This window comes from Eptesicus fuscus, chromosome 13 (genome assembly GCF_027574615.1).
Source record: "Eptesicus fuscus isolate TK198812 chromosome 13, DD_ASM_mEF_20220401, whole genome shotgun sequence".
Lineage (NCBI taxonomy): Eukaryota > Metazoa > Chordata > Mammalia > Chiroptera > Vespertilionidae > Eptesicus > Eptesicus fuscus.
Genome location: NC_072485.1, coordinates 68,956,323 through 69,099,194, shown reverse-complemented (window position 1 = coordinate 69,099,194; position 142,872 = coordinate 68,956,323). Strand labels below are relative to the sequence as shown.

Sequence of the window (142,872 nt, the reverse complement as noted above, 5' to 3'; positions counted from 1 at the left end):
GAGCCCATGACCTCAGAATGGGGCCTGGGAAGGGGTTCCCTGCAGCTGGCCCAGGGGCTGCACCGGAAAAATAAGCCGTGCAGAAAGAAAGAAAAAAAATAAAAAAAACAGTGGAGAAGAAAGAAAAATGTGCTGTTATTTTTAAAAAGCCCGTTTCCTATTGCAGATCTGTATCTGTGCTGGGAAGGCCTGTGTTCCCCCGGTGCAGCCATACTCGTGGTGGCGTCCCTTAGCTAAGGCTCTGTGAGAGGGAGGCCAGGGTGCCCTCAGTCCTTCATCCATTCACCAGGTGGTCAGTCACATGTGCTCAACCTGTGCCAGGCACCGTGCTGGGCTTGGGGAGCAGTGCGGAACCCAGACCTTCCTCACGGAACTCACAGACCGGCGTGGGAGGTGGGCAGTTAACCAGGCAGTTACAGGTGATAGCAGAAGGATGCCAGGGATAGGGCCATGGACTCTTAAGTCAAGGAAGGCTTCCCTGAGGAGGAGGCCTTTCAGCTGAAGGATGAGTAGGATTTGGAAAGCAAAGATGGGACAGGCATTCCAACATGGGGGATGGCTTGTACAAAGGTGTGGCACATAGTAGGGTTTGAAGAGGCTCTCGTCATTCATTTGGCTGGAGAGCGTGTGCAAGGGAGGAAGTGGAGAGAGATGAGGCTGGAAGAGAATAATAGTAATAATGATGATGATGATGATGATGATGATGATGATAATGTGACTAACACACGAATCCTGACCGTTCCTCAGGACCTTTGCATTGGCTATTCCCGCTCCCTAGAACAATCTTACCTGCTATCTCCATGGCAGGCTCCCTCACCTCCATCAGATTTGCTCACATATCACCTTCTCATGGGCACTTTTGTGTTTAAAATTGCAACCCTTGCCCCTTTACCCACTTCCCTGCTTTTCTTCCTTAGTACCTAGCTCATATAACATGCCCTATGTTTTACTTATTTACTTTGTCTTTGGCTCCCTCCCCTAATTATAATGTAAGTTCCTAGAGAGCTGGGATTTTTGTCAGTTTTATTCATTGCTATATGAGCAGTGCATAGCACATAGTAGGACATCATATATGTGTGGAATGAGTCCATTAAGAACTTATTACATGCAAAGTGCTTTTCGTGTATTTTCTCATTTACTCTTCTCAGCAGAGCCCTGATATTGGCACTGTTATTTCCCCATTCTTTAGGGGAAATAGGAAATTGAGGCTCAGGGAGGTGGAATAACTTGCCCAAGGTGTCCCAGTTGGTAAGTGGCAGAGCTGGGATTCGAACCCAAGCTGCCTGGCTCCTGAGCCTCCTGCCTAACCCTGACGCTTTTCCCCAGCCAGGGTGTAAAATGTCGTGACCACTATGCCGAGGAGTTCACATTCTGTCTGTGAGGCTGCAGGTACCACAGAGGGTTTTATGAAGAGAAAGCCCACATGGAGATGAGATCTAAGTCCCAGAAGTCAGCAGCAGCAGCAGCAGCGGCTTGGGTGTGAGGCTGGAGGCAGGGAGGCCGATTAGGAGGCTATTGCAGTCATCAGGGTAGGAGAGAATGAGGAGGAGGTAGAGGGCTTGGTGGTGGCCATTCCAAAAGGGGAGGTTGGGGGCCCTCCACATTGGGCTTCAGGATGCGTGGGTCAGAGCACAGTTCTGGGGGCCACAGATTCCCTAGTGTGCCTAGTTTCTGTTTCTGAGTAGCCAGGGCACCCCCAGATAAGACCTGGCAAAGTGCCTTGGGCTGGCCTCTTGGCAGGGAGTGGGTAAGCGAGAGGGGCCCGGGGGTGAGTGGGTGGGGGCAGCGCTGTGGTCGGGAGAGGGGTGTGGGCCTCAGGTTCAGTCTGTCCAGTCACTTGGCAGCTGGGAGACCTGGGCAAGAGGCTGCCCTGCTTGTGGTTGCCAGTTCCCTCGTCTGGAAAGCAGGGGTGATAATAGTGCTGGTTTCATGGGGACCCCGAGAAAGAGGTCCCAAGTACCAATGTGTGGCATAGGGCCAGCTCTGGGGCTACCTCCTCAGGTGTGAATGCTCCAGGGCATGGAAATTATCTTATACCCCTTGCTTGGGGGGTGGGGGGAGAGAGAGAGAGAGAGAGAGAGAGAGAGAGAGAGATCTTTCTACCCAAAGATGAACAGACCACACCTTCAAACACACCTTCAAACACTTCCACACCCCCCATGGGCTTGTGTTTAAAGCCAAGCATGTCTGTGCCTCAGTTTCCATTTCTGTAAATGGAGAGGAGACACTGTTGTCAGTTTTGCATTACATTCTGTGGGAGAACATTTTTCTTCCGTGTTTGCAGGACCAGAGTTTAAGAGGAACATGTTTTGAGCACAAGGGCACTTGACGACAGCCCTGTGCGCTCGCTTCCATATCCATTTATGGACAAGGAAACTCAGGTTCAGAAAGGTTAAGTGACTAGCTCTACGTCACACAGCCGTAATCTAATCTTTCCAATCACCTCGAGAAACCCACATTTATAAAGGAAGTCTTAGGAGTCGCCTGCTTGTTACATAACAACTCCTAGCTGGTCCCCTGGGTGCTTTAAACACAGGATTTGATTTATAAGCTTTTGCTTTGCATGCTGGTTCCAGGACCCTCTCCCCTGCCTAAGAACTGGCAGGCACGTCTGGACAGACCAAGAGCCTCCGATGCAGTGACACGGGGTGAGGGGGTGGAGGTGGACAGGGCAGAAGGTAGCTGGCCGTCCCACTCCTCAGCATCAGCCTGGGATCTAGGTGGGTGCAGAGGGCTGGGGACCCTGTTTGCAAACGGAGGCACTGGGCCTCTGGGGCCTTCAGTGCCTTCTAGAGCTTTCCCTTCCACCCCTCTCTTCCCCACCCCACCTGATGCGTAAGGGGACCCAGGACTCTCTTCCACCATCACCTCCCAAATGCCCTGTGGTTAGCCCAAGAAGGGCAGGTCAGTTCTCATGACCCCCATTTTACAATTGAGAAGACTGAGGCTCAGAGAGGGGAAGTGACTCACGTAAGGTCCTACAGCTTAGGGAGTGACCAAGTTAAAATTCTACCCCCGAATCTAGCACCCCTTCCTCTGCCATCCAGTCCTCATCCTAAAATCACAACAGAAAGGGGACCTCTGAGAGTGCTTGGCTCAGTCCCATGCGCCACCCTCCGAACGGAGAGGCCGGCTGGCCACTGCTTGAATATCTGCAGTGGCAGGAGTTCACCCCGGGGAACGTATGTGAGGGAACTTAGGGTGGGGAGGGGTGGCTCCTTCTCCCAGGCTCATGTGGGGTTCAGGCAAGAGTGGGACCAGCAGGCAAGAAGATCAACTTGACTTGGGAACTGAGCTGGGCTGGTATGGACGTCACCAAGCAAGTACATATGGAACCGCCTCCACAATGTCAGCTTTCCCAGAGTGGCTTCTTCCCCTATCTCACACTTTCCCCAGGGCAGTGGTCGGCAAACCACGGCTCGCGAGCCACATGCGGCTCTTTGGCCCCTTGAGTGTGGCTCTTCCACAAAATACCATGGCCTGGGTGAGTCTATTGTGAACAAGTGGCGTTAGAAGAAGTTTAAGTTTAAAAAAATTAGGCTCTCAAAAGAAATTTAATCGTTGTGCTGTTGATATTTGGCTCTGTTGACTAATGAGTTTGCCGACCACTGCCCCAGGGAATAGGGCGAGGGCCAGGAAGGGTTCCTGCTGCCCGATGTCCAGGGCATGGAGATGGCTGTCTTGGGAGTCTCTGGCTGGCGGGAGTCTGAGCAGCTTGGGGAGCAGCCCAAGGGACACACGGCCCCAGAAGGGGCAAACCCAACTGGGGTGGACTCCTCATTGTCATGGCCCAAGGTACAGAGAGGGTGGGCTGTGGGTGGGTGGGTGGGGAGGGTGGAGGGTGCATTCTGGGGCTGTGCCAGACCTCACAGCCCAGCCCTTCAAATGCCCTGACCCAAACAGGGTGGCATTTTCCAGGGCGGTTCAAGATTCCTCCTCAGACCAGCTATGTTCCAGAGGAAAAGCCGGGGGGTTGGAGGGGCTGTGGGGAGGGGGGCGGGGAGGAAGTGAAGAGGATCAGAGGTTCAAGGTGTCCCAGGGATAGGGGTGAGAAAGGAGAAGCCTCTTAGCCTGGGGAAGGGGAGGACAGGTTGGTGAAATCTTCAAAGGAAATCAGCAAGTTTAGCAGCCAGGGAAGAATTTACCCCAGAGAGAAAAGGTTGGGTTTTGGGGGGAGGTGAGCAGAAAGGAAGAATCCAGGGCAACGTTCCTGGCTTAGCTACCCCCAGCCTTTTATAAACATCAATAACAGCCAAGCCTGAATGAGGCTTAGAGGTGTCGGTGGGCCCTGCCTGAAGCACTCACATGCTGCTCCGTGACGCTGGTGTTATTAGCCTGGAGAAATGGAGGCCCAGAGACGTGAAGTGACTTACCCAAGGTCACACAGCTATGAAAGGCTGAGGCGGGATTTGAACCCAGTCTGTCTAATTCTGGAGTCTGAGCTCTTCACCACTGCATGGGGCTGCCTCTCTGTTACTGCCGTGGGAAGTGGTGTTAGGAGCCTGAGCTGGGAGGGAGGGTGGACCGGAGGACTTGCAGTTCCAAATGTCAGCTTCGTGAAGCTGGGTCATAGGAGATACAGCCTTGGCCCGCTGTGGCATCAGCCAGTCAACCTCTGTGCTTCTGTGTGCTCACCTGTAAAATGCGGCTGCCTGGCGCAGGTACTGCCCACGCTACAGGGTTGTTGGGACCTTCCGATCCAATTCTGGGTCAGTAGATGGAGCGCCCCCTTGGGCCCTGGAGGTCCAAACATAAACACATGACTTGATGGGCCCTGCACCCAGGTTCCTCTGGGAATCCCAGGTGTAGGGCCCTGCCAGGGCCTCAGAGAGGGTGGTCTGCAGACCCTTGCCCATCTGTGTGAGCTCTGTGTTCCTGCTCTGCAGCAAGATAGGCGTAGACATGGAGAGTAAACATTGAGAAACTCAGATTGCAACTTGACATTGCCGCGTCATGTTTCATTGTAATTTACAAAAGCATCAGTTGGCAACAGATTGGAAAACTTAAAAAGTCACTTTACCACAAATAGTTTGAGCAGCTCTGGCCCAGATCCTAATTGTGATTGAAGGTAGGAAGTGCCCTACTTGCTCAGGGATGTGGTGGGGAGGGGAGCTAGTCCTTCTGCCGCGGGCAGTGGGGGAGGGGGAGCATAGGGTAGGCTTCCGAGAAGTGATGCTGAGCTGGACTGGACCTCGAAGGAGGAATAGAAGTCGGCCAGGTCTAAGAAGAGGGAAGGGCATTTTCGGCACCGGGAACAGTATGTACAAAGGCAGGCAACGCAAGGCACCTGTGGTCCAGGGAATGGCAAGTGACCTGGGGTGTTTGGAGAAGAGGTGGGGGAGACCTCCCTGGAGAGGCAAATTTGGGCCTGATGGGGAAGGCTTTGAATGCCAGGCTGAGGAACTGAGACGGAAAGACTCTCCTGGAGGCAGGGGAAGTGAGCCAAGGTCACAGCTATGCAGGGGTCATGCGGGCGTTTCCCTTTGGTCCTCAGCCTTCAGGAAGGTGCGCCTCATCCTACTGAGGCAGCAGCCCTGCAGATCAGCCTGGCTGCCCTGTGAGCCAGTCCTGGCTGGATCGGCAGGCAGTTTTCGGTGTGCGTGGCAGGCCTTCCCAGGCCGTCCTGGTCAGTGCGTTGGCATCTGGTGTGGCTGGCTGGCCATGGGAGAATCCTCTTGTCTCCATTGCCCTAAGCGATCAGTGCGGTGCGCTAAGTGGGTGTGCCGGCCACCCGCTAGGAGTCCAGAGTCATGCGCAGGAGTAGGAGCAGGAGGAGGGAGGGCTGAGGGTTGAGACTGAGGTTGGGGGTTGGCCAGACACTGGGAGCCTGGTGTGTGACTGTGTGGGGTCCGTTTAGGAGGTGAGCGCGGACGATGGCCTAAAGTTGCTTCCTGTACAAACCCCCTGACAGGCCAGGGCTTTGGCTTGCATTTGTAGCCTGAGGAGTGAACACTAGTTCGAAGCCGTGAGGAATGGCTTTACGACCTAACCTGGGCCAGCTCAAGGGAGCAGACAGTCACTGTTGGGGAGTTGCTGCCGTGGTCCTTGGCTCTGGTGCAACTGCCTGTCCCTAGAGGAGCCGACCTGCCCTGTCCTGGGGCTGCTGGGAACAGACCACGCTGTGCCTGGGCCTGCATGTGGCCACAAGTCCTTGGAGAGTGCCAGCCTGCCTGGGAGGGAGCTGTGGGAAGCGCCTCTCCCGCCAGCCCCACCTACAACCTCCTCCTCGGGGCCCCTGTGGAGGGTGGCTCAGCCGCTCGCTCCCTCCCTGCAGCTCCCTGTCAGCTGGGCCCCACACAGCAGGCCAGGCTGGCTGGCTGCCTTTCAGGGGGGAGTCCAGCTGCCTGGGATCCGTGGGATGGGGCTGGGCAGGCTTGAGGGCCAAGCGTCATGGAGCTGCTTTGGTTTTGATAGTGGCCTTGATTGTTCTTGGAGGCTTGAATGCTTGGACCTCACGGGCTCTCTGCCATGGCTGCTCCCACGCTGGACTCACTGTTTCCATCGTCCCAGGGTCTCCCTGAGGTGGGATAGGGCAGCTCTGGGGCGGCTGAACGCCTCACTGCAGCATCCCAGACCTGGTGCTTCCACTGTGAGTACCAGGTAGCCCTCCTGGCTTCTCAGTGATCTCCCCTCCCCGCCCCCCCCAAGGACCTCCTGAGCCTGTTCTGCATGGCCCAGGCCACCTTACCTCCCAGACCAAACCCTCCAAGGCCACGCCCTTTGCTCTTGGCAGCCTGTCAGCTTCTCTCGGTGACTGAGCTCTGCTCTTCCTCTCTGTGATTCCCCTTGTGGTCTGTCGCCTGTCCCTGCCCCAGTTCCCTGGGCTACCGGTGAGGTGAGGACTCACTGGCCTGGCTCCAAGGGGCCCAATCCCCCAGTTTCAGGTAGAAACCAGACTCCTCCCTGGCACCTGCCCGTGGCTCCCTGCCCTCCTCGAGCATCCTGGCCCTCGGCCCAGGACAGTGGCCAAGAAAGGCTCCACTGCCCTTTCAGACTCTCTCCTGGCTCCTGCGCCCTTCGCTCTGCCTGGAGGATCCCTCTGCCAGCTTCCTTCCCGGTTCCTCCCGGGGGCCAGCGACCGGCTCCATTCTGGCTGAGCCCCGGGCTCCCAGATTCGCAGAAGGTCCTCTGTTTTCAGAGCTCCGTGTTGCCACCTCCTTCTCTCAGTGCTCAGTGCCCATGGCGTAGATGGGGCATTGCATTGTGTGGGAGTCTGAGTGGCTCTCATGGGGGCTTTCTGGATGTATCTCATTTTGTCTACACAGCAGGCTGGAAGGTAGATACTATGAGCCCATTTTGCAGGTGAGGGAGTTGAGGCTTCAGGGGGGTCAGATTTTGTCAAGGTCTTATAGGAAGTCGGGGGCACAGCTGGGACTCAGACTCACCCCTCTTGGCCCTTCTCTCCACCCCATAGCTGTCTTGAAGGTAAGAACTTCATTGAGCTTTGCTTGTTGTCTTAGCAGGGGCCAGTGCCTGACTAGGCCAGGGTTGTGCCCGGGCTGGCTCAGCCCCTTGGGGGTTAGGGCTCAGTAGTTGCCTGGGCTCAGTGGGTGTCACAGTCAGAGGTGATCAGCCCTGTGAGCTTTTCACATCCACGTTCTCCTCCTTACTTCCTAAACTCTCGCCCCCAATGTGGGTTCCTCCCAAGATCCGGCTTCTACTCTGGGAGTCAGGCTGACACAGAGCATGCAGGCCAAGGCTGGGGGCTGCTGGGACAGGGGATGGCCAGGAGTCACGGGGAAGGGGAGAGGGAGAGGCTGGGCAGCAGGAGGCCGACTCTCGGTGGCTGGGCTGTGCACCGCTGACTGAAGCACAGCGAGGGCCCTCAGCTCCCGCCTCTCCCTCCTCCAGGGTCTGAGCCTCTGTGCTCTCTGAAAGCCATTCTGGCTGCGGGGAGGCTGAGGGCCTTGCTCCTGATGAAGCCCTGAGCTTCATAAGGGCCAGCTAACCCACCTCTCCTTGAGCTATTTAAATTCTCTCTAATCCCCCAACCCCAACAAACTTCCAGGGACTAGTAGCTCACTGTTCCCAAGGCAACTCCTTGTGTCTTTTCTATGTTGTTTTACTAAGTTTTAATTATGTAAGGAATACCAGTACATTTTTACTATTAAAAAATCAAATATTATTTAAAAAGCTAAATATTATCTTCCTGATAACACAACATTCTAGCTTCCTCTGCACGGTTCATCATCACAGTTATTACTGTGTTATCTATCCTTCTAGATCTTTCCCTGTGCATTGCCACACTACAGGACTATGTACCATTAGAGTGTGTATGTATCTGTCATGTAGTACCTGTAGTCATTCTGCAAATGGCTTTACTCACCTTTGGATCGAGGAAATCTAGTCATGGTTTCACAAAGTAAGCTGCCATAATTCTCTCTCTCTCTCTCTCTCTCTCTCTCTCTCTCTCTCTCTCTCTCTCCTTTTTACTGATACACAGTGGTTTTGGAGAGGATCATCATTACTTATTTAGCCATTCCCCTACTGCTGGATGTTTAAGATTAAATCTGATTTTATTCTTGTGTGCCTCCCTGGGCGTATCTAGAGTAGCTACTGTTGGGTTGTGGGAGCCTGCTGCGTTTTAAAACAATTCTTGAACACGTCTTAAAGTCTGTCCACTGGGCTTTTGCCTAGAAGCAGTTGTCTCCCTGTGGGTCCTCCACTATTCCTGGTTCACGTCTTCAGAGCTAGAGAGAACGTCTGCGTCCCTGTCCCCACCAGTCCCCAGAGAGCCGGGAACAGGCTGTGGCCCTGCAGCCTTTCTCCCTCTCCCTCGGGTGTTTCTGCCTCTCCTCCAAAGGCTCGTTTGAGTAACCCTGCTCCTGGGCGGCTGTGGTGGTGAGTGGTTTCTGGAGTCGGAATTCCTGGGTTCAAATCCCGGTCTTTCTGGGGATCCTACTTAGCCTCTCTGTGCCTTAGTTTCATCGTCTGTCAACTAGGGATGACAATAGCATCTATGTCATCAATGCTATTGTCTTGAGCTGCTGTGCAGACCAACCAAGTAAGCCAACACGTGTGCCAGGCAAACACCGTGCCAGGCAAATAGTAACATCCAGTGCTGTTATTGTCCTGACTCTCCCGTCTGTACCAGCTCCAGACCCCGCGCTGTGGGCAGAGGGCCTGTGTTCCTGGTGCGCAGCCTGGATGGCTCCAGCCTTTGCCAACGGCTTCATCCCACTGCCCCCTGATTTCCCAGAGGAGGCTGCTGCCTGGGAATGCAGCGGGCATCGGGTTTCTGCCCAGGTTGGCCCTGCAGATTCTGGACCGGGGCCTCCGGGGAGGGAAGGAGGTCAGCCTGACCCTCTGCTTGGCGGTGGTGGCCAGGAGCCTGGTAACGTAACCCCACACCTCGGGCAGATTTACCGGCTCTCAATGGGGCCTGTTGTGGCCGGGGATTTGATCTCCCTTGGCCTGCACGGTGGGCAAGAGAAGAAAGCAGCTTGGGGCCAGCCTCTCCCCTGGGAGTCCTGGTGCCTCTCTGGGCCACACTGGCTGGTCCAGGCATGGGTTTGCCTGGGGCAAATCACTGCATGTGATTGTATATTTCATGCCGGAAGGGATGGCCTTTTTTGCTCTTTTCCTCCTCCCCCTCCGCCTGTTCAGGTTCTAAACCACCTTTATGTCACCATCTAATCAGTTTCTCAAAGCCACCTCTGAAACAGGCAGCCTGGCTGAAGCCATTTCACAGACGTGGAAACTGAGGCTCAGAGAGGTTAAGTGACTTTCCCAAAACCACATAGTTAGCTCCTGATGGACTTAGTAATACACCCAGGCCATCCGGCTCCTCGTTCAGCTCTTTTACACGAGGCCACCCGGCGTGATGGTCTTGGCAGGAGGTGCCCAGCTGGGCAGCCCTGCTTGCCCTCTTGCCCTCCGGGCAGTAGCATGTGTGGTCAGGGAGCGCAGAGAGCTGGGATTATTTCCTGAGAGGCGAGAAGCAGCATGGCTGGCCCGGGGCCCAGCCCTTCCCCGGCATCAGCCACAAACCTCCTCGACAGCCAGAGGTGGCAGGAGACAGAGTGTGGCTGCTTCAGCTGAGGTCATTGCCCCTCAGAGGGAGAGAACTTGCCCTCTGAGCCTGCCCTGTAGTGAGGGCAGGGGCCGCAGCAACTCTGGGGACTCCGATCACTTCTCCCAGAGAGGCAGGAGAGCAGCCACTGTGGGCCCATTTTAAGACTGGAGAAAGCAAGGCTCAGAAAGGCCCACGGGCTGGGCTGGCACAGGGAAACTCCAACCACCTCCTCCTCCTAGACACAGATCCTCACCAATCATACGGCTGGCTCTCACCCAAGACATTGATCTTGCCTAGCTTTGCACTAAGAGCGTGGTCGTTGGTATCAGAGCAATGTGGGCTTGGGTCCTGGCTCAGTAATGACCATTTCTGTATATTGAGCACACACTAGGTGGCAGGTGCTCTTGCAAGACGTGGCCTGTCATATTTCACTTAATCCTCAGAATAACTTCAGGGGGTAGATGCCATTATTATTTCCCATTTGCAGCTGGGGAAAGTGAGGCACAGGGAAGCAACGTGATTTCCCAAGGCCATATCCTGTGAGGGTGAAACTGGGATTTAGATCCTGGCCCTGTGGCTCCACGGCTTGTGCGTGAGCCACCACAATGCGTCTTATGGCTGGGAGGGCCACAAGGGCAAGGGCACACCTGTCTCATTCCTGGCGTGGTGTCTGACAGGGGCAGACGCTCAGTATGCTTTTGTCCAATGGAGGACGGCATGAATGCATGTGAAGCTTTGGACAAGCGACCCAGCCTCTCGGATGGCCGGTTTCCTCACTGCACAGTGAGCACTGAGCCTCCGGCATCGAGGGGAAGGGGTCCCGTGCAGTCATGTTTGAAAGTGCTAAGCTCAGGGCTCTGGCCCTGGCAGCCGTGGCCACTCTGGGGCGATGGTGTCACTGAGCTGCTCTGAACTGTGTCCTGGGAGTGGGTGGTGCTGCTCTGAGCTGTCACACTGGCACTCGGCTGCCTGCCCCGGGGGACAGAGGCAAGTTCTCTCTGCATGGCTGGTTGTGGGATGCCACCTGTGGCTGGTCGTGGGCTTCCCCTGGGCACAGCCAAGGGCCAGAGGGGCTGAGGGTGAGCACCGTGACCACCTTCATGCGGGACCCTTGCGTTCCTGTGGCACACTCCCTGCCTGCTGGGTGGTTCGCACACACGGTTTCTTGTCAGCTGCTGAGCCTGTCTTTCACCCGGGCTCAGGGAGGTGTGCTGACTTGCCCCGGTTCCCACAGGTGCAGAGCAGGGTTTCAGCCAGCCTCACCTACTGCCTTCTGAGGGGCCCTCCCGCTTGCTCTGTATCCCCTGTAGGTTCCCCAAGTGGGAGCAGATGCCTGGGGCAGAACCAGATGGGGGTGCTTTGAGTTCTCCGGTGACACCCCCCGATGTGTAGGGACTCAACTCAAATTTGTAAAAGCTCTGACAGCAGGCTCTCGGCAGTGGGACTCAGGAAATGCAGTTCCCTCCTTAGAGTCCACCACAGCTTTGCTGTGTGCCCTTGAGTAAGTCCCTCCCCCTCTCTGGGCCCTGTAAAGTGAGACCATGGGCTTCACGGGTACCTGCTTTTCTAACCCTCCTTTAAGGGACATGATTTGGGCCTCAGAGCCAATATCCCCCTTTTAAAGAGACTGGGATGTTGCCAATTGAGACAACTGGGCTCGGCGTTCACGAGATCCGGGTTTGAATCCAGACTCTGCCACTTACCTTTGGTTACCTACTTTCCTCACCTGTGAAACAGGGGAGGCGAAACCTTCGCCGGAGGCTGAGGTGCAGAGGAAATGCCTGTATGTCTCCCAGCAACCTGCTGACACTCAGCAGGGCCTGAGTGGCATGCATGGGTCTGTTGAGCGTGGAGGCGGGGGTCAGAGAAAGCTCCGGAAGCCTTGCCAACAGCCCTGGAGGCTGAGTCCAGAAATAGAAGACCCCAGAGACAGAGGCTCCTGATGGCCAGGCTGGGAGGCCACACTGAGCTGGCAGTGCGAGCCGCCCCTCCCTCCCGGGCCGTTGGCTGCATAAATTACTCGGCAGCCTTTAGGCTAATTTTACCTTTTTGGTTTTCATGAATCATTTCCCATCTGGGGGCGTGTGAGAGAAATGGAAACAGCTCTGTCAGCTGGATGCCCAGGCTCCAGCCGCAGAGAAACACCCATGGTGAGCCCCGCTTGTGTGCTCTGAGAGGCAAGGGTAGGACACCCAGGGCCCCGGAAAGGGCCCCCGAGGGCCAGCTCCTTCCAGCTGGGTCCCTGGGCCTTGGGGTTTTCAGGATTTGGGGTGAATTAGCCACAGCAGGTCCTGGGGCTGGAACTTGGCGAAATCTAAAGGAATTTGGAATCAAACGATTCTGGAGCTGGAACTTGGCGAAATCTAAAGGAATTTGGAATCAAATGGCTTTACCATGATGATCGTTAGGGTCTGTCTGACCCGAGTGGTGGAGAGGTTTAGCAGAGGGACCCCTGAGGCCTACAGGGTGATTCTTTGTGGCGCAGCTCCAGGAGGTTGCATGAATGCTGAATTTGCACGGTCACCGGAGCAGGCAGGTCCTCACAGAAAAATCAAAGCAAACGACCTCATCATACAGGTGGGTAAACTGAGGCTCCGAGAAGGAAACAATTGACTGAAGGTCAGTAAGTCAGCGGAAGAGGTGGGGCTGATCCTTCTTTGCTGATTGTTTACCACTTTGATCACAACAACCCTATTTGACTGTTACCCCTGTTTTATGGAGGGGTCCCTGACGGCACAGAAGGTGAAATAGCTTCCCCAGTTGACACAGTAGGAACGGTGGAGCCCCCATTCTCACCCAAGTACTCTCGCTCCAGATCCCACGTCCCACTGCGGCACGAAGCTGCTCTGCTTGTCCCCCGCCCCCTCGCCCTGCCATGCCCCCAGAGTGGGTTTCCAGGTCGCTGTGAAGTGGCCCTGGAAGCTTCCAGCTCACACCCTCTCATTTTCTCCCATTCGCCATGTAAATCAGCCCCCCGGTTCTGTGGGTTCTGCATCTGCAGACTCAACCCCACTGGGAATTGAAAATATTCGAAAAAGATGTTATGTTGTTGCTGACATGTACTATGCAGGTGGGCCTTCTGGGGTTGCAGGTACAGGCTTTTTACTTGTCATTATGCCCCCAAACAATACAGTATAATGACTGTTCACATAGCATTAACATTGTATTAGGTATTGCATATACCTAGAGATGATTTAAAGTAGAAGGAGGATGTGCGTATGTGAGATGCAAGTACTATGCCATTTTGTATTAGAGACGTGAGTGTTTGAGGGTTTTAGTGTCCTTGGGGGTCCTGGGACTTTCCTGGAGCTAATTCCCCACGGTTCTGAGGGACAACTGCATGCATTTATCGAGCCCCTGCTGGGTGCCAGGAACCGTCTGGGCACTGGAGACCAGAGTGGGCAGAGGCTGGGAGGCCAGCGAGGCCCTAACCCAGCACCCCCATTTCGCCAGCAGCTGGGCTCTCAGAGGGAACAGTGTCCACATAGCATTGTGGTCTCTGCTACGCAGGCTGCAAACTCAGATGCCCAGCCCAGGCAGAGAACGGACCTGAGTGACACAGGCTGGCTGGAGATCTGGTGATTAAATGCCCCTATCAGGGCCACCACACCCCACCCCGCTCCAGAAAACTGTTGGACTGTCTGCCTGGTGTTCCTAGTGCTTCTGATTTTCCAGAGAAGCTGAACTTTCATGGGTTTAAACTCAATCTTCAGTTTGTTCAAAGTTGGCAACTGAAATAAAAATAAAACTTGGGGGGAAAAACAGCTGCCCGTTTGTAACCTGTGGGTCCTTTCTTCTGCCGCCTCCTGCAGCCCTGTGTCTGGTAGGAGCAGGTTCTCGTTCTCTTCTCCCTCAGTGGCCACCTCTCCCAGGAAGTCTTTTCACTCCCTGCCTGGAAGGACCCTACCCCACTCCCCAGCTGTAGCTGTCACCATCCCCTGTGAAGTAGAAGAAGGGGCATGGGCTTTAACTTAGACTCCAGACGCCTGCTGTGCAGCTTTGTTCAAGCCCCTTAACCTCTCTGAGCCTCCATTTTCTATCTGAAAAACAAGTCAAGTCAAGCTGTACTCACTCGGTTGTTGAAAGAACCAAATACAATCAGACAGAAACTCAAGCCAAGCAGGATTAGGCAAAAGTGGAATGATGGGCTCAGGGAAGTGAGAAGTCCAGGAGCATCTGCAGCTTCAGGCACAGCTGGATCCAGGGGCTCACACAGTGTCACCAGGACATGGTCTGTCCATCTTGCTCTGCATGCTTCTGTACTGGCTCCTCCTTGGGCAGGCTGTCCGACATGGTGGCACAGTGACTGGCTGCCAGCCGATGCACACTTACAGTCTACTCTTTCATCAGCCCCTCTTTCAGTGGATTCCTCCAGCCCCCAACTGCAGCTCATGATTGGCTGGGCCCTATCCCCTTCCCTGCATCTTTCACTATGACCTGCAACTAGGAGTGCTGATCGCTTGGCCCTTGGTCACGTTCCCATCCTGGCGTGGAGTGTTTGGAGAAGGACAACCAGGGAGGTGGGTGCCAGAAGAGGGAGTGGATACCAGCAGGAAAAGCTACAGACATTCTACCCAGGCTGCAAGCCTCATGAGGGCAGGGACCTCGTTCCCTCGGGGTTCCCAGCACCTAGGACCGTGCCTGGCACTCTCCAGCATGCAAACACATCAGGAGTGAATGAATGGGTGTCCTCTGCCATGTATGTGGAACGCCCTGCACAGAGCCCAGTATCAGCCTCCTTCCTGGAGGACCAAGGTGAAGGTCTGTCCTGGCCAAGTTCACCTCCCGGGTGGAGCGTCTTGGGTCCACGGTGCCTCCTCAGTGTTGAGCTGTCAGCGTGGCCGGAGAAGCCCCAGAACAGCTGTTGGTTGGGGCAAGCGTGGCTGACAGTAATGATAATTAGTGATCGCACCACCTTGCACTCACAGGTGAATTCTCAGAAATCATCTCCCTCTTTGTTTACTTCTTTATTGCCTGTGTCTAGATAATTTATGTTTACTGCTCTTATGAGACTGAGCTGCAGGCAGAGCTTCGATTTCATCAAATGTAAAAAGAGGGTATAATCCACGCTGCAGAGTTGTGGAGAGGATTAAGTGAGATAATAAGAAAGTGGGATGTCTGGCACAAGGCCCAGCACAAAGTAGGTGCTCAAGAAAGGCCAGGTTCCCTTTGGATCCCTTCAATCAAGGTCTTAGTCTGAGCCACACGTACGAGCCTTTCCATGAGTATGTGGGAAGGTCATTCTTAATAAATGGCCACTAATGGCACACACACAGACACACAGACACATACCTACACACACATACACACACACACACACACACACACACACACACATAGAGAGTCAGGAAAGAACCCCAATCCCATGACATAGGTGCTAAAAGTGGCCATGACTGCATGGGTCAGTAAGTCAGTTTATCCCAGCACAGCGAACAGCGGGGTCATCAGCCTGGTAGCACCGGTTATCCCACCATGGGTGACATGATGGACTCAGACGTGACTGTGCAGACAGTGGGCGACACTGCATCATAACTTAGGGCAAAGGTCTTGGCATCTTTTGTAGCAAGCGGTAAACAAGCCAGTTCCCCTTCTCTGGGGAGTGAGCCGTCACACGGTATTCACGCTGTGGTCGCCTTGACCTTCTTGATTGCCTATGTGACTAGCTACCGAAATGGCTCTGGGTCACAGGATGGTGAGGCCTTACAATTTGACATACTCAGAAGGGATGCTCAGAACCCAGGGCAGACCACCTCACCCATCACACACACATGCACACACATGGGCACATGTCTTGTCCAAAGATGCAACGTGGCCTGGCTGCCCAATAGAGGTCCTCATGCATGCTTGGTGGTCATATACACTGAGTGGCCAGGTTATTATGATCTCTGAACGCATAATAATCTGGCCACTCAGTGTATTTGTATCTCAAATGGGTACCAAAAGTATTCTAGACTTTTGCTGGAGATCAACCACCTATTTGCCCTGAGCTTTCTATCAGCCAGTGCAAAGGGGAAAACTGATCAGGTGCACGATTTATAGTATCTTCGATATCAAATAAATGAGGAACTCAAGAGAAGTACACTGAGTGGCCAGATTATTATGTGTTCAGAGATCATCATAATCTGGCCACTCAGTGTATACTGTGGCTTTGAGCATCTTGCAGTTTGAGCATCTTCTCAAACTCTACTGTGCACCCAAGTCTCCTGGGCATCTCCTTTTCTGGGGAGCAGCCAGAGTGAGCAGCGACAGGGAGGCCAGCGAAGTCCCACCCCAGCACCCTCATCTCACCAGCAGCTGGGTTCTCAGAGGACAGAGTCTGGGACAGGTTCCCTCTGTGGAGGCCTGGGGTGAAATCCCAGACTCTGCATTTCCAACAAGCCCCACGTGATGCCAACACTGCTGGTCTGTGGACCACACCGTGAGAAGCAAGGGCTTAGGTGACTTCTGAGACGCTGGGCAAGGCGGGGCCGATAAACAGCTGTGAGAATGGCAGGGGCAGGATGGAGGAGGAGACTGGGGAAGCAAAGGCTGATGCTGGGCTGCAGCCTGGGGCCTCTTTCCTTGCGGCTGAAACACCACGTGGTGTTTCACCCGGGTCTTACTCGCTGAGGAGAGGCTCCAGCTCAGCGGGTCAGGAGGCGTGTAGGTGGGAGACTGCACAGATGTACAGAGGACTGCGTGGGGCGCTGCCCAGCACTGGCTGGGTGGTGGCGGGTTCCTGCCTGCCTCCCACTGCCTTCCTCTGAGAGGTCTTAGCAAGTCACTTTCCCTCTGGGCCTCAGTGTCCTCATCTAGAAAGGAGGGGCTTGGGACAGGAGGTCTGGGACCTTCCATACAGCTCCAGCCTGCAGGAGGCAGGAGGATGTGAGAGCACACTGTACCCAGCCCTGTCCCTCAAGAGCCATGGGCGCCGCTTGGGGACAGATGGCTTTAACTCTCCACCTGCCGCATTAGCATCTTGGGGGTGAGTTGCTGAGGAAACAGAGGCTGTGCCAGGTCTCCTGGCGTCAGTGCAGGGCGGCCTCTGCTATCCTGAAGTGAATCTCCGTATCCAGGCCTCTTTCACTTATGACCTTCCCACCCTCCCTCTTTGTCACCCTGAGCCCCTGGTATCCTCGGCCCAGAGGCTCTGTGATGCTTGCAGCCTGACCCTGGCCTTCCACAGGCTGCGCCCCCTTCTCCCCGGCCTTATTTGGCTGTGCTTGGAATCCTAGAGCCGTTAGTCGGCCTCAGGGAATTTGTTTGGACTTCAGGGTCCCCTTCCAGAGAGACAGCAGGTGGTTGGGAGGAGCCCCCTCCCCCCAACCCCCTCCTTGGGCAGATGCCTTCTCTTTTCCTGCTCTACTCGCTGGCCTGCTGGGGGGAAGGTGGCCAGGCAGCCTGGCACTTATTTGTAAACTATGAATACTAATCCATATATTTTTACTTTTGATTATGCAAAAAAGGTAGATAGAAGAGTATAACGAACTCCTATGTACCTGTCACGCAGCCTCAATAATGAGTAACTCCTAGGCACCACTAATCCTTTTGTAAAATCAGAAATGCATGCACCTGGTGTAAAATTCAGTGAGAAGTAAGACCCTCTCCCCCTTAGCCCTCAATCCCAGGAGCACTGGCTGTCACAGCCTCCAGCTGTAATGCTCATACATGAGCACATGTAAATGGGTGTCCTTTTAATTTTATTAAAACGGGGCACTTTTATTTTATATAACACACTAGAGGCCTGGTGCATGAAATTTGTGCACGGAGTGGGGGGGGGGGTCCCCCAGACCAGCCTACACTCTCTTCAATCTGGGATCCCTCTCACAATCCGGGACCGCTGGCTCCTAACTGCTCGCCTGCCTGCCTGCCTGATTGCCCCTAACTGCTTCTGCCTACCAGCCTGATTGCCCCTAACCGCTCTCCTGCTGGCCTGATCGACACCTAACTGCTCCCCTGCCAGCCTGATCACCCACAACTGCCCTCCCCTGCTGCAACCCGCCTCCTCTGCCGGGCCCTGCCTCCACTGTGCACGTGTCCATCTTGTGATGGCCATCTTGTGATGATGTTGATGATGTTAGGGTGTGATGACCACCTAGGCTATTATTAGTATAGATTGTGTAGCTTACTTGGTGTCCATCACCTGTCTAAATATATCACAAATGTTAACTCAGTGAAACCGTATCAGACAGGTGCTGTTAATGGCCACAGGCTCCGAGTGGTTAGGGAACGCCCCTGGCATCACACAGCAGGAAGATGCAGTCAGGGTTGAACCGAAGCATCCGGGCACCAGGAACATGCTCTCAGCCACCATTTTCTCTGCCTCTCACATTACACATGCTGTTCTTTCTCTCAATTTTGTTTTCACCTCCAATTACGAAATCCATTCAACAAGTGTGTACGGTTGCTTACTTCCAGCCGGTCACTGTTCCTGCAGCAGAGGATGCAGGAGTGAACAAAGCAGATAGAGGTCTTTGCTTTCCTGGAGCCTACATTCTAGTTGGGGAGACGGACAGCAGATAAATGAGTATATCAGTTGGTTGGCAAGTAGTGCTCTGGAGAAAACCAAGCCAGGAAAGAGGTGGAAAGTGTGGCTAGAGAATGCCAGGCTGAGTAAAGGCCTGAAGGCAGGGAGGGAGCCAGCCCTGTGGCAATTTGGGGGAAGAGCATTCCAGGCAGAGGGAACAGCCAGTGCAAAGTGAAGAGGGGAATGTGCTGTGTTTCGGCTGAGCAGGGTGTCTGTGGTGGGAGTGAGGGGAGCGGTAGGAGATGAGGTCTCAGAGGCGATGGCAGGCTGTGTCCGGCTGGCAGGCCCCTGAGGAGCTTTGCTGTTTGCTGTGTGAGATGGAACGCCGTGGAGGGTTTTGAGCAGGGGGCCGCCTGATCTGACTTCCCCTGTGACAGGTTCACCCTGACTGCGGGGTGCAGAACGGACAGGCGGAGTGGAGTGGAAGCAGGGAGACCAGGGGGAGGGGTGGCTCAAACCAGGGTGGTGTCCCTGGGGGAGGGGGTGGAGTCTATTTCATTGCTTTCTTGTCTGAAACAGCTGCCTGTTGTGTGTGGATAGGCTGTCATGTATTTAACCAGCCTCCAGATGAACACATTGGTTGTTTCCAGGCTCTTGCTATCCAGACATTGCTACAATGAACATCTTACACATGTGTCTCACAGAAATTTCTAGAAGTGAAATTGCAGGGCTGGAGATTATGTGCCTTTTCTAAAGTTTCCCAGTGCTAAATTGCTCCCCATGGAGGTACCAGTTTGCACTTCCCCCAGCAAGGCGAGAGAGAGAGAGAGAGAGAGAGAGAGAGAGAGAGAGAGAGAGAGAGAGAGAGAGAAGAGAAGAGAAGAGAAGAGAAGAGAAGAGAAGAGAAGAGAAGAGGAGGGAGGGGAGGGGAGGGGAGGGGAGGGGAGGGGAGGGGAGGGGAGAGGAGGAGAGGGGAGGGGAGGGGAGGGCGCGAAGGCTATAGCTTCAGGTCAGGTGTTGGCTCAGGGAGGCAGGTGGCGGGGGGAGGGGGGGGTGACATGCTGTGGAACCACCGATTTGCCCCTTTGTAGGCTGATACCATTGCCACAGCCAGAGTTCTGGACCCAGTGGGAGCGGACCTATGAGGATGTGGGGACTGTACCTTGATAGGACAGGGTACCAGTGAGGATGGCTGTGGCTGCGGCTGCGTGATAGAAACCTGTCCTAAAGGGGCTTGAGTAACAAAGAGGTGTAACAGGAAATTCAGAATTAGGGCAGATTCCCAGGCTAGCCTATTCAGCACTTAACCCTGGCAAAGGCCCCGCCTCTGAGATGTTGCCAACACCAGGCACTTCTCTGATACTCTGTCACCAACTGGGTGTCCAACAACTCAATTCAGTTCTAAAACTACCCAGAGTTAGCACAGAGCCCACAGGTTGAGGGCTCAGTCCCCCCTACCCCCTCTCCCCCCTTCAGACTCCTGTCACAGGTCCTGGGATACCCATGCTTACTGACCAAAATAAATCAGGGGTTTCTACAAACCCCTCCTCAAGGCCTGCAATTTGCTGGAACCACTCACAGAACTCAGGAAAGTGCTTTACTTTCAACTACTGGTTTATTACAAAGGACACACCAGAAACAGCCAGATGGAAGACGGGCATAGGGCTACGGAGGGGGCAGACCTCCCTGTCTCTCCCAGTGCGCCCCTCCCCCAGCACCTTGATGCCTTCAACCAGGAAACTCTCTGACTCTTGTTCAAGAATGTTTGAGGCAGCTTACAGAATGAGGGAAAATATTTACAAATCATATAACTGATAAGAGGTTAATATCCAAAATATATAAGGAGCTCATACAACTCAATAGAGAAAAAAAAACCACAGTCTGGTTTAAAAGTGGGCTCAGTGGATAGAGCGTCGGCCTGCGGACTCAAGGGTCCTAGGTTCGATTCCAGTCAAGGGCATGTACCTTGGTTGCGGGTACATCCCCAGCGGGGGTTGTGCAGGAGGCGGCTGATCAATGTTTCTCTCTCATCGATGTTTCTGACTCTCTATCCCTCTCCTTTCCTCCTGTAAAAAATCAATAAAATATATTAAAAAAATAAATAAATAAAAATTTGAATAGACATTTTGCTAAAGAAGACATGCAGATGGCCAACAAGTACATGAAAAGGTGCTCAACATCACTAACCATCAGGGAGATGCAAATCAAAACCACAGTGAGATATCACCTCACACCCGTTAGAATGGCTATTATCAAAAACACAAGAAATTATGTGTTGGTGAAGATTCTGTTTTTTGTGGAGGTTCCTCAAAAAATTAAAAACAGAACTACAATATGATCCAGGATTTTCATTTCTGGGTATTTATCCAAAGAAAATAAAAATGAATTCAAAAAGACATATGCACTCCCATGTGCATTGCGGCATTATTTACAATAGCCAAGACATGGAAACACCCAAACTGTTCATTGATGAATGAGTGGATAAAGAGAATGTGGTTTTGCCCAGCTGGCATGACTCAGTGGTTGAGTGTTGACCTATGAACCAGGAGGTCACTGTTAGATTCCCGGTCAGGGCACATGCCCTGGTTGTGGGCTCAATCCCCAGTGTGGGGTGTGCAGAAGGCAGCCGAACAGTGATTCTCTGTCATCATTGAAATTTTTGTCTTTCTCTCCCTCTCCCTTCCTCTCTGAAATCAATATAAATATATTTTTAAAAAGAACATGTGGTGATATATATTATATACATATAATATCTACACTGAGTGGCCAGATTATTATGATCTCTGAACACATAATAATCTGGCGACTCAGTGTACTTCTCTTGAGTACCTCATTTATTTGGTATCAAAGATACTATAATCGTGCACCTGATCAGTTTTCCCCTTTGCACTGGCTGATAGAAAGCTCAGGGCAAATAGGTGGTTGATCTCCAGTAAAAGTCTAGAATACTTTTGGTGCCCATTTGAGATACAAATACACTGAGTGGCCAGATTATTATGCGTTCAGAGATCATAATAACCTGGCCACTCAGTGTGTGTGTGTGTATATATAGTGTAATATTATAATATTATTCAACCATAAAAAAGAAGGAAATCTTGCCATTTTGAACAACATGGATGGACCTTGAGGGCATTATGCTAAATGAAATAAGTCAAAGAAAGACAAATACCATATGCTCTCACTTATATATGGAATCTAGAAAAACGAAAACAAAACAAACTCATAAATACAGACAATAGATTGTTGGTTGCCAGAGGCTGGGGCTGGGGCAGGGGTTGGTTGTAGGAGGAGTGGGTGGAGAGACAAAAGGTATGAACTTTCAGTTAAAATAAGTATTGTACAGCATGTAACGTCAGAACATGGACACTAGTTAATATGACTGTATTGCATATTTGGAAGTTGCTAAGAGAGTACATCTTAAAAGTTCTCATCACAAGAAAAAAATCCTGTAACTACGTGTGGTGACAGATGTGAATTAGATTTTTGTGGTGATCATTTCACAATATATACAAATATCAAATCATTATGTTGTACACCTGAAACTAATATAATGTTTTTATGTCAATTATAACTCAATTAAACTTTTTTTTGTAGAGCTCAATCTCCAGGCCCCTCCTCTCCTAGGAGGCCAGTGGGCGGGGCTGAAAGTTCTAACTCTAATCACTCAGTCTTTCTGATGACCGGCCGCATCCTGAGGGTACCTAGGGGCCCAACCCTACGTCACCTCGTTAGCATAAACTCAGGTGTGATGGAAAGGGGCTCTTTATTAATAACAAAAGACATCTGTATTACTTAGGAAATTCCAGGGTTTTTAGGAGCTCTGTGCCAGGAACTGGGGACAAAGACCAAACCTATTTCTAATTCTGCCACACCTTCCCGCTCCTCTGATGCCCTAGCTTTGTCCTAAAGGTGTTTCCTGCCAGGGTCCTCTGCAGGACAAGGCTGCCATTCGCAACAATGGCTGTGTGCTTTCTCCTTTGACTCATGAAGTAAAAGTTCTTCCCATCCTGTGATGGGCCTAAGTAGGTCAGGTGTCATGTCAGGAGATGACAAGGTGATTAGTTAAAGGCCAGGTTCATGATCTAATTGGGAAGGGGGATGGTATTACAACAATTGGCTTCCATTAGTTGGAGCCCACCCTGGAGCTGAGAGTGGGCTCAGCTTCTCCTGAATCTCAGTGGGGGGGGAGGTGTGGCACCTGAACGCTGTCCAGGTCTGTTAAGTGGGGAGGGAAGGGCGAAGGGGATCCAGGTGAGCCCCCAGCAGTGTCCTCTGTGAGAAGCAAACGCATGAAAAAGTTGCCACCCTTAACTACCTCCTCGACTCGACTCTCAAACCTTTACATGCTTCTCCCAACCCCCTCTTAATAGAAGTTTTGCCTGTGTTGGAGTCCACCTTTTTTATCTTTAGGTTCTGCAGGAGGGACCAAAACCACCCTGGAGACTATGTTCTATTGTCCTCGGGCAGCTCACTGCTGATGCTCAGAGGGAACTGCTCTGTAGATGAAGGCCTGAAACCCCATCGGCCACCATTCCTCCACGTCCACAATCAGGCCGTGCAGGGCCAGAGGTTCCCCCGTGGGAGTTCTTTGCCCCTAGGGCTCCTGCCCATATATTTTTGTTTTTATTCGCATATAAGTACATATAGAAAAATGCACATAATATGTACTTGGCTTAATATATTTTCACAAACTTAACACACCCAGGGGGGGCAGTGTCAAGATCAATAGAGCATGACCAGCATCCTAGAACCCTCTTTCTGTCCCTCTTAGTTATCCCCAAGGACTACCATGCACACTTCTCCTTCTGACGCCCTAGCTCTGCCTATTTTAAACTTTATATACATTGAATTATGCATTATGTACTCGTTGGGGTCTCATTTCTCTTCTCAGCATTATGACTCAGCCATACTATAGCATATAGTTGGAGTTTGTTCATTCTCATTTCTGCATAGTATTCTCCACCAATCTGTTTTTTTACTTTATCCATTGAGTTTTGAGAGGGGGGGCGGGAAGGAGAGAGAAAGAAACATCAATTTGATGCCTCACTTATTTATGCATTCATTGGTTGATTCTTGTATGTGCCCTGACCGGAGATCGAACCTGCAACCTTGTTGTATCAGGACATCACTCTTAACCAACTGAGCTACTCAGCCAGGGCCATCCACCGACCTATTTTTAAAACATAAAGAAGCTTAATGAATATTGAACAGTTCCCTATTAATTAATATTAGTCAGCAGGACAAGTAAATGTTTGTGCCAAATTTCTTTGCTTTTACTTAGAATGATAGCAACTAACTAGTGTGTTAATCCTAGTTATTGCATAACCTGTGTACTATGTATAAAAACTAGGAAAATGAACGAATTCCTATACAGTGCATGCTGTCTGTTTAGTAGAGAAATCTTTCAAAATGGGAATCATACAGAAAACGAAAAACAGAGATGCTTCATGGTGGAAATATCAGGGACCTTATTGATCAATCGATCAATTGATTGATTGATTGACTCATCAATTGTGCATCTGGTACCACTTACATGTCTGGGTCTCTCCTTCCTCCTAACCAATAAGTTTGATCTCAGTGAGTAACGTTGGAAAAACCTTAGATATCTTTTCTAGCAATTTCTAAACTAAATGAATATAAGGAGTTTCTTTAAAGAATTTTTAAGAACATTCTTTTTCTCACAAGCAAAAAAAACCAGAACTCTCTCTTTAACATCTCTCTCCCGCAACTAACCACTAGTGATCGATACCCCAGAATGCATCCTCCCAGACCTCTGCATGCAAATCCAGATAGCTATACACATACATTTTAAATGATATTATCTGTCCTTTCATAGTTTTCATTTTTTTTAAAAATAGACTTTATTATGTAGAGCAGTTTTAGGTTCACAGCAAAATCAAGAAGATAGTACAGTAAGTTCCCAAATACCCTCTGTCCTCACACAACTCCCCAATTAAGGACATCCCACTCCAGAGTGGTACGTTTTGAACAACTGATGAGCCTATATCGACACATCATAATGGCCCAAGTTCATAGTGTATATTAAGGTTCAGTCTTGGTGTATATTCTATGGGTTTGGGATATGTTTCCACCATTATAGTATCATACAGAGTATTTTCACTGCTCTGAAAATCCTATATTCCTCCTATGCATCCCTTCCAACTAACCCCTAGCAACCACTGATGTTTTCACTATCTCCATGGTTTTACCTTTTCTAGAATGTCATATAGTTGGAATCATACAGTATGTGGCCTTTTTAAATTATCTTCTTTCACTTAATCATAACTTCCATTTTTATTTTACAATATGTTGAGCATGTGTTTCCATGTCAATAAATATTTTTCCAAAGCATTGTGAATTGCTGTCTAGTATTTCATTGTTATGCTATCTGTTAACTTCTCTCCTATTTTCAAGGTTTACATTGTTTTCTGTTTTTTGCTACTAAGAATAGTGTTGGAGAAGACAACCTGGTGGGTAAATCTTTACACATAACATAATTATGTCCTTAGGATGTTCCTAGGCTGGGGATTGCTCCTGATAGGTTTTGCTCATTTGATATATGTTGCCAAATTGCCCTCCAGAAAGCATAGACCAATTTATATTCTAATGAGTAGGGCATGGAGGGTATTTCCCCCCAAAACTCTTGCCAACACTGAATATGTATTTTTAATCTTTGCCAACTTAATAGAAGAAAAGTGATATTTATTTGTTTTAATTTTTACTTGAGTATTAAAGTTTTACAATTTTCCATAAAGCATATTGGCTATTTGTCTCTCTTCTTTTGCAAATTGCTTTTTCATGTTCTTTTCCATTTTTTTCTATTGGGATAAGTATCTTTAAAAACGATACTTAAATACTGCTGTGAAGGCCCTCTTTTAATGTCAAAAATTTTCATCAGTGTGCCCACCTGATGTCTGTTAGACTTTCAAAATCCTATGTAATAAAAGGCTAATATGCAAATAGACCGAACGGTGGAACAGCCGGTCACTTTGACGCACACTGGCCACCAGGGGGCAGACGCTCAGTGCAGGCGCTGCCCCCTGGTGGTCAGTGTGCTCCCACAGGGGGAAGTGCCGCTCAGCCAGAAGCCAGGCTCACGGCTGGTGAGCACAGCGGTGGTGGCGGGAGCCTATCCAGCCTCTGCGGCAGGTGGACCTCCCCCAAGGGGTCCCTGACTGTGAGAGGGCACAGGCCAGGCTGAGGGACCCTCTCCCCCTCCCCCAGTGCACAAATGTCATGCACTGGGCCTCTAGTAATAAATAAAATGAATGATAATAAGAACTTTTATAAGTCTACTAGTACTAGTATATTATCTTAATATATGGCAGGCATTATGCTACATAAAACAGCCCCTATGAGATAGGTTCTTATAACAGTCCCATTGGACAGATGGGGAAACCAAGTAACTGTGCAGGAGTGATTAATTAATTTTCTCAAGGTCACATAGCTTGTGAGTGGCCATCCTGGTGTTGGTTGAGTAACAAAACACATGGTGACCTAGAGCTTCTATGAATTCCATAACACTTTTAAAAAGACATATTTTTATTGATTTCAGAGAGGAAGGGAGAAGGAGAGATAGAAACATCAATGATGAGTGAGAATCATTGATTGGCTGCCTCCTACACGTCCCACACTGGGGATTGAGTCCGAAACCGGGCATGTGCCCTAATCGGGAATCAAACCGTGACCTCCTGGTTCATAGATCGATGCTCAAACACTGAGCCACACAGGCCTGGTTCAATAACCCTTTTTTTTTTTTTAAACAGCTCTTTTAAAAATATATATATATTTTATTGATTTTTTACAGAGAGGAAGAGAGAGGGATAGAGAGTTAGAAACATCGATGAGAGAGAAACATCGATCAGCTGCCTCTTGCACACCCCCTACTGGGGATGTGCCCGCAACCAAGGTACATGCCCTTGACCAGAATCGAATCTGGGACCCTTGAGTCCGCAGGCCGACGCTCTATCCACTGAGCCAAACCGGTTTTGGCCAATAACACTTTTTAATAATTTAATCTTTTGCTCATCACAAAAGTATCTACATATACTTGCAAGTCTATCTTATATATAAGTTCAAGTCATAATTTTTTTCTCTCCACTCAACAACTCCTTGTAACAGTTACATGCTCTCCCCCATTAATCCCATGATTTACTGTTAAGAACCGTGTTGGACCTTATATCTTCCAGGAAGGGGAACTGAGGCTCAGGGCAAGGCAAGACCTAAAGAGTTTATGGAACAGCCAGCACTGACACCTCGGGCTCAGGACACCCAGCCCAGGTCAGTGTGTGACTTGGCCAGGCCCCTAATCTATTCCTTTGTTATCAGAGGGCACAAACAGAGGATGCTGTGGTGGTACCAGAACAGACCTGCCAGATTCTCATGTTGCCAGCCTCCAGGGAAACCAAGTGGGCACAGACTCCCAGTCCTCTGGCCACACTGGCTGCTGGGCATTCCAGGACCCTGGCACGCTGCCAAGGTGAAAACAGAGCTGCAGGCTCCTGAGCCACATTCGGCCCCCTCCTCTTGGTTTGCATCTCATTGCTGGGTTTGCAACATGCCTAATCTCTGCATGTCCAGACTCAGAGGAGCCAGCTGAGAGGGAGCATTGCCAGCAGCTTGGAGTCCTCCATGAGGCCCACCCACCACCACTCCCCCAAGTCCCTCACTGGTCAAGCAGGGTCAGAGCAGCCTGCAGAAATGGTTTCTGGAGCTTCACCTGCTCAGGCCTTACAGCGCCTGCTGAGATAGACTCAGTGAAGGACATAGTCCATATTCTCTCTCTTCATAAAGGGAAATTCATTTGATCCTCCCACATCCCATTTCTCCCCGCCTCTCCGCCCCCCCATCCCTGTGGCCTTCCTTACAGACACAGAAAGGAGTTTTAATGCACATCAGTCATGCGAGTGAGGCTTGATCCTGGTTCTCTAGGCAACTGGACTCCTCTAAGAATGGAGAGAACTTAATTGTTCAGACAGTCAGTAAATGGGTGTCAAATGAGTACTGTGCAACCCATCATGTTTCCCTTTTTGCTTTAGCTGCTAGGAGGCTCAGAGCTGACTGACAAGCTAGGTCACTATCTTAAAACAGATTCTTGGTATAATTGGCATCACTCTTTCTCCAGGAGGCCTCTGGTTATTCAACGGTTGAATATGTGTTTGTGTTTTAAATCATCACAATTCTTTTATGTGATGAAGGTGGGCTGTAAATGAGAAATAAGACATGAAAGGAAGTGGCCTGTAGACCTCTCTACTTTGAGATACAAATGAATGCTTTCCTCAGAAGGGGATGCTTTTCCCGGGACCATGCAAGACTTAGAAAAATGTCTGTGTGCCTTGTTTCTTCTCTCTGTCTTCCTTTCTCTTCCCACCTACTTGTTTCTCTCCACTTTCCTCTTTCCTCCTTCTCCCCCTCCATCTTTTATTCTCTCGCTATCACCTACTTTTCTGTCTTTTCCCTTCCTTCCTTTATAGTCTCTCTTCCCCTCCATCCCTTGTGTCCTCTCTCCTCCTCCTGTCCACGCCCTTGCCTCTGGGCAGCTGGATTGATGTTAACATTCCATACAAACCTAGAGCACTTGGCTCTTTCCAAGGCCTTCCCCTGCCTTTATCTCGTTTATTCCTCGTGGGGATAACCTGGCAATTATGGTCATTTCCTTTATACCAGGAAGACACCAAGGCCTAGAGAGGGTAAGGTATGTGCCCACGGCCACTTTACAACTTTGTTATCAAAATCAGGCTCCAGGCCTCCTGAGTCTCATTCCATCACACTCTCCACGGCACCTCGCTGCCTCTCGATGCCAGCATCACCCACATGGCCTGTCAGAGAAGATTCAAAACATGACCTTGAGAGTGGGTGCTTCCTTCAAGTTTATGCCCTAGCACTTGGCTTGTCTTTGGCTAGTTCTGCCCTGGTGCCAGGCACTTCAGTGGTGGGCAAAGGGTCTGCACTGCACCCTGCCCTTGGGGAGCTTATAATCTCTTATGAGAAACAGATACTAATCAAATAATCAGGCTAATGAAAGACCATTCTAAGTGTGACACTCCATGAGGAAAGGGAGATGAGGCTGGAGAGGGTATTGGGCGGGGAGGGTGCAGTGAGAGCTGAAGGATGGGGTAGGAGTTTCCAGGCGTGAGCAGGTGGAGGACACAGCAAGTTCACAGGCTCCATGGCCGGGTGGAGCATGGCACACAGGTGGGGCTGGTGGAGGGCAGCAGGGCCAAAGCAGGGAAGCCCAATGCAAAGTGGTCCCAAGCATTCTGTTTCTAATATAATGCCAGAGTGTGCAAATGATCGGCTTAAAAAAAAGAGCAAATCCAATCCAGGGGAGAGAATTCAAAGTCCTCCCCCCTCCCCTTTATGATGTCCCTCGTGCCCACCTTCCTGATCAGCTTTCTTCCGTGGAATTGCACAGCTCCTTTCAAACTCACCTCGGTCTAATACGGAAACGTCTGTGACAGAATCTAATACTTGCCACATTTTCCAGATGAAGAAATCAGAGCACAGAGGTTAGATAACCCGCTGTCTTAGCTCAGCTGCCATAACAAAACGCCACAGGCTGGGTGGCTTAAACAAGACATTTAGTTCTCACAGTTCTGCAGGCGGGGAAGTCCAAGAGAAAGGTGCTGACTAATTCGGTGAACTTTCTTTCTCCTGGTTTGCAGATTGTTACCTTTCCACTGTCCTCACCTGCTGGAGAGAGCAAGCTCTGGTGTCTCCTCATTTTATAAGGGCACCAGCCCTATTGGATTAGGGCCCCTCACTTATGATGTAATTGAACCAGAATCCCTTCCAGGCAGACCCTGCCTCTAAATGCAGGCACATTGGCCTTCTGGCATCAACATGTAAATTGGAAGGGGGGACATCCAGTCCATAACACCTGCCCAGGGCACACAGCTAACCAGTGGGATTTGAACACAGGAGGAGCTGCTCTGGAACCCAGGCTTCCAACTACCAGAGCAATGGCTTCCGGTTGCTTGTGTGTGAACGTTGCCATCCAAGAGAGAGCGCTCCTCTGGGCAGGGCGTTCAGTGACCCCTTCCAAATCCACTGGGTCTTGTTCCCGCCTGGTAGCTGGACATGTGGGTTGAGGCCTGAACGCACCCCAGGTGATCCGGGTCATCCCGAGAACGGTATGGCATGGAGGAAAACCTGGCCTGAAACCTCACGCTTGAGTTTGGGGGTTCTGTTTCCAACATAATCCGAGGGGGCCCCAGGCTCCAGTCCAGACGTCACCAGCAGTGGACTGCTTGCCCGTGGGCAAGCCACTTGACACCTTCCCGCCCTAGGCTCCTGCCTCTCATGGGTGGCTGGGGTTCATCCATGGGCAATGAGGTCGGCCTAGCACCAAGCGTGGAGCCGCTGGCGGGAGGCAGGCGAGCTTGCAGACGCCGGCCCCCCACCCTGGGCCGCACAGGTGGGGAAGGGGGCTTGTGTGCGGGGCGCGACCCTCGGGTGGCAGTGGCCGCTGCGGTGGCGCAGGAGGCGGCTCTGCAGTCCGCGTGGGTCCGCGGCGGAGGCCTGGAGGGCGCGCGCATTTCGCAGACCTGCTCCACCACCCGCAGGCCACAGGGCCCAGCCTCCCCCGCGCTATCACCCGCACCAGGCGCCCGCCCGCCGCCCACCCCCCGGCCCGCGTGGGGGCCGAGCCCTCGGGAGGGGCTGGAATTCCTCCCAGCAGCGCCCCCCCCCCCCCCGAACCCGCCCCTCCTGGGCGCTCGCTTCCTCCCGCTCCCCGCGCGCCCCCCTCCCGGCCGCCAGCCAACTGCGTGCCCCCGGGGCCGGCAAGAAGCCACATGCCCCCGCAAGGAATGCCGGGCCTGGCGGGCGGGGGGCGGGCGTTGGGCTGGGCCGGGCCGGGGAGGCAGGGAGCGCCCCACCGGGAAGGTTGGTGAGAGTGAAGGAGCCAGCCCGCGCCCTCCTCGGCCCCCCGCGCCGCCCCTGGGTCCGGTCCGTGCGCGGCCCTGGCGGATCGCGACCCATCACACTTTCCCCGCCGACACGCGGACGGGACGCCCCGCGGGCTCTGGGGCAGCAGCGGGGCAGGTCGGCCCAGCTGGGGCGGCCCCCGCCCCCCTCCGCGCGCCCCCAGCCCTCGCCGGCTCCGAGGAGGGGGCAGGCCGTCCTGTTTCCCCACACCCCTCTCTGCCGCCGCTGGCTTTGGGGCCCCGGTGGGGAGCAGGGGGCTGATTAGCCGAGGAGCAGGGGTGTGGCCAGCGGGGCCCTGAGTAGTGAGTCACACACGGTGCTCGCCCAGTCCCGGGGCCAGCGCGGTCCCAGCCCGAGCTGCGCGCTGCGCTGACCCGAAGAGTCACCCTGGCTTGGCATGAGGATCCTGGGGTGCTGAGGGAGGGGCTGAAGCCCGGCGCGGCGCTGTGGTGGAAGAGGGCGGTAAGCAGCAACTGGGGAGACTCCCCTAGAGATAGCAGGGTGGAGCTTGGAGTCAGGGCCAGCCCACATGGGGACCCCCACGCCCCACCTGTACCTGCTCAGAGCTGGCGAAGCGGGCCTGGCTGCATTCCCTGCCAGCCCCAGGACTAGGGGCTTGTCTGGAGGCACTGAGGGCCCATTTCATCAGCCTGCTCCCCTTGGTCCCCGCTGGACTTGATTTGATCCCTCCTCAGCTCCCCACTGCAGAGTTTTGTACAGAGGCTCCTGCGGGTTCCTCATACCCTTTTCCCTTTGATTTTGGGGTCCAGGCTGTGCTATCCAGCCCTGTTTCCTGGCCTGAGCTGCCCCTGGCCCCTGACCCCATGGGGCTGGTGGCTCCAGTCGTCCCCAGGACCAGCCCGGGATAGAAATGGCATTTCCTCTTGGCCAGGCTACAGCTGTTTTTGTTGTCTGTGTTCTCAAGAGCTTCCTCTGGGGATGGCAGGGAGGGTAACCAGATTCCACGGGACCCCCGATTGCCCTCTCCACCACTCACCCCTCTTCCCCTGTCTCTTTGATCCTTTTCCTGTGCTGGTCCCGCCTTCCCATCCCCAGAACAGAATGACTGAGAACATGAAGGAGTGTTTGGCGCAAACCAAGGCAGCTGTGGGGGACATGGTGACCGTGGTGAAAACAGAAGTCTGCTCACCTCTCCGTGACCAGGAGTATGGCCAGCCCTGGTGAGGCCCCTGTGTGGGGACAGGAGAGGGAGAAGGGGGGGGATCACTGGCTGGGTGGATCGGGTTGGTGGGAGACCCTACGGAGAGTTGCCATTCCCTGCCCACGTTCCTTATGCTGCTCCGCGCAGCTCTTGGGACCAGAGGTGAGCACGGGCTTTCGAGAAAACCAAGCAGCGGCCAGGAAGGCCTGGGCCCAGGTCTCAGGCACCTCCCTCTCCACCTTTGTACTGACCCCTGCACAGGCAGGCTGACTGGGGCTCCTCCTCCTCCTGCCCAGTACCTGTGGCCTCCTGACCAGGTCCTCGGCTTCTCTAGCCGCCACCCTCTCCCTCTCCGATGGCTTCTTTGCTCTCTTTCACGGCCCCTGTCCTGGACAGTTCTAGGAGACCAGACCCCTCGGCCATGGAAGTGGAGCCCAAGAGACTGAAGGGGAAGCGTGACCTCATCATGCCCAAAAGTTTCCAGCAAGTGGACTTCTGGTGTAAGTGGAGCTTGGGGCTATTTCCTGGGCTACTCCTCCCTTCACCCCTAACCCCTGACCCCATCTCGCTTAGGGAATTTGCAGGGCTAATACTAATGATAGGCGCCAGACACAGATTCACGCCTCAGTTAATTGCCCCATTAGCCATTGAGATGGTTGTCATTGGTCCCATTTTCCAGGTCAGGAGACTGAGGCGTTTTCCAGGTCCCACAGCCCACAGATGCACAGTTGCATTCAAACCCAGAGCTATCTGATTCCAGAGCATGCTCTTTCTTCCAGTTTTTCAAACTTGAAACAAAGGCAGTTACTGGCTTCCTTGTTGGCAGGCATGTCCTTGAGCCCCCAGGGAAGATACTGGGTTATTGCTACTGAGGACTCAGGGATCCCGTAGCTGGCTGGGGTGGAGCCAGGGCTGGGCTCGGTAGTGCCAGGCAGTGCTTTCCATTGCCCTTGCTGGTCTCAGGGTGGGCTTCCCATCAGCCCTTCAGCCTCCTCCATGGGGGTCCTACCTCCCCCAACAACCGAATTCCTCCTCTTTCTCTCCCTCCAGTCTGCGAGTCCTGTCAGGAGTACTTTGTGGATGAATGCCCGAAACATGGTCCCCCTGTGTTTGTGTCCGACACGCCGGTGCCTGTGGGCCTCCCAGACCGGGCCGCCCTCACCATCCCCCAGGGCATGGAGGTGGTCAAGGACGCCAATGGGGAGAATGACGTGCGATGCATAAATGAGGTTATCCCCAAAGGCCACATCTTCGGCCCTTATGAGGGACAGATCTCCACCCAAGACAAATCAGCTGGCTTCTTCTCTTGGCTGGTGAGTGTCCCCTGGGCAGTGCCATGTGAGAGGGTGCCAAGGAACATGAAAGGGAACCAGCAGGGGGAGCCATCTGCTGGCCCGGCCTGGCTCAAGAGCTTTTTGCCATCATTCCCGGAGTGGTGGGTGATGAATCTTGCTTGTCCCCGCGTGCTAGCTAAGTGGCTGCAACCCTTGGTGGCTGAGGCCCATGCCGAGGAGCTCATCTGGCGGTAGTCGGCAGAATCCGTGGTGGAGCGATTTCCCTGTGAATCCTCCTTGTGGGTGTCTGGTGGGCCATTCGGTGGCATTTACGAAAGGTTTGTGCACGCCCTCCTCTGGAGCTGGGGACTTGGAGCTGGGGACTGTGGGGATGCAAAGCATGGCATTCAGCTAAAAAAGCAGTAATGTCAGGTGCTGGGCTGGTTGCTGGAGGTAAAGCCTTCAATAAGACAGACAAGGTCCCTGCCTCCAGGGAGTAGGGGGAGCAGGCATTGAACAAGTACTTGCATATGCGATCGTTGCTACTGAAGGGGGCAGCGGGAGGCGGCAGTGTTCACAGTGTTCGGGGATTTGGGCCCTGGAGCCCAAGTTCAATATGTCACCCAGCTTTGCTATTTACTATCTACTCGACTTTGGACGAGTCATTTAACCTCTTTGTGCCTGTTCTGTAACAGGATAATCGTAGTTGATGGTGAAGATTAAATGAGTCAAAACTGTAAAGTTCTTAGAGTTATGCTTGCCCTTAGTAAGTACTCAGAGAATATCAGCTATTATTATTATTGTTCGCCTACACGAGGGGTTTGGGCAAGACTTTCTTTAGCCTGAGATTGGAAGAGTGAATAGCAGTAATAGAAGGGGATGGAAAAATGCTCCCTGGAGACAGAACAGCTGAGAGAGTAATTCCATGAAGTCCTGTGCGGCAATAGCAATGAGCCTGGGAGGCAGCATGGCAAGGAAAGGGAGCCCAGGCCAGAGTAGCTCAGTGTGTAGAGTATGATGGGCCTATGCACTGGAGGGTCACAGGTTTAATTCCCGGTCAAGGACACATACCTTGGTTGCAGGTCCAGTCCCCACCCCCAGGCCTGTCGGGTATGTGTGGTATGGGAGGCAACCAGTTGATGTGTTTCTCTCACAGCGATGTGTCTCTCTCTCTCCCCCTTCCACTCTCATTAAAAATCAATGAAAAAATATCTTTACTTAATGGTAAGATATGTACACATATAATACCTCAATAAAAAATATTAAAAAAAAAAAAATATCCTTACTCCTTGGGTGAGGATTAAAAAATAAATAAGAAAGAGAGGGAGGCAGGGGCCAGATCCTGCTGCATCTCATAAGCCAGGGCCGGTGCATCGTCCCTCCTGTGGGCCAGGGGAAGCCATTGAAGCATTTCAAGCAGAGGCGTGACTCCAAGAATTGGGATTCTAAGTGGGAAGCTGGGATGGGGGTAAGGAAAGATGGTGGTTTAAATGCAGGTGCTAGAGGTGGGCATATTTGAGAGAGATTTAGGAGGGAGAATCTCCAAGATTTAGTGATAGATGGGATGTGGAGGTGAGGAAGAAGGGTTTTCAAAGATATAAAGAGGAAGAATTATCCAAGACAACTCTCAGGAGTCAAGCTTGAACAGAGATGGGGGATGTGGGACAGTAGAGAAAGGCAGGCTAGGGGGTAGAAAGATCATTCATTATGCATTTAAATAAACACTTGTTGATGATCTCCTTTGTGCCAGGTGATGGGCTGGCCCTGGGGTACAAATGGTGGGCCAGATCAGACATCGGTCCTGCCCTGTTTACTGTAGCGAAGAGGGAATGGGCAAAAGAATAAGATAAATAAATAGAAAATTAGGGCTCTGGAAGGTAATGGAGAGAGTGGCTAAGAGAAAAGTGAACAACCAAGAAAATGCATGTGGCCAGAGGTCAGGGAAGGCTTCCTACTAGTTGAACTGGGATGGAAGGAAGAGAATACGCACCAGGTGAAGATGGATGAGGGGCATCCAGAAACAGCATATGCAAAGCCCTGAGGCAAGAGAGCACAACATTTTTGAGCAACAGGAAGAAGGCCAGTGTGCCTGGCGTGCAGCCAACACAGGGGCCTGGAGGAGGTGATGAAGACTTGGCCATTGTAGAGCCCAGTGGTCCAAATTGGGACTTTTGTTCTTTAGTTTAAAGAACTTTGGCCACAGCATGGAGAACTGATGGGGATGGTGAGGGCATTGGTCAAGAATGGATGCCCACACCCTGTTTAGAGTGCCGTGGTTATTCTCAAAGTCGACAATATCAGGGGCTTGGGCTCGGGTGGGAGCAGAAACATGGAGACACGTGAAGTGGTTTGTGAACTGCTTTAAAGATGAAAGAGATTTGACTTGTAAATAAACTATTTGCCCTAAGTAAGGAAGAGGGAAGCGTCTAGAACAACCCCTGCAGTGTCCTCTCCCAACAAGTCAGGGATGGTGCCTTTCTCTGAGTAATGGGAATTGCCAGAGGGGGACTGGGATGAGGGAAAGATCTTGGTTTTGGACTTGTTGAGTTGGTGGGAATTGCCAGAGGGGGACTGGGATGAGGGAAAGATCTTGGTTTTGGACTTGTTGAGTTGGAGTGACATCAAGGTATCCTAGTGACGATGTCACATAGGCATTTTGATATGGGGGTTTAGCGCTTGGAAAGGAGGTATAGAAGTGTCACTTCTGAAGTCACCTGGGCAGAAATGGTCAGAGAGGTCAGGGTGTGGAGGGCACCTCCAGGGAAAACAGGCTGAATGAGAGATGGAGAGGGCTTATGACTTAGCTTTGAGGAATGTCAACAGTTAGTGATTCAGAAGGGTTGCTTGATGCTGGAAGGGAGACAGAGAAAGAGCAGCCTGCGGGTAGGAGCCCAGAAGGGCTAATAATGTCAATTTCTTCTGAGAAGCCAAGCAAGCGAAGGACTTAATAGTGTCCATTGGATTTCGTGTCAGGGAAGTCATTGGTGACTTTAGCAAGAGCTGTTATTATAATAGTCCTCAATCTGGAGTAATTTGCTCTGCTCTCCCCCACCCATGGGACATTTGGCAAAGTCTGGAGGCATTTTTGGCCATTACAATTCAGGATGGGGATATACCATGGGCATCTAGAAGGTAGAGGCCAGGATGTTGCTCAGTGTTTCATAGTGCATAGGCTTGCCTCCTGCAACAAAAAATGATCTGGCCTCCAATGCCAATAGTACTGCACAGGAGAACCCCTGCAGAAGAGTGATGAGATGGAAACCTTATTAGAATGGAGGTGAGCAGTAGAGTCACTTCTCAGACGATTGATCCTATATAATAAAGAGGTAATATGCAAATTGACCATTACTCCAACACACAAGATGGCCGCCCCCATGTGGACACAAGATGGCTGGCAGGGGAGGGCAGTTAGGGGTGACTGGGCCAGCAGGGGAGGGCAGTTAGGGGCAATCAGGCTGGCAGGCGAGGGCAGTTAGGGGTGACCAGGCTGGCAAGGGAGGGAAGTTAGGGGCGACCAGGCCAGCAGGGGAGGGCAGTTAGGGGCAATCGGCAGGGGAGCAGTTAGGCATTGATCAGGCTGGCAAGGGGAGTGGTTAGGGGGTGATCAGGCTGGCAGGTAGAAGTGGTAAGGGGCAATCAGGCAGGAAGGCAGGCGAGCGGTTGGGAGCCACCAGTCCTGGATTGTGAGAGGGATGTCTGACTGCCCGTTTAGGCCTTTTGGGATCGGGCCTAAACGGGCAGTCGGACATCCCTTTAGGGGTCCCAGATTGGAGAGGGTACAGTCTGGGCTGAGGGACACCCCTCCCCTCCAGCCCCCCGTGCACGAATTTCATTCACCAGGCCTCTAGTTGAGAGATAAGAAGCAAGGAGAGAGACAGGACATAGGCAAGGTGATGGCTGGAGGGAGACATGGGGTCGAAGGTGTTTGTCAATGACAGACTTGAACATTCTTAAGGAACCCAGTGAAGGAGTCTTAGAGTAGAGATAAGGCATGATGGATAAGCTTTTATATTGCCTGAGAATGTTCAGATGGAGACACTGGATATGGGAAGGAGGTGGGTCAGCATTTTTTTTTTTTTTCTGTCATGGGAGGAATACCCTAGAGGTTTGGAGCAGATGGAGGGAGATAAGGATAGTTGGCCAAATAATACCCCTCCAAGGATGCCCATGTCCTGATCCCCAGAACCTGTGACTGTGTTATCTTACGTAGCAGAAAGGACTTTGCAGATGTGATTATATTAAGGATCTTGAGATGGAGAAATGGTCTTGGATTACCCGGTGGCCTAATGTAATGACATGCATGTTTATAAGGGGAGGCAGGAGAGTCAGGGTCAGAGACCAAAGATGGGAAGATGCTCTCCTGCTGACCTTGGAGATACTGGAAGGAGCCGGGGGGCAGGCAGCCTGTAGAAGCCAGGAAGGTCAAGGAAACACATTCTTTCTTGGAGCTTCCAGAAAGCACGCATTCCTGCTCATATCTTGATTTTGGGACTTAGGATCTCCAGAACTGAGAGATAAGGAATGTGTGTTGTTTTAAGCCACCGTGTTTGTGGAGGTTTGTCACAGCAGCGATAGGAAACTAAGCCAGTGGGCTTACGTGTTTTGGGGCCATCAGCGAAGACGTGCGGAGAGGTAGAGAGTGGTGGTCTGACACTGAGGAGAATGGAGAAGGCGAATTCAGGCTGGGAGGTGCCCAGCAGGTGCCCAGGTGGAGCTGCCCAGAGGCTCACTGGTGTGTGTGGGCCTGCAGCCCAGCGGATATAGGGGAAACTAAGCAAATAAATGTTTGCATTTATGCAACTGGAGCCCTAGGACAGGGTGGCCGTGGGGTCAGTGCTGTGGAGGGTGAGAAGCTTGAGGCCTGAGAGCACACGTGGCTCAGGCAGCACACAGGTCCCGGTGTCCTAGGCAGGGGCCGTTTCCCAGCAAAAGCCACATTGCTATGGACTGAGAGGTGAATGAGTGGGGGGTGAGTTGAGGGGCCCAGCGAGGATGGTTGGCTTATTTTATAAGTCTGGCTGCTCACTGAGCAATTATTATGTGCCAAGTGCATACTACATTCCTCCTCACAACAGTCCCACAGTGGGAGGTTGCTGCCCTCTTGTTCAGATGAGGGCACCCAGGACCAAAGAGGTCAAGTGGCCCCAACTCTCATAGCTGGTACATGGGAGACTTGGGCTCCTTCAAAGATAGCCCCTGTCCATGACGCCAAGGGGCCTTAAGGAATTCCTTCAGGGAAAGACATGTCAGGAGGTGGATCAGCGAGTGTGGTTATGTGTCCAACCTCACAGACACAGAGCCACTGCCAAGCACTGGGCCCTGAGTGGGGAGCTCTGGGGCTACCAGAAATGCATGCGGTTTGCTCCATGTTCTTCCAGAACCTGTGGTCCACCTATGGCCGAGATGGATGAGGAAGGGGGCAGCTTATTCCCAATCAAGTAATATGCAGGCGGAGTGTTGCTGGTGATTGTAGTGCTATAGGGCAGGGAGGGGGGATTGGTTTTGGCAGGGCAGACTGGAGATGGGTCTTGAAGGATGGGTAGAAGTTCAACAGAGGAGGCTGTGGGCTTCCTGCAGGGAAATCTTGGGGGAGAAAATCTAGGGCCATGCCCCGGGAAGGGTTGCTAGGATCCCCTTCTTCCCCGCCACAGTCAGAGTCTGCACCTGGGGACAGCGCAGCCAGGCAAGCTGGGGTCTGTAAAGCAGGCAGCTTCCCAGGTATACAGCCAGGCATGGGTCTGGGGTCTGGAGGAAAGGGAGACTAGGAAGCTCTGGGGTTGCAGCCTGGTCATAGACCGGCTCCACTGGTCAGGGGTGGGCATGGCCCATGGTGCCAGGGTGGGGCCAGAGGCCAGCAGGCTGAACCCCTGCAGGTTCCTTTCTAGGACCGTGAGCTATAGCATGTGGATGGAAGAGGGGAGGGAGTGGCTGGAGGTCGCACGTGAAGGCTTTGACCTTCGCGATCCAGAGAAGAGGCCTCAAAGGCCCAGAGAGAACAAATATGCAAAATGGCTCAAGAAAGCAGGGCCCGTGTGTGAGTGAGTGTGTGTGTGTGTGTGTGTGTGTGTGTGTATGTGTGTGTGTGTATATGTGTGTGTGTGTGTGTGTGTGTGTGTCTCAAATGGGTTGGATCAGGATCTGGAAGCCCCACATTCTAAATAAACTGCATTCATTTATCAAATACTGTTCCAAAGCCATACTTGATGTCCTTTCCTGACCTTCTGCTGCCTTCAAAAACTCTGGCCCCCATCCAACACCACATATTTCCTCCCACAACTCCTCAGCGTGTACACTGTACTCCAGTAGAAATGGTGGCACTAATGGTAGCATAGCAATTAATGTTTATTGAGCACTTATCCCGTGTCTGGGTCTGCTCGGCACCTTATATAGCAAGATCCCATTCGATCCTAGTGATGCCTCTGTGAAGTAGATATTATTCTACCCATTATACAGTTGAGAAAACTGAGGCCTAGTGAGGGTGAGTCATTCTTCACAAAGCTAAACAGTCACTGAATTGGGAGAATGTGACTCCAGAACCCACTCTCTCATTCCGCCTCCTGTTCCTCTTCATTTCCCTTCCTCACCTCACCTTTCCCTACCTCCTGGCCTTGGTTGACTGTTCTGTTCATCTTTCCCGTGCCCTCTCCGTCTCCCCTCAGCCAGTGGGAATGCCGGTCCTAGTGCGTGCGGTGTGGTGTAGAGACGTGGCCTGGATTTAGATGGACCGAATGGCCAGTTCCACTTTGCACCTCTCTTTCATGGCCTGGCCTCCTTGGAAGGAGCTTTGTCCTCCCTTCAGGCTGTTTAGAAAAGAAAGGCCCCTCGTTTTGCTTTCTCAGCTCAGTGGGAATTATAAACTGCATCAATCATTGCCAGGTCTCCAGGCTGTCCTCAGACACAGCAGGCCGCAGCCGATGCTCAGGCACGAGGTGCTTGAGGAGGGCCATGCAACCATGTGGTCCGGTGAAGGGGCAGAAGAAAGAGGAGGCCCGCACAGGGTTTCTATTTCAGTTTTTGACTTGAACCCAGTCTTGTTCCAGAAGGGATGTAGGGCAGCCTAGCAGGATACATAAAATATAACATGATAGCATATTAAAACTGGGGGAGAGATTAAGGAAGAAAAACAAGGGTGGAGGCCCTAATTGGAGCCAGGAAGGAGGCCAATAATGTGTACCGTAATGACCTGTACATGCGCTTTTAGTATGTGGGGTCCACATCTGGCCGCCCCCGGGAAGGGCCAGCCTGGGCAGCTGCCAGCGTGTTCTGTCCCTCACGTGAGAAGTCCCAGGGAGCTCCTGAGCAGGTCAGCCCTTCTGGGTACTGACACCGGACACGAGACTTCCCGGAGGTCCTCATGAGGAGGAGACTGGGTGGCGGGCTTGCTCACCTGCTGTCAGTCGGCCTCTCTGCCCGCCAGACTCCTACTGTCCTGGGGGGACGCAGACGTGAAATGGTGTTGCAGTGTTTTCCATTCCAGCTTCTATCGAAAGTGGGGATTTGTTTTAAAACTTGAAATTGGATGTGCGAAGGTTCACGGCAGGGCCTCTGCAAACCTCTAAGTAACGGGGATCGATGAAAGTGTAGGCAGACATTTATGATGCCGTGAGATATCCGTGCCAACGGGCAGTTTTTACCAAGTGCGGGGGAGCCCAGAAAAGGGGGGAATAATGGGCTTGTCTGGGAAGAAAAGAAGGGACAAATGAGGCAGTTGGGGCATGTCTGGGTGCACCGGCGTGAACAAGTGCTTTTCATGCTTGTTGGTTAATGGCTGTGAACTCTTTATTGTGAAAATCGCCAACCCTGTAGGAGAGTTATGGTATAATGGATACCCACACACCCTGTGAGCGCGACACTTGGGAAGAGTTTAGGCCACTTGTTTGCAGAATGTGCCACAGTTTTGATGGTTTCCTCGTGATCCATTCAGATTATAGTGTTTCGGTACAGACATTGTGTCTTTCTCATCATGGACGGCAGCAGGCATAGGTGTCAGTTTGTTTGTCTTTTACCAGATGGTTTCACCAACGATTAATGATTCTTGCTTGTATCAATTATTATTCATAGTTTAAAATGATGTTTAACTATTCCTCCTACATTTATTACTTGACATTCTTTTTTTTTTTAAAAAAGTTTTTTTTAAAAAAATGCTCAGCTTGGCCAGTGTGGCTCAGTTGGTTTGGAGCGTCGTCCTGTACCCTGAAAGGTTGAGTGTTTGATTCCTGGTCAAGGCACATGCCTAGGTTGTAGGTTTGATCCACTGTTCGGCCCCGTATGGGAGAGAGGTAACCAATTGACGTTTCTCTCTCATGTTGATGTTTCTTTCTCTCCCTCCCCTCTCTCTAAAAATCAGTGATTAAAAATTTTTTAAGTTCTCAAATTCACCCCATCCCATCCCCCATTTACAGTTTATCTTTAGTGTCAGTATGGACTCATGAATTCTTCTTTTCTTCCATGTGTTCTAGTCTGTTACTGTCATTGTTTTTTTATGTTTAAATTGCTCTAGAACTGACCAGTGTGCGCTTGTTCCCACTGGCTTCTCCTTATTATTTGAGCACTCCCTTACTTTCTGATGCAAAAAGGTGTTCCAGCCATCTCTCTTAGGAGCTCTAATTCATGTTAGTGGGTAATGGTGTTCAGAAACCAGGATCTCCAAGTGATAGGTGTGCACATTGTTATTGGGGTTTTCTTGCCTCTAGGCCTGACCAAGATTTTGAGGGATGAGTTGAAATGAGTGGCCTACGGAGTCAGGAATTGAGGGGACATGAATCACAAGCTGTGGGCACAGCATGTACAAAGGCCCAAGGGCACAGGTATAATGTTGAGGCTGGGTATAGTAACAGGGAATAGCAGAAGTAGAGTGTGCTTAGAAGGAAACATGAAAGAAGATGCTAGAAAAAAATCACCTTTCTCCTGTTCTAAGATGTTATTATGGACCTTAAGGTACTCTTGATTCAATATCAGCTCTTTCCAGGAGTAAAAATATGTACCTGGATCCTAAGATTCCTCTTAACACCAGAAATATTTTATAAATGCTGGTAGTTTGGTTTTGGGATCATAAATAAAACCAAAGATTCCCCCAAAAATATAAAATGCTATTGAACCTGTCTGTGATTCTCAAAGTCTTGCTATTGGAACCAAAGTAGACCATGAAAAACTATGCTGAACGGCCCAATATTTCCCTGTGAACCAGTTCCACACTTGACCTTCTTCATTCCTTGTCTCCTGAGCACCTCTACAGCAGTAGAGGATACATAAAATATAACATGGTAGCATATTAAATATAAAAATATAACATGATAGCTGTCCCTCACTTGTGTTGTGCTCAGGTGACTTTTAATGTTCATGGGGTCCCAACATTATATTAATTGTATTCTAATGTTACTTAAAAAGGTGTACACCTAAAGCTAGATAGAAATAAAACATCGTATAGCTTTTAAACAACTATAAAACCACGACAGATTTGCAAACATTAAATGAACAAGAACTACACAAACCAACAGACTTCAAATGAAGAAAGTCAGCTTACCGTGTTGGATGATGTTTTCTGGGGACTAGGTTGGCCACGGTAGTGACGACAGAGACAGATTCTTCAGCCTTTGGCATCCTATGCGCCTGTGGGTATCTTTATTTTCTTTGTCTCTTTGAAACCCTGGGAAATCGTCCATTAGCGCAATTGCCATGGTGTTTCTTGGGGTTTTTTTTGCCCAAATGCATCATGTACATATTAAGTTTGCATCGGTTCTTTCTTCACAGGCTAATCAGTAATAACTGGTGTTGTACAGTCAGCTGCTACTGTGTAACAAGCCACCTCCCAATTCCGTGGCCTAGAACAGGGGTCAGCCAGCTTTTTGTGTAAAAGGCCGGATAGTCACTGTTTTAGGCTTTGTGGACCATGCAGTGTATTGTCACAACTACGCAACTCTGCCATGGTGGTGTGAGAGCAGCCACAGGTGGGGCAGGTTCTAGTGGCACTTTATTGACGGGTACTGAAATTGGAATTCCAAGGAATCTTCACACGATGAAATCGTCCTCTTTCGATTTATTTTTAACCATTTGGAAATGTACAAACTATTCTTAGCCGGTGGGCTGTACAAAAGCAGGTGGCGGGCTGGATTTAGCCTGCTGACCCCAGTGTAGAACAACAGTCATTATTCTTGCCCATGTCTGTGCCGCCGACTGGCTGGGTGGACTTAGCTGGGTGTGGCTGGGCGGCTCTGCCTCCAGCTTCAGTCCAGGGAGTGTGGCTCCTCCTGGTGGAGCTAGGTGTGCTCCACGTGTGCTTGTTCTGGGCTCAGACCGGAGGGGCAGGGCCTCCCTGGGAAAACGCTTCTGGCAAAGGCAGAGGCCCTGGAGGGCAAGGCCATCCTCACAAGCACATTTCAAGCCTTTGCTTGCATCATGTGTGTTAACATCCCATTGGCCAAACAAATAATCTGGCTGAATCCAAGGTCAAGGAGCAAACTACTGCAGAGTCATCCATCCGGCCAAGGGGCCAAGGGCGATAGGGAGGGGCCAGAACTGGGGCCAAGCATTCCGTCTACCACAAGTGCCAACTCGGTCACAGCACAATGCTTTTGTGTGGATGGAAGTCTCGTGGTTAGTTCCTCATGTTGATATTTTTAAATGAAAACATCGAATGAAAAATTTTTAGAACTTTCAGACTATATCCAAAGACCCTAGGTTGAGAAACGCTAATTTCTAGTAAACTTCCTAGCTTTAATCATAGGGAATTTGGGGTTTTCTCATGTTTGAAAGTTCCTCCAGTAGAGGTCTTGCCTGATCTACACCCCTCGAGCCTATTTCAGTACCCCTAAACCTCCGGGGGGGGGGGGGGGGGTCCTCAGCAAGTGCTAGGTCGGGTTGTTGCGTGATGATAACACAATAGCAACAACAATAGCTGCCATTTATTGGGCACTAAAAGATTTGTGTGTCTTAACTCTACATCCTCACAAGCATACTATGAGTTAGGTACTGTTATGTCCCTGGTACAGATTGGGAAACTGAGGCTGAAAGAGCCAGGTGACTTGTCCAGGGCTACCCAGCTAATCGTGGGGCCAGGACTTCAAACCAAAGCTCAAGCTCCTAATCTCCAGCCCCAGATTTGAATATTCAACGAACTTGGTCCCCCCACTCATCTGGGAACCTCCTGTTTCTCTAGAGAATACTTTTCAGGCCGAAGATAAAAGATTGTTTCTTTTTTTTTTAAATCTGATTGCTGCTGATGAATATGTGGCAGATTTTATTTTTTTAGCAACTTTATCAAGATATAAGTCACATATCATACAATTCACCTATTTAAAGTGTGTAATTCAGTGGTCTTTAATATATTTAGATATATGCAACCATCACCTTGAGAAGAAATGCTGTCTTTTAGCTGTCACCCCATCTCTTCTCCCCCCTCCCTCCCAGCCCTAGGCAACCACTAATGTACTTTCTATCTCTATAGATTTCTTTGTGCTGTACATTTCATATGAATGAGATCATACAGTATATAGTCTTTTGTGACTGCCTTCTGTCACTTAGCTTAATGTTTTCAAGGTTGTAACATGTATCACTTTTTATGGCCGAATAATATTCCATCGCATGGTTACCACATTTTGTTTATCTATTCATCAGTTGATGGGCAGTTGGGTTGTTTTCACTTTTTAGCTATAATGAATGATGCTGCTATAAACACTTGTGTACAGGTTTCTTTGTGGGCATTTTTAAAAATTTCTCTTGGGTATATACCAAGGAGTGGAATTGCTGGGATTAACTCTGTACTTAATCATTTGAGGAACTGCCATACTGTTTTCCAGAGAAGCTGGACCATTTTACATTCCCACCAATAATATATGAGGGCTCTGATTTCTCCACATCCTTGCGGACATTTGTGGTTATTTGACTTTTTAATTGTAGCCCTCCTCGTCTGTCCATGGACAGCAGGCTAGGGACCCAGACCTGAATCATCTCAGAGGCTTCCCTACAGCTTAAGTGTTCCTGTTTCTGGGTGTAGCAGATGCCAGAGCTCAAGTTCAGATTCAGGCCAGCCTCTTTGTCTCTCTGCTGCTCTGTTTGCTGGGCTGGGAAGTAGCTGGAGAACAGAAGTGATGCTGTCTGCCTCCTGGGGTTCTGGGAGGAGCATCTGAGATGTGAGGTACGAAAGCACTTTGTCAACCATGAATGGCTTCACAAATCATTTTTCGTGAGCGCTCTGCTCTAAGACGAGGTGTAGGGCTGAAAATCAAAATGTTTTATGGATTTGATGGATTCCTGGAAAGTTGCAAGCAAATCAGGTTTTTGAAAATCCAATCTCCGCAGCATTCGGTTATGTCATCATTTAGGAGAGGCCAACAGTGAATCCTCGATTGCGGCAGACATTCTGTGGCAAAGCAGAATATTCCTCCCTATTAAATGCATGTTCACATAGCAAATCTGCTCAAACCAGAGGAAGAGATGGGAGTTCATAGAGGATTCCAGGACATTTCTGGTTGATTCTGACAAGGTCATTCGGGGGAGCTTGTGGGTAGCATCCCTCACTCCGCAGAGTGCTTAAGAGCATGGGCTATACTGGCAGAGACCTGAGTTTGAACTCCAGTTTCCCCATGCATTTCCTTTGTGGTGTCAGGCAAGTTACCTAGCAACCCTGAACCTCAGTTTCCTAATCTATAAAATGGGCATGATAATAGTAGCTACTTTATAGAGTTGTGAGACTTCATGAGACAGAGTATTTGGCACCATGAAATTGCTCTATGAATGGCAGCTGTTGATGTTTTATTATTGATGCCTTTATTAATGATACCATGGTCAGGATGAACATCATGGTCCACATGGACCATGCTTGACCCAGGGGGCTGAAACTCGTGCTTTCATATTATTTCCTGAGGATCTGTCCACACGCAATCTTAGTGCTAGACAGACTTTTAGAGATCGTTTAGGACAGATTTGCACTCAGTGGAGAAATCTTTCCTTCAGCCTCAGACAGAGGGTCATCCAGCTGCTACTTAAATTCCCCTCGTAACAAGGAGCTCACCACCTCACAACATCAGCATCTTCTAAGTGCATGCTGGTCCTGGTCCTGCCTCCCCAGTGTGGCGGTCCTTCCTACATTGATGATGGCTCTGCTTTCTCTGGCCTCTTCTTCTCTAGGCTAAGGGATCCCATTACCATGCTGATCATCCTTCTCTGATCAGGTCCAGGTTGTGAAAGTCCTTCTCGCATCTCAGTTCTCAAAGCATGGGCTGGTCTCAGAATTACCAGGCTCAGAGGGTCCAAGGAGTTGAACTCTAAGGATAATAAAAGGGAGGACTCTGGGAAACCAGGCTTCTGGGGGCTTGGTCCCAAGCATCTGTCCCTGGGTGGCCAAGAGCATCTCAATCCAGGACTGGAGGACCATATCCCGATCTCTACTTAGGGTAGCCTGGGCTCATCCCTGACAAATGACATGGTCTACATGCCCTGTGTGATCCTGCCAGTTGCTGCTCCCTTTGCCTAGAACACCCTGGCTCTCCTCTTCTTCAAGATCTCAGCTTAGCCCTAGCTAGTTTGGCTCAGTGGATAGAGTGTTGGCCTGTGGACTGAAGGGTCCCAGGTCCGATTCCAGTCACAGGCACATGCCCGGGTTTCAGGCTCAGTCCCCAGTAGGGGGTGTGCAGGAGACAGCCAATCAATGATTGTCTCTCATCATTGATGTTTCTATCTCTCTCTCCCTGTCCCTTCCTCTCTGAAATCAATAAAAATATATTAAAAAATATTTTAGGGGAAAAAAAAAGGACCTCAGCTTAGATTCCACATACCCAAGAAGGTCCTCAACTGACTCCCAGGTACAGGGCTGTAGCTTAGAGTTCCAATATTCCACAGAATTCCCCACCACAGTACTGGCCAGGTGATAGCACAGTGAGTTTTGTGAAAGCAAAGACCTTCTCTGCCTGGATCACCATTTCATCCTAAGAGCCTGTGGCTGCTTCCTCAGTGATATTTGTTGAATGAATGAATGCTGAATTTGAGAAAAATCCTGCTTGGTGGGAAAGATAAGCCAAGAAACATCCCTCAGTTAATCTCCGGATCTGAACCCAGCAACAGAGGTCGTAGGCAGCGCCCAGGTCCCACACAACTCCCACCCAGGCCTCTCTGCCAGTTGACGCTGCAAAAAAGGCTGATTACAACATCCCAATATTGAGCTACAGACATCCCATCGCTCAGAATTAATCATAACTGACATTTGTTCTCTTCGCTAATAATCACAATCTTGATCACAGTGCTAATAGTAATCATTTGTTGAGTGCCTTCTACATCAGCCCTTACAGCAGTGCTGTGAGGTTGGTTTTTACTCCATTTTATAGATGGGGAAACTGAGGCATGGCCAGTGAAGTCAGCTGCCCGAGGCCGCTCACCTGTAAGTGGGGAGGCTGAGGTTCTAGCCAGTTCCTCTGGCTCCATGGCTTGTATCACCCACTAGGTATTCCTGCTCTTGGCTTCCAGGTCTACAGATGCTTCTCATTTGCCCCAGGAGAGAGAGGAGTAATCGGAAAATGTTGATGTAGGGTGATTAGGATTAGGATAAAGATGGGATTCTATGAGCTTCTAGGAGAGGGTTCCTTGAAGACTGGGGCATTGTCTGGAGAGACTGCTGGGGAGGGGAAATGAACGGATTGTTTTCTCTTGTTGTCTGAGAGTTTTAAACCACAAGGTAGTATCCTATATAATAAAAGGTTAATATGCAAATTGACCCGAATGGAGGAATGACCGGTCACTATGATGTGCACTGACCACCAGGGGCAGATGCTCAATGCAGGAGCTGCCCCCTGGTGGACAGTGCACTCCCACAGGGGGAGCTCCACTCAGCCACAAGCCTCTCCCACCTCCTGGCAGTGCTAAGGATGTCTGACTGCGGCTTAGATGGGGAACGGGTCTAAGCCGGCAGGTGGACATCCCCCGAGGGGTCCTGGAATGCGAGAGGGTGCAGGTTGGGCTGAGGGACCCTCCAAGTGCAGGAATTTTCATGCACCAGGCCTCTAGTCCTATATAATAAAAGCCTAATATGCTAAGTGTCAGGTTGACCGGTCGGCTGTTCAACCAATCAAAGTGTAATATGCTAATGATATGCTAAGGCTGCTCAACCACTCGCTATGACATGCACTGACCACCAGGAGGTAGACAGTTGGCTGGTCGACCAGTCACTAGGACATTCACTGACCACCAGGGGGCAGACGCTCCAACTGGTAGGTTAGCTTGCTGCTGGGGTCCAGCTGATCAGGACTGAGTGAGATGGACCGGACATGCCCTGGAGCTCTCTCATCATCCCTCCCCAGCTGGCCAACCTCCCACATCTCTCCCTGGCCCCGATCGTGCATCAGTGGGATCCCTCAGCCTGGCCTGTGCCCTCTCGCAATCTGGGACCCCTTGGGGGATGTCGGAGAGCCAGTTTCGGCCCGATCCCACAGGCCAGGCCGAGGGATCCCTCTGGTGCATGAATTCATTCACCGGGCCTCTAGTAGTCTCATAAATAGACAAAGCAAAAGCCTCATGGCCCTTACCTCGTTCCTTCACTCCAGAGGTAGAGTTGAGAGTTTGAAATTTATCTCCCAGCCTTTCTGTGCACATATCAACAGAGGCATAATGTGGTGCTAATAAATGCTTAACAACCTGCTGGCGAGGTGGTGGTGGGATTATATGTCCCGATTTCCTGGGTTTACATAAATGCTCCTACCATAGCTGATGCCATTTCAAGCTGCCAAGATAAAGGCACTGCAGGAGTAGGAGGAAGAGAAATACAATGGCAACTATTAATAGTATTTCTGTTGTACAGGTACAGTAGGTGCCAATACCTTCAAGAACATAGATCATAGTAAGCTGTAGGAAAATTATTAGGGAAGTGCTAAGCTTTGAGAGTTTATTACCTTTTAAAAAATATGACTTACTGAATTGTAAGTTTAGATAATTTAATTTTTAACAATGGCTGGGTTTAACGACTGGTTCGTGAAACTCTGGAATATTTTGCAGTTGTCTCTCATAGGCAGTACAAGCCAGCGCCAGCTCAACACTCATTTCCTTTTTACTAAAATAGTAACATTCTTCAAATTTTTTTCTTTAACTTGATTTTATTTAAAAGACTCTTTACCCAGTAATTCATTCACTAACCAATATTCTACCATGTGCCATGTGCCCTCATGAACGCAGTCACCGTGTGCTTTGCCTTCATTAGCTTATGGTCTAGTGAGGGAGACAGTCTGTTACCAAACGGATAAGTAGATAAACACCATCAATAGCAAAAATGCACCTTGTAAGTAGGTCTCTAACAAGATGTAACAGGACGATGTCATAGTTAAAACGCTGACTCCGTAAGTGTGTGGAGGTCAGGATGTGGCAGGGGGGAAACAAACCCCTTTCGGTTCAGGCCAGAAGGAGTTTCTAAATGACAGGAACCCAAAGGATGAGAAGGGACCAGCCATGCAAAGTTTAGTGGGAAAAGGGGGCAGAGGATATGTTCCCTTGGAGCCATTTTTGTGAACTGTACAGACACACAGAGCAGTTCTGTCCATTGCTCTTAGAACAATCCTTGTAGAGTGAAAATGGGGAGGCTCCCTACCAGCTTCAGGGTGGAGGTTACCCTTGGGGAGAGGGAGAGAAGGAGAATGAGTTAGAGGCAGTGATGGTCTTCCACTACATCTTGGTATTTTCTTAAAGCGAGAGGAGGGAGAGGTCTGGGACAAATTTGGGTGGTGGTAATTTTCCTTGGCTCTAGCTGGTGGGTACCAGGCTATCAGCTGCATTATTCTTTATAATTTCTGGATGCTTGAAATATTTCCTGATTATTGTTGTTTTAAGAATGGGGAGAAAGAGGTTGTAGGCAGCAGACCCAACCAGTGTAAAGGTTCGCTCTCAGATCATCGTGGCTGCAGAAAAGTGAAGGGAGAAGAGGCTCGAGAGAAGCTGAGGAGGTAGCCAGGGACCAGGTCAACTGGGTCTTGAAGGCTGCGACCCTAAGTCCGAGTTTTATTGTAAGTGCAGTGGATGCCACATTGAGCTGGAGAGAGAGAGAGACATGTCTGATTTATATCAATAAATGATTCCTCTGGCTGCTTTGAGGAGAATTGGTGGAGTTAAAAATGGCATCAAGGGAAGTTACTTAGGATCTCTTGCAGTTGTCTGGATAAGAGCTAGTGATGGCTTAGACCAGGGGGAAGCAGGAAGCTATGGAGAGGAACATTTTTGAAACCTGATTTGAAGGACTTGCTGAGGGATTAGATATTAGGGATGGGGGAGCAGGATTGAGAGAGTGAGGGATGAAGGGCAATTTTCTTTAAAAACACACACACACACAATTTTATTAAGTTACTAGAGGCCGTGTGCACGGATTTGTGCACCAGTGGGGTCTCTCAGCCTGGCCTGTGCCCTCTTGCAATCCGGGACCCCTCGGGGGATGTTGAACTGCCAGTTTCTGCCCAATCCCCATAGGCCAGGTTGAGGGACCCCATCGGTGCACGAATCCATGCACTGGGCCTCTAGTATGCATATAAGATCTTTCATTAATTTCTTCCCACCTTTCCCCTCCCCCCTTCCCTCTGAGATTCATCAGTCTGTTCCATGTTTCCAAGCCTGTGCATTGAGCATCTGTCCCCTGGTGGTCAGTGTGCGTCATAGATACTGGTCGAACGGTCACTTAGGCTTTTATATATATGGATTCTAGACCTCGTGAGGTGGCTTTGCTCTACTGAGTCCTCAGAGAACCAAGCTTGATCTAGCTCATCACTCTCTCTATGCTTGGATTATCCTCACAGTTCAAGTTGGTATAGAGCTCCAGCTATCACATCTGCATTCTAGGCAGCAGGATGGTAGAAGGGCATGTATCAGTTGTCTTTTGAAGAAGTTTTCAGGAAGCTGACACATGACACTTTCACTTACATTCTATTGGCCAGACCTTAGCTAGAGGAGAAGCCAAAAAATGTATTCTGTTATTACAGGTAGCCAGGTGCCCAGCTGTAATTCTGGGATTTTGTTACAATAGGGATAACAGATAATGAGGGATAATCAGCAGTCACAGGCTTAGGTTCCCTCAAAGAAATAAAGGAAGGAGAACATCCATTAAAGAGATCAAGACAGTGGGTTTTTGTTTGTTCATTTGAAAACCTTTGCTCTTAGGAAGACATCTGTAAGAGAATGAATAAACAAGACACAGACTAGATAAAAATATTTGTAAATCATATCCTATCTAATAAAGAGGGAATATGCTAATTGACCTGACGCCATCACAAAGATGGTGGTGCCCACAGCCAATAAGGAGGGAATATGCTAATTGACTGTCCTGCCCTCAAAAATGGCGGCACCCACAGCCACAAGATGGCAGTGTCCAGTCCCCTCAGCCCCGCTGGGGCTTGCTGTGCCTGCCTCCGGAGTCCCCCAGTCCCTTCAGCCTCCCAGCTGCCCAGGGCCAGCCCGAGGCACAGGCAAGCTACAGATGGCAACTGCCCAGCCACCCAGGGCCACCCGAGTCTCAGGTAACCAGGGCCGGCTGAGGCTTATGCTGCCGGCAGTGGCAGCAGCAGAGGTGTGATGAGGGCATTGCCTATCCCTGATCGCCGGGTCACCTCCCGCACCTCCCGCCCCCGAGGGCTCCCAGACTGTGAGAGGGGGCAGGCCAGGCTGAGGGATCCCCGCTCCAGTGCATGAATTTTCATGCACTGGGCCTCTAGTATCTGATAAATGACTTGATTCCAAAATATGTATTTTAGAAAGAGAGAGGAAGAGAGAGAAGAGAGAGAGAGAGACATCAATTTGTTGTTCTACTTGTTTATATATTTATTGTTTGATTCTTGTATATGCCCGGACTAGGGATCAAACCCACAACCTTGGTGTATCGGGATGATACTCTAACCAACTGAGCTACCCATCCAGGGCCCAAAATATATTTTTTAAAACTCTCAAAACTCAACAATAAGAAAAAAACTCCACAATTTAAAAAATGGGAAAAAGATTTGAACAGACACTTCTCCAAAAAAGATATGCAGCTGACAAATATGAGATTACAGAGGGCATAAGGAAACTGTTGGGGGTGATAGATATGTGTTTTTTTTTATTGTGATAATAGATGCATACATTTGTGAGAACTTATCAAATGGTACATCATATGTCAATTATACTTCAGTAAAGCTGTTAGAATAGGAAAAAGAAGGAATATGACATGAGACAAAAAGGCAGAGTAAGAAAAGATGGATGTGAAATAAAAACAATTAAAAATTCTGACACTGAAAAGTATTCATTGCATTGAAAGTACTCATGATAAGGGAAGGAAAGAAAGGAAGGAACTCTATGGATGGACAACCTCTGGACTGGGTGCAGTGAAAGAGAAAATTAGTGAATTGGGAGAGAGGTTGAGAAATTTTCCCAAAGCACTGTCCAGAAAGGGAAAGATATGAATGGGTAGTTAAAAGACATGGAGAATAGATTGAACTACTCCAAAATATGTTCAATAGAAGTTATTCAATAGGAGACTAGAGAAAGTGATTGAGAAACTATACTCAAAAGCAAAACAGCTGAGAATTTTTTCAGAATTAAAAAAGAGATATAAGTCCTCATCAAATAATGTGCTTGCTCATCAAGTAATGCATACATTTTAAAAAAGTGAATCGCCACTTCAGTACCACATGGTGGAAGTACAGAAAATCAAGAATTAAGGAGAAAGTCTTAGAATTTACCATAGACAGGTAATCCTCAAAAGATCCTCAGACCAAGAGTGGGCTGCTGGAGAGCCCACGGCAGCCTCCTTGACCATCTTCAGAAGCGCTGAAAAAAGAATAAAACTTCATCCGCTTAAAATTGCCTACCCAGCTGAACTCAGGCTCAGGAATGATGATGAAAGAATGACAGTTTTACAGAAGGTAAAGGGGCCCAGCCCAAACCCTGAGGCTCTTGAACGTTCAGAGATTTGGGAGAGGAGGAGCCCTCTCAAACCACGTATGTCTAGTCCTCCAGGGAAAGCCTCTGTCTCCCACAGAAAGGAGAGAGAGAGAGAGAGAGAGAGAGACAGAGAGAGAGAGAGAGAGCGAGCGCTGGATTTTACTGCTGCTGGCCAGGCCTGGGTTTCAGCCCTGCAGCAGTGGGGGCCTTGTAGCGGGAGGGCAAAAGGAAGTTTCTGGATGGTAGCAGATGGAGCCAGGCCCTGGGCCCTGGTCTGGGGAGGAGCCCCCTGTAGAATGAGCCTCCTTCTCTGTCTTCCAGATTGTGGACAAGAACAACCGCTACAAGTCCATAGACGGATCAGACGAGACTAAAGCCAACTGGATGAGGTGAGTCCTGCTCTCTGCTGACTTCCCGGGAGACTTGCCTGGACTCTGGAAAGAGACAAGAAAGATGCTGGGCCTGTGGGATTTCCAGTGGTGGGGGCCCCCAAAGGCCCCGGGACTGCTGTTTGCAGGGTTTGAGATGTGTCTAGCTCTAGATGACCCTCTAGCTCCCCCAGTTTTCTTCCGTCAGGGGGCTCTGGAGGAGGCCTGTGGCCAGACGGTCGGGTACAGGGACCCCTAAAGATGGCACACTTTTCAGTGTGTCTGGAGTACCCAGGCCCCTGGCTCCTGGCAGCATTCCCCCCACCCAGGACTGTGCCACCTCACCCAGGGCAGCCACAGCAGTTGTTTCAATGGCTCCATGGAGAAGGAGGCTTCCGGCACAGTTTTGGATGGTGCTTGCAGCCCAGGCATGAGTACTTCCAAGAGTGGTTTTACTGTGGTCCGGTGTTTGGGACAGAAGTTTGCGCTAGAAGGATCCTTTATGGCCAGCCAAGGAGAGCAGGCGACTGGCCAGGGTCGCCCAGAGGCGGCTGAGCTGAGCGGGAACTCGGAAGGCTCCCCTTTTGGTTCTGTGCTGCTGGTCTGTGCCGTGGCCCGGGGCCCCACCCGAGGGGTCTGTGGATGGGTGTGGGAGGTCTGACTTGTCTTGTTGCCCTTTTGGTGGCCTCTCTCAGGCCTTGGGAGTGGTGATGGGGGTTTGGATCTGGGTTGGGAGAGAAGGGAGGCCTCGGGTGGTTGGACCCAGGCCACAGCCACACCATGGATCGGGCCCTCTGCGGGTGTCTGTGCAGTTCTGTAACTCGTGGAGACTGGGGGCTGAGAGGTTGTGCTTGGAGGAAGGGCAGTTAGGGACTTCCTAAGAGGAAGTTTGCTGTATTCAAACAATGAGACTTTCCAAGCAAATGAGGAGTCATTGGTTTGAGGTGGGGAGGGTGTGACATTGTCTCCGGTCCCCTTCTCTGTGGCTTCGCTGCGCCCCTGTGCTCCCACCTGAGCCTCGGCCACGCCCTGAAAGTGGCTCCAGGAAGGCAACCCACGCTCCTGACTTCCTTCTCCCCAATCACTGGGTGCAGGTCAGCTCAGCACATGCAACTTACCACCCGCTCCTGAGCGCCTACAGGGAGCCAGAGCCTGTACCGGGCGCCCTGCCCTCCCAGGACACACCTTCCACCACGCAAACTGCTTTTTCTGAAACAGCGATTGAGTGGAGGCACGGACCATGTGCTGCGGGGCCCGGATGAAAGAGGAGGGGCCTTTGAACGGAGCCTTCGAAGGGGCCAGGCTCTCGTTTGAAGGCACTGTGAGCAAAGGCACAGCCGTGGGGACCACACGTCCCGGTGGGCCACCAGATGGCTGCGTGGCGCAGGCCCCTGGCCTGTGCTCCTGTCCCTATTGCTGTAGGGGCTGTCGGCGAGCGAAGGAGAGTGTGTCTGAGACAGTCTGGTTCAGGCCTTTCACTTCAGAAACTTTGTCGGGTGGAGCTGATTCTGTCCCACTTCCCCACCCATCTTGGATCTTGCAGTTGGGGAACCAGGCTTTACCACAGTTCCAAAGCAGGGGTTCATCATCTGAGCTAAGTGAATGACCACCGGGCCCCCCAGAGAGTCTGACTTACTTGGGCCGGGATTGAGCCCAGGGCACTGGTGTTTTTTAAAGCTCTCCATAGCGATTCTGATGCGCCACTAGAGTTGAGACCCACAGCTCTATACCAGTCTTCAGGCTTCCTGGGTAAACTGAGGCCCAGAGCAAGGCAAGGTCATGTGGTCAGTGGCAGAACAAGGTCACGGGGTCAGTGGGTGACCCTGGACTTGTGGGCTAGTGTTCTTCCTGCTTGTGCACAGCAGTATGGCTTCCCGAGCCCTGTGGGCAGCCTCTGCCACCACGACCTTGCGGTGTGGGATCTGTCCTGTTTCTGCTCCAGGCCTCATTCTGACCCAGGATACACCAGGGTAGTCACATCTGTGGGGTCCTCATCGCGTTGAAGGCTCCAGGAGTCGGTGGGGCTCCATGTGTGGTTCGTTGCCATGGAGATGCCCCTCTGGTGGTAGTTGGAGGAGGAAGCCAGTTCATCCTGGGAGCTTCCTTCCCCCTTAGCGTGCAGCTGCCATCTGTGCAGCTTTCCCATTTGCAGACACCGTCACGTGCACTGGCCCTGCCTCGGGTCTTCTGAGGATCTAACGGAGTTTCTTCAAATAAGCAGTGGGCCGGGAAGAGAATGGGCGCCCGCAGAGTAAGCTCAGACTCTAAGGCAGCACTACGCTGGCTGCTCTACAGTCATGAAATCGGTGGGCCACCCCAGGGGCTGTTTGGCCCCTGGGGGTACTGGCAGTGCCTTCAGGCATGTTTGGCTGTCACAACTCTAGGGTGGATACTGCTAGTTCTCTTGGGCAGAAGCCAAGGATACTGATTAACCTCCTATACTGCCCAGGGCACCCCTCCCCCATGAACAAAGACATTTTCAGCCCCAAATGCCAACAGCGTTGAGACTGAAACCCCCTGCATGCAATCCTTCTGGCAGCCCTGGGAGGTGGCACTAGAAGCACCACCCTTGTTTTACAGAAACATTGTGCAGAGGAGACTGGGCCTCTAGCCCCAGGTCTGTCCAAGGGCAAGGCCCGGCCTCAAGGGTCTTTGTGCTCCTGGCCTCTCGCTGAAGCTTCGGCAGCAGTCAGAGAAGTGAATCAGGTCCCAGGTCTCCCTCCTCACCCTGAGTTCTTGTGTTGGATGGACCTTTTGGCACTAGTTAAAGGGTAGACAGAACCACACTGTGGAGACTGGGTTCAAAGCCAGAGCAGGTGCCAGGCCAGAAGGGGGAAGGGCGACGCTGTCCCCTTGCCCAGGGCCCCGGGCTGCTCTATGCAGATGGAGGCTAAGGTCACTCCTGGTCTCCATCGAAATGGAACTCGCCGTCCAGGGGGTGCTCATGGGCTCCTCACATCCTACCCATGAGCTGCCAGAAAGCCGCAGGCGCCTACATCCAGAAGGAGCAGCTGCCAGCCAGCGCTCCCGTGGGAGGGGCGTCGGGACCTGGTGGGGACTTGGGTGCAGGGGACGGAGAAGAGAGCCATGGGACAGAATAAGCTCTCTGTGACCGTACCCTCATTCTGAGCGTCACCAGCAAGGCCACACACCATGGAAGGCCACTGTGATTAGTTTCCCTGTTTAATTATTCTTCCTCCAAGCCATGTATAGAAGCAGTGGCCTAATCCTAACCCCAGTAGGCCCCAATAGGCATCCTTTATTCCTGTTCAGGGCTTTAAAGCTCTTTTACACCCCAGTGCCTTTGCCCGCTTGGAAGAATCCCCTAGGTTGGTGCGGTTGTTATTCCCTTCCCGATAGGGAGAGGGGCCTGGGAGAGGCTGAGGGACTGCTCTGGCCGGCACAGCTGAGAGGTAAGGCCCGGAACCAGAGGTGGGCTCAGCCCAGTGCTCCCACCTGCGTGCGCCGTGTGGCTTCCCTCCTTCCGAGGAGTAGTGCCAGGACCTCTCGGTAGGAGGAGGGTGTAGTGGTGGTGAGCTGGAGAGGGCGCCCAGGTGCCTCCCGGCTCCCCAGCTGGGGGCCGGCATTAGGAAGGAGGAGGACCACCCACGTTGACAGTCATTTACCCAATTGTGCTTTGTGGGATATTGCACCCAAGGAATGTGGCACCCCTGGCCGATCGTAAGCGGAAGCCCAAGTTCTCCAAGGAGGAGCTGGACATTCTGGTCACCGAGGTGACCCACCATGAAGCCGTTCTCTTTGGGAGGGAGACCATGCGGCTCTCCCATGCCGACAGGGACAAGATTTGGGAAGGCATAGCTCGGAAAATCACCTCCGTGAGCCAGGTCCCCCGCTCCGTCAAGGACATTAAGCACAGATGGGATGACATGAAACGGAGGACCAAGGACAAGCTGGCCTTCATGCAGCAGTCCCTGTCAGGCCCCGGGGCCGGGGGCCGGGGCCCTGCCATTGTGCTCACTGCCCACGAGCGGGCCATCGAGTCAGCGCTGCTCTCGGCCCGTTCCGGGCACAGCTTCCCCAGGGCAGAACTGGATGGCACCGACAGCCCTTCGACCAGCTGTGAGTACCACCGTCTCCCCTCCCCAGGCTCCTCCCGCCTGCTCCCTAGCCTCCTCCTTGGCCGTTTCCCACTCACTTGCCTATGCCTCCTCTCTTCTGTCCCCCTCCGATTTGCCCATCTTTCCATTCTTCCCTCCTCGTCCCACTCCGTCTTCTCCACCCCTTTCCGTTCATTCATTCTAGAATATTTCCTGAACGCTGCGCCAGGAGTTGTGTATAAAATCTACACCGGCCCTGCTCTCAGGGAGTTCCTAGACTCGTGGGAATAGACAAACGTTAAGTAAATAATCGGGCAAGGAAATTTGTAATGAGGGAACGAGGGACCAGTACAAGGAGTCCCGAGGGCTGACTTCACGGGTGCATGACCCTTGCCATCACTTGTAACCAGAGCTCCGAGCCGGGTTAAACGCTCTGCTGTTCCCTTCCCAAAACTCGTAATAGTTTTTGAACACGGCGCCCCACGTTTTCATGTTGCACTTGGCCCTGCAAATGATGTAGCAGCCTGTCTGAGAGTAAGCGGGGTGGAACAGGCTCTCCACCAGGGGCTGGGGAGGGCTCCCAGGGGAGACAGTGCACTGAGATGCAAAGGGTGAGCAAGAGTTAACCAGGCCGATGACTGCGTGGGGCGCAGAGGGGAGGGGAGCGCCTCACAGGCAAGAACAGCATGTACAAGGCCCCGCATCAGGAAGGCGCTTGGCACGTTCCAGGAACAGAGAGGAGCCAGGGAAGCCCAGTGGAGCAGGCGAGGGGGAGGGGGTGTGAGAGGAAGCCAGCCAAGTCTTCAGGGCCCAGGCCATGGAAAGATCAACTCTCTCTCTCTCTCTCCCTCCTGTCTGTTCCTAACGTCTTTATTTCTGTGTTATTTTCTGCCTTCTCCCACTTCTCTCTGCCCTCTGCCTCTTGCTGCCTGCTCTGAGGCTCCCCCAGGATCCCTCTGAGTCCACACCACCCTCAAGCCCCTTCTCCCTCCTCAGCACTTGTTTCCCTCTCTCCCTTCTGCTTCCTGTGTCTCAGGACAGACTTTGACTCCAGGGGCTAGGATGTTGTGTCTCCTGGTCAGCCCTGTGTGTTTCTAGCTGGGGCTCACCAGAAGGGGGAGCAGTCGAAGCCCTTCTGTGCTGGAGCTGCACCCCCTTCAGTTCTGCTACTGCACATCCCCCCCCCCCCCACCTCCACCCTCAACTCATAGTCCCAACTGGAGGCCATCTGGCCTCTGAGAGACGAGCAGGGCAGGAGGCTCCAGAGAAGCCGGCCGGCCCACCGGAGGGCGGTTCACAAAGACCTGGCCTTCCCTTCCCGGGCCCCTTGCTATTGGGATCTGCTAATTTCCTGTTTGGCTGGGGCTCCTGACAGGTGGCCGTTCAGACTCAGATTTTTAGGACTGAGAAGGAACGTGGAGATTGAGTCTAACTTCCTCGTTTCCCAGATGAGGAGGCATCTGAGCTCCAGAAACAGAGGGGTCCCCAGAACCAGGACTCCAACCCAGATCTGCCAGCTCCCTGTGTATCAGTGTTTTGTTAAATTCCAGGACAATTCCACCCAATTGTGAGAAAAAGAAGGTTAAGTTTGTTGCCTAAATCCTGCCCTGTTCACCCCTCTGTCTCCTCAAGAGGGAAGGTAATGAGGTTACCAAATGTGAACTGGGCTGGGCAGGGGGCCCGGGACCCTCCGCTGCAGGCTGGGCCAGCCCCTCCTCTCCTTCCCCACCGGTCGACCAGCTGTTACAGCACTTGGCCAGGGCTCGGTGGAAAGGGGCCCTGGAAGGGAGGGGGCAGCACCACCTCAGCCCTGCCTGCTCCTCCCAACCCTGCCTCGCAGAATGGTGGCCCGATTCCAGGGGGATGGCTGCTGTCCCACCGAGAGAGATGGGGAGGCACTGCTCTTACCGTGCTGGCCCAAGAGAGACCCCGGGGCCCTGGGGGAGGCATCCGGCCAGGGGCAAGATGAGTCTGTCTGTCCTCCCCTCACCTCCGCTGAGAGTGGTTCCGAATTCAGCCCCTCAGGTACAGGTGTGCCTGTCAGCAGGGTCAGCCTGTGTATTTTTATTCCTGCCACGGGAACCAGCTTATAACCTGATGGCAAGAAAGCCGAGGCCTGTGCGTGCAGGGGCTGGGCCCCTCCCCAGCTGGCTGACGGTCCCTGTGTGCCCTCAGACTCCTGGCAGGAGGGGTATGCTGCCCAGGTAGTCTGCCTGGAGCGGCCCAGCGGGACGTCAGGGCTGGTTGCAGAAGTAGATGTTTCTGCTAGGCACTTTCTGGGCTTGTCTGTTCTGGCGCCATCCTTTGCCTCCCTTCTCCAGCTTGTCAATATCCCCCTCCCAGCTCCCCGCGTGACTTAAAGTTGCAGATTCCAGCAAGGCCACAAGGTGGCCCCAAACAATTCAGAAATGGCCTCATGGAGGCTGAGACTCAGAGCGGCATCATAGTACTTTTTGGCAAGTGTCCCTGTCATTTTTGCCAAGCACCTTTGCGTCTGTTCTCTGTGTAGTCTTCCTAACAACCCTGCTAGGTGGGCAAGTGGTTGAGGAGATAAACAGAGGAGTGGTTATCTTGGCTTTGCAGAAACGGAGTCACAGAGAGATGGAGAGGGTGATTAGGTTGACATGCTGTCAGTGACGCCGGGGTCTCCAAGTCCCCTGACCTGGGCTCTCTCGCACTAGACTCGCTGTTCCTGTGAAAGAAAGGAGGCCGGGCACTGCTCATGCTCATACCTCTCCCCAGGGGTTCCTGCCCGCTTACCTCAGGGCTTTGGGGAGCCGGTGTTTTTCTATGGGTGGGCGGGCAGTGGGCGTGTGCTGAGCTAGGCTGAGTGGTGACAGGGGAGGGGGATGCTAAGGTAACTTGGGGGGGCGGATCCAAGCCCAGGGCTGCCCCCTTTCTCCCTGATGTAATTGTTTGCCCTTCTTTGTTCTATTCCCCAAGATGATGAAGATGAGGAGACACCTGGGCCCTCAAGGCAGGCTATGCGGGTGTCCCTGCCGCAGCCCCAGGAAGAAGAGGCCCGTCTGACCAGGCCCACCCTGCTCCGCTCCTCCTCCTCCTCAGACCAATCTGAGACCGTGGGCCCTAAGCCAGAGACCCTGCCTCGGCCCTCGCCCCAGGCCCAGGCCTCCTGCAGGACCCCTCAGCCGCACCCCAACCCGCCCAGAACGGGCCTTGACTGGCAGCTCCTCCACGCCCACGCCCAGCAGACTGAGATGTTCCAGCAATTCTGCCAGGACCTGGTGACTGTGCACAGGGACATGGCAAACAGCATGCACGTCATCAGCCAGGCCATGGCCGAGCTGACCAGCCGTGTCAGTCAGATGTGCCAGACGCTGACAGAGATCCGGGATACGGTTCAGGCATCTCAGCGGGGACCTGATGAAGCAGCTCCCACAGGCTCTGCACTCCAGGCCGAGGCTCCCCCACCGGAGCCCCCACTGGCTCCCCCAGCACCCACCCCTGCACGGACTACCAGGTCTCGGAAGAGAAAGCACAATTTCTAGCCTGGCCAGTCTGCACTAAGAGGAAGAGCAATGGAGGAAGGGTGTCTGGCCTTGAGACAGGAGCCGGTCTCTTATGTCCAGGTCTGATGACCCTTGTAGGATTTGGGGGGACTGTCACCTCCTCACCGAGGGCAGGTCGGCGCCCTATGCTCTGACTGAGCATGTACTCAACCTCCTCTCTCATCTCTGGCAGATGCTCAAGATGCAGGAAAAGCTCCCTGCTTGATGCTTGCTTGGCCCGGAGGGCAGCCTCCTCTTGGTCTGTGCCTCATGGCAGCAGGCCTGCAGGGAAGGGGGAACAAACGTGGGGAGCATCTGAATGGAACCCCGCTTTCCATCCTCAGGGCTGTGTCAGCCTCCCAGGCCCCATGATTCTGCGGCTTTCAAAGGAAGCGAGGCCTGAGGATGGGCGGGTGGGGCCCAGCCCTTCCAGGAGGGGTCTGTCCTCCCCTCCCCCAGGGCTCTGACCCTGGTGGGTGGCGCCCCTGCCTTGGCCTTCGCTTGCCCTCCTGTGTGCGTGTGCTCAGCTGCTGTGCTTGCCGTTTGTGGAGTGGGGAGCACGGGGTGGCGTTGGGAAGAAGATGACCTGGCGTTCGTAGGGAGAGCGCTGGATGCCTCTCCCGCACCTGCAGGTGTGCGATTCTGGGTTCTCAGGGCAGCCAAGAGGCAGCCCCGTCGGGTATTATTATCCTCACGATTGCCATCATCACCCACATTTCATAGATGACAAATGACACAGCAGTTGGTGGGGGGCAGGACCGGAAGCCAGGTCTGTGGATGTTCCCAGCTCCTCTGTCGTGGGCCAGATCTGGATGGGAGAGGTGTTGCTTTTTGCCTGCCCCTGCCTCAGCTCTCCTGGGTGTGAGTGGGAGGCAGCAGAAGCATTTAGGAGGTGAGTCCACCCACCTCGCCGGTGGCTGAGGGGAGGAAGGGCCCAAGTCTTGGGATCCAGAAGGAAACCCCTCCTCTGGCTTCTAAAAGTACCCAAAGCCCAAAGCTCAGAAGAGCTCCTGTCTGTTCCAGGTTCCAGCATGCCTTGCCTCTGCTTGCTTGGGCTGCATACGCATCAGTTACACATATCTGTAGCTTCATGTTTTGTTTTGGAGTCTGAGGAGAGAGCCGGGTTCTTAGAGTTAGGAAGGGACATGGTGGGTGGCAGATGCAAGCTTAGCTCTGACCTGGGTGCAACTCGGCTCTATGTCCTCTTTGCTCCTTGGCCTAAGACTGACCCTGGCAGAAACTCTCATACCCCAGCCCTTCACCCTCCCATGCCTGCCCCCTAGAGCCATAGTGGGGCTGGGAGGACTGCCATGCCCAGTGCCTGCCGGGCCATTCCTAGAGCGCTGCTTCTACACCCAGGCCACGCTTTGTCCCTTGTAGGGAGAATGGAGGGCAACTGCATTGTCCTCATGGCCTTGGCTCCATCTCCCCATTCTCTGGTTCTTTTGGGGTTCCTGTTTCCCCAAACTGAACGAACACTCCCCTGTAATAGCCCAGTGGCTTGATTATTGCCTGGCATTGCCCTGCCCTCCGATTCTGGAATCAAAGATTGCCTTCCCAAGTATTTTTGTTAAGATGGCAATAAAAAGAAATTGATCTCACACTTGGAACACACCCAGGCTCCAGGATTTTTTCTTTGGTGTGTATTCTCTTTCTTCGCTTCCTGTGCAAACCTCAAGGCCCCCAAAGCAGAGGTTAGATGACCAAGGGAAAGCATGCTGGTGAGAAGGCTCAGGTGCCCCTGGCATTTCCCAGGTCCCACTGCTCTCAGATGCCCCGTATTCACAACCACATGAGGCCCTCGGAGGGAAGGAAAGGAACTGAAGGGCTGAGGGAGGCAAAGCATCCACATATGAAACTGTTCAGCTATATTTAATTTCTATGCACATCAAAAGTGAGATGTTGCTAAATGAATTTTACCATTTGTTCCCCCAAAGTAAGTTAGTGGTTCTGGAAAAACAACACCATTTCCGGCCAGAGACTCCAGAAGGGTCAGGGGCTGTCCATTTGCCCTGGAGCCCAGGCACCATCCTAAGGCATGAGCTCTGTTTGGATACCTCCCCACTCATCCCGGGATCTGGGATCTGTCTGTCACAAGCAAGGCCCTGCCCACCTAGATGTGAGGCTTTTCAAAGGAGTGATTTGGCTTCCTCTGGCTCCTCTGGGGGGTCTCCTCAGCAGGGCAGGGGCCTCTTGAAATGTATTGCCTTGGCTTAGTGCCAATTACACAGAGAGATTCTCCCAAGCAGAAAACCCCCAGGTCCTGACCAAGGATGCATCCTGTTTCTGGAAGGTTCCATTGGAATCTAGGCCATTCTTTGCCATTCTTGGCCAAAATGCATGGCCATGAAATCAAATAACCTGATTTCCAGGAGATGCAAAGATGCTGTGAAAGATGCCTGGGGTCTTTCCCACCAAGGTCAAGGTACTAAGCAGTGACAGATGCCTCTCCTTCTAGTCCTGAGGAGGGAAAGGGTCAAGTTGGAGGCAGAGGGGACAGAGAGATTAAAAGACGGGTCAACTTTCAATGGATACTTTTCCAGTTTCTTTTTCTTGGCTTCAGAGGGGACTGTGGGACTAGCATGTCAAAACAGGAAAGTGAGACGGAAACGAGTGGGCAGTCGATTTCAGCTTCTAAGAGTCCAAGGCTTCCAGCCATGCCAAGGGCTGGCCAGGGGTAGAGGGATGTTTTGTCAGAGACCGAGTGACCATCTATCTGGTAGTGAATGCATGATCCAAAGACCCTCCCAGCCCAGAGACCTAAATGCACATAGGAACACAGAGTCCAGCCTCTCCTTGGTTATTCTTTTCCCATGTCTGCCTCCGTGACCAGTGCAGCTTCCTCGCCATCGGAGACATACCCACTGAGCAGGAGTGTCTGAGCCTGGCCCTCATCTGTCTTTTCCAACACAATGGATACCCTGTGGGTTATTTTCCCTCTTGAGTTAGACCTGGTGGTTTCCTGACCCAGCTAGAAAATGTAGTGCCCTTAATAAAACACAGCGAGGGAGGTCTGAGAAGTGTGGACTTAGTGCCCATCTATCCTGTACCCAAAGTCAGTGAGGAGGTTGGAATACAAACAATCCATTCTCATCATGAAAGATTTAGTCCAAAACACACACCCCCCAATACCACCCACCCCCTTGATTGCTTCTAAGGTCCCCAACTCATTGGCTTTTATTTGAAAGCTATCAAATGAGCACTAACATCTGCAGAATGGTCTGTTAGGCATTTCCCACCCACTCCTGACATACTCTGTGCCTTCTTTCCAATAAGGTGGTGACCTGGAGGCTCAACAAATAGATTTTCACTGCCTGGAGGGCTCTTGCTCACCTGTGGCCATGGAATGGGACAGGCAAGGTTCTACACAAAGGGATTGTGTGGGGACAGGAAGGTTCTGGGAGTGGATCAAGCCATCGGGTGTTACTGTGAAATACTTGAAAGGGCGAGACCTGATTGAGATACCGTGATTGATGTTGAGACTTAGCTGGCTCCACTTAGCTTGACCTCAGAAATCATATAGCGTAAACATCTCAGGGGAATGAGTTGTTATGATTCACTAAGAGTTGTTATCCTATATAATAAAGAGCTAATATGCTAATTAGACCAAACAGCAGAACAACGGTCCGGGCGACTGTCCGGATGAAGCCAGGGCTGCCAGGGCCAAACCCCTTGCATGAATTTTGTGCACCAGGCCTCTAGTTTATAGATCATATTTCGAATGCTGAGTTTCAAAACAACCAAATGCAACCAGATGCTGAACAAATTCTCATCTGTCTTTGAAGCCACATTGTGATCGATACAAAGATTTAGGGTTCTCTTCCTAAATATTGATTTTTTTGTTGTTGTTGGGTAGGAGAACACCAGGAGGTGCAAAGAGAAATGGACTTGAATTTTTCTAAGTGTTCTGACTTCAGAAGTTGCTCTTTAGAAGAAATCCCTGCTACTTAGGTGGCCTTCATCTCTTTTTCTCTTAAAGTTGGGTGCAGGGAAAAATAATTCCAGTCTTTAGGGCTCGCTGGCTATTTAGAAACTGAAAAGAGAGACTGTATTCTTTCCTCTGCTCTGTGATGCGAGTGATTCCTGTGAGGAAAAAGGTGCATGAATGGTTTGCCTTCTGTATCCGAGAGGAGGAAAATTTGGGTCTACCTCAGTTCTGTTCCATGCTAACCGCAAGGCTGATTAATTTTGGATTTCAACTTCAAGACTCATGTTAAATTGGGGACTGGAAAATATTTTGCATACTCAGAAGACATCTCAGATATGGGGGAAAGTAGACTCCTGCAATTGGAGAGTTGAGACTGGGAAGGATGAATCTGGAAAGATTTCTCTTTTCCCTGAAATCTTTGTTAATAATGACATGGCTGGGTGTCACGGAGGTCATGGTGTGGTCTCCACAGTTCAGGGAGACCCACGCTCATGTTGGATGTTGATGAGAACACAGATGCGTTGAGGCTAAGATCCCAGACAAAAGCAAGTTCTGGGATCTAAGCGCCATAAATCCTGCACACTGCACACCCTCCCGGTGGAACTCTGACTCGCTTCTCTCAAATGGGTGAGGCAGCCAAAGCTGGTGTCCTCTTCCCCACCCTCCTGGGGTCTGTGTGACATCCTGTTGCCACAGTGGGTTGGTTCCTGGGCCTGAGTGGTCCCCCTCATCAGGTCACAGCGTCCTCCAGGGCTGAGCAGAGCAGAGTGCTCAGAGGACTGTCCAGATGGGAAAGGGCTGGATGGACTCAAAGGGTGCTATGCCCGGGCATCGCGAATGTAGATCCGCAATGCTGCTGGCCGCCACAATTGCCACCCCTGCCACCCACACTGGCATTGGCATTCTTGTACATCATCTCTGTTTTTAGGGGGTGGGAGTAATAATAGCTTACTGAGGAAGACTTGGAAAGTACAGAAAATTACAAAGAAGTAGATCCACCTATAATGGATCATCACCCTTAAAACTTTGGTATATTTCCTTCAGGTTTACTGGGGCTTGTTTTCAAAGCATGCTGGAACCATTGAGTAAATAGCTTTCGGACCCACTTATTGCTCACTCTCCATTGTATGAGGACCATTTCCCATGTCATAAAAGACCTTTCGAAAAGATTTCTCTCCAGATGAGTAACATTCCATTATATGAATACACCATGGTTTATTAAATCATTTCTCTAGTATTAGACATTTGGATGTTTTTGCTTTTGCACTATTGTAAACAATACATAGACAGCTTGGTGGGATGCAGTTTGCATATATGGTCTGCATGTTACTGTTCTTTTTTTTAACTTTTCAAAATTTTTGACAAAATACACATAACAAACTCTACCATTTTAACCATTTTTAAGTGTCCAGCTCATTGGCATTAAGTACATTCCCATTGTTGTGCAACCATCACCACCATCCATCTCCAGAGCTCTTTCCATCTTCCCAGGAGGAAACTCTATACCCATTAAACACTAAGCCCCCACTACCTACCCCCCTAAGCCCCTGCTCCCTAGCTCCCAGCAACCATCATTCTACCTTCTGCCCCTATGAATTTGACCACTCATATGAATGGAATCATACAGTATTTGCTGTTTTGAGACTGGCTTATTTCACTTAGCGTGTACCTCATGTAGCATATATCTCCACTTAGCATATATCTTCCTTTTTATGGCTGAATAATACTTCATGTGTGTATAATCACATTTTTTAATCTAATTCATCCATTAATCGACACTTGGGCTGCTTCCACCTTTTGACTGTTGTGAATAGTGCTGCTGTGAACATAGGGGTACAAATTCTTATTGAGTCCATATTGACAATTGTTTCCCAAAGGGTGTACTAGTTTATTCACCACCATTAGTATAGACACTTTCCTTGCCACCTTTACCAATACAGATATTATCATTAAGAAAAACATGTGTGCTGCCCTGGACAGTGTGCTCAGTGGTTGGAGCGTTGGCCTGTGCACCAAAGGGTCCAGTCAGGGTGCATGTGGGAGTCAACCAATCCATGTGTCTCTTTCACATAACGTCCCTCTTCTTCTCCCTCTCTCCCTTCAACTCTATCTAAAAGAAATGGAAGAGTATCTTTGGGTGAGGATTAATGAAACAAAAATCTGTGCCAATGAGACAATGTGCTACTCTGCCTTTCTTATTACTGATGCTGAATAGTCTTCATGCGTTTGTTTTCCATTTGGATTTTTTTCTGTGAATCATTGTTTCCTGGATTGCCCCAAATATATAATTCTTTGGATCGTGTCAGTTAGACAGACTTTGGTTTCTTCCCTGGCTTTTGAGACAAATCATCATAACTTAAGGGGGGAAAAGTTTATTTTTTACTACAAATTTCCTAGACACTGGTGCAACCCAGAACCCTCAAACTCCAAACAATTTCCTCTTGCCCTTTTGGTCTGTACATGTCCGCCTCTCTGCAGATGTGTCATCTTACCTTTTGGAGGTGAGTGAGGTCGCAGGTTGGCTGTTAGAACTATCAGTTCAGGGAGGATGGGTGAGGACCATAGATTCTGAGGGTTTGGCAGAGCTTTAAAGGTTATCTGGGCTTGCTGAGTGGGTGCTTTACCTGCCCACATAGGAGCCATGAGTTCTCGTGGGAATAGACCTCACGGCTCCATCTCTATTTATTAGCTGTTTGACCTTAGGCAAGTCACTTAGCCTCTCTGAGCCTCAGTTTCCTTACCTTAAAATAACTTCAATTAACCAGTAGTTACTAGTCTTTCCTCTTCTGTCCCCACTGTCCCCATTTTTAAAGATTTTGATCTTTAGCGTTTATTAATTGATCTCTTGGGCACCCTTGTCTCATGAGTTATTTCTGCTAGATTTTGTGAAATACTGAAAACTGTTCAAGGACCCACTCTTACCACCATCAGAGACCTGCAGGTTTTGGGGGACCCCTGTGGTTAAAAGTTAGTGAAAAGTAGGTGATCTGACAGTTTTTCAATCACCTTTTTATCTGGTGTTGAATCTTATATTTAGAAGAACCTGGGAGGAAGGCAGGGTAGGTGTCACATCCAGTCTCAGAAAATGAAAATTTTAAAGTTTCAGAGACTTCCTCAAGGTCACATAAAACAGTGACACTGAGATAAGGGATGGGCTCTAGCTGGCATTCCTTTCCTCGGGAGGGCAGCTGCCCTGTAGACTTTTGCATAAGTCCACATGCTGGTGGATTTTTAACCACTGTGACTGCCCAACACCAGCGGGCACTCACCAAGGACTGGCTCATGCATTCTCACCTGTCCTCCTCACCCCCAGGTACGTGGTCATCTCCAGGGAGGAGAGGGAGCAGAACCTTCTGGCGTTTCAGCACAGCGAGCACATCTACTTCCGGGCATGCCGGGACATCCGGCCCGGGGAGTGGCTGCGGGTCTGGTACAGTGAGGACTATATGAAGCGCCTGCACAGCATGTCCCAGGAAACCATCCATCGCAATCTGACCAGAGGTGAGTGCCCATCCTCTAGGTGAGGGTCATGCCCATGCCACCAAGCCCCCTGGGAGGCCAAGAATGCTTCTCTAGAAGCGTCCTAAGAAAACCGATGGGAAATGCAGTACACCAGCAATGGGGAGACCCGGGGGACAAACAGATGGTCCAGGTCTGAGCAGCAGCTCTGGGCAGTGTTGTGGGGACCACTTACCCTCCATGAGAAACTGTCTCAGAAACCCTATTACATATGAATGTCTTATTATAAACTTCAGAGTATCATGGAGAGAGGCAAGTCTCCAAAGCAAAGTACATCCATTTAATCAAAATCAATCCTATTTCCCCCCTCAAAGTGATGGAAAGATGCTATAAACTGCCACTGCTGCAATAATACATAACATTTACTAAGGACTTAATATGTGCTAAGCATGTGTTCCATCATGTCCCATGAAATCAGGGGAATAGGAGCGCCTACCTGAACCTGTGCTGAGAGAATTAGCTGGTTAGAACACATTTAGAACAATGTCTACCTTGACCACTGTAAGCCCTCAGTTGCAGACTTTTAAAACTAGTGATTCGTGTGGATTAGTATCCCCATCTTACAAATGGCAAAACTGAGCATCAAATAAATATAGTGACTCACCCAGGGCCGTATGGCTAGGAAGGGCAGAGCTGGGTTTCTATATCTGTTAGACTTGAGGGTCTGAGCCCTAACCTATAATGCTATATGAACTGCCAGGCAAAACTAGTTCCCTCCTGCTTCCTCCTGGTCTCATTCCCAGAGGTCCTAACGCTATGTTGTGAAAGAACAGTGTCTATTAGAACAAGAAGGTTGGAGGGAGGTGACCTTAGGTGTGGACGGTGGCCTAGTGGGTGAGATGTCCATCCGGGCTCCATTTAAATGAGTCATTTGAAAATGGCTTAAAATACTCCCAGTCCCTAGCCCTTTGCCTCTTTACTCCACCCTCAGCTTGGCGAGGGCAAACTGGTGAGTCCAGATCCTTCTTTCCATGGGACCGCCTTGCACTAAAACCATACCTTCAAAGACCCAGAGTCCACTTGGTCCCAGGAACCAAGGCTATCCCCAGGCCCCACTATATCATATCCCTGACCAACCTACTTTTTGGAAATAAAGCTCCATTTGGAATATGAGTAGAGAAGATGAGAGGGGGTAGGAGTGGCCCACTGAAATTAAGCGACCTTTAAAAACAAAGCAGATTATGGACATTGAGTGCCCAGCGGCTGCCTGACTTGGTAAAAGGTATCTGGTGATTGGATGGGCAGTGAGAAGAGACCCACTAGACATACTCATCTCTTGTCTTCTTCGGATCTGGGGATTGGGCACATGCTGATTTCAGCTGGTAAGGCATTTTTTCCATGATGAGATCGCCATGGTTTCCAGTTGACCTCTGGAGGTGCCTCGTGTAAAAGCATCTGATACATAGTAGGTGCTCAATCTTTGTTGAATGGATAAAAGAAGAAATGAATGAAGACAACCAAGAAGTCTCCAAAAGAATCATACCACCAAAGAGGAGAAAATCAAGAGAAGTCATGTCTAAGGACACAGGTTCCATCCTTTGGCCATAATCTTTTTGAATTCTTCTGGATTTGTCATGTCCCTTCCCCCCAGGGTCTTCTCCAAAGCTGCATCATCCTCAGAGAGCCCTGAGACCCCAGGGGAATGCTCACACAAGGGAGTGAGCTTTCAGGGGTGGTTCAGAGGAGCCTGGCAGACAGACTCGACATGAGATACACCTAGACATGTGAAGATACAGGAGGAGGGAATATCTCTTCCTGGCCAGGCTGAGAAGTAGGAAACGGGGAGGAAACGGAAAGCCACTGTGGGGCAGGGCCAAGGCAGGAGGTAGGTCCTGAAGTCCTTGTGAGCAGTTGTGGATCTCAGTGGCCTTTAGATGTTGTGTCTCTGTAACCTATAGCTTTGGCAGACGCTGGAAATGGGTAGCGGTGTCTTAGATCTGTATGCAAGTCCTGCTCTGGAATGGGGATCCCGCATGCTCAATCCCTTAAGGTCTTACTTGGAAGAAGGCTTCTTTGTAATTGGAGGCTGGAGCCTTTATAAAGGCCAGAGCATGGATTATTAGTTCTTATCAAAGAGGGACATTAGTTGGTGCCAAGAACTGCTTCCTGAAGAACATAGACATTATTTCTTTGTGGTTATCTTTTAAGAATAGGAGCATCTAATATATGTATTTAAAGAATTCATGTTAGTTGATTGACTTTGAGTCATTGATTTGCGTCATGGTGTTTTTCCCATGTTTTATGGAGGTGTTAGAATCAATTTCATGATGCTTGAAGGTCTTTTTTGACCCACAGGAACCTTTAGTCCAAAGAGGCCTCCTGCTCATCTTAGCACATTTGAATGAGCTTTTCTCTGAGCGGAGTAGCATGAGGAATTCCTGGTGATGAGTAGACTTGACCTTCAGACATCCTCAGCTGTTTGCTGCCTGATCGGTCCACGAGAAACAGGAAGGGTGGCCTTGTCGTTTAGAGATTCTGAATGAGCAAGGGTCATATATAATCTGCACAAACATATTGCATTTTTAAAAACTTCTCTTCATCGTCATGCTTTCTGTCCCTCAGCTGTTACAGAAATGCAGGCTGTGGGGAGCGCCTGAGTATCAGGAGCCTTGGAGGTGAGATCATGCCCTAAGTAGTCACGTGAGGACAGGAAAGGAGCTTCCTGAATAGGTTACTTGCTTTTGTGCTGTTACCTGTAGGAAATCTGGAGTCACACATGGGCCAGGGCACAACACCCCATGCCGGCTGTGGGAAGCCGAGGCTTGGCCACAGTGTGGCTCTGGTTTGCACAGAGATCCTTTGGCCTTCCCTCAGAGGTCTTTCGAAAATGCAGCTATCAGCAGCCTAATTACAACATATGAGTAGGTTAAGTCTTTGCTCAGTCACATCTCCCAGGGCCTGCCCCTGGTCTAGGAAGCCTTTAAGATGTCCTAGCTCCACAGGCTGCTGTCATGATCTTCTGAGGACTCCCCACTTAGCACTGCCCCCCCACCCTCCCAGGTAGTGTTCATACTTCTGAGCAGTTTATGAAACTGTGCCAGCCATTGTGAAAATCTGGCTAAAATAATTCATTGTTGGGGAGCTCACCAAGGTTTTGTTAAGTCATGTACATGATAGGAAGAAATAGAAAAGGAAGCATTGTTTGTATTGCCAGGTAAGGAAACAGCTATATTTTGAGAATGCTTTGGGTCAGTGTGGCCACGTTGTTCTTTACCTTGCTGGAGGCTGCCAGCTTGGAGCTGCAGCCACTGAAGGTGGCCCATCTTGCGTTGTCGTCCTGTCTCAGTCGGCACGCTTTCTCACATACTGCTGGTTTTCTGACTGCTGGGAGAAATTGAAAGGACATTTGCTTAGGACTTTGCCCTAAGTGGGCCGACTTCAGAGTGTGAGGGAGGAGGAAGGAGCGGGACTCAGTATTTCGTGTGTACCTTTTACCAAGTCGAAGCAGCCATCTTCTAATTGCTAGGACTGGACCAGAAGCCTGGAGGGGTGGGGGATCCATCCTCACTTAGCTATCAGGAATGTCACCACCCATTCAATGGATCGAGCAGGAGGCAAGTACCTTCCAACTACCTTCCCCCATAGCATTTTTCTCAACTGATTAATGTAGAGCTTGTATACATAAGACTCCATTGGAACTGTCTCTTTAAAGACTTCTCTGCTTTTTGGGGTCCTGTGATCTACTGAGTGATCGCCTCTCCCTTTTTGTCACACCTGCCCCACGAGGCCAGACTCAGAGGGATGTGTCAAGTGACTTCCTAACTGGAGTCCTGCATTGCTTTCTGCCTGTTTCTCCACTTGGGGCTTTTCCCCATTCCTCACACCCTGGTTTTCCTTCCTAGGAGAGAAGCGGTTACAGAGGGAGAAGTCTGAGCAGGCTCTGGATCACCTAGAGGACCTGAGGGGTCCCATTCACCTCCCTGTGTTGAAACAGGGCAAAAGTTCCTACAAGCGTGGCTTTGACGAGGGGGACGTGCACCCCCAGACCAAGAAGAAGAAAATTGACCTCATTTTCAAGGATGTGTTGGAGGCCTCACTGGAATCTGCGAAGGTGGAAGCGCACCAGCTGGCCCTGAGCACCTCGCTGGTCATCAGGAAAGTCCCCAAATACCAGGGCGATGCCTACAGTCGGTGTGCAATGACCATGTCGCATGGCATGCAGAATGTCAGCCGGACCCAGGGGGAGGGGGACTGGAAAACCCCCCAAGGGGCTTCTACGGAGCCAGGCCCATTGGATGACGAAGAAGAGGAGCCTTCGTCATTCAAGGCCGACAGTCCTGCTGAGGCCTCCCTTGCGTCCGACCCTCATGAGCTTCCCACCACCTCCTTTTGTCCTAATTGTATTCGCCTAAAGAAGAAGGTTCGGGAACTCCAGGCAGAACTAGACATGCTTAAGTCTGGGAAGCTTCCTGAGCCCCCTGTATTGCCAGCACAGGTACTGGAGCTCCCAGAGTTCTCAGACCCTGCAGGTAAGTCGGTTTGGGTGAGATGGTGTCGGAGGGAAGAGCACATGGTGGGCAGTATGAGGGTGGCAGGTGCTCTCTGCAAGAGCCACCTTCGGGGAAACCTGAGGCGTGTGACTCGGAGGTGAGTGAGCTCTGGCCACAGCCCACACCCTCAGGTGCCTGCCTCTGACAGGTCACTTTGCAGCTCCTGTGGGTGCTTCATGTCTTGCCCTGTATTCTCGTCAATAAAGGACATTCCGCTGCAGAAGGGGTGTGTGCTGTGTTCTTGAAGCGTTGCCTTTCTCTGGTGGTCCTAGGGGTGTCTGACCCCCACAGCCCAACTTCTAAACCTGGTCTTTCTCTCTGCCCAGTCCTCTCTGGGAGAGCCCCTGGCCCTCCCGACCTCAGCCCAGGAGCACACCTCATTCTTCTCTTCCCGACTTGCTGCTCTCCACACGGTCCCATCTCCCTGCCTGGGGTCTTGGAAGGACCTGGATCCCGGACGTTCAGCTGCATGCTCCTGCCCTTCTCTGTGGCTGCCTGGATGTCTTAGAGCTGGTTGACAAGGAGGGTTTTTCAGTACACATCTGCAGTTGAGAGTATTTACACAGCACTTTCTATTTTAACCACATCTCTTAGCTCAGAATGAGGTGCTTCAGATATTCAAAGCATGCATCTGTGTTCTGACCCTGAAATAACCTGGGGCCATGCCAAAGCTGCCTCAATTTGAGGGTAGCCTGCCACCCCTGGCCACCTTAGTGGTGGGACAAAGGAGTCCCAAGTCCTCGCTCTCTGACTTACGGATGTTTGATATGCTTCTTCCTCTGGTCCTGCGGGTCAGTTGATACCAAACATTGAAGTTCCTTGAGCGCCCACTAGTGGAGGGCCGGGGCAGGAAGCCTGGAGGATGGTGGCCACCATGGATAATCCACAAAGAGGGAAGCCACACATGGATATCAAGAGTGCTTCTAAATACATTCTGGCTGGGGTTCAATCCGTTGTAGGAATTGGCTTATGTTTCACATAGTGTGGCCACCTACCTTCTGGGCAGCGCTTCCTGTTCATTTTAGAAATGTCTATGTTTCCCCCACAGGTGTAAAGGTTTCTTTCCCATTTGTCTTCCAGCCTCAGAGAGCATGGTCTCCGGGCCCGCCATCATGGAGGACGATGACCAGGAGGTCGATTCGGCAGATGAATCGGTCTCCAACGATATGATGACTGCCACCGATGAGCCCTCCAAGATGTCGTCTGCCACCGGGCGCCGAATCCGGCGCTTTAAGCAGGAGTGGCTGAAGAAGTTCTGGTTCCTGCGGTACTCCCCAACCCTCAACGAGATGTGGTGCCACGTCTGCCGCCAGTACACGGTGCAGTCCTCCCGCACCTCGGCCTTCATCATCGGCTCCAAGCAGTTCAAGATCCACACCATCAAACTGCACAGCCAGAGCAACCTGCACAAGAAGTGCCTGCAGCTGTACAAGCTCCGCATGCACCCCGAGAAGACGGAGGAGATGTGCCGCAACATGACCCTGCTCTTCAACACCGCCTACCACCTGGCTCTCGAGGGCAGGCCCTACCTGGACTTCCGGCCCCTGGCTGAGCTACTGAGGAAGTGCGAGCTCAAGGTGGTGGACCAGTACATGAATGAGGGAGACTGCCAGATCCTCATTCACCACATCGCCCGGGCACTGCGGGAAGACCTGGTGGAGCGCATCCGCCAGTCACCTTGCCTCAGCATCATCCTGGATGGGCAGAGCGATGACCTGCTGGCCGACACGGTGGCTGTCTACGTCCAGTACACCAGCAGCGACGGGCCCCCAGCCACAGAGTTCCTGTCCCTGCAGGAACTGGGGTTCTCTAGCACAGAGAGCTATCTCCAGGCGCTTGATCGAGCCTTTTCTGCCTTGGGCATCCGGTTGCAGGATGAGAAGCCAACGGTTGGCTTGGGCGTAGACGGGGCCAACATCACAGCCAGCCTGCGTGCCAGCATGTTCATGACGATCCGCAAGACGCTGCCCTGGCTGCTGTGCCTGCCCTTCATGGTGCACCGGCCGCACCTAGAAATCCTGGATGCCATCAGCGGGAAGGAGCTCCCCTGCCTAGAGGAGCTGGAGAACAACCTGAAGCAGCTGCTGAGTTTCTACCGGTACTCGCCGCGACTCATGTGCGAGCTGCGGTCCACGGCCTCTACCCTCTGTGAGGAGACGGAGTTCCTGGGGGACATCCGGGCCGTGAGGTGGATCATCGGTGAGCAGAATGTCCTCAACGCCCTCATCAAGGACTACCTGGAGGTGGTGGCCCACCTCAAGGACGTCAGCAGCCAGACCCAGCGGGCGGACGCCTCGGCCATCGCGCTGGCCCTCCTGCAGTTCCTCATGGACTACCAGTCCATGAAGCTCATCTACTTCCTTCTGGACGTGATCGCTGTGCTCTCACGCCTGGCCTACGTCTTTCAGGGCCAGTACCTCCTGGTGTCGCAGGTGGATGACAAGATCGAGGAGGCCATCCAGGAGATCAGCCGACTGGCCGATTGCCCAGGGGAGTACCTGCAGGAGTTCGAGGAGAATTTCCGTGAGAGCTTCAATGGGATCGCCATGAAGAACCTCAGGGTGGCTGAAGCCAAGTTCCAGTCCATCAGGGAGAAGATCTGCCAGAAGACCCAAGTGATCCTGGCTCAGAGATTCGACTCCCGCAGCCGGATCTTTGTGAAGGCCTGCCAGGTGTTCGACCTCGCCGCCTGGCCCAGGAGCAGCGAGGAGCTCGTGAGCTATGGCAAGGAGGATATGGTTCAGATATTTGATCACCTGGAGGCTATCCCGACCTTCTCCCGGGATGTCTGTCGGGAAGGGCTGGACCCCCGGGGGAGTCTGTTGATGGAGTGGCGAGAACTCAAGGCTGATTACTATACCAAAAACGGCTTCAAGGACCTGATCGGCCACATTTGCAAATACAAACAGAGGTTTCCGCTCTTGAACAAGATCATCCAGGTCCTCAAGGTCCTCCCCACGTCCACCGCTTGCTGCGAGAAAGGCCGAAATGCCCTGCAGCGAGTTCGCAAGAACCACCGCTCCCGCCTGACCCTGGAGCAGCTCAGCGACCTGTTGACAATCGCAGTCAACGGCCCGCCCATTGCCAACTTTGACGCCAAGCGAGCCCTGGACAGCTGGTTTGAGGAGAAGTCTGGCAACAGTTACTCTCTGTCTGCCGAGGTCCTCAGCAGGATGTCTGCGCTGGAACAGAAGCCGGCGCTGCACACCGTCGACCACGGGTCAGAGTTCTACCCGGACATTTAGGGAAGCAGCGTCACCGAGGTCACTAAGCTGTTGAATATTTTTTTAATCTATACTCACAAGCTTTGATATATTATATAAATATATATTATATTATATATATATTAAAAACCCACACTGAAAAAATTTTTAAAAACCAAGGTGACACATCCACCAGAAGCTACTGGGAACTTTCAGAAAGGAACAGTGTCAGAAACTGACTCTTGTCTACACACTTTGGCAGCTGCAACGTCCGTGGCAACTCATTTTTCACTCACAGAAGCATGTGCCGGGGCCACACGTGTTCCCACTACCGGCCAGCCCACAGCATAAGCTACAATGACGGGTCTCTGTCATCACCTTTAGGTAACTCACGTTGTCCATGTTCTTGTCTGGGTGGGTGAGGGGCTTGGGTCAGGGTTTAAGTCCTTGCCTTTCCTGTTCTTGTTTGGTTTTATGATGGGGGTTTCTCAGCCTCTTTGTTGACATGCTGGTCCGGCTGAGTCCGATCTCTGATTTTGGATAAGGGCGGGTTGTGTATCTGGGTCAGGTGTTTTGACTTTCTCTCCCACCTGACTTCCGCTGGAGAGATTTTTACTCATTTCTTCACTGTCTTAGAAACATGTGTTGGTCAAACTGTGACACCCACTACTCCCCTCCTCTGTCGCCAATCCCGTCCCTGGGTTGTTCATTCCCTCCTTTCAGACCCCCTGGATCCTTATTACCTGTAATACTGAAGGCAAAATTGCCTGACGACCGAGCTTGAAATCCTGGGGAAGGAAGAGGGGATGAGCATTTTGCATTCCTGTTTTTAAATAGTGTGGGATAAAATAATCTGATTCCATTCAGATCCAGGGCTGTTGGAGAAATGAAGAGCCGAGAAATCCAGACCCCAAAGGGCAGTGATTTATTGGCTAAAAATAAGTAAAATGAAAAAAAAAAAAGTATTCAATTTACATAAATTATTTATACTCTATCTTTATAATCATATAATGTGGGGGCGGGGTATTTTTTTTCCTTTAATAATCAAGAAATGCCTGCCAGAGTTCCGTGGCAGGACATGTCAATGCAAGTTGTGCCCTGGTTATGCTAATGAGAGTCTCTAGAGATTTAGTCCTTTTTCTGCAACAGGCTGATAACCAGCCCTACCCCCTGGCAGGAAGGTAGTGGGAACCTGGGTGAGGCATCTATGCCTGTGAACACTTCCATTTTTGAACAGGGTAGAGATGTCCTAGAAGAAAGGAATAAGCAAGGGGTAAGATAGGACTCTCAAGGCATCAGCCTACACACACACACACACACACACACACACGCACACACACACACACACACACAAAACCACGATATAAGCTTTAGAAGTAGCCACTGGCCTACTCCCTGGGGCAAGTAGTGGTTTAAGCTAGAGGAGTCAGATCAATGCTCTTTCATTCATTTAACTACCAGTATACCTCGCAAGGGAGTGTTGTTTTTTTAAGTGTGCGTGAGCTGTTAGAAACTTCTGTTCATGTTTTCACACTTGGTTTATGCATATTGGATATGCAGAGATCCTGTATCATGGGTGCAGGTCATATTTGGAGGAGGGAGGAAGATCCGCATGGTCTGTGGTCATTAGGGAGCCACCCCTCTCAGCGGACAGAGGGTGAGCAAGGGATCATGTGACCTGGCCCCAGGGTTCCCAACCTGCTTGGCTCAGACATTATCAAACTGTGGTGGCTTCCTTCCTTCTGGTTTATCTTGCCTCTGAGGCCTCATGCCACCGTAGAGAACATAGTGGAAATGTCATCAACACTGAACATGTCACTCCCCCTTCCTCTCCTGCCAGTCCCTTCACCCCCAACAGGTCCCTTCCCCCACCCCCATGGTCTTGGTGCTAAGATAACTTTAGAATCATTGCTGCTAGTTGATAGCTTTTCATTACATAAATATATTATATATATATTATATATTATTTTTGAAACTTTTTTTGTGTTTGTTTCAACAGTGATGTAGCATGTTAAAACAAAAAAAACAAAACCTGGTTTTCTCTGACGGTCCCACTGCCAGGCCTCATATGCTGCCTTCTTCAACAAATCAATGCACCCCTGCCTGTGGTATTCAGTCCCCCACCCCCTTCCCCAGTCACACGTGCTTCCCCACCTTCCTCTGAACAAGGAGAGAGAAGAACCTAGCCAGGAAAGACCCAAAGCTCTTTCTGATGCTTTGAAATTCCCAGCCTCACTCCACTTCCCCACTTCAAGCTGATGTCTCCTCCCCCCACTCCACTCTTCCCATCAGGGTCAGTAACTGTGGTCAGGTGGGATGCTATTGCAAAGCACAGGGTTCCACCTTTCCCTCCCCAGCTTCCTCTCCACCACACAGACTGAGATGGGTTGAAGGCAGAGGTGGATGGCAAGGTGGGCGGGCCTCGGTGGAGGCAGACACAGTAGGTTGGGATCCGTTCTTCTAGCCAACAGATGCCTTACACCTTCTCCTCCCCCACACACTGCATTGGGACCCTCTGTGGATAGTCCCCCTAAACCAGTGGTCGGCAAACTCATTAGTCAACAGAGCCAAATATCAACAGTACAACGACTGAAATTTCTTTTGAGAGCCAAATTTTTTAAACTTAAACTATATAGGTAGGTACATTGTTATTAACTTAATTAGGGTACTCCTAAGCTGGTCTTTGCTAAAAACTCAAGGGGCCAAAGAGCCGCATGTGGCTCTCGAGCCGCAGTTTGCCGACCACTGCCCTAAACCACTCATTTGCAAACCAGAAAGAGAGTATCTGCTTGAGCATCTAGTCAGGGGCTGCGAATGTGTCCTCTCAAGAGACCATGGTCAAACTCCGTGTTTATGCCCAGGGAACCATCCTTTGGGCCAATGCCAGTTTCAGCCTGTACCTTATGAGAGAGCTGGGAGCCCGTGACCTGCCTCTGGGCTAGAAGCATGAGCTATGGCTACCGGTGGCCACCTCTCCAGCCAGGGTCTGGAACAGAGAGGATGAGCTCTCTGGAGAGTCTTGAACTTTGGCAAGGCTCCCAAACTCTGGGTGCGCATGCCCTTTGCTGAATTCAGCTGGGCCGTTCAGACACTCTGAAGGCCACTTTCCCTTGGGACAGGGAGTAACCAGGGAATAATCGGGGTGACACACCACTGCAATTTACACAGGGGCTTTTCTCAGCCTGGATGCTCCCAGGAGGCTCAGTGCTTCTGTCCTGTGCACGGGGCATGTGACTACCAGTGATTTCTATCACAGGCATTTCTCACTCTCTGCTTCTTGAGAAGGACTCTTGGGTGGATGGGACCCTCAGGATCTAGTCCAGGGAGGCACATGCTTGGCTAACCTAGCCTTCCTTTGATGGGTATAAAAAAATGGTTGGCTGGGCAGTCGTTACATCCCTAATGTGGTGGCTTTAGATAAGACAGAGCCCTTTAACTCAGCCCCTGGCTTAGGAGTGACAGCCATTGGCTTAGAATAAAACGTTTGTGTCTCTGGGCTTGAGACTTGTCCTAATCGAACTTGCTGTGGTTTTTGGAGGGGGTGGGAAGTGAGATCAGGTTTGGGGGGCGGGGGCAATCATGCCCAGCAGATACATTGCTGAGCCTGGCAACCAGAGGCCCTTGTGGTTAAAATGGTGTGCTTCTCTCCAATGGAGGAAAAAAACCCATTACCATCCATGAAAACTGAGGACAGCCCAGTCCTGCCTAGAACTCTTGCTGTGTCAGAATCCCCAAGTTTTGACTGCCTGGTTGATTATGAGTTCAGGCATCTGAATCACCAGGGTTTTGTGTGTGTGTGTGTGTTTTTGTTGGTGTGTGGGGGTTTTTTTTTTGTTTTTCTTTTTGTTTTTTTTTTGGACTGCTGGCAACATCCTATAGTACTGGGTGGAGCCTGATTTCCTCATCCTCGCTTGGGAATGAGAACAGGCTCCAGCTCCAAGATCCCTGGATAGCAGGGTTCAGTACTGGTACCCTGAATCCAGGGCAGTTGGGGGTCTTGGCCCCGGCCCCTCCTACAGGCTACCATGTTGAGTCGTCTTGCCTAGCCCTTCTCCTTGATTAGCTTCTGTTGATCCTATAAATTGGAGGAAGGACCTTGTAATTATTTGAGGTAATGTTGAAATATTTTCCACATGGGAAAGCAGTAGAATGCTGAAAATGGTCATGGAGAGAGTGAAATGGAATACAGACTTGGCCCAGCCCAGGCTGGGGGCTAGAGTCACTTTAGCTGTTCCCTGGAGCCTCCTGGGGTCCAGCAAGTGGCCTGGGGGGTTGAAATAGGAATTCTCTTCTGGATTCCTCCCCCTTCATTTTTCCTCCACCCCCTCTAAGAGCAGGGATTCGGTATCTAGAGCTGGTTGGGGCTTACTGTCTGGATTGATTTCTAAGTAGAATTCATGCTTTTTCTTGGTCCTAACACCCAGTTTGGGCAGAAGGCTCCAGTCCCACTGGGACTCACACTCCCCCTTCTTCTAGGGGCAGGCCCAGCCAGGCCGGCCTGGGACAGCCCAAGCAGGGAAGCCAGGGCGGCTTAACCAAGAAAGGGGTGTGTTCCGAGACAGGTGAGCTTGGGGCAGTTCCATTCCAGATACCGGCCTCCTGGAGGTGGTGCTGGGTCTGAGGTTCCAGTCTGGTCTTGAGGGAAGATTCTGTCTAGAGACACGCAGGGCCCTTTTTCTGCCTGGAGGAGGACCCCTCTCTGCCCTCTGTTCTGGGTGCTTTAGCTCAGTGGATGGAGCTGTGATATTTTATGGAGTCTTTGAGGTGATCTTTGTGTGTTAGCCAGAGGGAGTAAGAGTGCCCTTTGGGGAGGAAAATGGTACGGCCCACCTCTTCCACCTGGCTCTCCCCCACCCCAATCCCTTCAAGTGGTATCGCCCTAGAAATACCTATGCAATCCAGTCTCCCTAGGAGAGTGCATGGAAGCAGGGGTATGTGCAGTGTATAATACAAATGCTACAGCATATATATTGTATATATGGACATATACAGTACGTATACACAGAGTAAGAGATTGAATCACGTCTATATATCTATAAATAATATCCTATATATTTATACATTTTTATGTTTTAAATAGATATAAAAATAGAGTCTATAGAGAGCTGGGAGAGCAATGGGAAAGCCTGTGTTGTGCAAAGAGGGAGGAGGCAGAGCCTTTTGCAGGGGCTGATGAGGGAGCTCAGCAGGCAGGGTTTGCCAGGAATGGGGCCTCCTACCCCGAGTGGTGGAGAGGAGCGTAACTGGGTCCCGGCCCTCTCCGTGCACTTTCTCTCCTTTACCGCAGGCTTGGTCTGAGGTTGGAAGGAGACACTCACTCCCTGAGCTCCAACTGAAGTGCCCCCTCCATCCCCCCCTGCAAGCCTATGGTGTGGTCGCTGCTGCCTGGCAGTAGGTCGTGATCACGGACCCATGGTGTAGGGACCACTGCACAATTTTCCCTAAATACCCTCGTCCTCCCCCCAGCCCCAGGAGCGAGCAGCATTGGTGGCCATAGGAAAGGTGCAAATTGGACCAAGAGTGGTCCAGGAAAGATGCTGCCCCTCCCTCCTCCCACGCTTCCACTGCCCCCTAGAGGCCAAACCTCTGGAGTACCTCCCTCACCCACTCCATCACTGTCTGCCAGGGACTGAAGTGAAGTGGGCAGCATGAGCATCACCCGACAGTGCTGCCCACCATCAAGAGGCTTCCTGGCCAGGGCAGGGGTCATCAGCTCACTGGGAGGGGCGGGGGAGACCTATCCGCACACTCATGAATTCAGGAGCAATTCCAGTTCCGAAGCAGGGCTTTGGCCCAGCCCACTTTGCACAGCTGCTGCTGCTGGCTGTACTCAGGACAACTAACTCTCTTCCCTCTCCTGCACGGAGGCCCATCGACCCCTCACCTCACCGCCACCGTAACAGGCAGGTTTAGTTCACATACACTGTTCTGATTCTGTGACTCGAGGCAGAGGCTGAGCCGGATGCCCCATGAGGGAGGGCTGGTGCAGCCCCGTTGGAATCAGAAGCCCGTTTTGCTTCCAGGTTTCTCTCTGTAGTTTCTTTCCCCTGAAGGCGGGGAGGAGGGGCTGATGGGGTTGCAGTTGAAGGGAGACACAGGGCAGCTGCGTCCTCTGTGCTCCAGACCAGCCTCTGCTTCTTGGCTCTCCCATCTCTGAGCCCCGTCTTGCTCTTCCCCACCATCCTACCAACGGACCTCAGTTTCCAGCAGACCCACCCCTATACCGACAGTCTGGGGCGGGTCTGTTCTGCCAATGCCCACCTCCTCTCCCTCCAAGTCCTCCTGGGTCTCCTTGAGCCACAGCTAGCTGCCAACCGGGTCTTGGAACACCCTCCAGGACCTGGCTCAAGAAAGGCCAGGCCTGGCCCAAGCCTTCCTCCCACCGTGGTGGATCAGACCCATGGCCAGGGGATGGGCACCCCCGGGTAGCAATCCCACAATGCACTGTACCTCAGAGAGAGAGCAGCCACGGGGCATCAAGGCACCGGGCCCTCCGTCCAGGGACAGCCGGTTGCAGTACTGCTCACAAAAGGACAAGGGCCAGGCTGCCCTTGGCACCCTCAGTCTTCACTCGCCTCTCCGGAAGAGCCAGCAGTCTGATTCAGTCTTTTTCAGCCCCTGTCTCTCTCCTTCTCTCCACCCCCACGCTGCTGAACCATTTCATTTCAGTCATAAAGGAAAAATATAGTGGGGGAGGGGGGTACCTGGGAATCTATTATCACATACATATGACTATGTTAATACTTTCTTTCTTAAAAGAGAAAAAAAATCTCGATGTTATTATTTCGCAGACTACGCTTTATAGTACCTGTGTGACGGGACCTAGAACACTGGATACAAATAGAGCTATGTTGGTTTATCATAATATGTACGCAGAACCTTCCTTTTGTCATATTATCCTTGTAATGTAAGGAGATTGTTAATAAAAGCATTTAAATTTACTCACCAAGGTGGAATCCCTGCCTCCTTGTCTCTATCCCTGGCCTGTGCTCAGGCGGATTCAGAATGGGCCCCCTCTCAATGCCTCCGCTGTCAGGTTAGCAGCCTGCCTGCTGCCAGCTTAGAAGGAACTAGAAGAGGCCCTGAGCCCCTTCCTGCCGCTCTCACTTCTCTGTTATTCAAGTCTACTTCCAACGGGTCACCTTCAGGCCTCATGTACTAGTCAGGCCAAACAGAGGTGTAATTGAAGCCATTCAAAATAAATCTACTGCCCAGCCGGTGTGGCTCAATGGTTGAGCGTCGACCTATGCACCACGAGGTCACCAGTTCTATTCCTGATCAGGGCACATGCCAGGGTTTTGGGCTCTCACCCATGAGGGGCATGCAGGAGGCAGCCAATCAATGTTCTCTTTTGTCGATGTTTCTATCTCTCTCCCTTTCCCTTCCTGTCTCTCTAAAAAAAAAAAAAATCAATAAAAAATGTTTTAAAAAAATAATAATGAATAAATCTACCTACCCCCTAATGCATTTGTCCTACAAGAATCTCTTTGAGAAAACACACAGATCTATTGCAGATGAAAGGTTGTTCTAATTCTCTCTCCACTGCCTCCCGTGATTCTCCACGTGCGGGCCAGGTCCCTGGGGAGCAGTCTTTTCCCAGTAGTTCCCAGTGATGTTTTACCCAAATTGTTTTAGAAAGAAGATGGGCATAAATGTAATGAAGGTACAGGTAAGTGTTTTTATTTTTTCCTCCCAGATGCTAATCTCTACCCCTACCCCCGTCCTGTCTGCATCCCTTCACTGGCCTCCCCTTGTCCCTTTCCTTCACCTCTCCTTCTTAGTGCCTGCCATCTCCCTCCCAGCATGTGTCCCTCACTGTGTGGTCACAGTGGAAGTCCTGGATTCTTCTACTTCACCTGTCACTGTCTCGGTTTGTTCATTTGATCAGAATGACCCTGCACCTGATTCCTGACTACATCTGGCCTTGACCCTGCCCCTTCTCTATACAAAGCTGGAGGTTGTCCTGAGTTCTCCTCCCCCACACCTAGCTCTGGTGCCTTGGTTAATGCCCGGCCCCAAGCCAGGCAGGTGCCCCCTAATTCCCCCTGGGAAGAAATGTTTTCCAGCTCCTTCCAGCTTAGTGATTCTCAGAGTCAGTGGTTCTGGATAGCATTTTGAAGCTACTGCCTTGGGATCTGTTACCTTCCCAAGAAAGACGCTTGGTCACTGGCTATATGCCAGAGCCTGGACTTCAGGGTTAGAGGTAGGAATGCCCGATTCAAATCACCCTTCTGCCTCTTACAGGCAGTGAGATCTTAGACAAGTCACTTATCTGAGTCTGTGTCTTCAGTACTGAGCACAGAGCAGTGGGTGATACACGCTGACTGTTTCTCATTATCATCGTTGTTGTTACCTCTTAGATCAGGATGGAGCAGGTGCTAAGAAGTGATGGGTTTCCTTCTTTCACCTAGAATTCCTGCTACCCTCCGTGAGGGACTGCCCATGACTTGTATTACAGAGCCTCTAATACCTATTCTGGCAGCCAACATGGACACCTCTGCTGAATGGAGAACACCTGTTCCTTCTCAACCCAGAGAGAGATCCTTTTTCTGCTTTAACAGCTCACCTCACCTGGCTCTGGGGGGAAAGGGACTGCGGAGAGGTTTTGTTGGTTTGTTTGTTTTGGCTGGGAAGACAGGTTTCTCCTTGTTTGTCCCTGGTTGGTCTCCCTGGGTTTCTGAAATAAGATTTCTGCCATCACCCACTTGTCAACGGGATGCCCTGGAACCCCGGGAAGGGAAGCCATGCTCCAGCCTGGGCTGCGCTGACAGGAGATCACATCCGGCTGAGGACCAGCCACCACAGGGCCCTGATCACATGGCGGTCACCACAGGACCTGTTTCCATGGCAATGCCTGGCTCCAGCCTGCAGGACTGGCTTTCTCCCACCTCCTCCCAGGTAGGCACCTGCCTCCAGCTCTGGCTTGGGGAAGCTGCCGATGGACCATCTGTGCTGGCTCACCTGCAGGAGATGAAGGAAGGAGCACTGGGGCAGTTCTGCAACACTCACACCAAGAAAATGCCCAACCCCCTAAATCCATCCACAGCTACATCCTGGGCTCTCTCCTTGCCAGGCATCTGCCCCGGGAGGGAGATAGAACAGATGCTAAGGATCTGAGCTCCTGCAGTGGTGGTGCTTCCAATTGGCTCTAGAAAAATAGAAACTCTTGGGTGGAAAATTACCACCAGCTCCATTAGCAATCAAGAAAATGAGAAGAGACTGACTCGGAGCCTCAGGTGACATTGCATATTGTCTGGAGGAGTGGGTGGCTGCCAGAAGGACTTCAGAAGATGCCAGGGCGGATTATCAACATGGGGCAGGGAGGGCAGGTGCACACGTACATGGGTTTAGTTGTTTTATGCACAAGATTGGAGGCCAAAATATGTGCCAAAAGTCTAGACTACAGAATCACAAAATGTTAAAACGTAAATCTAGAAGGGACCTGAGCGATCATTTGACCCAAATTCATTTCACAGATGTGGAAAGTGACGTCCAGAGGCCAGTGGCTTGCCCAGGGCCATGAAGGTGGCCTGTGACAAAGCCAGGCCGGGCTGCAGGTGCTCAGTGCCTAAATGCAAAGCTCTTGACTCGGTTTATGTGCAGGAGCAGAGGGTATTTAAGGCAATTCAATGGAAAGCCTTGTATAAGGTGATTAATGAATCTACCTCCCTCTCCCATTTCTCCTTTCTATAAATCCAGACTCTCAAGTATTAGTTTTGGGCTCTGATGGGCCATATGCATAGTTACCTATGAAACATAGTTTATATAATATTTGGCTATGCAGGATAAAGCCCACTCCTCCAATTTTATTATGAAAATAAAAATCCTGGTTGTCATTAAAATGTGATATGTATGTAATATAAGATAAGGAGTTATATGCACAGACGTGGAAAGCGAAGACATTTCATGGCTTCCCTTATGGATCCTTTTAAAGAACCTTTAGTTTTAATTACATGTGGCCTGGCTAATTTCCTACTGATTTTAAAACCCAGGCCCTGCCCCTGGCTTAAGGCCAGAGCCCCTTCCTCTGTACACCAGGGCTGCAACAGCCACCAGGAGGGCCTAGGGGGCAGGGCTCGAGGAGTCCCCGTGTCCCTGCCCGCCATCTGGAATACAGAGACACCACCGGCTGCTGCATTGACTCTTCCAGAGTTTTTGGTTTGGGAGATTAGAGAAAGAGGAGTCTCTAGTTTCCAAGTGATTTTTCTTCTCAGCAATGAAGTCAGAGCCCCCAGAGCACCTGCATCCCTACTTGTATGTAGTCCCTTGGATTCGGTGTTCAAGCAAGACCACCAAAGTGCACGCAGGCATGCGCACACACAGAGCAACCTATGATCCAGGTAGATATTCTACTCACTCCTAGGTAGATATCTGAGAGAAGCTTGCACAGGCACCTGCCCCGGGAGGGAGACAGAACAGATGCTAGGGATCTGAGTTCCTGCCGTGGTGGTGCTTCCAATTGGTTCTAGAAAAATAGAAACCCTTGGGTGGAAAATTACTACCAGCTCCATTAGCAATCAAGAAAATGAGAAGAGACTGACTCAGAGCCTCAGGTGACATTGCACATTCATAGGGGTTCTGTAACAGCAAAGTAAAAGTGAGAAGAGGAGGGGGAGAGAAAGAGAAAGAGAAGGAAAGGGAGGGAGGGAAGAAAGGAAGGAAGGATGAAAGAAATAAAAAAAGGAAACCTCTAAGTGTATATCAACAACAGACTGGGATTGTGGTATATCCATACAATGGATTATTATACAGCAACAAAAAATGAACTGAACTGGAGCTACATATATCTGCATGGATAAAGCTCAAAATTTTAATGTGAAGTAAAAACAGTGTGATGAAATTTAAGTTAAGTTTTAAAACACGTAAAAATACGCTATGGCACCCAGGGTTTACACGTGCATGCAGTAAAGGGATAAAGAAATGCTTGTGGTGAGAAATAAATTCAGGATGGTGGTCTCCTCAGTAAAGGGCTGAAGGAACTTCAACTGTATCTGTCAAGTTTTATAAAGCCTGGCAGTGGTTCATTAGTGTTTATCAAATTATCACTCCCGCATCTGATATGTCTTAAATGTTAAGTAAAAAGAAGAAAACACCAGGTAGTTAACCCAGTTGGAAATTATTTATTTACCACTGAAAGGTTTTTCTCCAAAGTGTGACACCAGACATATGACTACAATGCCTCATGCGTCTTTTTTGTGCTTCGGTTCATAACTGCAAACAAACACACACTTAGCATTGACAACAGGAAACACGGGCGGCAGAAACAAATCACAAGGGCTAGATCTCTTGTTTCACGGTCCTCACCTCAGTCTGGCTTTGGCGATAGCTGCCTGCCACCCAGGACTCCTCACATCCCAACGGAATTGCTCCATCTTGCTCTCTACATGGGGTGATTTGTCATTCAACCCACAGCAAGAGCCATGTCCCAAATGGAAATGGACAGACGCGTGCAAGATCTTGACCAATAGGCACTCAACAAATAGATATTAATGTGATATAAGAAGTGGAGCCAAGATTAATGAGGGTGGACTCCCAATTCTTTATATCCATCGCCATATCTATGAAAGAACCAGATCACCGTGTGGGCAACTGCCTGTTGGAGATGGTTTCTTACTTTATTTTCATCTCTGCTTCGTGCAAAACACTCCCTGGCAAAGTACCAGGTGTTACTTTCAAAAAATCAAATGTGCTCACACAGACCCAATTACACTAATGGGGTAGTAAATTACAAATGTATCTGGTACTAGGTAAGCTGATGCAAAGAGTGCTGAAGTTTTTGGATTTGGCAGTCTGATATCTCTGAATAATATAAAATTCACCAAGATGAAGTTTGGGTAGGAAAGCACAGCGATTATATTCTCTTCTATCATCAATGACATTTACACAGAGTTACAAATTGAGAGTAGGTGAATGGTAATACTCAATGTCATGAATTTCTAGGCCAACTGGGATTTCTGATGCCTTTATCATGGAGAAATCAGCTAGGACTCTGATCGTTATGCCAGTTGCAATGCCCCTTTCTGTCTACTCCCCTATCCATCATTCACTCGTTAATTCATTCAACAAATACTGTACTTAGGGCCCATGAGCCAGCTTTATTCAAGGTGTCAAAACACACCAGACAAAAACCCCTGTAAAATCCATCTCATTTCTGTGCATGTCTGGTAAGAGAGATGACAGCTGACACCCAACATGTTCTGTGGTGGCATTTGATTCTTATCAGCAGCAACCTTTAGTTTACAGACTCTGGAAAACTAAACCTCTGAGATCCAAAGAAATGAATGCCTCATGGTGAAATGAGCATGGGTGGAGTTGATATTTCTGGAATCAAAGACCCTACACAACCCATTTCAAGCATCCTTTGGTGTGACTATAAGGCAGGTACATAGATTTGTAAGAAAGTGGAACCATATTTCCTGATTTTAAGCCTAGAATCCAAACTTTTCTAGATTGAAGTAGCAGATGTTACCAAGAAGAAAGTACTGATCAGCTTACATAGGGAATGTTCTGTTCTCTTTTAGCTGTGCCAAACCCTCTGTTTCTTCAGAGGGTAGGTAGAAGTTGTTTCTAATGATTTTCTACTTTGGTACAGAAAGGAAAAATTATAACTAAGGGTGATAAGATCAGGGGGAGACCAAGAATGACTTGTTGAGGTTGAAGGATAGCCCTAACCCATCTTGTCTAGAATTCTCATTTAGATCAGCACTAAGGTGACATTGGAAGGCCCAGAATTTGGATGTCAGTTTTAAGGAGTCCAAATGCAGAATTCATGGTTCTGAAAATGCCTGGGATGGTTCTGGCACTTTCCAGGCATTATCAGCTGCAAACTTAAAGCTTAAAGATGATCTGCTGGTGGTTTCAGAGTTTGCTTCTAGCCAGGGAGTGCCTACAGCTTTCAAGCATGCTTTCATCTATCAATCACAGCATTTACCCAGATAGAGCTGCCATGTCATCAGTCCTGCTTAGCAGACAGCCAACAACAGAACCCAGAAGTCCTGGCTCAAGGGCAAGTATATCCACTCCACAAGGCTCATCATTTAATTAATGATATGGGCAGCTATTTGGAATAATAAGGTAGGAATCTGAAACCTAGCTGCTGGTTACTTACTGATTTTAAAGCGACAGGCCCTGAAAACTGAAGTGGGAGGCACATTCGTAAAAGTCTTTGTTTCCTATTTAAAATTATCTTCCTTCTCCAACTCCACGGAGCCAGACATAATAGACTAAATTAATATGTGCCCCAAACTGAATTCTTCCTGAAGTGGCTGGACTGCTAGAAGCAATGGGTCTATCTCGGAGGGTCACTTTGGTGATGCTGGTGGATGTGACAACTAGCGCCCAATAACTAATAAGGGGAGCCCACGCTGTCAAGGAAGGTCACCCCAAATATAATATAAACTGATTCTGAGATAAAACAATAAAGTTATTCAATAAAAAGTACAAATTCCAACAGCAGAATCTGAAAAGCACAAATGAAAAATGTTAAGAATTAAAATAATTAAAAATATACAGGCTTCCAAATGTCGCACTGATGGTTGAGATGTCCAATACTGGAACTGGCTGCCCCAGGGTGATAATGGTGTGAGAACCTGTCTGGAATGTTGTAGAAGGGATTCCTCCAAGCGCAGTGCTCCAACCTCTGCATCCAGACCACCGATGCTTGTTCAAAGGCAGGCCCCTGGGGTCCGGCCAGGAACACTGGTTTGGAATGCCTACAGGTGGGCCCAGGAGTCTGCTGGTGGTTTCTTCACACACTGAGGGTTTGAGAACTGCTGGATTACTGCTGCCCGGCTCGGGAGCATGACTTCATGCTGGCCGAGATTTCAACCCACCCTAACAATCACTAACGCTATGAGTAGGTCCAGGATACTTTTATTGTCTTCATCATTTTTGAAATGCTCACTTTTAAGAAAACACATTCTTTGTATCCATTCTTCCCCAAACTCAGCTTTCTCTGCATCTGGACTAACATGCCCAGCCCGCAAAACCCGCACATGGGCTGTATTTGCTAAGTGTCTCTTCTGTGACACACATCAGCAAAATGCATTCCCCAGTGTGACCCAAATGTCCACACACTGCCCTCTCCTGCTCATTGTTTAGACACAGGGGTGTGATGAGAAAGGAATAGGGTCCTGGTCTTTGCAAAGATGTCTGTCTTCTGAGTGTCATTATGAGGATGCAGCACAAAGAGGAGGTCACAGAGGACAGCTGGGACTGAAGGGGCAGGGCTGTGCCCGAGAAGGGAGGTGGACTGGGAAGCTGCTACAGGTGCAGCTGGTGCCACATGGCGATCTGCCGGCGCGGGTTTTTGAGCATCTCCTCCCAGTGGCTGCGCCCAGAGCCCGAGGCGTGCAGGCCCAGGCTGCAGTGGCCCAGCACGCAGCTCTGGCCCTCCTCCTCCTGGCCCAGCACCTCCAGCTCCACGCTGGAGGCCTGCAGCAGGTCATCTGGCAGCTCGAACATGATCATCTCATTCCACACAGGGTTGATCTTGTGCTTGGCTCGTTTTGTCTGCTTCTTTTTCAGCTTCCGAGCTTGGTGCTTTAAGGTCACCTTGACAGAGACATCTGGGCAGGGACAGAAGGGAAAGATAGTCAGAGAGAAGGGTCAAGAGTGAGTTTCTGGGATGTGGTGAGGTCCAGGACAATGCTCTCTCTTAGGGATGGAGAGAAAGGGTCTCTGGTTCAAGGTCTGCACTGAGACTCCCTCTTTATGCCCCCACCCATGGGTCAAGTATTAATTCGACGTTTATTCAGTGCCCACCATATGGCGGACACTGGTCTAGACGTGGTAATACAGCAAAAGTCCCTGCCTCATAGAATGTATACTCAAGAATGGAAAACAGACAATAGCGTAATATATATAAGGATGGTCAGTGGATAGCCCATGATTGTGTCATGCTAGCAGACAACCAGGGAACCACCCTTTGCCATGAACCTTTCCAAGTGCCTGTATGTCCCACCTCAAGCCAGGCCCAGGGCAATGGCTCAGACATCCTGCAGCTTCATTTTAAATTCAGTCCAGAAAAACGAAGCTACCCCATGTCTTCATGCCCTTGGTTCTCATCGAAGCATGTTTGTCTATTATGAAGATAGTGGGTTACCTGCTGGTTGGATGAGTTCGTCTCCTCTGTTCTTTTGTAAGTTTTACTTGAGGACTCCAACTGCGCGTGGAGGGTGAGGGTAGGCTGCGTTGGCCCGTGGGCACTGCACCGATAGAGCTGCCCACCCTAGGATTTCCGCCTCACCTCCCACCCCCAGGGAAACAGGCCACCAGACGAGCTTTCATGTACCTCAAGGCTCGGGACCCAGATCAAGTTTTCATTAGTCAAAGTTCCCAAAGCTAATGTGAGAATAATTGCTCCTCTACATTTATTGCTATAATTATCACCCCCGGGTGGTTAGTTTGTTATTTCAGCAGATATTTGTGAGACAAAGTGTTGTTTTGCTGTAATTGTCCTGACAGGAGCTATAAAAAGGGAGCTGGAGGCAAAGAAGTGTCTGCAGGGGGTGAGGAAACGGCATTGATGCCTGACCTCTGGCTCAGGAATCTGTCAGCAAGGCCAATCTTTCTGATTTCATTCACCCAAGAGCTTTTGCTCAGAGATTCTGAACACAGTGGCAATTCTTTATTTGTATCCTGCTATAAATATCTACCTATTATATGCTGCCATGAGCACTTGGCTCCGGGTCCAGGTACCATATGGTAACCAGCAATGTTTCCTGCTCTGACAAGAGAACCTGTTTGGCCCCCTGACTTGGGGGCTGGGCTGAGGTATGCAGAAGGAGAAACTGAGGCTTCCAGAATGTTGAAGAGATGTTTATTTGGGTATGTGGGGCACAGATGCCTGAAGCTTCAGGCTGCCTCTGCCCAGGCACCCACACACCTTCTGCCATCACCCACACCCAGCTGGTGTGGGGGTGCCAGGTTGGCAAAGGCTGAGAAAAGAGAAGAGACTGGGTGGGTGTGGGGAGCACAGGAATGGCTAGTTGAGACAGGAGAAGGGGACCTGGGATGCTGACATCTGCCTGTGAGGTGGGCCCAGCCAGGTCGTAAAAAGTCTGGGCCAAGTTTCCTCTATAACCAGATACTCCACTCCATGGCTACAGCCCGACCCCTGGCTTCCTGTGACCCAGGAGTAAGACTGATTCTTCTCCCAGTGGATCTCCAAGGTTGGGAGTCCCCGGCAAGTGTGAGTTCATACCTGGGCTCTGACAGATGGGATTGGCCAAGGGATAAATGATACAAACTTAAAGAAGTGGTGTCCTTTAAACATTCATTTGAGCTTGGGGTAGAGGACACAGCTGAGCTGACTCCACAGATGTCCTCCTTCGCCACCTCCCTGCTCACCTGTCCCCATTGTCTTCCAGGTGTTACCTCCCTCTGCACACATCCTCCTCTCACACCTCACTCACCCTTCCCCAGCAGCTCCTTGGACTGGTTGGAGTGGAGGTTCTTGGCCTTAATCAGCACCACCAGGAGGCGGTTGGCCGCCGGGAGGTAGCTGATGGAGAGAAGGACCTCTCCAGTTCCTGCAGAAGGCTCCTGAAACACAAGAATGTCAGAGATGCCTTCAGTTAGGGGTGGCTTCTGCCCCATCAACGAATGGTAAGGCTAGGGTCCCACTACTTGTATCCAACAGGCCTCCCAGAAACCATTTACCCATCAACACGGGTTTCTCCACCCTTGCAGGATGGAGGGGGGCACAGAAGGATTACATGTGCACCTGTTTCCATAAGAGTTTGTTTCGTTTGCCACAAAAGGTGATTTTCCAATTACCTTATATTCAAACCCAACATATAAGACCGATCAAAGGATGCCACTCAGGATGTGGCTGGGCAGAGGCTCAGGACTCCCTCTCACCCTTCACCTTCCCTTGCCCGAGTTCCTAGGGCATCTTTACAGAATGCTAGGTCTAGGGAGCACAGTGGAGTACCACCGCATTGACCCATCAGGTGCCTGGGGCCTTGGGGAGTTGTGATTCATTACTCTGTTTGAAAAGATAATTCCTTCCAGCCCCTACAGAGCTGAGAGAGTCAATAATGTCATGTACTAATGCTGAGCAGGGCCCTGCTCAGTCAACAGAATGGCCAACCATGTCAACAAAAGCCAGGCATACGATGTTAGGCAATGCACCCGAGACCGCCTGTAATCCCTGTGCTTGCCAGGAGGTGTGGAGGCCTGGAGAAGCATCCAACATGTCTATCCCCATCTGCAGCTTCACAGAGTGTCTCCCCTGAAAGTGCTACAATAATTTATTGGGAATTTTAACAAATCCATTGAGGGACCAAAAATGACCAAAAGAGGAGGCGGATGTCTGTCACAGTACAAAGCTAGTGCTAAGAGCATAGACCAGTGGTCCCCAACCTTTTTTTGGCCATGCCCCACCTAAGCATCTCTAAAATCCTGATGCCCCTCCCCCACTGTGACATATAATTCTTATCATTAAAAAAGTGAACTTCTCTTCACATGGAGGAAGCCTAAAAGGCTATTAACTTGGTCTAAACAAGCTTCCAAAGAACATGGCATCCATGAAAGAGAAAAAATAAAAGAACTTAAGGATAGTTGAAGTACTGAGGAAGAAATCACTAAGAAATTGTTTAAAAATATGAAGTGATATGAAAAATATCAAATAAACTTTCAAAACATAATAGAGGTCTGAGATGCATAAACATGTCACAATATATGTTTATATACTGTATATGAGGCCCCTACGGTATATTTTGCCATAAGAAAGGCAAAAACTTCACTGTTGATCACTCATTCTCGAATTGCCCCCCCCCTTAAAAATCAAATTGCCCCTCTGTGGGGCATGTGCCCCACGTTAGGAACCACTGGCATAGACTTTAGAACCAGACCCTCTGGGTCTGAGTTCCAGTCCTACGATTTACTAGCTGTGACATCGGGCGAGTTACTTAACTTTTCCAAGCCTCCCTTTCCTCATCTGTAAAACAGGAATAATAATACCAACTGGTGGAGTTGTAGAAGTTAACTGGGTTCATATTTAATGGCTTAGAACAGTGCCTGCCACTCAGCACTGTGGACCTGTTGGCTTTATCACCATGAGTTATTAAGGAACGCCCATCACTACTTGAGATTAAGTGGGCAGTGTTTCTGGATGGATGGGGGCCAGCCTGGGCGTTGGGAGTGAGGCTGGTTGGAGGAGCCTGTCAGCCTCGGCCTGAGTCACACCTCTCATCCAGGAAACCTGTCTTCAACGTGACCCCAACCATTCAGCTTGCCACAAGTGACTAGTCATATGATGGAATGATTTGGGAGCTGCCAGGAACTTTGGCAATGTCATGAATCATAGCAGCTAACGTTAATTAAACACTTACGATGTGCCAGGTGTAATTACATTAGCTGTCACACTAGGTTGTAAGCGCCACAAAGCCATCCCCAACACCCAGCACACAGTTGACACAATAAATATTTGTGAGAAAGAAGGGCGAGACATCCCATTTAATCTTGGCAACAACTCTAAGAGCAGTACTGATTTTGTTCCCATTTTAGGTATAAGATCCTGATGCTCAGAAGAAGCATGCCTCTGTTTGAGGTCATGTAGCCAGCAAGAAGCAAAACAGCCTTTAACAGAGGTCTGGTCTGACTGCAAAGCCCAAGTCCTAACCCCATTGCTCTCCAGCATTCTTGGAGTCTGCCCCAGACTCTCATTTCACAGTGAGAAAACCGAGGCCCAGGGCCTTGTCCAGGCACCCGGGGGGATGGCAGCAGAGCTGGATGGGCACCAGCCTGCTGATTCAAGGGCACTTATTGGGAGTCCATGGTTGGCCTGGGCGGTAGCCACAGGGTGACCAGGCCTGCGTGCTCCATTCCCCGCAGCCCAGGTGGAAGGAGCTGGACCTGTCAGCCTGCAAAGGTCTCGGCACCTTGTGTAGGTGCCAAGAGTCCCAGACAAGCCCAGCTGGCTGCACCACAGCCAGAGGGTTTAACACCGGACCCTCGGCTCTGCTGCTTTAAGTGCCTGCTGACAAAAATACAGGCATCACGGGAAAGGTTGTGGGTTCAGTTCCAGACCACCACAATGAAGTGAGTATTGCAATAAAGCGAGTCGTAATCTCTCTGCAGGTGGAGGGTCTTGCCTTCAATTTGTAAAAAATGCAACATCTGTGGAGTACAATAAAGCGAAGCTCAAGGAAATGAGGTATGCCTGGAACCCTCTTCCTTTCTCCATGTTCTCCCTGGTTCCCGCCCCCCCCATTTTTCTCTTGAGCTCTCAATGAATCATTCAAGCCACCCTTGGAGTGGGTCACTGTATGGTCCCTGGTGATGCATATGCCACTTTTGGCTGAGTGTCTTCCGGTGAGAACCGGGGCACTGCTGGCACCTTTGTTAACCCATTCCGGGCTGCAGTGACTGAAGGCTTCACCCACCTGTTCACACACACCCTCCAGCTGGGACAAGGTCTCTCCTGCCACACACAGTGCCACCTCCTACTGCTGACTCCAGGCTGCCCTCTGAGATTTCTCACGTGTGCAGGAAACAGGCCAGCCGGCCACATGGGTGTGAGAGTATATTTGTGCAACAATGACAGCCACATGTGTGATGATTACTAGAGTGAATGAGCCATAAAGGCAGGGCTTTGTCTAACTACTGCTGTGTCCCTAGCTCATGGCAATGTTCCTGGCACACGGTAGAAATCCAGCAAGGTATTTGTGGAATGAATGAGTGACTTACTCTTCCGGAGGAAGGATAGAAGCGGCTTTGGTGCCTGAGACTTTGCCTGTATAGGCTGGAGCTCAGCCCTTTTGGGGTGGCACCAAAGTCTCCAGAGCAGTGGAGGGTTGTGGGGGGGCGGGGCATCCCTGGAGAAAGCTGGTTTACCAGATGAATAAACCAAAGTGTTTGTTCTTCTTCCCAGGGCCTCCAGCTCCCACTCCACACAAATCCCAAACCACACACTAATTAGAGAGTGTGCTTTGGAGCAGCCCAGTTCCAGCTGAGGATGGCTGGCAATGTTTATCAATTTTCCGAACCTTAGAAAAAGAAAAATAAGGCAAGGCAGAGATGATAGATGGGAGCAGGTGGGAGTGAAAGTGCACTCCCCACGCCGGCAGGGTCCACCAGGAAAGGTGCCTGCCGCTGGCGCTTACGTGGCGTGTGGCGAGGGGACGGCATGAGACTTACAGCCAGAGCAACCAGGCCTCACAGCAGAGCTCGCCATGTCCCCGATGGCGACCCTGCATGGGTGACTGAACTGCTCCAAGCCTCAGTCCCCTTGTCTGGACCCGGGGAGGCACAGCACCACCTGCAGCTCATCTTCCCTGCAGTGCCAGGCATATAGTAGGAGCATAAGACTGAGAAATGAATTTAAATGAGGATAATACCGCCAGCACCAGAGCCAATACACTCATAACACGATGGCAGTGGAGGTCTTTGTGTGGCTAGAAGCAAAACTAGACACCAGGAATCCCAAATCCTGGGCTGTGGGTCTGCTCCAGCTCACTGTTCAAGACTCCAGGCTTCCTTACACACACACACACACACACACACACACACACACACACACACCCCATGAGCATGAGCACTGGCCAGTCCTGCCATACCTTGTTCCACTAACTGGTTTTATCTGTCCTGGGAGAGATAACCCTACCTTAATTGAAGTCTTCAGCTCCCCCCACTGGGCGGCCCCCAGAGGTACGGACACCCCATCCAGGCTCAGGCGAAGCTCCCCAGCCACGCTGTGGCGGGAGAAGCGGTCACAGGTCCTCAGGGTCAGAGTCAGGGTCGCTGTAGGGAGCTCCTCCTCCGCCAGGGGGAGCACCAGGCCTTCCTCCCAGGTGGTGTGCAGCTCCCGCTTCTTCAGGGCCGTCTGGGCCTCCACAGAGCCTGTCCTGTTGGCTACGCTGCCTTGGACATAGCAGTCACAGCCTCCGTCGTGGTCACTGGTCACAGCTGCAGCCAAGGACAAAGCAACACAGACATGGAACTTCTTGAGAACCCAGGGAGGGGGGAAGCGTGGCCCTGCTTTGAGCTGCAGAATCTGGCTTAAAGGTCATGCATGACCTCAGGTGTATGGAGAAAGCCCAGAGCTGACCACCTTGGCTTTGTAGAATCACTTTTCAGAAAGACATTGAGAGAGAGCTCTCTCACCTGAGGGGCCAAGGTCAGCACGTGCTAGTCTTCCCAGAGCCCTTCCCACCCCATGGGTCTGAGATTTGCCCAAGGTGATTCATTAGTGTTGCTGCTGACACCGTCATCATTTGTTCTGAGCTTTAGATGTCTGTCACACAACCACTTGTGAAGTGGATCATTGAGTACGTTGTTTTATATTCTGAACCTTGGTGTTTTCAATGCTTCACAATGAGGAAATGGGCACCTGTGCTGCTTTTACGACTGGTTCTGAATGATAACATGTTCCCCAGGAAGAGAAGAACTGAGGCCACGTGTCCTGATAAAAAGAACTCCGCACTGAGCTTCAAGGGAATTGGGTGCAGTCCTGGCTCTGGCACCAGTAGCTGGAGTGTAGCTTAGACAAGTCACCTGATGTTGTTATACCTCAGTAGCTTAGACAAGTCACCTGATGTTGTTATACCTCAGTAGCTTAGACAAGTCACCTGATGTTGTTATACCTCAGTTTCCTAATGTGCAAAATGGGACCATTGTGAAGACCAAATGTAATAAAGTATATATAAAAAGGAGAGATACTCCCTCAAAAAATTAAATTAAATACAAAAATCCAATTTATCCAGCCCCAGCTTCCAGGAGCCATGGAGTAGCCCATTGTTACCCCTGATTCCTTCCCAAAGTTTTCTTTGTTTGCTGATAGCAACATGAATTGTCAGGGTAGAGAGACCAGAGACAGCATGACCCTCTTAGGAAAGACCACCTGCTGCTAGGAATACTACCCATTCAGAACCCACTCTGTGTCCAGCACAAAGCCCTATCCAGTGTCAATGGCACCCATGGCAGAGATGGCTTACTGTTCATCAAAACCCCATTTCTTCTTTTTGCTGGGCACCCGACGGGCCACATTTCCCTGCCTTCTTTGCAGTCAGTGGCCATGTGACTGATTCCAGCCAATGGGATGTGAGCAGGAGTGATGCATCCCAGGTGCAGGTAGTTTTTAAGAAACGGTTGTGCCCTCTCCCTGTTCTCCCCCTCCTTCCACCTGCTGGATTCAGATGACAAGGAGGCCCAAGAGGATTATGGAGCCACAGATGGAAGGAGCCTGGTCCCTGAGTCACCATTTGGAGGAAAGATGTCTGCCCACCAGGCTCCTCCACTTTGGACTGGTATATGAGAGAGACAGAAAACCCCCTGTGTGTCTGAGCATCACACGCTTCAGGGTCTGCTTGCTACAGAGTGCTAATCTAGCACCAGCCCCCAGCTGTGGGCGCTCCCATCCCCCCCTGTGCAGCTCCTCCAGGGAGACAGATCCATAGACGTCCCTGAACGTCAACTGAGAGCTTACCTTCCAGGTGAGTCACGAACAGCTCCGCCTTCTGCTGGTCATACTGCAGGCAGTAGTGGAGCTTGGGGGCTTGGTTCCAGCTGGCAGCCTTCGCTGGGTTCCAGGTCTCCATGACACAGACATCCTCCACCACACCTGTTAAGAAGGTAAAGCCATCCCTGCCACCCACGCTGGGTCCTCTCTTCCAGATCACACCTTTCCCATCTCTGCCATCGATGCCACCGACCCAAACCCAAAGCTTCCCGGCAGGTGCAAAATCATGGTGGCAGCACCTGTGTTCCTGGGCCTTGCATTTCAAGAGACCATCACAGCCCAGTGGTCAGACATGAGCTGTTAATAGTTATATGACCTTGAACAAGTTGCTTGATTTCTTCAAACCTCAGTTTCCTCATCTTTACAAGAGAATGATACTAGTTCCTTCTTCTTAGAGCTACTGTGAGTATAAAATAAAATAAAAAAAATAAAATAAAATAAAATGGGTAAAGTACTTAGCCCAAGACCTGACCCGTGTTGAGCTTTCAGTCATAGCCTGTATGGTTCTGGTCACCCTGTTTCAGGCAAACCATCCCCAACCCATCTCTGCCTCCACCTCTCCCACAGGGTGCAGGCCCTGCTCCCCCGTAGTTCATGGCTGGACATAAACATCAAAGAATGAATCAGGAGGAGATGCTGGGGCAAGGTCAGAGATAGTGGACTTGATTGTTGTGCATGTTCAATAAGTACTTGCTGAATGAATGAATGAATGACCTTATCTTTAACTCAGAAGTTCCTAAAACGGGAACTACTTCTCACTCTGCCCCTCACTTGAATAGGACACAAACATCTGGAAGACTCTCATTACTCAAACATAATACAGGAAGGAAAGGATCTAGCAGCTGCTGCAAACTCTGCTTTAAGCAAATTGAAATTTAAAAATGTTTTTTATTTTCAGAACTAATTTAGAGGGCATAAATATAAAGGAGTATTTAACTTCTAAAATAGTTCATTATTGGGTTCCTACAAGTAGTGAAAAATGTCCCTGGTGCATCTAAACAAGAAACAGATTGGCTGGGATGTGAGCAATGTGTAAAGTGAGATACACATGCACACAGGACCCGTTGGCTTCCGAGGGCACCACAAGGATAACCACAGCCAGGTCAGGGTCAGAGGGGGCTTGTTGGGCACCCAGAGCTCTCCACCCTCAGACCACCTCAGCCTTCAGAATAAAAGCCAAACCAAAGCCAGCACCACCTGGAGAAGCAGGAGTGGATTCTGCTTCAGAAATTGGGACTTGGAGCTGTATACCTGAAACCAATACAAAACAAAATTGAAAAAGAAATGGGGACTTTGAGCTCTACAAGGAGCTGATGAGGATTGTGGCCTACGGGAGTAGACACCTCCAGCACGTCACAGGCACAGTGTCTGAGGGATCTGGCGTCCGCCTCCCCTCTGGCCCATGCTTGCTGAGTCAAGCGACTCTTGATAGACTTCTGTGGCATCAGAACTCGGTTGTTGCCTTATGGGATGCGGAAATGAATGAGTGACCATGAAAAGGAGAAGACACACTAATGTGTTCTGAATTCTTCTAAGTTCCAGACTCTGATTTGCTCTCCTGCTCTCCTTGGGGGAGAGTGTCCAATCCTGGCTTTATCTCGGAGCTTTGAGAAATCTGGGCTCCCATCGTGATTATGATTATAATTAGCACCCCCAAGGGTCCTCAAGCAAATAGTTTTCCTCCCAAGCGTAAGCTCTCAGGTCTTCGTGGGCTGGCAAACCTGGGAGCTAAAAGCCAACCAGGATTCATTCGCGCCATAGGCACTTCGGGCATTTGTTCTCCAGGAAATGCCAGGCTGATCACTGTGGTTCTGAGGCAGGTTGGGCGGGGGGAGTGGGGGGCGCTGGAGCCAGGCCAGGACATGTTTGGGGGAGGAGGGGTCAATGACAAAGCTGATTATGCTGCTTCTGCTTCTACTGTCTCCACCTCCAACCACACAAACAAAACCCCAAACCACACAATCCATTCTCCCAGCTGTAGCTGTCACCTCCTTAGAAAGGCCTGCTTGCTCCTTTGGGTTCTCTGCGTGCTGCTTCGCATGCCTGCCCCAGTGCCCAACACAGCACTGTCACCTAAAGGAGTTGCATTCCTGATGTTGATGTTGATGAGTAGGACAGACACAATAGCAACAACAATGTATTTGTATGACCTCCTAGTGCCAGGCCCTGACCTAAGCACTTTCTACGCATTATTTTATTTATATTTTACATCTTTATCGAGTGGGCAATAGTATGAACCGAAACTGAGGCCCAAAGAATTTAGCAATATCACCAAGGCCACACAAGTATATAAAAGGGCAGAGAATGTGACCCATGACTCTGAACCCATGGCTTTAACCACGAGTCTTGAACCCCTCTCTCAATAGTTGTATATATGACTTGAAAGGCAATTTCCATTCCCCAGTGAAAAGCTAGGGGCTCTGGGGAGAAGCAATGTGGCAATGCGTCAGCAGGAATAAAGGACTGTAATCCTGAGGTCCTGTGCCCACCTGCTTGCCCAGGGTCAAATGTCACAGACACTGCAGCTGGCCACACCTAGCATCTACCCAGACGCTGACAGACCCCCTGAGTGTCGCTCACGGAGCAGTGAGTGCAGCAGACCCCTACCATTCTGAGGAAGGATGAACAGCTCCTCCGTGACCTGCCTCTTGAGGCGGCTGTCATTCGGGGCCTGGGGGCTGGCGGATGCAGCAGGCTCCTCTGTGGTCCTCAGCGTGTAGTCTGCGTAGTTGATGACCTCCGGGGCCGTCACAGATGGCCTGGGGCCGTAAATGTCTGGGAACTTGAGGAGTGCTCGGGGCTGCACGGGCTCCGTGGACTTTTTAACGTTGAACTGCAAACAAACCACTCTGGTTAGTCTCCCAGAAGACCTCCTGCCTGATTTCCACCCACAGAAGGGGTCGTGATGACCTGGCCTTTCATGGGAGGCAGAGGGAGGGCCGGGGTTCCCTTCTGCTCTGAGGGGTGTGACCTGGGAAGCAAAACATCATCCCCAAGGCCACCTGAATCTACAACGTCAGGCAAGCCAGGGCCCACTGATGTGTCAGCCCTGTGCATCCATCCCTCCTCCATCCATCCGATGGCTGAGTCCCCAGGCGTTACCTGGGCCTGTCGAAGGGAGTCCTTCCTCTGCTGCTCTCTGTGCCACTTGCTTCTTTGTTTTCTCTCTTTGTTTAAGCTGGCTTGAATTGGGGTTTTTGTGACTTGCAGCCAAGAGCACCCTAAACTGATACACTGCATTTTTAACAAGCATCATAGGAGGTCACAACCCTGGTGTAGAGAAATTCTGCCTAGGATCAGATACCACCCCCTCGCAACTCCAGACCTCTCTGCATCCAGCCAAAGGCATCCTCATTTGCTGTTTATCCTTGCCCAGCCTTGGTAAGGTCCTGTATGGTAATGACTGCCCTTGGTGGAGGATGATTTATAGCCCTGGACTGGCTGAGAGCAGTCTGATGACTAGTGCATGAGCCTCTTCAAGCAGTGAGAGCAGCAGCTGATTACTGAACATGTTCTCTTGTATTGCATTCCAAAACCCTGGTTCTACCACATCGTTCAAATGCATCTATATTTCCACTCAAATAGCTTAAACTTCAGTGCCCAAGAAGCAGAAAAGAGGTTTGGGCGTTGAGGGAGGGAGCCTGGGAAAGGATTATAGGTGGAGAGCAAGAACCCCTGGGAGGAAGGAGGTGGGCAGGGGAATAGACCCCCATGGAAGGACCTGTGCTTCACACAGCGATGCAGCCGTGGCAGGATTTGGAAGTGAGGATTCTCTCTCTAAATGTCCCGTGAACCCAGGGAAGCTGGCCTGGGAACACAGACGCAGGATGAATCAGGGAAGGTTTCCAGGCATTCAACAATTAGAGAATGTCCCGCTGTGCTTGGCATGGCAGGCACAGAGCTGGAGGAACACCCTCGGATGGGGCACTAGACCCTCCAATGTGTCTCCTTGGATTCGCCCTGTCTCTGTGTCTCTGGGCCTTGGACCACTTCCTCCTCCCCACCATAGCCAGCTCTGCATGGACTCCAGCAGCTTCTAGAGGGCACAGCCTCACTGTCACACCCATGCCCCCACCCTGGGGCTTCTCAGTGGCTGCTGAGGTGTGAGGCATGCAGGGATATTCTGTGTCTAACCCGGGGTCACCCAGATGTGTTAAGAGTTAAAACTCCATGGAGGGCAGGGGGGACTTGACCACTTCGAGCTGGAAGCCAAACACGGAACTCTCTTCCCTTCTTCCTCACTCCCCCTCCCAAGAGTGTCTTCAGTGGCCTTTGGAAGATGACACCTCCCTGATCCAGCAGTCGCCCTTCACACTAACTAGTGTCTGGCTCAGTAACGCCCTGGGTCCTGTGCATGCCCCCACTCCTCCCCTCCCTCCTGCATCCCTGGATAGAGGCCTCTGGCAGGCTCAGCTTTCCTGTAATCCAGGCTAAGTAAGATTAATGGCATAGGGTGGGCGAGGGCAAACCTTCACTTATTGAACAAATATTTATTGAGCCCCAGTACAGGCCAGATCCTGTGCTAAATGTTAGGGAAACAGAAGTGACAAGACAGATGCTGTCTTTCCCTGTGAGGCTTATGTTGGGAAAAGAGAAATTAATTATGTAATTAATGAACTGGAAACAAACATTTAACTTTACAGAGATGTGAGGCGACCCCTTTTGTGACATGAATACTTTCTCCACCAAAGGACCGTTTATTGATTTGGGTTTTCACGTTGGGGCTCCATCTTAAAGCATCACAGGAAGTCCCAGGAAGGGGGAAGCAGACTCAGCTCGAAAAGGGGACTGATGGCTTTGCCCCTTATGCTCAAACTTTAAAAAGGAGAAGGAAGAGACGGACATAGAGTATTTGGATGATGCCAAACATGGGCCATTGCAGCTGGGGTCTGCAGCTAAGCACGATGAAGCCCTCGTGGGGAGCTGGGCCAGGGAAGAGGCACCCGCCACCCCTGTCACTCTGGGCTCTGATACTGGTCAGTACACACACTAACATGTGTACAGGAGTTTGAAATAGAACCTGGTGGCCATTGTGCAAGCTTGGCTGGAGTCCAATTACTTGCTACTTAAATATTGGGCCTGATTAATTAATCTCTGTCCCCAGTTACTTCTTCTGTAAAATGGGGGTGCTTACTCCAGGGAATGAGAAGTCTTCAGGAGCAGTTGGGAATTTTTCTTGAAATTTCTAGTTCTACCTTAAAATTCATGTGACATTTTGTATTTGACTCCATAAGATGGTTTTAGCATAAAAAGTTTCCCCTGTTTATTTTGTGACTTAGGATATTCACAGGACACTAGCTGTCCCCACAGCCCCTCTGCTCATTCCTGCCCCCACTCTCCCCTAATGGAAAAGCAGGACTTTCTCTCCCTGTGTTGGCCAATATGTGGTAAGTGAAGCTAGAAGTGAATGGAAGAAAAGTAATTTTGCCTCCACGGAAAGATCAACTCCTAGATGCTGAGTCTGCGTGGGAACAATCCTCCCTCCAAGCTTTCCTTCCAATCATACAGTGAACTCTCCTAGAGAAAATTTGGGGTGCAGCCATAGACATAGATGGTCTTAACCAACATAAAGACTTGACTCCCTCTGCCCTTTCCCTCTGTAGAGCATCCTCGCACACATCCACATCTTCTTGAATCCTCACAGTCAGCAGGTCACTTGTTAACAGCCTTGCATCAGTCAGGAAAGGCCAATGCTATGTAACAAACAATCCCTAAACCTCGGTCCCTGAACACAGTAAGACCTGATTTCTCACAGTCTGAAAAGAGTCTGCTGTTTTTTCTTCAACTCAGAGTCCCAGCCTCTTCTACCTTGTGGTTCTGTCCACCTGTGTTCTACACTGTTCAGATATGAACTCAATGGATCCTCATAATAACCCTATCAGGAAGTGCTACCATGATCAATCCCATCTTACAGATGAGGACACATTGACAGCTTTAGAACAGTAAAGGTTTGATTCAAACCGGGGCTGACTCACTCCAGAACTCTACGTTGAGCCACTCTGCTGTGCCTCTAGCCCCTTTACCTACCTCCTCACATTTCTAATCATACTTTACCACTCACCCATGCTTTTGTGCCACTTAAACTGATGCCTGGGTCACTGCCTGACCTACCACCTCTTATTCTGCCCCCTCCAGCACCTTCAGACAGAGGAACAGGCTTGTAAACGCTGGTGCCCACATTTGGTGTCATAAGTTTCACCTGGGAAAATGTAAAATTCAGATTCCCAGAGCAACCCCCCAAGGGGTTTGACTCAGAGGTTTTAGGTGGAGCCTCAGGAATTTGCATGTCTCAGAGGCTCCTAACCTGACCTTGATGTGGGCACACCCGGAGGCTGAGATGAAGATGCCCGGTTTGAGAAAGGTCGGGTAGATGTAGAAATGTCCTCTTGCATGGTGAGCAGCTCACAGGCACAGCCTCCCCATCTCTAAATCAAGCCCTTTGGGCTCCCCACAAATATTTTTCTGGTAGATCTCCATTCCTAGGGAGCTGCTGGGACCAGATCTCTACTTCTTGGCTGCTTATCTGCCAACCCACAGGGTCAGGCCCCAGGGGGAGAGCATATTTCAAGCTGCAAAGTTGAAATTCACTTTGAAGCAGCTTATCTTCTGGTCCATGCACCAAGCAGTGTTTCCATGGCAACCCTGCCACCGCATCATCTTTTGTTATCCCTTCCAACACCTCCTCTTCTGTTTATTACAAGTCTATGTCCCATCCTTTCTTAAATCCCTTCCCTGGGGACTCACCTCCTGCTAGTCTCTTTCCTGTCTGTGGTGATTATAAAATCTAAAAGGGCTAGTGTGCGGTTGGCCAACCACAGTCTTAACCCCTAGCTGCTACTGTTGGTGGGTTAGCCCTGCTGTCAGTCGGGTAAATGTGCCTCTTCCAACCGGGCAGGAATGAGACACAGCTGGGAATAACAGCCAGGCCCAGTGCAAACCCTGTCTCTGCTGGTAGTCATTCCTCCAATCTTTTGTTCAGTATTTATTAAATCTCTAAGATGCTGGCCAGCTGCGAAATAACACTATCCAATCATTTTCCTTGTGGAGTGAGCATGGCCAGTGGAATAGGGAACAAGAAACCAGTAGATTAAAAAAGGCAATTTTAGATAGCGTACAATTGAGACAGAGACAGATGGGAATGAGGTGAGTAGAAGGAAGAGTTGTGTCTACTAAGAATTTAAAGGCTTCTTAACCCAAAATTTGTAGGAAAATTGTATCTAGAATTAATCGTCTTACCCATAGGTTTCCATTTAAACCTCACAACCTAATGAGAGAGGGGTTATTGTTATCCCACTTTATTGAGGCACAGAGGATATAAGTCTAAAGTCACACAATTAACTACACACAGAGCTGGGATTTGAACCCAGGCATGTGACTGTGGAGCATATAGGATTCCCAGATCATCCATGCACTTCCCTGCCTGAGTCAGACCAAGGAACCAAACACTCAATGATCTGTTCTCTTTCTAAGGTCTTGGGGAAATTTAAGGAAAAGCATGGTGGGGTTGGGGGAAAATGTCCCACCTCCTACCCCATCCATCCATTCATTCATTCCATCAGTCATGATTCAACATTGAGAACCTTTTATGTGATGGAGGCCATGAAAGACACTGGTCACTGCCCTCACACAATATATGGATGGGGAGGAGTGGGCAGTGGGGGAATTAGTATAATAACTGCTATGATGGAGACCAGCAAAATATGAGACAGAGAACATAGAAATACATTAAACTTTGCCTGGGGAGGATGCAGGGTGTGGTGTGTGTGTGTTGGAGACAGGTGACTTTAAGGAAGATTCAGAGGCTCTGACTCTTGGTAGGGTGTCCCCGCAAAACCTGGGCAGCAGTTTGACAGGTGGAAGGGTGGGAGAATGGCATTCTGGGCCAAGGCAGTGACTTGAAAGTCTATGGTATGTTCAGAGAACAGCAGGTGCAACTAAAGCTAAAAGCCCCCTGAGAAGAGGAGGGAAATGAGTGTTGCCATTATCCCAACATTTTCAGAGGAAACAGAATTAAACAAAACAAAACTCCGAGGGACTGGAAACCACAAAATAGCAAGATCCCACCTAAAGATTTACTTCTCGTAGGTGATCCTGCATGGACTTCATCAGTTATACCACAATGCCATCGATAAGGCCACCATCCCTTGACCACTTCCTACGGACCAGATGCTCTTGGAAGTGCTACAGACTTCATTGTACTTAATCCTCACACAACCCTCTAAATAAGTGCCTAATATCTTCTTATTCTATACCCCAATATACATAAATAAAAATAACTTAATTCTTTTCTCTACAGAGAAGGAAAGTAAGGCTCAGAGAGTTTGAAACTTGTCCAAGATTCCACAGCTAGTGTCAGACAGCTCTGGGCTCGGAACCCAAGTTCATCCCTAAGCCAGTGTTGCTAACCACGCTCTACATGATTCCCTGAGGCTACGTCTTGGATGCTAACCATAAACAGGTAAAAATAAAAATGTCCAGATCATGGTTTTTTATTTGCTAGCAGGTGCCACATCATTAGTTTGATGACCCCATTCTTACTGCATCCAGTTGTCTTGGTTTTTTAATGAACTGCCTAGATGTTTGGGCATCAGCTTTGCGACTGCTCAGTTCTAAATCTGGGCTTGACATTGTTTGTGCAGAAAATGTGTTTCGTCTGTGACATGAGCCAAGATGTCAACGTTACGTTGTAACCTCAATGCTCATCGTAAGCACTATTTCAAAGTTGGAATTTTTCAAAGGTCAGAGAAAACCCCTGTGATCAGTAATCTGGGGCTCAAACACAGCCTTCCCACCCCACCTACCTCATCCTTATTCTCCCATCTCCAGCCATCTTGGCAGGGCTGTTGGCAAAGCCTCCCAGGCAGACTTTAACTTCCAAATTTTCCACTTGCTCCCCTGCTCCCATTGTATTGGTTTACTAGGGCCTTAAAAGTCTTTCTGTTAAACTGAATCCATATTTCGGAGGGATATCTCAGCCCTACATCATCAATAACTCTGTCTGATGGGAACATACATGTTTAATATTGATCTCTATGGTCTTAACCAACCACGTCCATTTGAATACTTTAAGCATTTTTCTTAGTTTCTCCTTTGTGGGGGCTACGTTTTTAATGTGGAAAAGTCATTTTGGTACTAAAGGCTGACATATCTCATTATATACCAGTTTCCTTGACATTGAATTCAGGATCTTCTACCAGATCAGCTGTAGGATTTTTTGATTCTATGATGATCGGCTAATTGATAAAACCATTGACAAAGGCAACAATTTTTAACCTTTGTGTTATGCCAACATTTTAAAAATAATAGCTAAGTACTGAAATTTAATACTTTTTTTTTACCCATTTAAAAAATTGGTTAGAGCACATTTAAGGTTATTTACATAATAATACTTTCTGCATTCTGATAAGCTTTCCCTAGTGGGAGAGAAAGGAGGTGAATTCTGTAGAACCCTTCGAGCATGTGAATATCGTCCTTCATTAAGGAAAATAAGTCCTGAGAACCACTAACTGAAGACATCCATCCACTTATGTGCAGACACCTGAAGGCACATCAATTTCTAACCTGGCAGGTTCAGAAACAGCCAAGTTGTAAAGTGTGACTTAAAAACAGGATAATTACTATTTTATTAGATTTTTCTTCTATTTTGGTTTTAAGCCAAAATCCTCCAATTAAACAACCCTCAGATTTCTAGCCAAACAGACCACAGAAGATACATAAATAAGGCCCTGCCCTTGGGAAGTTTACCCTCCAATGATGGACACCATCCCACAAACCGGAAATATGAAGCGCTTATGCTACAGCTCTCCTACCTCTGTCTATGGCAGACATGACTAATCAACTAATACATGCTTTCCTGCTGTGCTCAGGTACAGCCTGCCCAGCTTAGGGCTCCAAGAAGCCACCACCAATGAATAAGACTTGATAAGCAAGTTAAAAGCTATATGCCCTTCCTGATGCATACTTATAAAAGGATAAACACCTATAGAAGATAGTCTTAAAAGGCCAAATGTCTGGACTGTGCGCTACAGAGGCCTAAGAAGGAGCTTCTGATCATCAAGAAGGTTTCCTGGAGGAGAGGGTTAAGCCCAACATTCAAAGATAACTATGGACAGGAGAGGGGGAGGTGCCTCAAATGGAGAGAGTGACAGCAGCAGGGGTACAGGGAGCACACTTGGGGCATTGTGAGTCTGGCAAACCAGCCGAAGAGAAAGTTTGGAGGGGTTGGAGAAATGGATTTACAAAGGAATGGTGAGGCCAGACCATGAATGGCTTCGAATGCCTAGCAAACAATTTTGAATTCTATCTTATAAACAGTGGAGGGATTGACAGTTCATGAATAGGAGAACGACATGAGCAACACAGTATTTTCAGTAAATCCAAGTAGCAGGTGCATGCAGGGGGAAACTGGAGGTGAGACGTCCAGCTAGAGGCATGGTGGGAGTATCCAGGTGAGAGGGAGCAAGGACCAGGCCAGAAAGTACCTGTCAAGATAAAAAAGGGAAAGCAGCAATGCCGGTGACTCCTCCAAGGAAGATTCGACAGTGCTTAGGGGTGGAGCAATGTGTAGGGAAAGGGAAGAATAAGAGAGAGCTGCATCAGAAAACGTACGTCCATGATCACAGCTCAGGTCACCTCTTCTGAAAAAGCACAATCCCTGAGCGTCACTGGGTAACAGACTGGGTCTTCCATGTGACTTTCGTGAGTGGTCAGCAAGGAGATTTCAAGGGACAGCCACTAAGGGGCTGCTTCTAGCATCCTCCTCCCAGCTGTCATTTGGGCAGACTCAACGCTGGTGAGTATCAGCCATAGATGTAGCTGTTCCTTCTTTTAAATTAGATGCAAACCTATGCTATCTCCCTTCTGCATTACATGAGTCAACATTCCAACAGTTTACAAATGTTGTCACAAACATGCGATTTGGTCACTGAAGGTCAGTAACATCAGGGTATTTGGTTCCAAGGTACTACAAATGGCAAATATTTTTTCCTTAGCTCATTTCAAGCTTTTTGAGGACAATAATTGCACCTTCTTATCAGCATGTGTGTCTGTTTGGCCAGAAGGTATCAAGGCTTCAAGATGCACAGTGCCTCACACTGGAGCCTGGATCCAACGGGAAAACAAAAGCAGTTTTGAAACCATCTGGCCTTGTGCAAACAGAGGGCTTTGTCATTGTTGGTCCTGACCTTTGCCAATTTGTACACATTCTCTGATGCACAGACTCTCCCTTTATTATGATTAATTATTAGGGTTTATAGTAATAGCTCACATGGCTTGAGTACCCTATCAATAAGAGTTTTGCAGTAGCAGAAGGCACATGTGAAGTAAGTTATTGAGGGAAGTTTCATAAAGCAGAGGAAAAAGTAAAACGATGGGAATGAAGAGTACCCATCTAGTACATAAGTCAAATCCTTTTACAGTAGTTGTTTTCATGGCAATTTAATGATTAATGCCATTTCTTAATCCAGTAACCATTTCACGTACAGTTGTGATTAATGCCGCCTCTCAAGGCTACCTGTGGGAGTCACAGGGATTTGGTTTCTTCCCAACCGTGGCAGCAGCCAGAGTCACCCCTTCTCTGTTCCCGCGGAGGCCAAGGGCCCTGATGCCTCCACTAGGGACAGGCTGTGCACTGAGGATGTTGCCTGGATTTCAGGCCGAGGCCCAGGGAACTGAAAACACACCCGTGGTGCCAACCCCACTTTCCAGTCTCAGAGCCACGGGGACAACCAGGCTCCGGCCAGTGCCCTGCCTGAGCCGCCTGTGGGCTTCAGGGGTGACAGGTTTAAGGAATCTCCAAAAATGTTGATGATCAGAGCATTAATCAGTTATTCCTTCTTGGGAGGCCCACTGACCTCCCCTACACACCTAACATAGCTGTAGACTTGTATTCATTTGTCGACTGTGTGAGAGCATCTCTACCCCTAGAACATGAGCTGCAGCCGGGCAGGGATGTTGTCTGCTCGGTCTCTGCGGTGTTCTCAGTGCTAACTCAGTGCCGTGCACATAGTAGGTGATCAAGAAATAAGTTTTGCATGAATGAATATTCCAGAAGTGGAATGTTTGTGCTCCCCTTACCACACTTACAGAAACCTTTCATTCTTCATCTCTGGCATACTTTTAATGGACTCTCTCTTTCCTACATAGTGAACGTACAGTCGAGTCATTGCTTTGACAAAGAATAAATAAGAAAATGACTCACAGGTGCCTAAAATACACTCTGATTCGTAGTCAGGTGCAGAGTGTGCTGGGTGCTTCCAAAAGTGTAGTCGTCAACATTACCTTAGAGAACCTTATTGTGGTCATCTCTGTTTTATTGATGAGGAACGTGGGGCTCAGCAAGGTCAAGGTCACTTAGCTGGAAAGTGGTGGAGGCAAAACTCAAATTCAGGTTTGGGGTCTAAGTCTAACTGGCTTCCTCTTATATCTCAACAGCTTGATCATAAAATGAACATTTTTATTTTAAGAGGTAATTTCCTCTTTTGGGTGGTCTCACAAAACCAAGATTGTTATTATATAGAACTCATTCCGGTAGGTATCCAAAATCAAATTCAAGTCTACCATGCCGTGGTTACCAATGGGTTACCTAATCTCCTCTTCACTCCTGCCTTTTTGGCTTCGTCTCTGTGTGCTTTGTTTGGAGGCTGCCCTGCAAAGGGCGACAGTCGTGTTGCCACTTAAAGGATCTGTTCCACTTGCATAGTAAGAGACGGGCTCATCAGATGACGAGATTGCGAGGAGCATGCCCCAAAGCCTTCCAGATCCTGCTGATATTTTCCTGTGGAGTTTCGTCTCTTGGTATACCATCACTGCCCTTGCTACATGTCTCTCTGACAGCCTTGCCCTTTCTTCCATGTGAAGTGACTCGCTGGCAATGAGATCGCATTAGAAGATTCTTGGGGTGCACTGTGAGAAAGGTGGAGGGGCTGACAGGCAGACTGAGCTTCGAGCTACCTGAACTTATTCTACCCGTGCAGCTCTTTCCACCAACTCTCTAGTCGCCCGGCCAAATGGTTTTTGCCAGCTTTCCTTTCATTTTCAAATGCCATCCTTTCTGCAACACTGCTCTTCACTTTATTTGAAAAGCCAGGTCTTCACTATCCTGCCTCAATTACCTACTTCTCCTTCATGATGCCATTCTTAGCAGTAAGTCCCAAACTGTGTGGTTTGTAACGCTTTTCCAAGTTCAATGTGGTTGTTGGGTATTATCTGACTGGCCTTGTGGCTAAAGGGGTTTTAAACTGTCCACAGGGTAGTCAAACGATGGGAGATTCAAAAGGAAGGGAACCAATAGAAAGGCTGCCACACCCTGCAAGCTTGTCTTGATTCCTCGCTGTGCCACTAGGGGCAGGTGCAGAGATTCTCCAGCAAGTTCAGTGCCTTCTCTTTGTGATTTTTATTCTGGCTGCAAGCTGAGGCAACAGCCCCACGTATCCCTCATCCCCATTCATCTATCCATCCATTCACTGGCTATTGTAGTCATTCAACCTCTTTCTCTTGCTATCTGCCAAGCTCAGTTTTCCTGTGGAGAAAAAGTATGTCTTGGACTTAATAAGTGGAGCGCAAGGGAGTCAATGAACTATGTCAAAATATTCCAGGGACTCTGCCAGATGCACTAAAACTCAATTTCACAGAATTCCCATTGGACACCCTTCCCCTTTTTCTTATTCATATTCATATATACAACCAGCCCTCATTATCTGACTCTCATCTGTTCATGGAAACGTACTGGCCAGTGAATTTCAGACAGCAGCCACTTCTATGCTATTATTTTAAATGGGAAACATTATAATGCATTCCAAGTCCGCCCCCAAACCCCAATTAGCTTCCCAAAATATCACTCTATACCACTGTAATACCCTTAAACACCATGGAAACATCTCCCAGGAATTTTTATAATATAAATCAATTAAAACACCCTTCACTTAATTAGCACTTAGGGAGCCCCTTAGTGGGAAGGTTTGAGTCTGTGTTCAGAGAACTGACAGGTTCAAAGCCCCTCCCAGCATGGTCCTGACCTGGTAATGTCAATCCATGGGGAAACGATATTGAAGGAATAGTCGATATCACCTCAATTGCACCCAGGTTTGTAGAGGCCCCAGGTACCTGGGTGAGGCAGATGGGACTCATGAGGGGCGAAATCTTGGGAGGGAGGGAAGGTGACGGTGATAACATGCAACATATTAAAAGGATGGAGCAGCAGGTGTAAATTTGCTAGGAGAACAGGGGAGCCAGGACTGTCACACATTCCACTCCTCTTCGGAGACTCATGAACAACGAGGCCTTTGCATGGATGTGCCCATGTGGACTCATTCTTATCGGCATTCAACACAGAGAGCAAATGTTCATTAAAAACTTGACAGATACCGATGAGTATTTTAAAAATGAGCGATTTTTTTAAATTAAAAGCTTAGAAAATACCACAATGAGCTACCACTTCACAACCCACTAGGATGGCTATAATATAAAAAATAACAACTGCTGGCAAGGATATGAAGAAACTGTAACCCTCCTACACTCCTGGTGGGAATGGAACATGGTGCAGCCACTGTGGAAAGCAGTCTGGCAGTTTCTCAAACAGTCCAGCATAGAGTCCCAGCAAGTCCACTCCTAGGTACGTACTTGAAAGAACTGACAAACAGATAAACAAATACGTGGATAGGAGTGTACACAGCAGCACTATCCACAATAACCAAAAGGTAGAATCAACCCATGTCCATCAACAAAACGAGGTCTCTCCATACAATGGGATATCATTCAGCTACAAAAAGAAAATACTAATACCTACTACCACATGGATGAACCTTGGAAACATTATGCTAAGTGAAAAAAAGCCAGACACTAAAGGTTACATGTTTTATAATTCCAATGATGTGCAATGTCCAGAATGGGCAGAGCCATTCAGACAGAAAACAGACTGGTGGTTGCCGGGGCCTGGGGGAGGCGAGAGGAATGGAAGTGTCTTCAGGGGTGATGACAATGCCTTAGATCTAGATGGAGGTGCTGGCTGCACAACAGTGTGATGTGCTAAATGCCACTGATTTGTATACTTTAAAAATAGTTCATTTTGTGTGCAGTTTGGCTCAATTTTTTTAAAAAGCTTTGAAAATAACAGTAACTTTAATATCATCAGTACATAGGTCAGTGGCCCTCATCTGTGTGCATATTTATGTGCTGTTGAGTGGTTCTGATTCCTGGCAACCCTAAGAATGAGAGATGGCCATACTGCCCTGTCCTCGCAGCGCTGCTCAGCATCTAGATATGAGATAGATTGACTCCATGAAAGAAGCCATAGACACAATCTCATATTTGGACTTCCTCCTTTCCTGTTGCCTTCCATTTTTCCAACATTATTGTCTTTTCCTAACAATTCTGCCTTCTCATGATATGCCTGAAGTATTAATACCCCTCACATAGGCATTAATAAATGTTTGATGCACGAATGAGTGAACTTGTCCATAGTCTACAATGCCCTGCTTGCTCAGGCCCCTGCCCACTTATTTAGCCTCATCATACACCAGCTTCCCCTTGCTCTCTGCTCTTCAGGTGCACTGGCCTTTCCCTAGACCCTCTTAAGTGCTAGGCTTTATCCTGCCACAGGGCCTTTGCATAGGCTCCTTCCTCTCTCTGAAGTCCCTCACACTCCACCCCATTGACCTGGTTAACTTCTCCAGCTCCAGCTCTCAGCTTGGCCACCACTCTCTCCAGGAAGCCTTTCCCTGACCTTGACTGGGTCAATTCCATCTCACACTCTCACAGCATCACACATTTTCATTTTTTGTGCTCTTCTTCTATGAACTCTGGTCGCCCCCAATACACCCTAAGTTTCATGAGGACTAAGAAAGGGTCACTGTGTCATTGAGGAGAGGGCAGTTCCACACCCCCAAGCACAGTTCTGACACATCATATATGCTCAATAAACATAACTGAGGGGAGAAGAAGGAAGATAGCTACCCTTTTCTTCTGTTTTCTTAGAAATCTATAAACATTATTTCTTATGGAGTGGGTTAAGGGGGCCCTTTGTATGAATAAGCATGTTGACTGTGACATAAACATACAGAATTCCTTAGTTTTTAAAGCCTGTCTCTGTGAAGCTATTCTTCTCCATCCTCCAAGCAGGGTTTCCCAGCACGTGTTAGTAAGAAATAAGCTCCAGAGGCAGTGAACACAGTTGCACTCACGTGGAAGTGGGAGATGAACTGTTACTGGTTACTGGGAGGTTGTCGGTCAAATAGCGTGGACAGTACAGGGATCACCTCTGCTCACTGTGATTTGTCCTGCTGGTCCCAGACTCTGGATGTTCAGTTGCTCTTTATTTTTTTCCTTCTGGGTCTGCTGCTTCCGCACCCCTCTGGCCTCTCCCTTTCCTTCTGACGTTGCCTTAAGCACCCCCTCCCCTCCCCCCCCGATTTCTTTTTTAGGTGTTTTTTCCACGGTGGTCTAACGGCCTCTCTATTCCTTCCTGCACCACAGGTGCTTGATGGTAACCTGGACCAGTATCTGAGCATCTGCATGTTTCCGAGGATGCAGCAATGTTTTCTGCTGGCGTTAACAAAGGGTGCTTGCGAAGCATCAATCCCATGAAGAGACAGCCACACACCTGAGTTATCTGTACACTGTGCCAGAGGAGAAACTGGGAAGGGAAGATGTGATAGGGATTAATGGACATGATGTAGGGGCTGCATTGTGTTTCCAAGAGCCTCGTGTTTCCAGTGGGTATGTGCTCATTTCCTTGAAATAATCTATGCTAATTTCTTGATGAAAAATTCATACTGTCTTCCATGTTGCTAAGCAACCAGCCCAAACATGTCTACTATATAAATGTCTCTGGGAGGCCCTGGGTTGCACCCAGTGCCTGAAGCCTGGTGGGCGTAAGAGGCAGCAAAGCAAATCCAAAGCTTTTGGGAAAGGTTTCTGAAGCTCATGGGGATACAATTAATATGGTTCAAGTGCTTAGTACAGTGCCGGGCACATAAAAAGAACTCAATAAATGTGAGCTATACTATCACTACTTTGTAGTTCTCTATGGAAATGGGACCTATTTCTTGTTTGTTTGTTTCTATGAACAGAAGACTACTGGCCAGAAGACCAGCTGAGGAATGAATCCTTTTTAAAGGGTAAGATTCCATGGAGGTGAGACCTCACAGCAGCCCAGAGTCAAGTCAGTTCCAGGAGTGGGGTTTGCAATTCATGGAGCCTCCTGTGATACCTGAGGTGCAGGGGAGGCCTCAGCAGAGCAGCCAACCAGAACTGGCGAAAGTTCTACTTTGGGCGGAAGGTGGGATGCCCATTTCCATGGCCCCCGTACCTCCCAGGAACACGTTTCCTGGCAATTGCTGGCTTCATTGTCTCCCCACTTATCAGAAAGAACATATGCCTGTCTTCATTGCTGTATCACAGTGCTTAGCATTAACCTTTAATGCTCATTAACTTTTAATGAATGAACTTATTATTAGCTAATGAAATGCAGCATCTGGGCTCTGGTCCATCCTCACACTGACGAGTAGGAGTTCAGACAAGTGGTCCGAATGTTGCTCCAATGGTTTAAGGAAGCAGAGAATAGGCGGGGGGGTTGATAGAGCCACACGCATGGCCGTGAGGCCCCATCCCCGGGAGGAGCAGCGGAAAGCAGCCAGGCCAGGGATGTAGTGTGCAACTAACCACAAAAAGGAGGGCCACGGCTCCGGATTATGGCCCCAAAGTCCTCCTGGTAATAAAAATATTGGTTGATAGGAAATTAATGTTCACAAACATTATGTCACAATATGACGAAATTTAACAAATGCTATACTGAAGTGTAACTCGCTAGAGAGAAGTACAATCATAAAGGTAGAGCCGTTCTTTCATAAAGTGAACACACTCCTGCGTAACCAGTTCCTGGGTCAAGAGGCGGAGCTTATAAACAAATGCCCAGAAGCACTCTCCCATCCCCAGGCATGACCAGCCCCCAATAACAGCACCGTGAATCAATTGGCTTGATTTCAAGTCTTGTGGAAACGGAAACTTAAAAATATGCACTCCTTGGTGTCTTCCCTCTCTTATTTGGTGGGTGTCACAATATGATGATGGTTTAAGTCAAATACGTTGAAGAGTTATCATGTGCCTAGCCTCACACTAGACAGTGTCAGGGATACAACAAAAATGAAAGATGCACTCCCTGATTTTGGAGAAAATATACATAGTATATTGTTTAATACAAATTTAGCACTTACTTAAATTATTTCACAAAAACCTGGAAGCAATCTATTAGTGTTTGCTGCAATATGAATGCTTGTGTCCCCCTAAAATTCATATGTTGAAACCTAACCTCCATGTGGTGAAGAGGTGGGGCCTTTAGGAGGTAACTAGGTCTTGAGGGTGGAGCCCTCAGAAATGGGATTAGTGTCCTCATAAACGCAGCTTAAGAGAGCTCCCTTGCCCCTTCCGCCAAATGAGGTTACAGTGAAAAGTCCAGAAAGCAGGCTCTCACCCAACACTAAATTTGAAAAAGCTTTGATCTTGGACCTCCCAGCCTCCAGAACTGTGAGGAAATCAATTTATGTTGCTTATAAGCCACCCAGTCTGTGGTCTTTTGTTTGAGCGGCCCAAACGGACTCACATAGTATTCCATCCAAAGCCACTTCAGTCTTCCCTACTCCGCAGGAAGGGAAGTAGGATTTCAGTTGGTAGTAATCGGCAGTGGGGGATGGTAGAGGTTGATAGAAACGGCCTGGGGAGGCTGCGGAGGGGCCCGGCAGCCTGAATACAGCCTCTGACCACATGATAGCTTCCATGTGACAGCACCAAGGTCAGCCTGGGGACCTCTGCCACACATGTGAGAAGATCCACCGAAGGGTACAAGGTAAGCACTGTGTCGGGAGAAACACTGACGCGGAAACGGAAGCTTTCTGAAAACTTCAGAACCCAACTCCCGCTACGTGCTGGGTGTCCAGGATAGTGAGCAGCAGGAAAAGGGCAGTTCTCCCCGCTCGCTCTTTAGTGATTTAGGTCAGCCCAAAAGAGGGCTACCTCTGAAAGGACCCAGAGATGCGGTGAGTCCAGACAAGGGTGAAAAGGAAATTCTGGGAGAAGGAACCAACGAGTCTGGCTGCCTCTCTCTGACAGCTTCAGAAGCAGCAGCGAAGGGAAGATGATCACAGCACACACACACACACACACACACACACACACACACTCACACACACACACCCTGTTCTGCCTCTCTGCTCTGTCTCCTTGCTCAAGCTGACCCATCACATCACTGCACAATAACCAAGCTTTGGAAGCTGGGCTGACCACAGAGGGGGAGTTCCTTCCGGACCCCGAGAGGGTGTCGTAGTGACACTGAATTCCTGAGCCTCCCAACAGACTGCCCGTGGTGAGGCTGAGGGATTGTCTGAGGAGGCAGAATAAAGGGTCCAGAATGGGTATTTCAGAAAAGCAAAGAACCACTGACGCTGGCTGAAGGCATGAAAGGCGATGTATGACCCACCGTCTCCCACCTCCTCAGCAGGACGCTGGCCCGCTTTTCATCTGTGGATTCCTTCGGCTGCCTGGGAACACTTCTTCCAAATGTTTGAAAAAGCTGAATATAAAAGATATGAGGCTACAGAGGGACATCTGATAACATCAATTTGTGAAACAGTTCTATGTGTGCCTCCTTATTCATTCAGTAAGTAATAGGATCAAGCAGGAGATTTAATAAGTACCATGATTTAGAATTAGGCATGCGCATAGTGACACTGTGAAGTCTCTGCAGCAGCCACGGTGTGCTCTGAAGCTGTCTGCGGTCTCCTGGGGGACGAAGTCACTGATACTGTTAATACTCCCGTGCTATGTTGTTTATATTCCTACTTACAGGAAATGCTAGCTTTCAGTTAGAGGCTAGTGAAAATAACGATGTAAGGTTTTCCTCTCCAAGACCCCGAGCCCTTTAAATTCTATCACAGACCCCTTGGGAGGGGGTGGGAAGGAAGGTCTAGGGACCTGAGGTTAAGAACTCCTGGAGAACCTCCAATTTCTTTTCATCATCACTACAAACTGCAGCTTCATCCAACCACTCCGGGCCTGACATCAGATTCCCAGGCATGGCCTGCAAATCCAAGGACATTTTCTAGCAAGCACAACCAGTGACTATGGAGAGAGACATGGCAGTCACCCCGTATCTTTCACACATCCCAGTCCTCAGTGACTATGGGAATCTAGAACCTTCTTCCCAGCCCCATGCCCTCTCTTCAAAGAACATCCTCAGAAAGCCTTCCCCAACCCCTCCCCGCTTGTCAACATGTGCCATGCCCACTACCCTGCTGTCACCTGCCACCCCAACACCACCTCCGTCGTTTCCTTTGAAATGTCAACTGTGCTGTCTTTTGTCTGTTTACTCTATCTGGGTCATGGCTGACTCAGCCTGAGCACAATGGCAGGCAAACTAACACTGAACTCTCAGCGTCACCACATTCACACCCCAAGGTTCAGCCCCAGCTTGCCCCAATCCTTGTCACGTGGGAGGGAACCAGGTGAGGGGATGTGGATGGATGGGTCTCCTGTACCCACCAATGTTTCATGCGCCCCTGCTGAGCTGGCACCGGTTAGCAAAGGCCCGGTGCCTGCATGCACGTGGAGGGAAATCACTCAGACAATATCCCACAGGGGCTGGACACTGAGATGCATTTATTTGTCAACAGTTTCCTATTGGGCACCTACTGGGTTCCAGGTACGGAGTAGGTGCTGGAAAGAAACATGTAAGTAAGCAGATATGAAAGGTCGCATCCAATTGTCACAAGTGCTATAAAAGAATGTGGACGGGACATGGGCAATAGGGTAGTGGGGGGGGGGTGCTTTATTACGTGTGGCAGTAGATAGAGTCCTCCCTGAGAACGTAAAATTTGAACAGAAAGAGACTTAACCCTTTGCACTCGCTTGCTTTTTTCTCGAGCTGCTACCGATGCTAACCGTGTCGAGTCACACTCGACATCCGAGTGCAAAAGGTTAAGGAGAACATGGAGCCATCTGTGTGGAAAGCCAGAGGGAAACTGGAGGGGTTGGTGCCTTTAAGAGGGATCACAACTCCAGACTGCCCATGCAAGGAGGAGCTGGCATGGGTTTGGCTGGTGAGGTAGCTGCCAGATCAAGCTAAGGGAGTGGCGTGGAATGCTAACAGCATAGACTCCAGAATCCGGCTCTTAAACTTCTCTAGCTGTGTGACCTTGGGGAAGTCACTTACCCTATCTGAGCCTTAGCTTCCTCATCTTTAAACTGGGATCAACACCTATGTCCCTCATTGAGTTGCCAAATGCCTTAAGTGGAAAGCGCTTAGAACAGTGCCCAGTGCACAGTACGTGCCCTGCAAGGGGCTGCTCTGAGGTGCTCCACACTCGGTGAGCAGCGGTGGGGGATTGACAGCTGGGAGAGGAACGCTCTGTTTGTCTTTCACAGATTATTGGCCATTGTGTGGGTCATCAATAAGATGGAAGAGCTGGAAGGGATCCCAGGGCTCATTCACTCCAACCCCTTCCCCGTGGTCCTCTCTGAGAAGGGGAGGGGTTGTGCCTGCAGAGCCACCACGGCGAAAGGCGGAAGAATGGCTGCCCTTTAGGGCGCTGGGCCGGAGAGAAGGTTGAGAGGCAGCAGGCCACAACTCCTGGAGGAGGGCACATCAACCCCCGCTCCCCGCTTCCCCAGGAGGGAGCTCACTCCTGCCACTTCCAGGTGATTTCCACGCTCACACCCGCTGCCCAGCTGGCTTCTATTCCTGCCAGTGTCAGTGTCCCTTTGATTGGAACGTCAGTGCCTCAAGGACAGCAGCCATTTCCTCCTACTCCCACTACAGTGACTGACACAGGCCCCACGCAACTACGACTCAGAGCTTTTGAATAATTGATGGGAAGGAAAGTGGAATTGTAGCATGGTAGTGCCACTCCTGGACTCTAAGCTCTATAAGGAATCCAAGGGCCCTGGAAGTCCGTAAGTCATGGCCCTGCCCAGGCCAGCCTTCCTCAAACACTCCAGCCAGCCAGGCTCTCCTCCGATCCCCAGAGGACATTTTGCTCTCCCACCTTGGGATGCATTCCGGGGTTCACAGCCTATGCTGGAGCCTCCTTCCAAACCAGGGCCCTGGTGCCACACTGGTCAGTGGGGACCCCACTTATTTCCTGCCCAAAGGGCCTCTGGAGACAAGCCAGTGCAGAGGATAAAAGCCCTCCTGTCTCCAGGGACATCTTCAGATACATCTGGAGGGCGGGGGGGGGGGGGGGGGGGGGGGGTGCAACAGCAAGCCCCTCTGGCTGGGCTGGAGCTGAGGGCTGCTGGGTGAAGCCAGAATCCTCAGCCCTCTCCACATTCGCATTCCTGGTCCAGCTGACCCCTCTGCAGCCGCACCCCTCGCCCCCACCTGTGCAGCAGCCCCTCCCCTCGGGTTTGGGGTGATTTCCCTTCTCAGCTTCCCTTCCCTTCTCAGCGAGTGCTCTCCCTACACCAGCCCATGACCCCCCCTTCCCCCACCTTCTCTTCCCTCTCACTGTCCCCTTCCTCCTCTCCCCAGTTCAGCAAGCTCCTCATTCTCCACATTTCCTCTGTCTCCATCCCACCTTCCCACAGCCCCTCCCATCTTCCCCTCCACGCACATCCCCCACCCAGACTCCCTCTCCTCGCTCCTCCCGCCCCCACGCTCCCCTCCAAGCCCCCCACATCCCACTCCCAGCCCCAATTTCTATCCAAGTCCCCTTCCCCACTCCTTCCCATTCCCTCCCCCTTAGCCCTGGCTGTCCCCATTCCTCTCCCCGTCCCCCAGGTCCAAGTCTCTCACCGCCTAATTACAAGCCCCTGCCCACCCCAGCCCGGCTTCGGCCCCTCAGCCAGGTCCCCCTGCCCCCGCTCCCTGCCCCGCGCTGTGGCGCAAAGCAGAACCGCGACGCCGGCTCCCGCACCCCAGGTCCCTGCCGCTGCCCCGCCGAGACCCCGCCTCTCCCGGGGAGGCCCAGGCGCCGCCCGCTCACCTGTTGGGCGGGCTGGAGTACGCCGGGTCTCGCCTTCTCCGGGTCGGGGTCCCTGTCCCGCGGCAGCACCCCCTTCTTGGGGTGCATGTGCCGGCACAGGCAGGTGACCCCGCACAGAGCGAGGATGCTGGTGGCCGTGCCCAGCGTGGCGCCCAGCGCGATCACGGGCACCGACAGCACCATGGTGCCCGCTCCCGGCGCGGGCTCAGTCCGCCGCGCACCCGTCCAGGCCGGCCCGGCCCGCCGCCCACCGCCCGCCGCCAGGCAGCTCGGGCTCCGGCGCCAGCAGCTCTCCTGCCACCGGAGGGGCGGGGAGGGCGGGCGGCTGCGAGGACGTCAGAGGAGGGGCCAGCTGAGCCCTCCGTGGCGCCCGCACTCAGCACCGCGTTGACGCGAGCACCCTTCCCGCCAACACGTGACCGGACCCCCCACCCCAACAGCCGGAGCCTCCAAGTGGCAGGAAGCTGAGGATGGGCTCAGGCCTTTCCTGGCGCCTGAAGCGTGAAGACATTGTGCCCGAGAAGGGCGCAGTCACACTGCTGCGGGTGAGAACCGCGCTCCCACGCGTCCCTGGCTCCTCCTGGGTGGGTGCCTCGGGCCCTCTGTTCACTCTCTGGTGAGGACACAAGCACCCAGAGCTGGAGGCCCCCCGTCTCAGGAACTTGAATTTGCCAGAGGCAAGCGGCGGGTGGGAGGCATTGGTTCAGTGGTCGGCAAACTGCGGCTCGCGAGGGCCCCCATTGAGTGTGGCTCTTCCACAAAATACCACGGCCTGGGCGAGTCTATTTGGAAGAAGTGGCGTTAGAAGAAGTTTAAGTTTAAAAACTTGGCTCTCAAAAGAAATTTCAATCCTTGTACTGTTGATATTTGGCTCTGTTGACTAATGAGTTTGCCGACCACTGGCTTCTGGTGAAGGTGATTGGCCTGATTCTAGGAACACCTGCATCTCCTTTAGCACCGAACCAACTGGCAATTCACCTTTGTTATCTAATGTGATCAGCAGGTCTTCTCAAGTCCACTTACTGATGAGGAGACTGAGGCTCAGAGGGGAGGTGGGGCAGCTAGAAAAATCCGGTCCTCCTGAACCTAAACTCAGGTTTGCGGGTTCAAGTCCACCCCTTACCCTCAGAGGAAGGATTTGTCTCAGAAGGACAAGGCACATCAAGTGCAGCAGCCAGGAGTCCACACTTGAGCGGAGGGGGAGATAAAAGCAGGATGCTTTATGGGGAGATTAGAACTCTGGGCATGAGGAGGATTGTCTTAGACCCCAGGACAGCGATGTGCTGTGCGGTGTTTTTCATTATGTGGAGTGGCTGATTCCGCAAGTCTTTTTGCAGTGAGTGGCTGAGATCTGGGCGTGCTGGGCACGTGTGAGAAGGCAACACCATCCACAATAGGGCTCTCAATTTCCCACGAAGCTGACGACTCCCCAAACTGATAGCTCCAGCCAGACCTTTCCGGCTGAGCGGCAGCAGTGACCACCACCTGGTGCCTCCCGGTGCTCCAGGGACCTACCCCTGCCTAATAAACCACTGCCAGGGTTAGGGGTGCAGACCCCCCCCCACACACACAGTTAAAAATCCTCATGTAACATTTGACTCCCCCAAAACTTTACTCCCTAATAGCCTACTATGGACTGGAAGCCTTACCATTCACATAAACAATCAACACGTATTTTGTATGTTACATGTACTATGTACGACACTCTTACAATAAAGTCAGCTAGAAAAAATAAAATGTTACTAAGAAAATCATAAGGAAGAGAAAGTACATTTATTGAAAAACATACACATGTATGTGGACCCACGCAGTTCAGCAGTCTAAACTCATGTTGTTCAAGGGGCCACTGTATTTTGTTTCTTCTCATGATTTTGTGGGCTGACTGGGATCAGCTGGGCGGTTTTCCTGCTGCTCATGGTGTCTTCTTGGGCTGCAGTCCGCTGGGCTGGCATGTCCAAGATGGCAGACCACGTGGGGAGCACTGGTGCTGACTGCCGCGGAGCACAACTGGGCCGTGGGCCGTCGCACTCTGATTCTCGTCCACGTGGCTAGAGCTTCTAACAGTGTGTCAGCCAGGTTCCAAGTGGAAGCAGGGGCGGCCAGTTCTCTTGAGGTTTGTGTTCAGAAGTTCTAGAACATGGTTTCTTTGGTCAAAGCAATAGTCTCCCTCTAATCCTTTCCCTACAGGACATCTTAAAAAGGAATTTTCTGAAATGCAAAGCTCACACTGTCACTCACATATAAGCCATCGGAAATTCTCCAGAGATAAACTCAAGAGCCTCCAGTTAGATCCAAAGCCCTTTGTGACGTGGTCCCTGCCAATCCCTTCTGACTCCCCTCTGCACACTTCCCAGCATGCCCTTGAGCCCTAACCACTCCCAGGGACTGGGGTTTCATTCAGTGAATTAGTGTCTTTAGAGCCAGCCATGGGTGCATACAGCAGGCACTCAGTAACTGCTATAAGGATGAATGACTCACATGATCATCTCATGCAAGACTTCCAGTGAGTTGGAAGGAGTCCCATTTGCTAAATAGCTCCATTTGATTAAATTGATTCTTCCAAGTATTTATTTTGTGCCTGCTGTATGCCAGGCACACTTGCCTACTGAGCTGCATTTGCTGCCAACTGTGAAGCCAAAGCGCCTCAGTCCCTGGTGGTGGACTTAGCATTTTCTCTCATAAGAGCTTCCCCGGGAGGTTTTCTTGGCTCCTGGGCCTGGCAATGCAAAGTGTTCTGGGGGAATAAGAGGTTTAATTAATGTTGTCAGTCCAGATCTCCCATGCCTGAGCTGATCCTCTGGGAGACCTCAGTGCCATGTAGCAGGATCCAGGGTGGGGGTGAGGGGAAGGATAAAGAGCACTTAATATCAGACATTGTCTGATAGGGATCAGACAGCTGTCATGTGGTCCGTTGTTACTATGGTTACTAGGATGACAGTGACTATCAGTGCCCTTCATCTTTAACAGGAAGAGGGACCCCAGCCCAAGAAGAGCAGCTTGCCTTTTGCCTCTTTCACACACAGTGAACCCATGGCAGGGCTAAGGCAGACCTCAGGACGTTTGAACCCAGTTAAGTCATCAGGACTCTAGGTCACCTTGGCTACATCAGAGATGCAATTTTTTGCCTCTTGGTTATTGAAATTCAGGCAGTAGCTCTTAATGACAGCTCTCTAAGAAAAGGCATCAGGGGGTCCCTTTGAAAAACTAGGTTATCTTTATTGAGAAAGGCGGTTGACAGAATCAGCCACGTGGAACAGTTGAGCCAGTCTAAGGAGGAGGCCTGAAAATAATTGGAAATGCTGGGGCCACCAGACTACAAGGGCAGACAGGGCAGAAAGATTGGGGAACCTTCTGATAAAATGTCACCATTGTTATTTAGATCAATAATTTACTTATTGGATGATTAAATAAACTGAGTAGTCACTCTGAATTTCCAAGATATTAAAATACATTTATCTGAGGAAAGTGTTTCAAATATACAAGGTTCTCTTATTTAGCAAACATTTATATCTGCCTGCATATTATGCTAGTCAGGAAGGGGAAAAAAAATACACAAGCAGAACTGAATTTTGACATGGGGAGGATTTCAGAGACCACTTTCATTTTACCAATAGGGAAACAGGCCCAGAGAGATTGTGGCTTGCCAAAGGATAGGAGTGAATGGTAGAGCTGGGAATGTCTTGTAGGTCAGGGTAGATTGCGTTCTGCTGCAGTAACAACCTCAAACTCTCAGGGATTAACTCAGTAAAAAGTGTATCTTGCTCCTATCACAGTTTAAGGAGGGTCTGGGACTCCCGTGGGCATCCCATCTTATCTCAGGAATCTGGACTTCTGCTGTCTTGTGTCCCCTCTCCTCCCTGCCATGCAAATTGAAGAGAGAGCACATTGAGGACCTCTTGTGCCATGGCTGCAAACAGAGTTCATAGTTAACACCCCATCGCATTGGTCAGAATTTGGTAACAAAACAAATCTAACAAAAGAAACCGGGAAATACAGAGAAACATGAGCAAAAGCAGCCTCTGCCTCAGAAGCCAACGCTGAGGACTTCTTGCCTAGTGCACGTTTCTAACTCATCCATGAAGTCAACAAGGTTTCTCAGTTTCTCCCATGTACGAAGCACTGTGCTGAGTGAAGCAAACATTGTGAGCAAAACCAGGCATGATCCCTCTCGTCATGCAGTTTACATTCCCGTGGAGAAGATGGGCAGTAATCATTCATCACACTAATACATGTGACATTACAACTGTGATACTAGCCAAGAAGAACAGGTTCAGGGCTGGGATTTAACCTCTTCTGACACCAAGGAAGGCTTCCCAGAGGAGGTAGCAGTTGGACTGGGGTTGAAGAGAATAACATTAACTCAGCAAAGAAGAAAAAAAGAGTATCCCAGGCCAAGATGTAGTATGTGCACAGACCCCGTGGTGGCACTGCACAGTGGGCGCAGGCAGCAGTGTGCTGCAACCAGCTCTCAGGGGGAGACATGGGGGATTGATTTTTAGCATTTGTCGATTTCTCTGGTGTAAATAAATTGACACCACAGTCAATTTCCAGCTACCAACAAATTCCTGAATATTTACCAATTGGCTCTGTGAGCTGGTAGGAGCCAGCTCCAGCACACAAATGGGAGAAACTCTGTGTGAGATGAGCCAGACCACAGGGCCTGTAGGCCATAATGGAAGACCATTGGGTGTTTTCAGACGGGTTGCATATGATCAGATTTGTGTCTTGAAAAGACCCCCCCGCCCCCGGCTTCAATATTGAGAACATATTGGAGAGGGATAAGGTGGACACTGGTGGACTAGAGAGGAGGTCAGAGCAGGCATCAGGAGAGGGAGGCCACACTTCCCTGAAGACATGGATAGCTATATGGTGAGCTGAAATTGTTGCTAGCATGAGGACAGGCCAGGTGTGGTGGGCAAGTCCCTTTCTTTCTCGGCTGACCTCCACTTTTCGTCTCTGTGCTCTCACTCTCTCATTTGATGAGTCTGTGGTTCTCCGGCCTGGACCTCTGCTAACTGGAGGTTCCCCACGTCCTGGGCCTTCCCAAAGGCAGGGTGTGAAGGAGGAAGCTGCCCCAGATACAGAGGTGGGTATCCTAGGTCCCCAACAGAGCGACGCAGACCCAGGAATGCTGAGAAACTGGCCATAGGGCCAGGAGGGAAGGTGCTCGGATGAGGCCCCGGAGTGAGGCCATTGTAACCCTAACCCACAGCTACCCATCCCAGAAGCAGAGCTGTACTGACTGGCAGTGCATCACAGACACGTGACTAAGCCCACTACAAGCGGAACCACCCAGCCGAGGCCCCGAAGAGCCAATCACAGAATTAGATGGATTTAAATAGTGATAGTCCGGCTGTCATAGGATTACTGTGAGTGTATGCAAGGCACCCAGCACTGGGCCTGGTACCCAGAAGCTGCACAATGAATGGCTTTGATTATTGTCCTGAGTTCTGAAAGGCAGCATCACCAAGCATTTCTAGTAATGCCTAGTGGGTACACGAGCCCATTAGTAGTTGTGTACAAATCAATCTTGGGGACCCCAGCACTAAAGAATAGAGTAGCAGCTCTCTGATCCAACCTCCTCTGAACCAACTTTCCAGACTGGCCCGTGCTCTCCATTCCTGGTGCCCACAGCCGATGAGACCTCATGGCCAGCAGGCCCCTCTCTAGTGGCCTTCAGCCTTTCTCTCCTTCCAGTTAAGTTGTATGCTCACTTAAGGCTCATTGCGTTTGTCTCCAAGGCTTTTTATACCAGGAAATCTCATGATTCGATTATATATTTTCATTCGCTAACATGTCAACTAATGAACTAGAAGTACAAAGGAGAGTGAGTTCTATAAAAACTAAGGGGAGCCAAAACCGGTTTGGCTCAGTGGATAGAGCGTCGGTCTGCGGACTGAAATGTCCCAGGTTCGATTCTGGTCAAGGGCATGTACATTGGTTGCGGGCACATCCCCGGTAGGGGGTGTGCAAGAGGCAGCTGGTCGATGTTTCTCTCTCATCGATGTTTCTAGCTCTCTGTCCCTCTCCTTTCCTCTCTGTAAAAAATCAATAAAATATTAAAAAAAAAAAAACACTAAGGGGAGCACTTTGGAAAGACCCAGAAATGTATGTTGCTGTTAGAACTTCTGTTAAAATAGGTCTGAGCAAGTGATCTGTGAAAGGTTGGGAAGAATCATAAAATCCTAGGATCCGGCCATCAGATTGCTAGGCAGGTGTCTCTAAGATCTCCCCCGGCCATTAGATTGCTAGGCAGGTGTCTCTAAGGTCTCCTCCGGCCATCAGATTGCTAGGCAGGTGTCTCTGAAGTCTCCTCTGCTGTAAAGAAAGTGAGACTGGATGTCACAGACGATGCATCGTGGTGTATACAGAGGAAAAGGCTCTTAGAAGTGCTTCCTGCATGTCAGGCAGGGCTCTGGGCATTCTGTCTGTGCCAATATGTTTAACAAACTTTAAGAAAGATGGGGCAGAGCTCTAATCAGCAAGAGGTGGGAAAACAATGACAACTATGATTTAGATTAAGGGAAAATTCTTAAGGTGTGTCTGTCACGTAAAACTTGTTATGGAAGGTACACAGATCATAACTAGAGCTAATGGATTTTCACATAGTGACCGTGCCTTGTCTGTGTGGCACCCAGATCAAGAAACAGAACAATACTCACACCCCAGAAATTCTCCATGCATCGTTTCCTAGAGTCCCCATTGTAGCCAGATTTTTATATGAGCTGAGTAGCCCTGGTTCCCATAACGTCAGGCTTAAGCAAGCTTCCCAGGGGATGCTCCTCTAGGGTAGGGTAGAAGAGCCCCTTGTGCCGCCCTGCAAATGGGAGAATGCTGCCACCTAGAGGAGAGAGGGGGAAATGGGCCCTCCCCTCCTGGTCTCTGCTTCTGGCATCACCTTCTTTATGAGGCCTTCTCTGACCTCTGTCCTTCACCTCATCACTCCCTGGCCCCCTTTCTTGCCTTACTTTTAACATTACTTAATAGTCCATATAATTTCCCTTACCGATCTTGTTTGTCTTGTTGGTGGCCTGAGTCTCCCTTTTGGAATACAGGCCCTAGGAAGGCAGGAATATGGGTCTATGTCATCCACTGATGTTTCCCAGCCCTAGAGCAGTGCCTAGCACATAATAGCACCTCCGTAAATATGTCCGGTGCACAGACAGGAGCCCTGACTCTGTCCCGCAACCCTACTTCGTGGACCTTAACCAAAGCCCTAAGGCTCTGTTGTACCCTCATGCAACCTGAGGGAGATGCATGAAAACCACTGGCAGAGTTTAAACTGCTCCAGGTTGAGGAGAGCAGGAGAAGCTCTGACTGGAGCTCCTGCACCGTGGACTGTGTCGTAGCCTGGCCAGTGGTCAGGCAAGCTGGAAAGCAGTTCCGTGCAGCTGTCAAGCCAGCGCACATCCGGGTCTTACCAGGGAACTGGCTAGGTGGCTTGTGGCAAAGGACTTTAATCTTGGAGAAGCTCAGTTTCGCCATCTGACATTGGACAGAATTAAGTAATATAATAGTGTGAAGTGCTCAGCTCAATGTCTGGCAGGTGGTAAGTGCTGGATTGTTGGAAATTCCACTGTTTTGAAATGTTAGGGCTGAAAGGAAAACTAGAGGTCATAGGGTCCAGGGGAAGCCTTTTTTTGCGGTTGTTATTAAAAAACATCTCCCCCCTCTGGTCTTATGTGGAAATTTGACTTGTAAACAAAAGACAAGCTGCTCTGGTGGGAGGAAGAATCATCTGGGGCCCCCTCATCACCAAGCCCTCTCTCCCTACCTCACACACACCACACACCTCTAAGGAGCTCCGGAGCCACTCCCAAGCATCTATGAAGCCATTGATGGTGGTTGACACCCTCATTTTACAGTCGGGGACACCAAGGTCCAGAGAGGAGAAGGGCCTTGCCCAGGTCCCATCGATGCTGCGGCCAAGCTCCCAGACCTTCTCTCTGCCACCGCCCAGACCCCTCTCACCGGTTTCCTTGGCTGGTCAGTACAGGTCCTAGGGGTCCTCATGAGGGGTGATCGTCCTTCCCCTCACTCGGATCACGGTGAGCTTCCAGGTGGAGCAGGGGACCGGGGAGAGTATTTGTAGGAGGCAGTAGCACGTCGGAGAAGAGTTTCAGTGGCAAAATCAGCTGGTGACTTTGAGGATCTCTTTAGGCAGCGCCAGGGCCAATCACAGAGCAGACCCCGAAGCGGGTTTGGGGAATAACTGAGAAAATGGAATCGAATAATCTGTCAAAAGTATTTTGAAGGTTTCTAAGTGCCAAATAAATGACAAGGTGTTTATTGTCATCAACTTTATCATCACACGTTATAGTAATCAACAGGCTTGGAAGTGATTCTGATTAGGAGGAGAAGAATTAATTCTATGAATAAAACACCATGAACAAAAATGACAAAATGCCCATTTCGGGGCACACCTCTAGAGAGGCTGATCTCAGCAACTCACTTAATAGCTGTGGCTAGTTGCTTAACTTCTCCTAAGCCTCAGTTTCTTCATCTATCATATGGGGCAAGGGTGGTTAATATTGAGGTTGTCATGTAAGGAAAAAATAGTGTTAATGGTGACAAAATAATATTAGCTCTGGTTAGCTGGGTCCTGATGGCAAACATTGGAACCCGGAACTTGTCTAAGACCCTTCCTATAGTGAACCTCATGTTAAATGTATTGTTGGGGGAGAGGGGAGGGTGTGTGTGTGTGTGTGTGTGTGTGTGTGTGTGTGTTTTCTGGGGCACATTTGACAATGTCCGTAGACATTTTTGGCGGTCACAATTGGGAGAAGGAAAGTTGCTACTAGCATCCAACTGGTAAAGGATGGAGACGCTGCTAATGATCCTGCCATGCACAGGACAGCCACCACTCTCCAACAAAACATCACCCAGCCCCAGATGGCAATAGTGCCGTGGTTAGGAGCCTCTGTCCTGGTTAGGATATAAGCTGCAGAGGGGCGGGGGCTGCTTCTTCTGGTCACTGCTGTATCCCAGACCACAGCAGAGTTCTCAGTCCACAGTAAATACTGAATGAATGATTGACATGAATGAATGACAATCAATGTTCTCAGCAGGTAGAGATGTCTGTGGAGCTGGGTGAACACGTGATTTGGCTGCAGACCTGTTCCCCTGCCTGAGGAGTCATCAAACCCCAAAGAAAGGCTCCCCAGCCTGGGTGGGGTAAGAGGGCTTGGATAGGGTGCGCTACGGAGGCAGGGGGTCCCTCTGTGGGTGGGATCGTGAATCCAGGTTCATGCCGTCTGCAACAGGCATAGCATTCCAGCAAAGCCTTCAGAAAATTCACACAGCAGCCAGCCAGGGTGGCGAATCCCCTCAGTCTCTCGGAGGGAGGCAGGGTCCACGGGAGTCCTCTTTTTTTTTTTTTTTTTTTTAATGAATCTTTATTTTTCAGATTACAATTGTTTCTCCTTTTTCCCCACATATCTCCCCACCACCCAGTTCCTACCCTCCCTCTGCCCTTACCTACCCCCCCCCCCCCGCTGTCCTTATCCATAGGTGTATGATTTTTGTCCAGTCTCTTCCCATACTCCCCACACAGATACCCCTTTCCCCCTGAGAATTTCAATCCACTCCCATTCTATGCCTGATTCTATTAAGTTCACCAGTTTATTCTGTTCCTCAGATTTTTAATTCACTTGACTTTTAGATTCACTTGTTGATAGATATGTATTTGTTGTTCATAATTTTTATCTTTCTTCTTCTTTTTCCTCTTTTTAAAGAATACCTTTCAGCATTTCATATAATGCTGGTTTGGTGGTGATGAACTCCTTTAGCTTTTTCTTATCTGTGAAGCTCTTTATCTGCCCTTCAATTCTGAATGATAACTTTGCTGGGTAGAGTAGTCTTGGTTGTAGGTTCCTGCTATTCATCACTTTGAATATTTCTTGCCACTCCCGTCTGGCCTGCATGGTTTCTGTTGAGAAATTAGCTGATAATTGTATGGGAGCTCCTTGTAGGTAACTAACTGTTTTTCTCTTGCTGCTTGTAAGATTCTCTCTTTGTCTTTTGCTCTTGGCATTTTAATTATGATGTGTCTTGGTGTGGTCCTCTTTGGATTCCTTTTGTTTGGGGTTCTGTGCGCTTCCTGGACTTGTAAGTCTATTTCTTTCATCAGGTGGGGGAAGTTTTCGTTCATTATTTCTTCAAATAGGTTTTCAGCATCTTGCTCTCTCTCTTCTTCTGGTACCCCCATAATTCTGATGTTGGTTCGCTTGAAGTTGTCCCAGAGGCTTCTTACACTATCTTCAACTTTCTGAATTCTCTTCTCTTCATGCTTCTCTGGAGGAGTGTCCTTGGCCTCTTTGTATTCCAAATCTTTGAGTTGATTCTTGCGATCCTCTAGTCTGCTTTTGGGTCTCTGTATAATATTTTTTATCTCAGTCAGTGTATGTTTAATTTCTAGTTGGTCCTCATTGAATTTATCGGCCTTTTCCATGAAATTCTTGAAAAACCTTATAACCGTGGTTTTGAACTCTATGTCCAGTCGCTTGTTCTCCTCCATTTCTTTGGTTTGTGATCTGTTTCCTTGCCTTCTCATATTCTCTGCTTCCCTAAGTTGGTAGGGTAGTTTTGTGTACAAGGTGTCCTATTGGTTCAACGGGTCAGCCTCCCAGTTACTTGAGGTGGACACTCTTGGTGTACCCTTGTGTACTGTGTGTCCCCCAGCAGGAGCTACAGCAAGGGCTAGTTTTCTCCTCCTTTGCTTGGGCGGTTTTGGAGCAGTCTGACTGGAGCTGCAGTTAATTTGGTTGAGCTGCCCCAGAACAGGCCATTTATATGCAAAAGCCGCTGAGTGGAGCCTGGGTGGGTTTGTAGAATGTGCGGGGCGGGGTCTCAGGGCTGGGCGGGGTCTCAGGGCGTCACTAGGCTGGGGCGTGGCCAACGGCGATGGCTGCCGTCAGCTGTCTCTGCCTTTCCACTTTTCCAAGTCCCTGCGCCCTGCGCTCCAGCGCAGTAAACAATGATTGCTGGGCGCACCTCTGCAAAAAAGTCACTCTCACTTTCCGACCCGATGGCCGAGAGTCCAGGTTCTCCCCGTAGGTGCCTGGGTCCCCCGAGTGTCCCCAGAAACTGGATTTCAGAGTGATCGGGAGCTTGTCTCCCTGCGGGTTGAAGAAAAGCCGCGCACCCAGCTGCCCGCCGCTGGCCCGATTCGCGTGCCTCCGTACCTCAGCTTTTCAGCGATTGTGTTCCTTTCTCTTCTTAGTTGTAAATCTTCCACTCAGCCAGCTTTCCCGTGGTTCTGGGTGGTAGATGTTTTTGTCTTTTAGTTGTATTTTTGAAATTGTTGTGTGAGGCAGCAGATTAGTTGTTTAACTATGCCGCCATCTTCGGGAGTCCTCTTAAATTGAAGTGAAAGCTAGTGCTTTAACCACGATTCAAATGCATGCATATCTACAGGCACGCAGGAGACTTCAGCCAGTTATTTTGTCATCAGCAACTCTGAGCAGTCCTGGTAGGGGCTGGAGGTGATGCTAGGGTTGCTTTGCAAAGCACTTAAGGGCAAATCCTCTGGAGTCTGCTGAGTCCAGCAATTCCTTTGGTTCTTTAAAAATGTGATTACTTTCTGCCCTAGAAAGTGTACCTCCCAGCCTTTCTGCAGTGTTGAGAAGAGAATCCACATCAGCGAATTCCAGCAACCCCCTAACCCTGGCCCAGCATCCCCTTCGTGGAACCAAGCAGGCAGAGGGCCTGGGTCCTCCCAGCCCCGACATCTCCTCCTTCTAATTCCGGGCTCCTCCCGCAGAGCAGTGAGACCCAGTACACTGTGTGGGTGCAAGGCAGAGACTCAGGGTGCTGTCTAGGAAACCACATTCTCATCAGCCTCCTCACGAGCCCACATCACAGTGGCTGGTGGGGGCCTCCAAGTGGGGCCCAGAGCACCATTCTGTCAAGTAACGTCAGGGATTTTCATGCTGGTAGTGGGGTCTCATTTGAGTTTTTCCAGGATGAAGTTCGAGCTGGTACCTCCAGGCTTTGGAAAGTGCAAAGTAAGCTTTGAGATCAAGATATGCATATGCATGCACTCACTTCCCTTTTACCAAACCATTCAAAAGTAAGCTGCATTTGAATCATGGTTAAAACACTAAATTTCACTTCAATTTAACAGAAAAAGAAAATGAAATTGAGGCTCTGCTCAATGAATTTCTGACCTTCAGATAAATGCTCTTGCTATAAGATATTAATTTAAAAGAATTTTTAAGATGAAAAATGTGAGTGGAAAAATTAGTCATTTGGGTTTTCAAACCGTATGTTTTAATTTGAAGCAGAATAGATTAATGCCCTTCTAACAGCCTGTGAACACCTCTTGGTCACCAGCCCACTCCCTCCTGGTGCCTGTGGGGCTGGTTAATAAACATAAAGCAAAGGCCACCTGGACCCCCATCCTGGTTCCGATGACTCTTCCCCGTGTGGCTTTTCCACTGAGCAGGGGTCAGAGTGTTGTCCTTGCTCAGAGGGTAGACCCTCCTGCACACACTCCCCTCTACGCTGCAGCTTCCATGGCCTCCGGTTGTGTGCTTTCCCACCAAGTGGCTTGCTTGCCATCCACCTCAAGCAAGAGGATTGGCTTAGGGGAGCGTGTCTTCGGGGGATCCAGCACGTCTTGTTCATCCCTGCACCTCCGGGCACCACAGTGCCAGACCTGGGCCAGGTGCTTAGTGCCTTTCTGAGGAAGAAAGATGGAGAAACCAAAAAAAAAAAAAAAAAAAAAAGATAAAGGAAGACTAGAAGCAAGGAAGAGCCTGAGCCAGCTAGAACCCCCTGGGTTTCTCAGACAGACAGATGTGACTAATGTTTACTCCCTGGAACATAGTCTCTGAAGCTGCAACAAGGAGGAAGCTTGGTGTGCGGTGGAGGGCACACTGGACGGCAGTTGGAGTCATCAGTGGCCTCAGTCAAGCCACTCTTTTTTTTTAATATATATATACTTCTTTATTGATTTCAGAGAGGAAGGAAGAGGGAGAGAGAGATAGAAGCACCAATGATGAGAGAGAATCATTGATCGGCTGCCTCCTGCACTCCCCCTACTGGGGAGGGAGCCCACAACCAGGGCATGTGCCCTTGGCCAGAATCGAACCTGGAACCCTTCAGTCTGCAGGCGGATGCTCTATCCACTGAGCCAAACTGACTTGGGCAAGCCACTCTTTCTTCAGAGCCTCAGTTTAATGCCCACCCAGGAGGAAGTTGGTGAGTTTCACTCTGGAGTCATCTTTGTCCAACATTCTGAAAATGAATAAAAGGTGGCCAGGGAGGCTAATCTTTATTTGCTCACGTTTTGAAATTTATTCATGGTGCTTTTGCTCCATAAACATTTTAAATGATAAGATGGGCAAATGTATCGTTTTTCTTTCATGGTTTGCACTCTTTGTGTTTTAAGAAAGCTCTGAATAATAAAGATATTCTCCCATGTTTTATTCTAGAAGCGCTAAACATATTTTCCACAGATAAGTCATGAATCCACCTGGGAGTAATGTGTGTGTTTGGTTGGAGTTGGGGATCTATTTTTCCTCCAGTAAGATGATTGATTAATTGACTAGCCCATCCTTTTCATATTGACTTGCAGTGCCACTTCGGGCAAGTTTCCATGTGAATGTGGGACTATAAACCCTCCATATATGTTTCTAGGTCCCATTGATCCGTGTCTCCTCCTGGCACCCACATACTATCTTAACCACACTGGATTTATACGAAGGCTTCATCCACCAGAACAAACTCCACCTACCTCAAAATTGTCTTGTTTTTTCTTGCTCTTCCATGTATATTTTTAGAATCTATTTTTCAAGTAGAATGAAAACCCTTTTGGAGATTATGATCGAAATTGAATTGAATTTAGAAGTCAATATGGAGAAAATTGACATATTTATGATGTCAAATCTTACCAGCAATAAATATAGCTTATCACTCCATTGTTGTGTCCTTCTTTAATGGTTTTTAATAAAGTCTTACTGGCTGCTACGTAAAGCAACTTGTAAATCTTTTACTGAATTTATTTTTTGCTCACTTATTTTTGTTGCTTTTATAAATGAATCTTTTTTAAATTACTTTTCTAGCTCTATGGTGGTAGGATATAGAAATGCATTTTATTTTGCTTATTGAATTTATATGTAGCAATCACAGGCAAACTGTCTGAGGTCTAATAATTTGTCCATGGATTCTCTTGGGGATTCTATGTAGGTAATTTTGTTTCTTCCTGTAAAATCTTTATTTTCTTATTTTTTCTTCTGTTACTGTGTGGCTAGAATCTCCAGTGCAGTACTGAATAAAGACAGGGATAACAGATATTCTGCTCTACTGATGGAATTTACTTTTAGGTTATAACTGTAAAAAGTCTATTTGGATTCTCCATGGCTTTCTTTCTTTCTTTCTTTATGCTTTATTTTACACATTTTCTATAATTGGTAGGCATGACATTTATTTTTCCTTTTATTTTCTTTAGAAAAAGATGTATGCTCCTAGAAAAGATAAAAAATAATTCAGTGAGTACCCAAGTAGCTTCTTACCTAGATTCACCACTGTTAACATTTTTCACTGGTTCCATCTCTCTGGATATACATATATTCACTCACTTCCCTTTTACCAAACCGTTCAAAAGTAAGCTGCAAACATCATGGTATTCACCCCTAAACACATCAGTACACATCTCCCAAGAATAGGATGTTTTTCTATTCAAATCTCATCACTTTTACCACACTTAACAACATCGATAATAATCCACTAACTTCATCCAACACGCAGTCCATTCTCAAACTTCTCCAATTATCCTCAAAACATACTATATAGCTTTTATAAAATCTGAAATACAATCAAATTCACTCACTGCATCTGGCCATTAGGTCTCTTTAATTGCCCCCCCCCCCATCTAGAACAGTTTTCCCTATCTTCCTCATTTCCTGATTTTCCCCCCATGAACATCATGTTGTGACCTTCATCCATGATGCTGCATGTACCAAGAGTGTTCATTTATTCTTACTGCATTGTAATATTCCACAGTGAGTGAGTTTACTCTCCCACTAGCAATGTATAAATGTTCGGGTCACTCCAGTGGATACTGTCTTTTTACTTTTGGTCGTTCTGGTAAGTGAGTTATTGTGCTTTTATTTTGCATTTCCTAATACCTAGTAGAGTTTAGCACCTTCTCTGGTTGGGAAAAACTAACATCTTTGCAATATTTACATGTTCTTTAATTTATTTCAATAATGTTTCATGGTTTTACATGGAGAGTTCTTGCACATCTTGTATTAAATTTATCCCTAAATATTTTATGTTCTGTGCTGCTACTGTAGGTTTCACTTTAAAATGGTTGTTTTCTGTGTGTTGTTTCTGACACATAGGAATATAGTTGAGTTTTTATGTTGGCTTTGAATCCAGTGATTTTTAATGCATCTCTCAAGGTGGTCATATGACTGTTTCTCCTTTGACCTATCAATGTGGTGAACTACGCTGATCAGTTTTTAAATGTTAGGGAAACCTTCCATTCCTGGAATCAACCTCTCTTGCCTATAATGTGTTGTCCCTTTTATAGTTTGCTGTATTTAATTTTTTGCTATTTTAAGATTTTTGTGTCTTGGTTTATGAAAGAGAATTATCTATACTTGATTTATTTTCTGTAACATCACTTTTAGGTTTTGTATCACGTTGTTAGTGCAATAAAGAAGCTGAGAAGTGTCCCTCTGTTTCTGTTCTCTAGAAAAATCTGTGTAAGATTGCTATTATTTTCCCTTAAGCGTATGAAAGAATTATTCCATGAAGTCATTTGAGTCCAGTTTTCTTTCCAGGAAGAATTTTATTAACAGGTTCAGTTTATTTAACAGATATAGAACAATTCAAATTTTCTATTTGTTCCTTTGATCATTTGGCAACTTTATTCTTTTTTTTTTTTTTTAAAGAAACTTGCCCATTTCACCAAATTTTTAAATGGATACAAATGGAATTGTTTATAATGTCTTTTTCATAGATTTTTAAGGTCCGTAAAATCTGTAGTGGTGGCCACCTTCAATCATCACTCTAACACCAGGACCCTCTCCCTCACCCCAGGTCAAGGGCAACAGGGTAGCCTTCCTTGAGAGCCCAGGACAAAGGACAGTCTCTCACCTTGACTGAAATTCAACACCTGCAATGACACTGGCTGGAGAAGGAGCTGAATAGTTCCTGGAGTTCACCTTCTGTGGTCACCAGAGCTCAGCAAACGCATAACTCTCCAGCTCCCAACCTTCCCCAGTGCAGCCTCGCCTCTGTCTTTGAAAGGGCGTTTCTCCTACTCATCCAGGTTGTCCTCCTTCGCCTCCCACCCCCTCCTAGGGGAAAAGCTTCCGAGTGTCAATTCACTTAGAGAAAATCTTTAGTGTCATGCTAAGCACATGCTCTGAGGAGGGTGGTCTCTACTCAGAACGAGGGATCTATATTCTTGAATACAGTTGTTAGGTGAATGGCGTCTTCTACCTCTGCCATTTGGGATATAGGCTATAGCACCCAGAACTTGGATTTAGAGACGGTAAGGGCTTAGCTTCAGCTCTTATGAGTGCCTGCTTTGGCTTCTAAAAATGGCCGAAGTCATGGAGGGAGCTTGTCCGAGTTCCTTCATTTGCACCTGATCAAATGTCCTATTTTTTAAGTTCTTTATTTTTTTCATAATGCAGTCATTGAAAAACAGACAAAAGAAAAAAAACCTAATATAAAAACACACATGGGTTTATCAAAATGAGAAAATCGAGTAGACCCAACCCCAAGACTGGCTCAGCCAGTCTGTCCTCTCTGAAACTTTGTACAGCTGTAGGGGTGGGTAGGGTTTCACAAGAAAAATATGAAGAACACTTGGTTGATAATGATAATTTTAGAGTATGCAATACTTCTTGGAATTCAATGTTGATAATACAGAGTTGACACAAGAGTTAGTGGATTTATTTAACTTGGACATAGTTTTGAAACCAATATGCCTTTGTTTCAAAGTCAACTAATTCCTCTAAAAGTCATGAACCACTTGTCAATGTGAATGCATATATTAAAGGAAAATATTTTTAAGTGCTTGATTCAGTTATTGGAAAACTTTTTTTGATGGTAAAATAAATATAACAAAATTCACATGTTAACCATTTTAAAGTGCACAGCTCACTGGCATTAAGCACATTCACAATGTTGTGTTGCCATCACAACTATCTAATTCCAGAACTTTTTCTTTTCCCTAAAAGTACCCATTAATAATCACTCCCGATTCTTCCCATCCCCCTGTGCCCAGTACCTGACACCCATTAATCTGCCTTCTGTCTCTATGGATTTTCCTACTTTGGTTCTTTCATATATAAAAGATCCAGAATGTATTCAGTTAGGGCCGTGGTCAGCAAACTGCGGCTCGCGAGCCACATGCGGCTCTTTGGCCCCTTGAGTGTGGCTCTTCCACAAAATACCATGGCCTGGGCGAGTCTATTTTGAAGAAGCGGCATTAGAAGAAGTTTAAGTTTAAAAAATTTGGCTCTCAAAAGAAATTTCAATCATTGTACTGTTGATATTTGGCTCTGTTGACTCATGAGTTTGCCGACCACTGAGTTAGGGTAATACTTTTAAGGTTTATCCATGTTGTAGTATGTATCAGTACTTCATTCCTTTTTTAAAAAAAATCCTCACCAGAGATTTTATTGATTTGAGAGAGAGAGAGGAGAGAGAGAGAGAGAGAGAGAGAGAGAGAGAGAGAGAGAGAGAGAGAGAGAGAGAGGAGAGAAAGACATCAATTGGTTGCCTCCGGTACACGCGCCAACCGCCAGGAATCAAACCTGCAATCTATGTATGTGCCCTGACTGGGAATCCAATCTGCAACCTTTCCATATATGGGATGACTCCAACCAAGGAGCCACCAGACAGGGCAGTACTTCATTCCTTTTTATGGCTGAGTAATCGTCCATTGCATGGATATCCTACATTTATTGTATCCATTCATCAATGATGGATATTTGGGTTGTGTCCACCTAATGTGAATAGTGCTGCTATGAAATTTGTGTGGATTTTGTTTGAACATTTGTTACCAGCTCTTTGGGGTATATACTTTGCAGTGAGGTTGCTGAGTCATAAGGTAATTCTATGTCTAACTCATTGAGAAACCGTTAAACTGTTTTCCACAGTAGTTGTACCATTTTATAATTCAACTGCAGCGCATACATGTTCCAGTTCTCCATATCCTCTCCAGTATTCTCTATTTTCTGTTTTATTGATTTTAACTACCTTAGTGGGTGTGAAGTGGTATCTCATTGTGGTTTTAACTTGTATTTCTTGAGTAACTAATGACATTGTGCATCTTTTCATGTGCTTATTGGTCTGTCATATATCTTCTTTGAAGAAATGTCTGTTCAAGTCCTTTGCCCAATTCTTAATTGGGTTGTTTTTTTGTTGTTGTTGAGTTGTAAGAGTTCTTAAGAGATTCTGAATGCTATATTTTCAGAGGTATGATTTGTAAATATTTTTCCAATTCTGGAGGGTTGTTTTTTTCACTCTTTTGATAGTGTCCTTTGATGCACAAAAGTTTTTAATTTTTCTAAAGTCTAATTTATCTATTTTTTTTCTTTTGTTACTTGTTCTTTTGATGTCACATCTATGAAACCATTGCAAAGTCAAATGCTATGAAGAAGTACTCCTATGTTTTCTTCCAAGAGTTTTATAATTTTAGGTCTTCTAGTTAGGATTGATCCATTTTGAGTTGATTTTTGTATATGGGGTAAAGAGTCTGACTTTACTTTTTGGCATAGGGATATCCAGTTGTGACAACACCATTTTTTGAAGAGACTATTCCACCCCTCCCCCCATTGAATAATCTTGGCCGCCTTGTGCAAAATCACTTTACTATATATGTTTTACTTTACTTCTGGACTCAATTCCATTCCATTAATCCATATGTCTGTTCTTATGTGAATACCACACTGATTTTATTATTGTAGCTTTGTAGTAAGGTTTGAAACCAGAAAGTCTGAACCGTCCAACTTTGTTCTTTTCAAAATTGTTTGACTATTTGGAAGCCCTTGAAAGTCCATGTGAAATTTAAGATAAGTTTTTTCATTTCTAAACAAAAAAGCACCTAGGATTTTGATAGGGATTGATTGCATTGAATCTATAGGTCACTTGGGATTGTTGCCATATTAACAATATTACATCTTCCAATACTAACACTAATGTCTTTCCATTTATTTAAATTTCTTTCTGTAATATCTTTCAGCAATTTGTTTTCATTTTCTGTGTACAAATCTTCAAAAAAAGAGGAGGGAATCTTTTTAATTTCTATTACTTAAGGCCAACATTATTGTGATATCAAGCCAAAGACATTGCAAGAAAAGAAAGGGCAGATCAATGTCCCCTATGAATATATATGAAAAAATTCTCAACAAAATAGAAGCAAACTGAATCCAAGAGCATATTAAAAGGACTATACACCATAACCAAAGGGGATTTACTCCAGCAGTTCAAGGATGGTTTAACATATGACAGTTAATGTAATATACCACATTATGAAATAATATGAAAACACAAAGCTAACATCATATTCAATGGTGAAAAACTGAAAGCTTTCTTCTTAAGATGAGGCATAAGACAAGGATGCTCACTTTTATCACTGCTATTCAATATTGTACTGGAAATTCTAGCCAGAGCAATTGAGCAAGAAAAAGAAATTAAAGGCATCCAAATGAGAAAGAAAGAAGTAAGACTATCTCTATTCTTTTGGTAGTGGAGGGGGTCTGCTAGTAGCAAGTGCTTTGTTTTTCGCTTTTGTGCTTGAAAGATCATTTCTTTGTAGAACTCTGGGTTGACAGTTATTCTCTCTCAGCACTTTTAATACACTATTCTACTGTCTTCTACTTCCATTGGGGTTGTAGAGAGGTTAAATGTCAGTGTAATGGCCTTTCCTGTGTAATGATTTTCTTTTCTCCTCGGGTTGCTTTTAGATGTTCAATTTGTGTTTTGTGTTCTGCAGGTTCGCTGTCATAGATCTAAGGGGTGGCTTTGAGGGTGATCTGTGCTTCTCAACTTTAAAATAAAATAATCACACTTGGACAAGTGAGCAGTTTTCTAAGAAAGTGAACGACCACAGCCATTCTGAACCCATGGAACAAAAGAGAGTTGGTAAAATAATACTCGCTTCTTAACTCAAGATTCTCTCTTCAGCCAGGTGAGCAAACAGCTCCCTCTACACTAAAGCCCAGATCTGTTGAGGTTGGCCTCAGGGGGTTGAGGGTCCTGGAAGCTGGTATAGTAAGGAGTGGGATATGGGCTTTCTTCTCTCTTGTGCAGTTTTGTGCGGATCTGGGGGATACTGGGTAAATGTTCTTCATCACAGGGTGGCCACCCAGCTCCATCAGCCCAGGGTCAATGCCATCAAGTAGTGATGTCACTACTCAAATGTCACTCCCAGTAAGGGCCTCAAACGCTAGTTATTTTGGGGAGGTCCTGGGGGTATAGATAGGGCTTCATAACAATCATGAACTATTACTCTTCTGATGTTACATCCAGTCCTCAAACTGGTTCTGGGACAAGAGAGATCTCAGCCGGCACAGCTGCCTCCCCTGTGCTTCCTGCATCCTGTGAGGGCACTGCTTCTGCTTCATTTCCATCCCAGACACAGGCAGGTCCAACTCAGAGCTCAGGTCCTTCTACTGTCCTGGAGCCAATCACCCAAAATTGCCTCCACCGCCCATTGTTCTTCGTTCTGATAGTTGTGGGAATAACAGTAGGCACCATTTAGCACCACCTGCGTATCCACACAGCACCAAGTCCCTAAGGGAGTATTTCCTGTGATGATCCCTATTTGACGGCTGAGAACATCGAGGCTCTGAGTGGTCACATGCCTATGGAGGTTGGAACCAGTAGCTGTCCTTTCTCTTTCCACCACACCGTGGTAGAGTCAGGATCCCAGACTCACCTCTCTGGGCCTCTTCAACCTCCTCAGGACCAGGCCATTCTTTTTTGTTCTGTTCTTCCTTCAGCTAGATACACCCCTGGCACCTGTGCACACCCCACCTGGTTCATCCACAGAACTGACTCTCACAGTGAAACTGGTCCCCTTTCTTTGCAGTGAGAGACAACCTTGACCTTTAACCCTGATGCCCTTGCATTACCTGAGAAGGCCAAATTGGCTTCAGCCTGAGACCAGACAAGATGATGACCCGTCAAGATGGCCTTTGCCGCTGTTTCTGCCCCTGGCGCCACATGGGCTGTTTTGTAACTCACTCCGCTCAGCCTCTGGCCAGTGGTCACCTCGAGCCTAATTTTAGTGAAGCAAAATGCAGACGTTGCCATAATTGGTGATTTCTGCGCAAAGCCTGTTTGGAACAGAGAGAACTGGGGGAATTTCAAAGCTGAAACAAGTTCAGTCACGTTGGGAAATGCTGCGTGTCAAGTTGGGCCACCAGCCAGAGGCCTGAGGGAGAGGGTGACCCATCTTTCTACACTTGGGTTTCTGTTCTTGTGCCGAACAAGTCTTCACAGTTTAACCTCAGACACAACCTCTAGATGTACAACAGTAACAGCCCCTAGCAACTGAGCGCTTGCAGCGTTCCCGGCTCTGTCTTGAGCGTGTCACTTGCATCCATTATTTGGTTGTAGTGGGGTTAATGGCGGCCCCAAAAGACAAGCCCAAGTCCTAATGCCTGGAGATGAACTGTAAATATGATCTATTT

The 142,872-nt window shown here is 49.5% G+C and overlaps 2 protein-coding genes across 3 annotated transcripts; one reads left to right on the top strand and one right to left on the bottom strand.

The window, feature by feature from the left end:
• Positions 1-31,451: 31,451 nt before the first annotated feature.
• PRDM11 (PR/SET domain 11) lies at positions 31,452-75,814 on the top strand. 2 transcript variants are annotated; one of them, XM_028153582.2, is made up of 7 exons: positions 31,452-31,570; positions 31,948-32,051; positions 32,602-32,864; positions 53,019-53,086; positions 67,874-68,061; positions 71,922-72,548; positions 73,650-75,814. In XM_028153582.2, the coding sequence occupies exons 1-7, from the start codon at positions 31,452-31,454 to the stop codon at positions 75,812-75,814; spliced, it is 3,534 nt and encodes a 1,177-aa protein (XP_028009383.2). The 2 variants fall into 2 exon arrangements, with proteins under 2 accessions (XP_028009383.2, XP_054581133.1); XM_054725158.1 differs by lacking the exons at positions 67,874-68,061; positions 71,922-72,548; positions 73,650-75,814 and adding exons at positions 56,724-57,145; positions 60,067-62,239.
• Positions 75,815-89,942: 14,128 nt separating this feature from the next.
• Positions 89,943-121,390, bottom strand: SYT13 (synaptotagmin 13). The gene is made up of 6 exons (XM_008146777.3): positions 121,208-121,390; positions 100,845-101,070; positions 98,205-98,339; positions 96,384-96,685; positions 92,188-92,317; positions 89,943-90,339 (listed from the first exon to the last, which is right to left on the bottom strand). Exons 1-6 carry the CDS (start codon positions 121,388-121,390, stop codon positions 90,035-90,037), a joined length of 1,281 nt encoding a protein of 426 aa, XP_008144999.2. The 3' UTR covers positions 89,943-90,034.
• Between the last annotated feature and the right edge of the window lie 21,482 nt (positions 121,391-142,872).

Coding starts and splice junctions, on each gene's coding strand:
- PRDM11 (XM_028153582.2), top strand. CDS start 31,452: ATGACTGAGAACATGAAGGAGTGTTTGGCGCAAACCAAGGCAGCTGTG. Junction 31,571..31,947: donor CAGGAGTATGGCCAGCCCTG/GTGAGGCCCCTG, acceptor TGTCCTGGACAG/TTCTAGGAGACCAGACCCCT. Junction 32,052..32,601: donor CCAGCAAGTGGACTTCTGGT/GTAAGTGGAGCT, acceptor CTCTCCCTCCAG/TCTGCGAGTCCTGTCAGGAG.
- SYT13 (XM_008146777.3), bottom strand. CDS start 121,390: ATGGTGCTGTCGGTGCCCGTGATCGCGCTGGGCGCCACGCTGGGCACG. Junction 98,340..100,844: donor GTTCATCCTTCCTCAGAATG/GTAGGGGTCTGC, acceptor CCTTCTTAACAG/GTGTGGTGGAGGATGTCTGT. Junction 90,340..92,187: donor CAAGGAGCTGCTGGGGAAGG/GTGAGTGAGGTG, acceptor GTCCCTGCCCAG/ATGTCTCTGTCAAGGTGACC.